We start from the raw sequence: 143,151 nt of genomic DNA on the forward strand, positions 1-143,151 counted from the left end.
TTACTATTTTCTACATTGTGGAATAATAGTGGCGACATCAAAACTATGAAATAACACATATGGAAACGTGTAGTAACCAAAAAAGTGGAAAACAGATCAAAACATATTTCAGATTCTTCTAAAATGTGTTTAACACCTTTTTGGTTACTACATGATTCCATATGTGTTATTTCATAGTTTTGATGTCTTCACTATTATTCCACAATGTAGAAAATTGTTTTTAAAAAATAAAGAAAAATCCTTGAATGAGTAGGTGTGTCCAAACTTTTGACTGTTACTGTATATATAACTTCAATTACCTCGACTAACCTGTACCCCCGCACATTGACTTGGTACCGGTACCCCCTGTATATAGCCTTGCTATTGTTATTTTATTATTACTTTTTTAAACTTGATTTTCTTAACTCTTATTTTTCTTAAATAAGTGACAAATACGATTTGATTTGAAAAGAAGGAAGCCTGTACAGATATGTCCTGAATACAAAGCGTTAGGTTTGCGGCAAATCTAACACAACACATCACTGAGTACCACTCTTCATATTTTCAAGAATGGTGGTGGCTGCTTGTCTTCGGCAAGGACTAGGGAGTTTATTATTTTTTTTTTGGGGGATAAAAAGAAACGAAATATACCTAAGCACAGGCAAAATCCTATAGGAAAACCTGGTTCAGTCTGCTTTCCAACATACACTGCGAGACAAATTCAGCTTTCAGCAGGTTAATAACATAAAACACGAGGCCAACTATACACTGGAGTTGCTGAGCAAGACAACATTGAATTATCCTGAGTGGCCTAGTTACAGTTGTGACTTAAAAATCGGCTTGAAAATCTATGGCAAGACTTGAAAATGGCTGTCTATGATCAACAACCAATTGACGGAGCTTGAAGAATTTTAAAAAGACAATCCAGGTGTGCAAAGCTCTTAGAGACTTACCCAATCGCTGCCAAAGGCGATCCGAATGGATTGACTCAGAGGGTTGATTACTTATGTAATCAAGATTTATTTGTGTTTTATTTTTTATAATCTTTTTTACAAATGTTACAATTTTTCTTCCACTTTAACATTACAGAGTATTTTGTGTAGATCTTTGACAAAACATGACAAAATCACCTTTAACACAACAAAATGTGGAAAATTAAAGGGTTGTGAATACTTTCTGAAGGGACTGGGGGGTAATATTGTAACTCAATATTAGGAAGATGTTCTTAATGTTTTCTACACTCAGTGGGCCTCTTGAGTGGCGCAGCGGTCATTGCGCTCATTGCTCTCTAGCGACTCCTTGTGGCGGGTCAGGCGCTTGCAGGCTGATCTCGGTCATCAGTTGAACGCTGTTTCCTCCGAACACATTGGTACGTTCAGGTGTTAAGGAGCGCGGTTTGGCGGGTCATGTTTTGGAGGACGCATGACTCAACCTTCGCCTCTCAAGCCAGTTGGGGAGTTGCAGCGGTGAGACAAGATCAAAATTGGGGAGAAAAAGGGGGTAAAATACAACCATAAAATAAACAAAGAAATCCTTTATTTCTATATGTAGCAGTCAGGCTACATTTGTATGCCTCTGTCTACAATCAGCTCATTCTGTTGCATGAATTGCAGTGCATTTTCTTAGGCCAAATTGCATAGGCCACAAATCTTTTAGGGATGCATGTGATTTTTAAAATTCCCATGACAACTAGGCCAAATCAATATCTCATCTGCAATGCAAGTGACATACTGTACATTGATTGAATGTGTAGCCTCTATTCGCTTTCCTGTTTTTAATTACATTGAAATGAAATGTTTCTGCATTTGCAATTAAGACGATTGTTTTATTGTTGGCCTATGCCTAAAGGCTATATTGTTTATGACCCAAATCAGTCACCCCTGTAAAACCTGCAACATTATAGCTTACAACATGATTTATATCCTACAAAAGACGTGTGAAATTAAACAACTAGAAATCAAAGCAATTTCTAGACCCTTTTATCTCATTAGAAATTCATCAATTTAGCGGCACACAAAGCCCCAGAACAAAGTCTCATGAGGATCAAATGATCTAACCAATGTTTTAATTACCAATAGGCTTTAATCCAAGCACACACAGTCATAGAAACCTGAGGAGATAATATGTTTCTGCACCTCATCTGTAAATTGAGATACACCCCCACACACTCCCTCTTGTAGGGTAAAGAGAGTTAACATTTTGGGACGTGTAGAGACAGGACACACTGAAAATGAAAGCAGTGGGTGGGTTTTAAAACTGCCAATTGACTTTGTTTGTCTCTCTAGTCTCTACAACCCACTTCTTTTATTAACAATCTACATGGAGAATCGAACCAGAACTAGAATGAGATTCCATTTCTATGGATAGAACATTGTATTTGAATGTCCTTGTCCCCTGACAAACCTTGAGTTTGAGATCCTGAGTTGTTTGTATAGGCATAGATAGCTATACCACATTGTCATGTTTTATGTGTGTCAATGGGTAAAATTATATGGATTTATCTCTATAACACGGACGCACACACACACACACACACACACACACACACACACACACACACACACACACACACACACACACACACACACACACACACACAAGAGCCCCAAGGGGCTCCTTCCATTGATTTATATTTGGATCTTTAAACCATTTAGACACTAATGGATGGAAGCCAGGACATCCATCTCATCTCATTATTTTCAGTATTTTTCTTGTAGATCCTCAATATATCGATACCCCACTGACTGCTTCATAAGGTCTTCACAGTAATAAGACCCTATACTTTCTGCATAACGTTTACAAGAATTTATACACAAAAGGATTCGAATTCTGCAATCGATCATATCCACCCCCAGCATTTAGATTTCGATTTTTATTAGGATCCTTTGGCATAATAACAAAAAAGACATTACAGACAAAAGACTTTACAATTGACTTTACAATTTAAAACATTAACATGTAGTGTGCATCTATTAGTTACACATACATGTCAGTACATACACACAACAAGTAGGTCACATGGGGGAGAGGCGTTGTGCCGTGAGGTGCCGCTTTGTTTTGTTTTTTAAAACCAGGTTTGCTGTTCACTTGCACTGTATAATACGGAAGGGAGTTCCGTGCAATCATGGCTCTGCATATTACTGTGTGTTTCCTTGAATTTGTTCTGGGCCTGGGGACTGTGAAAAGACCCCTGGTGGCATGTCTGGTGGGGTAAATGTGTGTCAGTGGTGTGTGTGTAAGTTGACTATACAAACAAATTTTGAATTTCCAACACATGAATGTTTCTTATAAAAACAAGAAGTGATGCAGACAGTCTTTCCTCAACTCTTAACCAAGAGAGACTGGCATGCATAGCATTGATAACAGCCCTCTGATTATGATGAAGAGCAAAATGTGCCACTCTGTTCTGGGCCAGCTGCAGCTGAACTAAGTCCCTCTTTGCAGCACTTCACCATATGACTGGACAATAATCAAGGTAGGATAAAAGCATTCCAGGTGTCAGTTGGTCAGTCATTTACAGTAGTAAATGGAGTGTAATGTACTTCACACACACACACGCACAAACAGACACACACACTACAACACAAACCAACACACTAATTTAGTAATTTTGGTAATTATTTTCTATTTCCAATGGGTGAGAGGATGAGAGCATACACACTTCCTTATGATCCACTATCCTGCTACTTCAGTGTACTCTAGTGACTGGCCCTGTCGGTCCCCCAAGGGGGCATCACTCACCACCATGTCTCCTCCATTGGGGTATCAGCAGCAGCTGGTTCCTGGAGGTGAGCAGGGGGTTCATCATGGAACATGTGGCATCCCCCTCCTCAGTCTACCTCACCCCTCTACTCCTGTGGGGCATGTGGGGGTGCGTGAAACAGCTTGTGAGTTCCAAAAACCAATCAGAGCCATCCTACCGTGCGGATCTGGACAGCCAATGAGAAACTAGGGGGAAGTGAGTGGGATCCTTAGTACCTGCAGGATGCTCTGTGATGATAATAATTTGGTGGGTGCATATATTTGTCCTTTGCATATCCCAACTCTGCCCAACATGTTTCACCTTGTTGGCCCAGGGATTCAAACCAGCAGCCTTTCAGTTACTGGGCCAATGCTCTAACCAATAGGCTACCTGCCATGACCTGTGTGCGTGTGTACACAGTCTGTTGCTGCACTGGTAGAAATGTAAGATGCAGGCTACAGTCCAATGTTTAGTTTATGTAGGCCTATCCACCTTTATTCACATTTCTTTATATGAATATGTAGTCTAAAAGGTCAACAACAATAGCCTATGGGTCAGGAGCATATAAACTATAATCAATGACCAAGATGTAATAGCCTAATGCTCACCTGTGCATATTTGTTTGGTTACAGAACTATGAAGCACTAACATATGGGGTCATGTGAGGTCAACACAATCACCTCCCATCCGTGTCACACAGGCTGCGTCCCAAATGACACCCTATTCCCTAGTGCTCTATTCCCCTTAGAGCTCTGGTCAAAAGTAGTGCACTATGTAGGGAATAGGGTGCCATTTAGTATGCAAGATCAGTCTATTCTGAGACATTCGCTAAATAATACATGGGATATGTCATTATCTAAACAATGGTGTGACTTGAGGGTTATGTTTCAGGCAGTCACTATCTGGGGTGTATGTGTGGATAAAAACCCCAAGAAACAAATGTATAAATTATGCATTATAGTAGAACCTAGAGACTATTCAAGTGTTGCCAGTGGGTAGCCTACTGAATGGCACAAAGCATTTACCAGGGGTCGAATGTGACCACAGCCTGTTATGTGAACTATATCGGTATGTGGTGTGAGATGGCGCTACAGTAAGAAGCAATTTATCACAGGGTGGCCCTGAGGTTGCACTGAGCTGTGTTCCTTCATGTTCAACCTGGACTCAGGGGTAGACGTAACATAGTAAAAGGTAAATCCGAGACACTCCAATATGTTGTGTTTCGTATGGTATGTATTAATTTATGGACGTCCGTCATATGATACAGTACGTTGCGAATTACAATTTCTATGATATGTTATGAATTGCAATTCGTACAATATATCAAGAATTTGCAAAATGGCCTCCCTAGTGGTGCAGCGGTCTAAGCCAGCCATGACCGGGAGACCTATGTGGTGAAGCACAATTAGCCCAGCATCGTCCGGGTTAGGGGAGGGTTTGGCCGGCCGGCCGGGATGTCCTTGTCCCATCGCGCTCTAGCGACTCCGGTGGAGGGTTGGGCGCATGAACGGTCGTCAGTTGTACGGTGTTTCCTCTGACACATTGGTGCGTCTGGCTTCCGGGTTAAGCGAGCAAGGTGTCAAGAAGCAGTGCGGCTTGGCAGGGTCGTGTTTTGGAAGATGCATGGCTCTCCACCTTCACCTCTTCTGAGTCCATACAGGAGTTGCGATGGGATGGGACAAGACTGTAACTACCAATTGGATATCACGAAATTGGGGCAAAAAAAGGGGTAAAAAGATATATATATATATATATATGAGTTTTCAAATTTGTTGTGGCTAACATTAGCTAGGAGTTTAGGTGGCGAACACTAATGTTAGCTAGGCTAAGGGTTAAGGTTAGGGTTAGGTTAGGGCGAGGGGAAGAGTTAGTTAACGTGCTAAGTAGTTGCAAAGTAGCTAAAAAGTAGTTTAAAAGTTGCTGATATCCTAAAGTTGTCCGTGATGAGATTCGAACACGCAGCCATTAGGTTGCTAGATGTTCACTTTTGGTTTTGTCTTAAGTAACATTCTGTCTTATGTAACCATACCAAACGTGACATACAGTGCATTCGAAATATATTCAGACCCTCTTTTCCACATTTTGTTACAGCCTTATTCTAAAATAGATTCAATTGATTTTTTCCCCTTATCAATCTACACACAGTACCCCATAATGACAAAGTCTCCCAGTCTCTGCCACTGAAAAACATCCCGACAGCATGATGCTGCCACCACCATGGTTCACCGAAGGGATGGTGCCAGGTTTCCTCCAGACGTGATGCTTGGCCTTTAGGCCAAAGACTTCAATCTTGGTTTCATCAGACCAGAGCATCTTGTTTCTCATGGCCTGAGAGTCCTTTAGGTGCCTTTTGGCAAACTCCAAGCAGGCTGTCATTCGCCTTTTACTGAGGAGTGGCTTCCGTCTGGCCACTCCACCATTAAGGCCTGACTGGTGGAGTGCTGCAAAGATGGTTGTCTTTCTGGAAGGTTCTCCCATCTCCATATCTCTGGAGCTCTGTCAGAGTGACCATCAGGTTCTTGGTCACCTCCCTGACCAAGGCCCTTCTCCTCCTTAGTTTGGCCGGGCAGCCAGCTCTAGGAAGGATCTTGGTGGTTCCAAACTTCTTCCATTTAAGAATGAAGGAGGCCACTATGTTCTTGGGGACCTTAAATGCTGCAGAAATGTTTTGGAATCCTTCCCCAGATCTGTGCCTTGACACAATCCTGGCTCAGGGCTCTACGGACATTTTCGACCTCGTGGCTTAGTTTTTGACTATGAGACAAGTCTGTAATGTTGACATTCAACTGAGGAAAATGTACAAATAGGTGTCTGGTGAGGCTATTTCGAGTTGCACTTAAGGTACTGCAGGTAGACTATGCGTGCTATGTGTGTTTACCTTGAGTTTCTGAGATCGGTGAACATTGTTGTTAGTTTGAAAGCAGCCGCAGGTGAAGTTTTTGAAGGTGATGACCGCGATGACGCGTGGACCCGCCCAACTGCTTTTTCGCCAATAAGAAGCGACACTAAAAGTCGCACTGTTTTCTCAGTGCACTGCAGAGCAGACCCACGACAAACAGAGGCAACGGGACTTGAAACGGGGGACCGTGCAGGAGCGGGACGGTAGACAAGGTTGATTAATTAGAGAAATAAAGACACGGTAATCCAATACCACGGTCGGGTCAGGGCGCGAGAGGCAGAGGACACCGTTGGCTAGGCTACCTGTAGATTTGATCAAGGGCATGTAAGTCGTATCAATGTTTTTGTGCAGTTATGCATGCATGATTCCGCACTATAGCGTTTTCGTGCCATTATTTTCCACTTTGAAATAGTGTAGGCATAGGCTATATTTTTGTGCATATTTAGGTGTGTGGGAGAGTAGTGACAGACGAATCCAACAACTAAACCCAGCTCTGCATTTATAATTGATGACCTGCAGTCAAGCTGACAGTGGTCGAATAAAGTCTGTCACGAATACGCTACTCTCTCGCTTTCTGTCTACCGAAAGAATCAAACGTGCCCAAAAAGAAGCTCTCTTCGTCCGCCCACCGGTTGTTTTCAACATGCGCATTTGCCTGTTTGTTTGTGCAGCCTGGTAGTCCTGTTCTATTGAATGATCAATCAAGATCCCTTTGAAAAGGCTACAGCTATGTGATTGGATCAGGTTAGGATTTAAAGCATCTCTGTGTGTGCAAATTCTGTTCTACAATGAAACGGCGATATCTCGCTGCTTTCATGACCTGTATCAGGACAGACCAGCCACAGATAAGTAGGCTACACAAATAACAGCGGCGAACCACGGTAAACGGCCTCTTTTAGATTTTCTAGCCGAGTGGCTTCCTTCTGTCAGAGGGAAGAAGAGCCCAGGGGCATTTACGCACGGGCATAGCCGCAGGAAATAGGGGTGCTGCAGCACCTCCTGAAAAATCATTATATATATATATATATATATATATAATTTATTTCCACAAGTAGTGTTCTGGGTCATTTCCTGTATTAGCAGACTGATATAGCCCTCTGTAGTGCAGGCAATTATTATTACATTTTGTAGATGGCTCCTGCACGTCATCTCTAGCTGACACTTTTGCTAATCGGTGTTGTTCCAATTGATTAATTACTACATTTAGCTAACATTAGCTAGTTAATCCAGAGATTCTTCACTTTGCCTCCATTCATCAGTTTAATCCAGATCATGGCATTTGTAGTTCTTTGGAATAGCCACATTAGTAGCTAGTTAGCGTTTCATTTTTGTGGGGTAAATACAGGTGAATATATTGTTAAAAGTCACCTTGTCCTAGAGAGATTTACAGTTATCAAAACGTCACGCCATGGTAAGCCTACACAAAACACAGCCCTTTAAGTGTTTCTAAAATCCCCTATAGGAAAAATGGTGGGAAAACAATTGGAACCATTTCCTTGTTAGAACGCTAGATTTTATGGGTATTATGACTCCTGCTGTGGTACTCTATAGCCGTCTGTAGCAGGAATTTATTTTGTTCCCCTCCCCAAACATCTTCCTGCGGGCTATTGCGCACGCGAAACGGAGGTTTCGATTGGTAGAAAATGGGTGCCCTTTCCACTGCATAAGCAGACCGGAGGAAACTGAATTTGACTGAGGGAGAGAGAGCGAGAAGGGGGCGGATAAACCTGCCTATATCTTTACAGCGTGACGGAATCAAACACGGAGCACAAGCTATGTCTGATGCGGCAGGAATGATGGAAGTTGTGTCGGCTTTAGTTTCTACAAGAAGAAATACACAGACTTGAAGACAGACAGCCGTTTTCTGTTGGCTTTAGAGATCGAGGGTGCTTTGATCGTGAATTAATCTTGTGTTTCTCCCTCGTTCTGATACTCAGTATCCCGTGGGAAGCTCCTCCGTTTTACCGGATCCTCTCGCTCCTGCGGAGGACATGGGAAATCTAAACGCTGTTGGATTTTGAACTGCGTCCATGTCCCGCCCCCCTCCTCCGCATCCTGGGATAACTGAGATGGAGCGGGTCGAGATGGACCGGGACCAGGAGGCGGCGGAGCCACTCGTCCACGGGCCGAACCGGATCAGGCCCTCGTCCTACCGGGCTCTACGCAGCGCCGTGTCAAGCCTGGCCCGTATAGACGACTTCATCTGCGAGAAGATTGGCTCGGGCTTCTTCTCGGAAGTGTTCAAGGTAAGATAAATGACATGTAAGAGTTTGAAGATCAGGGCCTGTCTTGTATTCTATTCACAGTGTCTCAAAGTAGGGGTGGGGCGGCAGGTAGCCTAGTGGTTTGAGCGTTGGACTTGATCGAATCCCAGAGCTGACAACTAAAAAATCTGTCGTTCTGCCCCTGAACAAGGCAGTTAACCCACTGTTCCTAGGCCGTCATTGAAAATAAGAATTTGTTCTTAACTGACTTGCCTAGTTAAATAAAATAAGAAAAGGAGAGCTGATCTATGATCGTCTTTCACTTATTAATCATAATGAATATGATTAGCTATAAGCCGAGACAGAAAGGTCCCAAATCCTAGACTCATATTCTTATTTCTTATTCAGAACCTTTTATTCTGAAATGCTTTGAATATTGGTCCAAAGTAGTTCGACTTGGCTTATTGACTTGTTTAAGGAAGTCTAGGCTTAGTGCTTAACACTGTGGGATAGGATAGCCTTTGGACATCTGAGCATCCCTGGTGAGGTCATCACTAACCAAGCATGAAACATGAATGACCATTGATGTTACCTGACACCAGGTGTTTTTGTAGGCAAGTGATTAGTTGGCCTTTACTATACTCTCTATTGGCCTATACTCTTGTGGGGTTGTGTGTGCGAAGGAGGCTTCAGTATTATGGGCCTCTTTGGAAGGACACTTTCCACAAAATCTCTTTCTGAAATTAATGGCATGTAGAAAACAAGCTCCTAAATACTCTATCTAGAATTAAAGGTGTTAGATAAGGTAGACTTGCACATAGTGCTGATGATGATGGATCATAATAGGAGGATTATTTTGCCACTAGTGACCACAGCACCACATCGACCCCCACCAGAACCCAGTGACGGTGAAACACTGAATTTCCTTTTCTCTTCCATGCTTTTTCAATGAGGAAAATCTGGATGGAAATGGAATTGACCCCAAGCCCATAGCCCACATTACAGGGAAGGGAACAAAGTGTGTTGGTGTGAAAATTCTACCTGTTCCTGGATGGTAGGTCTACTGCACATGCAGAGGTAGATGGTAACCTTACTCTGTCTAAACAACATGAGAAGAAGTCAAGGGGGTTCAGCCTGGGTTGCAATCCCAAATGGTGCCCTTTTCTCTACACAGTGCACTACTTTTGACCAGATTAGTGCACTATGTAGGGAAAAGAGTGCTACTTGGGACACGGCTATGGACTAACCTTATTCCTGGTTCCTCTCCTGTTTCACTGAGCCTTATAATGTTCAGGTAGCCTATCGGTTAGAGCGTTGGGCCAATAACCGAAAGTTTTGACGGTTCGAATTACCGAGGCGACATGGTGAAAAATTTGCCAATGTGCCCTTGCGCAAGGCACTTCCCTCTAATTTGCTCCAGGGGCACTGTACTACTATGGCTGACTCTGTGAAACACATTTCACTGCACTCATCCAGTGTATGTGACAACAAAAACATCTTTGTTCAAAAAAAAGTTCATAACATTGGGCCAGGGGTTTTCCTGGACCTCTCTTTTATAATAGGAGCAGAGTAACACAACTGTCACACAGTGCCCTTTGGATGTGCAGTTGGCATGCAAATGATTTGGTCTTTTGTAGGTGCTGGCTGTAAAGATGCCTCTCTTGATTTGCGTTATCTGCCCTTTGATAAACTGCGTATAAACGCAAATGTATTACTGCAGTGATTACAAATACACGTTCCGATCTAGCTGTTAAGTTCAGGTGACATGACCATAATGGAGGCAGAAATGAGCCTCGCAATAAATCTGCGAAGATAAACGGACAATGATCGACACCGACCATACACATCTCTTATCGCAGGCATTTTGCTGACATCATCCATTACGATATGTAGCCTATATTAGAGAAATGTCAAGTTTGAAATAAATTAAGTTTGCTAATATGGGTGATGTGTTAATGGGACAATTGATGGCTACAAAAATCAAACTACTAGTAGTAGTTCAAGGATAATAACAAACAACAAAAAAACTGTGGTGAACATTAATGTTATAAATATATCGTTCTATTTATCGTTATCTGGCAATTTATCGCAATGTATGTTTTTGTCCATATAGCCCAGCTTTACCTCGCGACTGTGTGCGCACATTCCATAAACGCTCTTCTCTCCGCTCTGCCCTTTGACATCTGCTTTAGACCACAGAGATGCTGTGTTATAAGGAGACCAGGAGTTGTTTTTATTTTTGCTCAGTCCCACACACACACACACACACACACACACACACACACACACACTCTGAAGCATTGACTCTTAATAATTAAATACAAATGGAGCTCCACCAAGACACTTGGCATCCTGCCATCTCTAATGTCACACTCATGCTCTCTCTCACACTCTCCAGCTCAATTAATTCTTTCCTCATGGCAGTCAGGCAGGCAGGCAGACATGTACACCTCCGCACGGCCATTGTGCAAGACAAGGAGGGGTGCGCGTGTCAAGACAAATCGTTCAGGTGTTGCTTTGTATCTTTTTTCTTTAATAATTTTCAAAGAACTGCGAGAGCGCGCTCCCTAGACCTGCCTGCCTGCAGTACTCTAAGTGTTACTTCCTGTAGAGGCAGGAAGGAATGCTGTTTTTTTCACCTCTTAAAATCTAACTGAAACAGAAGTAGAATTACAATGTTCCGTTCTAGTTATTCTAATTCTTTGGGAAGGCGCAGGTGTCAAAACTGTCCTTCTCAAGGATGAAATGGAGATTGAAAGAGGAAGGGATGGTAGGAATAGAAGATTGAGAGGATAAATGTTCCTCAATTTCATGATATCCAATTGGTAGTTAGTCTTGTCCCATCGCTGCAACTCTCCTACGGACTCAGGAGAGGCGACGGTCGAGACCTCACCGAGCCTCACTGCTTCTTGACACACTGCTCGCTTAACCCGGAAGTCAGCCGCACCAGTGTGTCGGCGGAAACACCGTACACCTGGAGACTGACGTCAGCTTGCAGGCACCCGGCCCGCCACAAGGAGTCTCCCGGTCACGGCCGGCTGTGACACAGCCTGGGATCGAACCCAGGTCTGTAGTGATGCCTCAAGCACTGTGATGCAGTGCCTTAGACCGCTGCGCCACTCAGGAGGCCCCTAGAGAGAGGATAATACATATAGGTAGGAGGAGGGAATATGTACATGTATGGAGCCATTTAAAGTGAGGGTTGTTGTTGCGTTGATCAGTGGAGGCTGCTGAGGGGAGGACGGCTCTTAATAATGGCTGAAACAGAGCGAATGTTGGAGCTAGTTCTGAGTCATGTGGCGAAAAGTCAGTCAGTCGATGAGTCATCACCCTAATGACGAGCACTAATTGACACTAAAGGCTTCCACATGCTTCTGTTAGGCTGGCACCTAGCCAAACTCACCTAGGTGAACCTAACGAGTGTGCTCGCCTACTCTCCTAAAAGGCCTTCACGTGAACGAGAAAAAAAACGCTGTCACCGCAGCAAATATTTCTCAAACTAGTCAGATTAATTCCAAGATGACTCAAGAAATGTCATTTTAATTTTGACGTTTGTGCCGAGGAGATCTTAGTTGGCCAATTTTACATCTAAGATGTCTGGTGCAGTATTTCACGTGAAAAGAATTGCATGAAAACCCGTCATCTATCATTTAATGATAAACACTTAATTGAATAATCTCTACTGTTGACCGACAAATGACCGACAAAGGGGTGTAAGACTTTGGCTACTGAAATTCGGCTAACAAAAACTTCACAATGTTGTCATAATATATGCACCAACTGTTTCCGTTGAGAAGCATGCGAACACCTTTAGGGCACACGCAGGTGTATTCATCAGTGCAAACCGTAGCAAAATGTTTTGCAACAGAAGAGTTTCTATTGGGCAAATTCAGATGGTTCCCTCTCTGTTTCATCCTGTTTTCTTGCATTTGGTTCCTAGTGAATACACTCCAGGAAATTGTTAGATGACAACATGAAGTTCCCAGTGCCTACGTCGTAAGGCGTATGTGTGGGGTGTAATAAGGACAGTTGGTGAATAATAGGCATAACTAGTCTGTGTGTGTCAGTACCAAGCTGCTGCCAGCTGCTTTTGACACCAGGTGGAAACGGTGACGGCGAGAGCCACACACTGCTGTCAACAACATTCACATAACAGTGGTGTGTGCGTGTCGCTGTGTGTTTCACACTTAGCTGGGTTTTTGCTAGAACGACATGCAGACATTTTCCATAGCTAAATGCTTCAAATGTCAATCAGATAGTAAAAAAAAAAGATGCACTATATACAAAAGTATTTCGGCACCTTTTCAAATGGGTGGATTCGGCTATTTCAGCCACACCTATTTCAATCTCCATAGACCAACATTGGCAGTATAATGGCTTTACTGAAGAGCTCAGTGACTTTCAGTGTGGCACTGTCATAGGATGCCAACATGTCAGTTCGTCAAATTTCTGCCCTGCTAGAGCTGCCCCGGTCAACTAGGTGCTGTTATTGTAGAGTGGAAATGTCTGAGCAGCAACGGCTCAGCTGTGAAGTGGTAGGCCACACAAGCTCACAGAACGAGACCGCCGAGTGCTGAAGTGCGTATCGCACAATAATCGTCTGTCCTCGGGTTGCAACACTCTCTACCGAGTTCCAAACTGTTCATCGGGAGCTTCATGGCCGAGCAGCGTCAAACGTGGTGTAAAGCTCGCCGCCATTGGACTCTGGAGCAGTGGAAAAGCACTCTAGGGTGATGAATCACTCTTCACCATCTGGCAGTCCAACGGACTAATCTGGGTTTGGCGGATGCCAGGAGAACACTACCTGCCACAATGCTTAGTGCCAACTGTAAAGTTTGGTGGAGGAGGAATAACGGTATGGGGCTGTGTTTCAAGGTTTGGGCTAGGCCCCTTAGTTCCAGTGAAGGGAACAGCATACAATGGCTTTCTAGATGATTCTGTGCTTCCAACTTTGTGGCAACAGTTTGGTGAAGGCCCTTTTCTTGTTTCAGCCTGACAATGCCCCCGTGCGCAAAGGGAGGTCCATATAGAAATGTTTTGTCGATCGGTGTGGAAGAACTTAACTGGCCTGCACAGAACCCTGACCTCAACCCCATCGAACACCTTTGGGATGAATTGGAACGCCGACTCCGAGCCAGGCCTTAATCGTCCAACATCAGTGCCCAACCTCACTGATGCCCCGCAACGTTCCAACATCTAGGTGATTTTTGGATGAGATTTGACAAGCAGGTGTCCACATACCTTTGGTCATGTAGTGTATTTAAAAATGAACTCTGCTTTTCATTTACCACCACATATTGATCTACAACATAATTGCGTTCTAATTCATTCTTATCAATATATTGGCCTGTTTATTATATTGCATCAGTCTCTTTGCAAGCCTGCTGAGTGGTAGTTTCTGTGTGATGTTTTTGTAGCTTCTTGCTGAGTCTCTCTCCTGTCCCTCTCACCTCACACTTTCTTGCTACGCAGGAGGAGAATGATGATACCAGGTCTGTCAGTCTGGTTAAAATCACTGCTGCATTTGCACAGAGGAGATTAGTGTGTTTGTGAGCAAGTGTGTGTGATTGACAGCCTGGATAAAGCGCTGATGGGCAATGCTCCCCTCTAGAGTCCTGTTGTCCCAGCTGAACCGAAGTTTGTCAGAGGAGAATAGACAGGTTCTGGAAAGTCTACCCTTTTGGAAAAGCGCAACAACAATACTGAGGATCTACTACGTGAACTGACTTTTGCACACGTGCACGCACAGGCATGCATGGCACACACACCCACACCGATCCATCCTCGACTGTCACTCGTGTTTGTGCTCTATTACAGTAAGTGAGCATTAAAAGTCAGTAAGTCTGTGTTTTATTGGCTGAGGATCTGCGATTAGAAGAGTGGGGGGAGGTGGAGAAGACTGGGGGGAGGTGGAGAAGACTGGGGGGAGGTGGAGAAGACTGGGGGAGGTGGAGAAGACTGGGGGAGGTGGAGAAGACTGGGGGGAGGTGGAGAAGACTGGGGGAGGTGGAGAAGACTGGGGCGAGGTGGAGAAGACTGGGGCGAGGTGGAGAAGACTGGGGCGAGGTGGAGAAGACTGGGGCGAGGTGGAGAAGACTGGGGCGAGGTGGAGAAGACTGGGGCGAGGTGGAGAAGACTGGGGCGAGGTGGAGAAGACTGGGGCGAGGTGGAGAAGACTGGGGCGAGGTGGGGTTAGGAAAGGAGGAGACTGTTGTGGAGGGGTGGTACTACCAGTTTTGACTTGAAGCTCCCATTCAGGGGCTTGACTAACACAGCACTTTCCCTGCTTCATTGTCCCTCGCCTCCTACCTTTCCTTTCCAGTCAGGACTTGCTCTCCTGTCAATCAAGGGCTGTCAGTCTGGGGCTGTCTGTCTGGGGCTGTCTGTCTGGGGCTGTCTGTCTGGGGCTGTCTGTCTGGGGCTGTCTGTGTGTATTCCCTTTTTGTTTCCACATGAGCGCACATGTCGTAATAGACTATATACACGTGCACATAATTGTTATTTAAAACACTTTGTTGTTGTGCTTTTACCCCTTTCTTGCCCAGATTTCATGATATCAAGTTGGTAGTTGGTCTTGTCCCATCGTTGCAACTCCCTATGGACTCTGGAGAGGCGAACATACTTGGTATTGAAATGCATGTGCACATACTTGGTATTTTAAATGCATGTAACACATTGTCGTGGAAATTCTTACACAGGGTCACTCGAAGTTGATCATTGTATATTATCAGCGCGCTGGAGAGGTTACAACCAACTCAGCACACATGTCAATCAGGAGCTCTGCTGGGGCAGTCCCAGCAGTTGTCTTAAATACGGCTATACACAGACAAGTTATATTTTTATGATTTAGCATCAATTAATTAATCATTACAGTTTTGTTTCATTCATGTGACCGACCAATACTGGTTCATAACATGTGACAGACAGTCCAATACCTCATGAGGCCTCTTCTCTCTTAGCTGAGACCTTGAAACTGACATATCTTTCGTTCTCAAAACAAGTTCTGGGCATATTGCCAAATTGCAGCTACTGATAGTGAGGATTTGTTCAGTCAACCACTTGCATCAGCACAGAAATTGGTTTATAGAACAGCACATACATTGAACACAAATGACTTATCAGAAAAGCACAAACATTAAAATTCCTATTACAATGTACTTGGTGTGGTTTAAATGCATGTAGCACATACACTACCAATCAAAGGTTTGGGGTCTCTTAATACATTTGAAAAAGTCCTTGTTTTTGAAAGAAAATCTACTTTTTTTGTTGTCCATTTTAAAATAACTTCAAATTGATCAGAAATGCAGTGTAGACATTGTTAATGTTGTAAATTACTATTGTAGCTGGAAACGGCAGATTTTTTTGGGAATATCTACATAGGCGTACAGAGGTCCATTATCAGCAACCGTCACTCCTGTGTAATCAATTTATTGGAATTGACTGATTTCCTTATGAACTAACTCGGTAAAATCCATGAAATAGTTGTTTTATTTTTGATCGGAATACTTGGCCATCTTGACATTTTCCTTGCTCTGTGTGTTTACAAGCCCCGTGTCCCCACATGTTATGTAGTGTGTGAAGGGCTTGTTATACCCGCTACGCCCCACTCTCAGCTCTCTGGTCCCTCCCTCAGCAGTACAGTAGGTATGTAAACAGGCCAGGGATGTGTTAATTTGGCTCCAAAACGGGGGGGCGGGTGGGCGGGCGCGAGGGAGTGACTACCTGGACTTGGCCAACAAATGGTTGTTTTTGTTTTCCATTGCGAAATGCTTTGCTACGATGTGGTCCAGAGGTGTGACTGTGTCGGGGGGGACCGGGACTGGTAGTAAACCCAGAGAGAGGTGGGGAAGGGTGGAGGAGCAGTGGAATTATTATTATTTTTTACAATGAAGCAGAATGTGGGAGGGAGAGCTTCTTTTGATGTCCTGGAGCTGCATGCTCTTACTTGTTCCTGTAAGGCCTACCACAGACACGGAGCGACAGAGGTGCAGGGCTGTCATAGCATTAGAGACAGGAGTTGTCTGTCGTGTGTATGTTTTTGCGTGTGTACACAATTTGCATTCGTGTGATGCTCAGTGCTGATGTTGTGTAACACACTAAGTGGTTTACCCCGGTAGGTAAGGAGTGTATCTGTGTATCATGTCCCGGTCTTGAGAGTCTAGACACTGGGTCATGTTCTATTTGGAGGCTCCACAGGAAGTCAGTCAGGACCTATCTGCCTGTTATGATGGACCTGTTCTTAGCTAGCAGCCCCACATGTATCCTCTGGGTTTCCTGAGGAGCGAAGCAGTCTATGGCACTGCTTCTCAGTGCTAGGGGCGTCATTACAGACCCTGGTTCGATTCCAGGCTGTATCACAATCTGCCGTGTGATTGGGAGTACCACAGGGCGGCGCACAATTTGGCCCGGCGTCGTTAGGGTTTGGCCAGGGTAGGCAGTCATTGTAAATAAGAATGAGTTCTTAACTGACTTGACTAGTGAAATTAAACATCTCCAAGTCACCAAGAAAATAAAGCTTGCAGTCAAAACAGAACCAAAGAGAGGGTATGCATGTAGGTCATTTCTAAATGCTGTCTGTTCAGCCACACATTATTCTCTCTTGGTCTCTGTGTTTCTCTCCAGGGTGACTAGAGGTCACCATAACTCAGACTCTCTCGTCAGCCAATGACAGACAGCCCTGCACATGTCCACTGATGCCCCTGACCTTTTCATCTGCTAAATACCAGCACTTCGCATGCAAGTGTGTCTGAGTCAGATTTATTGGGCGTCTCAGTGTTCCTGTCACTGGAATGCTGATATCACACATGCTCACTGTTTACCTGTGATTATGGAGCTCTGATACACACACACACACACACACACACACACACACACACACACACACACACACACACACACACACCTGAGGTAGACTCTCACACCACGTTGCCATGGTACTCCTTTTTTAGCTTGTGGCCTCTGGACACATTCCTATAACCATGATTTACTGAGCACTTGTTTATTTGAGCTGAAATTCTGCATGAGGATGAGATGAGGCGGATAGCCCAGAGAGACCGTACAGCCTTACCTAACACAGTTCAGTTCTGCTGGTTCAGCATTTGGCTCATGTCTGCATTATGGTGTGTGTGTGCACATCTTTGTGTGAGGGAAGCCACTGTCCTGTTCTACAGGCCTGTAAATCCACTGATGTGGTTAAATCCTGTAGAAATGTTATAAATCAGATGGGGGGGGGGGGGAATAAACTATAGAGCTAATCTTCATTGTACAATGCATAGCTCTTACTGTAAGTGCGTGCGAGCCAGCAGAGTAGGAGGGAAACTGTGTGTGTGGGAGGGAGAAAGTGTGTTCTTCAGTCTCTCTAGTCCTTTCACTCCTCTCTTTTTATCTGTCTCGGTCTGCCTGAGGGATAGACTGCAGCGGCTGGACCAAATCGAGATTTGGTTGTGTTCAAGCAGTAAACCTAAAGTCGTCGAGTGAAGTCGGGGGAGGTGCATCTCTGACGGCCGGACGCTCTGGTGGTTTTCCAACAGCAAGGCCCCGATCAACATGGCTGCCGTTGTTTTTAGGATTTTCTGTGTCAAATAAACTGCTCTATACCCCGATATCACACTCAAACTGAAAGCGTAACGTTTGTACAGTAATTAATTGGTTAGAGGTCTCATCCCTTTTCATTTGTATCCCCTGTAGTTTCAGAATCGCTTCAGTTTGTTCCCGTTTCAGTCAAGTCTTTGGCCATGGTTCGTGTGGGTCAAACAAAAAACACCCTAATTTGTTGACAAATAGTGCTTCCCACAATACAGTTAGTGAGAAGCACCCGCAGCGACTTGAAGGCAACGTCATTAAAAACTGCATGAACCTTGGATCACATGATTTTTGTAAAGTTCATGCATTTGGCATTAGTCTCATGTCAAACACTTTTTATCCCCGTAATGCAACACACTTTGAAAGGCGCGAGTGGCCAACGATGGTCAACGCCTTTGACGAAAGTGATCCGCTTGACTGCGTTCTGTAAGTGTGGTAGTACTGCAGCCTTGAGTTAAGAGGCCTGACGTGCGTCTTTGTTTCTCTGGTCTGCTGGCCAGCTCCTATCCAGGCCTACTGTCACGTTGACGATGTCGCCATACTCTTGCAGCATTTTCACTTGTGATTTACCTCTTGTGTTTTACCCGAAAGGCTCAGCGATTTCTGTTTCCATCTACGCGGCCCGGCACCCGTGTCTCACGGGGCCATGGCTCTGGCGGATCTGCTCTCACTTGGGGCCAAAGCACGGCCCTTGGGTACTTTTCAGCTTGCATTTACATCACGGCTAACTGAACTTTTAACACCTCACAAAGCAACAGTCTTGAATGATGCAGATGTTGTCGATTCTGCTTGCCACAAGTCTTAAGGGTCACACTCCTGATGGAAACACAATGACACTAGAGTTGACATTAACATGAAACACTGGCGACACGCGTGTGGGTAAAGGCGTCCGCATGCTGAACTTTGCTAAGTGAACCAAACGAGTGTGCTCGCATCCTCCCTTAAAAGACCTTTGCTGGGGGGGGAAAAAGCATCAATAGTATGGTTTGTCCATTTTGAGACGCTGTGGTCAGAATACACTTCATCCAAAAACTCAAATCTCTAATTAAGTTGTCGTTTTTTGCCGAGGAGATCTTAGTCGAGCAATTTTACATCTAAGTAGTTTGGTGTAGTATTTCTGAATTAATTGTTGTTGTTGCAGGAAAACGAGTCGTCACTCGTTGTATGACAGACCTCATTGAAGAATCCCTACTGTTGACCAATCCCCGACGAAGGGGCGTAGACGTCGGCTACCGATTTGAGGTTTGCCTCAAGAAAATCCTGCCCGAACAACTGAAAAAATCCTTACTGAAGGCTAAAAACGAGCAAGAAATGTACAAAATCACAATACGCACAAAGTCTTCCGAACTGTTTCTGCCGGGAAGCATGCAGACGGCCCTTAGTCTCTATGAACACTCACCATCTTGCTCGCGCTCTCTTTCGCTCAGGCACTCACACTACCAAATGTAACGCACAAATTCCCACACGGACAAACATGACAGTAACACTCACAGTACTAAGTGGATTGTTTTTGTGGACTGTTAGAGTACTTAGTGGTTGTCTATATGGTTTATTAGTTAGACGGGCAGGGGTCAAAGCCTCTCAGAACTCTCATATAGGGGATAAGACAACACATCTCCATGGTGACCACCAGACACTCACCAACAGCTTGGCCAGAGTAGAGCCATTTAGTCCTGACTCTAGAACACAGGCCAAGACACTAGAACAGATGGGTGGAAATGCATACTAGAACTGGGATCCAATTGACGAGTTCACATGTTCAGTTCTCGTAAGTACAGTCTCTGCTGCCCGGTGTCCAATGGTGTATCGAACTTAACTGTGTGTCATATCTTCTGTCTGAGGTCTGACCCTAGTGATGGTCCCCCCCACCTCCCTCCTGTCTCTCTGTGTAGGTGCAGCACCGTATCAGTGGCCAGGTGATGGCGCTGAAGATGAACACCATGGCCAGTAACCGAGCTAACATGCTGAGGGAGGTCCAGCTGATGAACCGCCTGTCTCACCCCAACATACTCCGGTCTGTCCATCTTCGGACTTGTATTAAAACACACACCTTCTTTCCATATGAAAGCTTTAGTCAACGGGGCAAATCCTCAGTATACACATTTGAGCCATGCGGTTATAAACGCATTGTGAATCTTGTCATGAGAGGCTCATATGACCTGTTTTTGAAATTGAAGAGTGTCTGGTAACACCTTTCTCTATACCGGCGCTGTTGAGTGGAACAAACTACCATAGCAACTCAAAGCATGTTGTTTTTTCCTTCACACCTGCATGTAGTGCTCTAAACCAGGGGTACTCTGTGTAGCATAGAGGCTTAGTATGTATATGTTTTTAACCATTTATTTAAGAGGACCACAATGGAAATGTGTTTACAATCTTTTTTTTTTTGTCATCCTCTGAATGTAAATGCATTATCCACATTTGGTTGAATTGAGTTTTTTTTAAATTGTCAAATAAATCTATCCTAGCTATTGTTTTCTAATATTCGTCCTCTCTCCTGTCTCAGGTTTGTAGGGGTGTGTGTTAATGAGGGACAACTCCATGCATTGACAGAGGTAAGATGTCCCTTTAAACTCTGGTAGACTGACTAGGATCGAGAGAACACTGGACAAATTGAACTATACTAAACAAAAATATGAATGCAACGATTTTATTTAGTTACAGTTTATATAAGGAAGTCAGGCCCAGCCAATCAGAATTAAATGTTTTCCTCCCCAAATGGCTTTATTGCAGACAGAAATACTCCACAGTTTCGTCAGCTGTCCGGGAGGCTGGTCTCAGACTATCCCGCATGTGAAAAAGCTGGATGTGGAGGTTCTAGGCTGGCGTGGTTACACGTGATCTGCGGTTGTGAAGCCCGTTGGACGTACTGCCAAATTCTCTAAAATTACGTTGGAGGCGGCTTATGGTAGAGAAAAGAACATAACATTCTCTGGCAACCGCTCTGGTGGACATTCCTGCAGCCAGTATGCCAATTGCACACTCCCTCAACTTGAGATATCTGTGGATTTGTGTTCGTGACAAAACTGCACATTTTAGAGAGGCCTTTTAGTGTCCCCAGCACAAGGTGCACCTGTGTAATGACCATGCTGTTTAATCAGCTTCTTGATATGCCACGTCTCATGTGGATGGATTATCTTGGCAAAGGAGAAATGCTCACTAACATGGATGTAAACAAATTTGTGCACCACATTTGAGAGAAATAAGCTTTTTGTGATTATGGAAGATTTCTGAGATCTTTTATTTCCGCTCATGAAACAATGGACCAACACTTTACATGTTCTGTTTATATGTTTGTTCAGTATACTTTAACACTGACGGTTCACTTCTGAATGGTCGTTATGGTTAGGCTGAGGAAAATCTGAAGTTGAGGCAATTATTTGATTGACGGGTGCCATTGTCATGGCTACCATACAACGACCTGTATCTCTCTTCCAAAATAGATTTGATCTCCAATTGAGAATAACCTGTATAAATAAAGATGAAGGGAACCTGTCATTTGATTGACACTTGGCTGAGTGTGGTTGTCATGGTTACTTCCAGTACATCAACGGGGGTAACCTGGAGCAGCTGCTGGACAGTGACCGGTACCTGTCGTGGTCAGTCAGGATGGGCCTGTCTCTAGACATCGCTAGGGGCCTGCAGTACCTCCACACCAAAGGCATCTTCCATAGAGACCTCACCTCCAAGGTAGGAAGCACGCATATAAACACACGTAGGAACACACACACGTCTGGTAATTGTACATACTTAATTTCAAATGTTATTTGTTACATGTGCCAAATACAACCGGTGTAGACCTTACCGTGAACCGCTTACTTACGAGCCCTTAACCAACAGTGCCGTTCAAGAAGAGGTTAAGAAAATATTTACTAAATAAACCAAAGTAACACAATAAAATAACAATAACAAGGCTATATACAGGGGGTACCGGTACCGAGTCAGTGTGCGGAGGTACAGGTTAGTCGAGGTAATTTGTGCATGTAGGTAGGGTTAAAGTACCTATGCACAGATAATAGACGGTGTATAGCAGCAGTGTAAAAACAAATGGAGGGGGTGTCAATGTAAATGGTCTGGGTGGCCATTTGATTAATTGTTAGCAGTCTTATGGTTTTGGGGTAGAAGCTGTTAAGGAGCCTTTTGGTCCTAGGCTTGGCACGCTGGTACCGCTTGCCGTGCGGTAGCAGAGAGAACAGTCTGACTTGGGTGACTGGAGTTGACAATTGGATGGCAGGAAGCTTGGTGATGCACTGGGCCATATGCACTACCCTCTGTAGCGCCTTGAGGTCAGATACCGAGCAGTTGCCATACCAGGCGGTGATGCAACCAGTCAGGATGCTCTCGATGGTGCAGCTGTAGAACCTTTTGAGGATCTGGGGACCCAAGCCAAATCTTTTCAGTCTCCTGAGGGGGGTAAAGGTGTTGTCGTGCCCGCTTCACGACTATCTTGGTGTATTTTGTTGATGTGGGCACTAAGGAACTCGAAACTCTTGACCCGCTCCACTACAGCCCCGTCAATGTGAATGGGGGACTGTTCGGCCCGCCTTTTCCTGTAGTCCGCGATCGGCTCGTTTGTCTTGCTCATATTGAGGGAGAGGTTGTTGTCCTGGCATCACACTGCCAGGTCTCTGACCTCGTCCCTATAAGCGGTCTCATCGTTAGGCATGCAGCGAGCCACACGTACATACACAATCCATAAAACACAGTTGTGCCTACTCAAGTACACAGTTAACTATTAGAATAAATGGATTTACCAGGGTCCATATTCATAAAGCATCAGAGTAGGAGTGCTGATCTGGGATCATTTTTAGCTTTCTGGATCATAATGAATCAAATGCTATGGATAGGAGGGACCCGATCCCACATCCTATTCGGAGACGCTTTGTGAATACGGACCCTGACCTCTTGTCTTCCTGGTTGTCTGTCCTGCAGAACTGCCTGGTGCGTTGGGAGAGTGGCCAGTGTACGGCTGTGGTGGGGGACTTAGGCCTGGCAGAGAAAATACCAGAGTACAGGTCTGTTGGCTTCATAAATCATCCATCTATCAGCATGCACTGATTTTGGATAACACACTTGAATGGCTGCTTCCTCTCGCTCTACCTTTCTCGCTCGCTCCATTTCAATAGCTTGTTAGCGCTCGCCTGCTCTCGCTCGCTCCCTCTTTTGCTCTCTCTCTCCATCCATCCAGCCATCCATCCATCCAGCCATCCATCTCTCTTTCGCTCAGCCAGTATTTTGTTAATGTGAGCTCTAGTGTTATTGTGTTTCCATCAGGAGTATTGTAGACACAGTATTGTAGACTCAGCTCTACCGTTAGGATCAGTTTCCTCTTCCCCAATCCTAACCATTATGTGTACAGGAAAAGAACACAACACTGACCTTAGATCAGTGTCTTAGGAGGGCCATTAATCCCACTAAAGCTCAGTCTGACTTTCGAAAGAACGCGAGACTCTTTCACCTGAAGAAGTTGCGCTTTACCCGCTGTATCGGGCTGGGTGAGTAAGCCCCTGTTTCAGGGGCGAAGGAATGTTTCGAGCGGCGTTCGCTCACACCCAACCCCAGTTTGTTGATGACGCTGACATTTCCGCCTCCTATATTATGAATCGCTTCAGCCTGCGTTGAACACAGATTGCCAGCGCTCGTGTGTTTTGTTTAAACCTCTCCGTTTCTCCTTGATGACAGGAGTTAATGTCCTGGTAGCTATAGCTCATATTAGCTACAGATCCAGGAGCAGCTTACGCTCCCTCAATCCGAACCTGAGCTATTAGGGCTACTGAGCTTGGCTCAAACACTCTTACCCTGCTGGCCTCTTTACCGTGGTAAATGGGTCTGTATCCTGTGTCTGACAGGAGGCAGCTGTTGCGTTAAACAGACTGTGTGCCGTTTCTGCCCACTGTTTGTCTTCTGGTCAACCCAGTGTTTACCTTCTGTTTTTGCGTATGTACAGGCACTTTGTTTTGGTACCCCACAACAAGTTCTTGTGTACCGTGCAGGCTTTTAGGTGTGAGTAAATTGATTTTGACAGTGGAACACGTTAGTATTTGGCACCAGTGAATGTCTGCTGTGTGTTGACTGAACTTCCTCTATTGCAGCGTTTATTAACATGCATACACTTGTCAGAGTATTTTTTTTGTGTGTGTGTGTTGCCTCCGAGAGAGCGGGCGAGAGACACAGATGGAGTTCAGGAAAGCTTTCCAAATAAGGTCAAACTATTCCAGCACACTCTCTTTCTCTCCTCTTTCTTTCTCCCTCTCTCCCTCCCGTCCTCTAACACCGCCTGACCGGAGACTCTCCCTCCCTCTTCCACATCCCCAAATGGTTTACACTGGGAGCTATGAAATGTCTGTCTGCATTCCTCTCCTCTCTCCTCTATCGCTCCCTCACACTTTCTCAGCTCCCATAACTTCCCTTACTATGATGATGGGGAGGGGGGGGAATTGAGGGTTACATTTTGCAAAATAATTTGGGATGATATTCCTATAGCTTGTTCTCCATCTTTTTCTAAATTGTGAGACAACATGTTTTCAGCACTTTACATTTTTTTTTATTTCCCTGACTGATCGAAACGTGTTTTCTCATGCTCATCTTTCTGAAGCAGACATATGGTGAGCAAATATGTTTGGAACATCGAATTGCACAATCGAATCGCAATCCATATAGAATGGTGAGAAACGCAATACGCATCGTGTCGGCACCAAGGTATCGTGATAATATCGTATCGTGAAGTCCCCGGCCAAATCTATTTCTGCAAATCATGGTTCACTGTGAGATGGAAATAGCAGAGAGGAAGTGACTGCCAGCAGGGTGTCTGCCCGTTTTTGCCGTGTGTGTGTGTACACACACACACACACACACACACACACACACACACACTAGTTTTACCCCATATGGTTGTTAATGAACTAGAACATGATGATACTAGCTGCTAGCTCCAGTCTTGTTGGTTTCGGTCTGTCTCGCTTGCTGTTCTGTGTGAGCTGTCGTGCCTGTATTAATGACTCCGGGTGGAACTTTCCCCTCGGTATGATACAGGTCTAGGATCAGCTTCCCCTCCCCCAATCCTAACCTTAACGTCGTCGCCTGTCATCATGCCTCATGCCTGTGTTCCTCTGTCCTCAGTGAAGGGCCAGACCAGCAGCCCTTGGCCGTAGTGGGTTCCCCCTACTGGATGGCACCTGAAGTGCTGCGAGGAGAGATCTACAACGAAAAGGTGGACGTATTTGCGTACGGCATCATCTTGTGTGAGGTCATCGCTAGGATACAGGCTGACCCCGACTTCCTCCCACGCACAGAGGTATGTTCATCACACTCAACATGCACACACACACACACACACACACAATCATTTCCCCAATATTATTGTGTGGTGTAGACTTTGTTAAAACTTTTCCCTCTTCTGCCCATTGTATGCAACTGCAGTATAAAAGCCTCTCGGGCAGTAAGTCGCAGGACTTTCATTGAAGTCTCTATTCTATTGTGCAAGTTAGTGACTTTGCGTCTCCTTAGGGCTCTGTTTCACAGGGAGATGTGTGATTGTCTGTCTGCAGGACTTTGGCCTGGACGTCGTGACGTTCCAGCACATGGTGGGAGACTGTCCACCTGCCTTCCTGAGCCTGGCTGTCACCTGCTGCAATGTAACACACACAAATCCTCTTCTACCTTTTCTCGCTCCCTCTCTGTCCCCTTCTATCGTTTCCCCTTATTCCTTCTCCTGAGTACCCCCCCCCCCCGTCTCTTTCGCTCATCTAACTCTCCGTCCATCTCTCTCTCTTGCAGATGGATCCAAAGCGCCGTCCATCGTTCTCAGAGATTGTAATGGAGTTGCAGAGGAGAGAGACAGAGAGGACACAGAAAGACAAAGCTGCACTAAAGGGTGTGTGTGTGTGGGGGGGGGTTAAAGAACACCGGGGGGAGGATCTCCCAACTGCTCCCCGGGCACTGATGATGTCGATTTTTAAGGCAGCCCCCTGCACCTTTCTGATTCAGAAGGGTTGGGTTAAACGCGGAAGACACATTTCAGTTGAACCCCTTGTTGTCAAACTGAGTTGTGTTTTTTCTCAGGCTCAAATCTCAGGATTTGTATGTTTTTTTCTTAGTCTCAGCAGATTGCCAGCCGTGTATTATTCTCATTGAATCTCTCCCTCTCTCTAGATCTCGGCCCACTGCGGAGGCGCTTCCTCTGTCTCCCCGGCGACCCTCGCCTCTGCCGCAGCAAATCAGACGTGCTCCCTCCGGCTGTGCTCCCCACTCTGGCGCCTCCCACCCGTGTCAACCCCTTCTCCCTGCGAGAGGACCTAAATGGAGGCAAGATCAAACTGTTCGACACGCCCAGCAAGTCTGTCATCTCTTTAACGTTCACCTTACCCAAACCCCCGGTTCCCTGTACCTCGCCCTCAGACAGAGAGAGGGGTACCCACCGAGGAAGGCTCCACAGACGCTGCTTATCCCTTCCTTGCACCCCCCCACCAGATCTCCTGCCCCCCACCACCAAAGACAATACCACAGAAAAAACGGGGGTATTGCCAACTGACCTAGACGTTGAGAATGATGAGGGGAATGTTGAGAACGAGAGAGAGGAGCGGGGAATCGTGAAAGAGAGATTTACCTTTGAGTCGAATGAGTTCGTAGACGAGGAGGATGTGGAGAGGAGGAAGAGCGGCGAGGGCCTCACGGGCGACGACTCGGGGCTTCCTCTCGATTCAGAGCTGCTGTCATTGGACCAGCTGAGCGAGGAACAGGAAGAGGAAACTGACCAGGAAGTGGAACCTATGGATTGCACCAGCTCCCCTGACACTCTAGATGGCACTCTCCCTCCACTCTCTTCTTTCCCTACTCTTCCACCTTATTCCTCCACCACATTCAACAACGGCTGGGGTAATGTTACCCCCGTCTTCAATGGTCCTCTATGCCTGCCCCCCCTCCCCTCCCCCCACATGGACAACAACAGCACCACGGTGGTCATTAGTCGGCCTCTGGGACGGCGGGGCACCAACCGGAACCACTCACCTCCTGGTAGGCCCATTGGGGGCTCTCCATCGGTGTTCGGGTCCGGTAATGGTTCTGGTCCTTCTCTGGAGCAGGAGGAGATGATCTCGTGTCCCGGTTGCTGTCTGGTGGGTTTCCGGTTCCCTTCTCTGTGTTTCCGCACGCCCCCTCCCCGGAACCCCTATAAGAACCTGAACGGGAACGGAGACAGTACTGGAGTCACCCGAGGGCTGCTCTATAAAGGGCCTAAAGGGATACCGTCCTCCCCTACCAACCCCGAGCCTGGCCCTGGTCTAGCCCTGCCTGTGGCTCAGACATAAGAGACAAAGAATGCCCTAACCACAGATCTAGGATCAGATTACCCAACCCTATTATTCTAACCTTATTTCTTAGGAGGGAGAGACTGGGAACTGACCTTGGATCAGTGCCTATGGGCTACTTCATTCCATTCTTACATATAGATGTTTACATAGCTGCTGGTGGGAAGGCACTGTTGTGCTAGTGGTCTATGAGTGGTGGGACGCCCTCTGCTGGACTGAGGCGGTATTGATAATGCTGTACTATATAATCCAGTATCACGCTATACTGAGAAGGGGAGTGAGCTGAGGTCTCACAGATCCCTACAGTGGAGGAAGGCTGGTAAACTAACTGATTTTAATAAAGAAGCAATGACAATACTCCCCCTCAGCATGACGGCACTTGTATTGGTCAGAGCCATATTTAAATGTAAGCTCAACATGGCTTTGGTATTGGACCAATTCCATGGGATATGTATTTTATGACATCCTACTATGCTGTGGTCCATGGCTCCTTTTCTGACAGTCACAGTTGTAAGTCCTGTTTTTGAACGGTGGTGGTGTTGCTTCTATGAGGAATGTTATGGAATAGTGTTACTTATGAAATGTTGTGAAATATGAATGTTTACTATTCAGATGTTTGATACTGTCTGAACGGTCGAAGGCTCAGCAGTTTGCTTTGTGTTCAGGCTGCTACACAAGCTGTACGGTGCAACCTGGAGATGCTACGTACGAAAAGGGCAATGAAAGGTGTGTGTGATCCGTACACTGTTCTGTTGACTGATATCTCGCTGTGACATCTCTTACGGCCCTCGTGGTCCTCGGGACAAAGCACTTATTGCGTTTTTATTTGGACTTTTTTTTTGTTTTTATTTTTTTTGTTTTTGTAAATTAATGGTCAAAGACCTGCTTCAGCAAAGAGATGTACAGATTCATATTATTTAAAAATGGCATTGAATAAAACTATAGAATGGGACGACTGTCTGCTTTCTCTCTAGCTGGATTGCAGGATTTCTAGCCAACTATCGACCCAAACCTGCCATGAATAAGTAGGAAGCATCAAGTAGTAGTGACTTTGGAAATGGGGACTCAAGACTATGTACTTGAATGAATATATATATTCATCTATAGAGCTTGCAAGGTGGTTCTTTTCCCTCTGTTTCCTGTCTCACTGCTTGTCTTTGCGCTTCAGATTATACCATTTCCTCTCACACCCGTGACTACTGTGTCACGTCCTGATCCTTCCACCCCCTGCCCATCTTTATCTATCCCTTCTTATATCTATTCTTTTTATTTATCTCTCTCTCTCTCTCTCTCTCTCTCTCTCTCTCTCTCTCTCGCTCTCTCTCTCTCTCTCTCGCTCTCGCTCGCTCTCTCTCTCTCTCGCTCTCGCTCTCGCTCTCGCTCTCGCTCTCGCTCTCGCTCTCGCTCTCTCTCTCTCTCTCTCTCTCTCTCTCTCTCTCTCTCTCTCTCTCTCTCTCTCGCTCTCTCTCGCTCTCTCTCTCTCGCGCTCTCGCTCTCGCGCTCTCTGTAGGTAAGTGACTGCTTACGCTACTCCTTTCCTATTCAACTTTGGAAAATGATTTGTTATGCTTTTTATTGTCATGTAAGTCCTCTGTGACATTGTGTGCATCAGGGTAATTGCATCAATGTGTTATCCCCTACCTCAAGGGGATTTTGTTTTGGAAAAAGATTTAGGCTGTGTTCTCAGTCTTTCTCAGCCTGGGGTCTAGCTTACCTGTGTCAACATGGTGACTGCGCCAGGTGTACTGACGACCCTTGTGTTAACAGGATTGTGTGTCCACGTCACAGGTAAGTCTGTTGCTCCCTCAAACCCACATTTCTTAAATAACCCGAACCCTCCATATTGGGGACAGTGACTGATCTAATTTACACCATCTATGGGGGGGGGGGCTCACTAGAGTTACTCATATATATGGTTTGATCTCATTGGATTACATGGCCAACTAAAGGTTGAAATGGTGTCAGTCATGTTATGTCTGTGAATTGTTCACGCGTGGTTATCCTTGTTTATGTGAGATCTTGAATATGAAAGTGGAGCATATGTGAGAATGTGTGTGTGTGATCTATTCCTGTGTGTTTGTGTGTTGACTTTGAAGTGTTCCCGTGTGAACTCTCAGGATCATCTAGAGCCGTCTGTACCACCCGTCTGTATTCCCTGAACTTAAACTGTGTCCTGCAGTGGGATTGTCCACAGGCGAACGCTACCACCACCTACACCGTCCAAACTAAGACTCAGGGGTGTGTCTTGACTCCTCATTGCTCACTATTGACTTAATGGACTAGTATCTAGCTCGAACGTTCCCCTCAGCTAAATGCTGTTCTAAGAGTCTGGGGTTCTGTCTGTCTGCTGTCTCCATTGACCTAATCGATCAAATAGTATGTTGTATTACTGTTTTGCTATTTTCTAGAATTGGTAGTGAATTGTTTCCTAGAAAACCACTACATCTTCTGTAATGTTTGTTCTGTGTGTAACTATGTTATAGTCATTTTAAGGAGAGTATTTTTAAATCAAGTCATTGAAGGTTGTAATCAGCACTGGGATTCTGATTTAGTCATTTACTTTACAGTGAAGCTAATGTGGATAGTGCAACTGTTGGGTGTCTGAGGGGAAAGCTAGCCTAGAAAGGAAATGGAAAGCACATTTATTGTGTGAACAAAGCGCTCTAGCGATGCGGAGAGGGGTAGCGTGAGAGCGGAGAATTTCAAACATGTGGTTTTTGCAGAGGGATGAATCAGTCACTCGAGTCCATGGTTGGTTGACTTTATGGGTAGATGGGTTCCGATAGATGGGCACTATTGTTTTCTACCACAGCTGTGAAAAACACCCTGGCTGCTCCTCTCCCCTGCCACCTGGTTTCAGTCATAACCATCACCACCCATGTCGTCCAACAACCAGTGTGTGCCTGTTATCTTGTGTGGCTATTGCATATTTTCAGAAAGGACATTTCCACATACATTTTAGAAGATCGGAATAATAAATACCACATAGTTAATCTCCGTGTTTGTATGTTTCTATGTGTACTGTATATAGTACCAGTCTAGTTTGGACACACCACCTCATTCCAGGGTTTTTCTTTATTTGGACTATTTTCTACATTGTAGAATAGTTAAGACATCAAAACTATGAAATAACACATGGAATCATGTAGTAACCCAAAGTGTTAAACGAATCAAAATATATTTGAGATACTTCAAAATAGCCACTCTTTGCCTTGATAACAGCTTTGCATTCTCTCAACCAACTTCGAGGTAGACACCTGGAATGCATTTCAATTAACAGGTGTGCCTTGTTAAAAGTACATTTGTGGAATGTCTTTTTCCTTAATGCTTTTGAGCCAATCAGTTGTGTTGTGACAAGGTAGGGGTGGTATACAGAAGATGGCACTATTTGGTAAAATACCAAGTCCATCTTATGGCAAGAACAGTTCATATATGCAAAGAGAAACAACAGTCCATTACTTTAAGATATGAAGGTCAGTCAATCTGGAAAATTTCAAGAACTTTGAAAGTAAAAACCATCAAGCGCTATGTTGAAACTGGCTCTCATGAGGACGGCCACAGGAAAGGAAGACCCAGAGTTGCATCTGCTGCAGAGGATAAGTTCATTAGTTACCAGCCATAGAAATTGCAGCCCAAATAAATGTTCCACGGAGTTCACGTAACAGACCGATCTCGACATCAACTGTTCAGAGGAGACTGCATGAATCAGGCCTTCATGGCCGAATTGCTGCAAAGAAACCATGATTTCCGGATGTGTGATTCCCACCGTGAAGCATGGAGGAGGTGTGATGGTGTGGGCGGCGTGCTTTGCTGGTGACACTGATTTATTTAGACTTCAAGGCACACTTAACCAGCAGGGCTACCACAGCATTTTGCAGTGATACCATCCCAACTGGTTTGCTCTTAGTGGGACTATCATTTTGTTTTTCAACAGATCAATGACCCAAAACACACCTCAAAGGCTGTGTAAGGGTGATTTCACCAAGAAGGAGAGTGCTGCATCAGATGACCTAGCCTCCACAATCCCCCGACCTCAACCCAGTTTGGGATGAGTTGGACCGCAGAGTCAAATCAAATGTTATTTGTCACATACACATGGTTAGCAGATGTTAATGCGAGTTTAGCGAAATGCTTGTGATTCTAGTTCCGACAATGCAGTAATAACCGACGTAATCTAACTTAACAATTTCACAACTACCTTATGTGTACCTTATGTGTACAAGTGTAACTACAAGTGTAAAGGGATGAGGAATATGTGCATACACATATATGAATGAGTGATGGTACAGAACGGCATAGGCAAGATACAGTAGATGGTATCGAGTACAGTATATACATATGAGATGAGTAATGTAGGGTATGCAAACATTAAGTGGCATTGTTTAGTGGCTAGTGATGCATGTATTACATAAAGATGGCAAGATGCAGTAGATGGTATAGAGTACAGTATATACATATGAGATGAGTAATGTAGGGTATGTAAACATTAAGTGGCATTATTTTAAGTGGCTAGTGATGCATATATTGTTCCATTATTAAAGTGGCTAGAGATTAGTCAGTGTGTTGGCAGCAGCCACTCAATGTTAGTGGTGGCTGTTTAACAGTCTGATGGCCTTGAGATAGAAGCTGTTTTTCAGTCTCTCGGTCCCTGCTTCGATGCACCTGTACTGACCTCGCCTTCTGGATGATAGCGGGGTGAACAGGCAGTGGCTCGGGTAGTTGTCCATGATCTTTATGGCCTTCCTGTGACATTGAGTGGTGTAGGTGTCCTGGAGGGCAGGTAGTTTGCTCCCGGTGATGCGTTGTGCAGACCTCACTACCTTCTGGAGAGCCTTACGGTTGTGGATGGAGCAGTTGCCATACCAGGCGGTGATACAGCCCGACAGGATGCTCTCGATTTGTGCATCTGTAGAAGTTTGAGTGCTTTTGGTGACGAGCCGAATTTCTTCAGCCTCCTGAGGTTGAAGAGGCGCTCCTGCGCCACCTTCACCACGCTGTCTGTCTGGGTGGACCAATTCAGTTTCTGTGAACTCTTTCAAGACTGTTGGAAAAGCATTCCTCATGAAGCTGGATGAGAGAATGCCAAGTGTGTGCAAAACTGTCAAGGCAAAGGGAGGCTACTTTGAAGAATCTCAAATATAAAATATAATTTGATATGTTTAACACCTTTTTTTGGTTACTACATGATTCCATATGTGTTATTTCAAAGTTTTGATGTCTTCAATATTGTTGTACAATGTAGAAAACAGTCCAAATAAAGAAAAACCCATGAATGAGTGTCTTTGAACTTTTGACTGTGTGTGTTGCAGTGATTCGTGGCAGGACGTGGAGAGTTGTGTGCGGTTCTCCTCCCAGCTGTGTGACCTGTCCGAGGCCTTCTCTAACTTCGAGGTGTACAACATGATCCGCCTGGGCCTCCACCAGGGCCCGGGGAGTCCAGTCTGGACAGAAAATCTGGGGTTTGGCGTCCGTGATTTCAGTCAGTAGCCTGTCTCTCTCTCCTCTAAGACCTGTCACGTATCTTGCCATGGTGATTTATTGTTCAAATCAACAACAAAAACGAAGAGCATTTAACCGTCTTAATACACTGCAGAGTTCAAATAGAGAGGGCTAAAATGGCTAAAAGCACTCGCATGAAGCGATTGTTGTGATTTTGAAATGAAAGTGGCTTTGTTTCTCCTCTCCAGACTTCAGCAGCCCCTCCGTCTTGGTCTCTCTGTCCGGAGAGAGGCTGGGAGTGGAGGTGCACTTACCTTGTTCTAGCAAAAGGGAGTGTCTTCCTCTGCAGAGTTGCTGTCCACTGTCAAAATTGATTGACCTCTGGGTCACCGTGACAGTATATGACCGACAGAACCCCTCCGACTACAAGGTACCCCTGTTGCCATTGGCGATACCACTTTTTGCTGACCCTCCCTCCTTTTGTCTTGCTCGCTCTCGTTCACACATCCCTTTTCCTTTCTACCTGCTGCTATGTAAATTAATGTAAGGGGTACAATGTTAAAGAGTGAGTGCCCAGAAACTACACGCATGTTTCCAGTGGTGTAAAGTACTTGTGTAAAAAATACTTTAAAGTACTACTTAAGTTGTTGTTTTTTTAGTCTAGCTGTACTTTACTATTATATATGTTTTTTTTTAACATCTTTTACTTCACTACATTCCTAAATAAAAGTATGTACTTTTTACTTTCCTTGCCACCCAAAAATACTCGTTACATTTTGAATGCTTAGCAGGACAGGAAAATGGTCTAAGTCACACACTTAATAAGAGAACCTTCCTAATCATTCCTACTGCCTCTGTGCCATTGCGGACTCATTAAACCCATGCTTCGTTTGTAAATGATGTCTGAGTGTTGGAGCGTGCCCCTGGCTATCCGTAAATTCAAAAACGAGAATGGTGATGTCTGTTTTGCCTAATATAAAGAATTTGAAATGACTTTTACCTTTGATACTTAAGTATATTTTAGCAACTACATTTACTTTTGATACTTAAGTATATTTTAAACCAAATACTTTTAGACTTTTACTCAAGTAGTGTTACTGGGTGACTTTCACTTTTACTTGAGTCATTTTCTATTTAAGGTACCTTTAAAAAAAAAATGTTTACTCAAGTATGACAATTGGGTACTTTTTCCAGCACTGGTTGTTTCTTTGCTGCATATTTTTTTTGTGTGCATTTGTTAGTACAAGTGTCCCTGATTGGCCTTCTGTGACACACTGTCTGATACAGCCTCTCTGATTGGCTGATCCTCTTGCATGTGTCTGATACAGCGTTTGTGATTGGCTGGTCCCTATTGCAGACGCAGATTGGTTTGATCCAGACGATGGTGTATGGGGCAGAGTTCTCAAACCTGGTCCCAGGACATGACTACTGTGTCGTGGCTAACTTCTCCGTCAGTCCGGCCACCTTCCCCCAGGCCTCGTCTCCTCCCTCGGACCCCAGTTGTGTCCACCATGCTGGCCCAGGACTAGGTTAGAGGTTTACGTTGGGTTAAGGTTGAGTCGGGGTGTGGACATGAAGCTTGGGTTATGAATACAACCCTAATGACGTGTGTTTTGTGTTTCCCAGGGTTGCAGCCAGTGTTGTTGGGGATAGGAGTATGTGCTGTACTCTTCTCTCCTCTCCTTGCTCTCGCTCTGTACCTGCTGAAACAAAAACGAGATGTACCACACGTAAACAGACTCCCCAAGTCTCTAGTAAACTGTCCTTATTCTTTTGAAACACAAACACATGAGTATTTCATTTGTGTATAGTACTATATTAAATGCAGTATTATCTTGAATGTCCTTGGGTATATCATTACACTGTGTTTTTGTGTATTTTTGTAATGCAGGCATCTCTTCAGGCATTCCTCCAGGACCTGCCGGAGTCCCCTTCAGACCCTGTTGACCCCAGTGACATTGTAGACGACCACCTCTCCATCCTGTCCTCTTTCTCCAGCTGTGTCTGCACCGAGGCCCAGGCCCCAAGCCGGGGTAATGGGTACAACAGCAACCCCTTCCTCAGTGACTATAGGTCAGGCAACATGCACTGGAACACTGAGAGAATGGAGCTAAACCTGAACTCAGGCAGCACCATATCCCTGCCATGCTCCACTGTGCCTATAGGCCTGCATATGATCCAGTGCAGCTTTGATTCACCTCGGCAACCACATCCAGGGCCCAATGTGCCAGTTCTACCGTACCCTGGTTCTCGATCTCTGTCAGAGGCCGTGGAGGGCCAGGTGGTCCCGCTGTGTTCTGTGAGGTTTGGGAGTGTGAGTGAGGGGGAATGGGGGTGAGAACCTTGAGGGACTACAGTGGTGTAACCTGTAGCATGTTGCACTGCAGTACTCACAATGCCATGTTTAACATATTCCTATGAACTCCACAGTGCTGAGAGGAGTTGCAAAACTTTATTGACCATTTTTGTTGAAAATTGTAATTTTTTCCCTCAGCTTACAGCCATACATTTTCAGTTCCAACAGGACTGTGGTATGGTCCAGCACCTTACCAAGGTCAACCATAACAAGGACAATACTGGACAGTGCAATCATAAACACATACACTCTTAGAAAAAAGGGTTTCAAAAGGGTTCTTCGGCTGTCCCCATAGGAGCCTTTTCTGAACCAAAACTATTCTTCCTGGAACCAAAAAGGGTTCTTCAATGGGTTATCCTATGGGGACAGCCGACAAACCTTTTTAGGTTCTAGATGGCACCTTTTTTTCTAAGGGGGGTTTATTATTCTGACTCTCCTTTAAATTGCCTTTGTCTACTGTGCCAAGTGTCTTTTCTGCTCTTTTTCTGTGTCATAATAGGTTGTTCTCCCCCCTCTCTCTGCCTTGCTTCTGACTCACTGTTGCCCCATCCCATCTCCGGCCTGACCCCCACTGTCTCTTACCCGTGTCTGACATCTCATTCTGGGGGAGGAGGACAGAGGGTAGGGGAACATCTCTCTCCTGCCTCTCGTTTCACTGGTGGTGAACTTTTCCCGGAACATTAGAACATTCGGGAGTAGAGACCGAGGAGACGTTGGATGGGAAACAGTGATTGGCCCTATTGTTCTGGAAACCACAGCCTGCGTATGGCTCATAATAATATCACTGTCTGGAAGATTTTGATTCATGTTGTTGGTTTAATATTGGGGTTGGATCATGAGTCCAAACTAAACATTGTGTTTGCTTGCCAATCATAAACGCTAATTCTCAGGCATCCAACAGGTATCGCATCTAACCTTGAACTTTGGTTTTTGGAGCAACATTTTATGGGTTCTGCTGTATTTGCAGTCAATTCACCAGAAACCTGATCCAAAATGGTCGCTTTGTGGCTCACTCTTCACTGGTGTGTGCTGGCTAGCTCTGCAGCTGAGGTGGTGAAGTTGGATTGGGGATTTACGTGGTGTTCGACAGGCAGTAAAACATGTTGGTGGGGGCTTGCCTGTTATGCATGTTATTTTGGCATTAAATGTCACATCAGTTTGCAAACAATGCAATAAAAATAAATAAATTATTTAATAAAGCCGCATACAAACATGGTCTCTTTTTTGCTTTCTAAGGCAGCTCCAAAATGCAGGTGTTTCAGCCGATCTCATTGCTTTCTTTGGTGGTGGGTCAGCCAGTAGAAAATATAGAGTGCGGGTTTTGGTAATGTTCTCTAGTTGCGCCGTGATTGGCTCAGTGTTCTGTCACTCATAGGGACACTACGTCACCGCTAAGTCTAAGGGTAGAGCTTAAAAATTCAAACCTCTTGGGTTCTGCCATAGTTATATGTCAACGGCATACTTTCAAAATCTTAGCTAGCAGTGATCATGAATCAAGTTGATAATCTACTGGCAAATCCTTTTTAATCCTTGTATATGAAGAGAAATTATAGATAAAACGTATCGGTACTCATCGGCCATTGGACATAAACATTGCACAAGCTGGAAATTGCAAATTCAACAATGAAGGGTTTGGAAGGAGTCCGTCGCTAACTGCAAGCATTGCAAAGCAATCACTAGCCTGCTTTTCAGTGGAGTTGCTGTGGTCCCAAGTCTGGGATTAAGGGTCTCTTTTCCAAGTTTAAAATGATGAACATTCAATGTTGGCCATGCTGTCAATGATGCATGATTTGTGCCATGCTCAAAACAACATAACTCAGTGAAATTGGGAGGAAAAAACGAGTTCCGATTGGGGAAAATACATTTTGAGCTGTCATCCAACTCAGAATCGGAACTCGGGCCTCTTTCTAGAGCTATGACCTGAAGATCACTGACGTCATCATGATTCAACTCTTTGAGTTCCAAGTTGTCTTGAAAGCGCCATAAATCCAGAGAATGCCAGACTTTGACAACATTTTCCCACGAAAGACCACCTTCCTGTTCAAGTGAGCACAGCACAACAAGGCAAGTCCAAACATGTCTTATATGCTGCTGCATAAATGATGTAATATGCCAGGGAGATATGTATACCGTAGCTAAGAAAGTAATAATAAGTGTATGTAATCATTTGGTCTATTTTCTGTTCTGACTTCGTGGTGCACATGTAGCCTATAACCTGTTTTAGAGAAATGTAACTGTTGAATATTAAGAGCTTTCATTGTCTGCTTATATGCCCCCTTTATTTATCCTAGGGTTCTGACTTGGTGTATAGGGAGAATACCTTAACGGCCTGTGTTCTGAATTCTGTCACTGTACATTTCAAAACGGTTGAACAAGTAGTTAATGACTACATCCGTCCTAGCTCAGGCATGCGTTTAAAAACTTTTTTAAAATCACGGATTGTGTCTCATCCACTTGTTGTCCCCTTATGCCATAGTTTGTACATCTCAATTGTCAGTTAAGCAAGCTGACGTAAACATTTTTTTAAGCAAGTCAGCCATGTTTATTTTAATTTTAAATGAGGCTGAATTGTTTCGCTGGCAGACAAGACTCCGCTGATAGCCAGGTGTCGCAGTGGTAAGGTGTTGGGACAGCTTTATGTGTGCACCGTTTGTCACTGTTATAGTGCAATTAATGTATTGTTCAGTGTTGAATACTGGCATGCGTCCTACATTTTCTTTGTTTGTCCACCAACCAAGATTTACATGCTAAAATCGCCGCTGTCGACAGGGTGACCTTTTTTCGAAAATGACTAATTCATGGGTCAGCTGAAATGGTCTGCTAGTGTCTGAAAGTGAATACATGATACTTTTGCTTTCCATTCGGGTGCATCCTGTTCTGTAAATGTCAAGTTTCATATTAACCAGAGAGGGGGAAGATGTGAGTACAGCAGAGCTTGAAGAAAAAACCACAAGCCTAATAAAAACTGCTTGAAATGAGCAACAATGAGATCAGCTTGAAGATTGTAATGCTAGATAAGTGTAATTGCTGATCTTTATGTATAGTTCCCATTCCAACACCATAAGGAAATGTAAATTGAGTGAACAATGTTTGTCATTTTGAAGTGCTTTTATGTGCAATATCTTTTTTAATTTCCTAACCAGTTGTAAATGGATTACCTTAAAAGAAAATACAAGTACAATGAGTACTACTGTTCTTTTGTACATAAAATAAAAAGCAACTAAAGGGTTATAATTCCACCTGCAATGGTAAATTCATAGTCCTGGTACCTTTTTTAAAATGAAGTGTACATGCAATGTGTAGTAGTGTCATGTTTTGAGGTATAAGAAAGATCGGATGTCGAAAAAGCAACTTACAAAGACTATTCCCTTCAAAACAAATTGTTGCTCTTGGTCAGGGTGTCAGATCAAACATGACAGAACCACACAGGCATTACCACACAACTAACCACCTGCCAGCGTCTTTGACTGACCTAGATTTAGGTTGAAACCAACGTGTTCTAAACTAAATGGCCCTTGTATGGTGACGGGGGATATAGCCGGCCATACATGTTAATCGTGTACAATAACCATTATACCACAAGTCCCAACAGAATATTTTGGGAATGCGATGTGTGTAAACGCACTAAAAACACAACTCCAACACAAAGACAACACCAGTGTTTCACTGTATCAACATGGTTTTTATTTGGCCATTAGTTTTATTTATAATATATACAAAATGAAAACATCAGTCATTGTTTTGTTTTTGCAGTAGAGGTTGGCCTCTTCAGTGTCCTGGATGGATCCTCTCAATCTCACAAAGGGCAGGGGAGTGTCGGGACTGAGTGTTACTATGGATACAACCCCTCCTGTCTGTCTGTGTTCATCCATTGTTTAGATGGTCCTTCTCATCTGCGCCAGTACTGGAGGAGAGATGGGAGACACCACTGTTAGATGACCCTCACATCTACAACACACTCAGGCGGCACAATTATTGGCAAAAGGCTATTTAAAATGCAGCGTTATATAAATAAAACACTGCTACCTACAATTAAATCAGTAATCTTGGTTAATCCAGAACTAAAGTTGCGTAATTGGTCAGATGCTCGATTAAGAATTGGGTCCAGGCCTCCCGGGTGGTGCAGTGGTTAAGGGCGCTGTGCCACCAGAGACTCTGGGTTCGAGCCCAGGCTCTGTCGTAACCGACCGGGAGGTCCGTGGAGCGACGCACAATTGGCCTAGTGTCGTCCGGGTTAGGGAGGGTTGGGCCGGTAGGGATATCCTTGACTCGTGGCAGGCCGGGCGCAGTGCACGCTAATCAAGGTTGCACAGTGTTTCCTCCAACACATTGGTGCGGCTGGCTTCCGGGTTGGAGGCGCGCTGTGGTTTGGTTGTGTATCGGAGGACGCATGACTTTCAACCTTCGTCTCTCCCGAGTTGTAGCGATGAGACAAGATAGTAGCTACTAACAATTGGATACCACGAAATTGGGGAGAGAAAGGGATAAAATTCAAAAGAAAAAAATAATTGGGTCCATACGTGGAGAGAACGAAGAGCTCCACCTTGTCTCTTTACAAGTCTATGGGACAAAATGTCCCCTTGCGAAATTGTGATTTTTCCCAAAGCACCAGAACTAACACTGCTAGTTATCTCACACATCCTGTTGGTACTGTAGATCTTTCATGATACATGTATGTTTAACCTGTTTGGGATAGGGGGCAGCATTTTCACATTTGGATGAAAAGCGTGCCCAGAGTAAACTGCCTGCTACTCAGTCCCAGTTGCTATTATTAGTAAATTTGGATAGAAAACACTGAAGTTTGATGTCTGAGTACATCTGAACATATGGCAAGTGAAAACCTGAGAAGAATCCAACCAGGAAGTGGGAAATCTGAGGTTTGTAGTTCAACTCTTGGCCTATCGAATACACAGTGTCTATTGGGGTCATATTGCACTTCCCAAGGCATTCACTAGATGTCAACAGTCTTTAGAATCTTGTTTGATGCTTCTATTGTGAAGAAGGGGGGAATGAGGGCTCTTTGGGTCTGTGGAGTGACACAAGCTGGTGACGCGCATTCACATTAGAGTCAGCTTGCATTTCTGAAGACAAAAGGAATTCTCCGGTTGGAACATTATTGAAGATTTGTTAACATCCTAAAGATTGATTTGATACTTCATTTGACATGTTTCTACGGACTGTAACGAAACTTTGACTTTTCGTCTGCCCTTAGTGATTGAGCGTCGTGAGTTTGGATTGTGTACTGAACGCGTGAACAAAAAGGAGGTATTTGGACAAATATTAACTTTATCAAACAAATCAAACATTTATTGTGGAACTGGGATTCCTGGGAGTGCATTCTGATGAAGATCAAAGGTAAGTGAATATTTATAATGCTATTTCTGACTTCTGTTGACTCCAACATGGCGGATTCCCTGTTTGGCTTGATTTTGTTGTCTGAGCGCCGTACTCAGATTATTGCATGGTTTGCTTTTTCCGTAAAGTTTTTAAAAAATCTGACACAGCGGTTGCATTAAGAAGTATATCTTTAAATCTGTGAATAACACTTATCTTTAATCAATATTTATTATAAGTATTTCTGTAAAATGATGTGGCTCTCTGCAAAAATCACTGGATGTTTTGGAAGCAAAACATTACTGAACGTAACGCGCCAATGTAAACAGATTTTTGGATATAGATATGCACTTTATCGAACATACATGTATTATGTAACATGAAGTCCTATGAGTGTCATCTGATGAAGATCATCAAAGGTTAGTGATTCATTTGATCTATTTCTGCTTTTTGTGACTCCTCTCTTTGGCTGGAAAATTGGCTGTGTTTGACTAGGCTCTGACCTAACAATCATATGTTGTGCTTTCCCTGTAAAGCCTTTTTGAAATCGGACACGATGGGTAGATTAAGAAGTTTCTTTCATTTGCTGTATTGCACTTGTTAATGTATGAAAGTTACATATTTCAAAAAAATATTTGAATTTCGCGCACTGCCTTTTAAGCGGAATGTTGTCAGTCACACCCCCCTCCGTTAGAGACACACACTGAACCCCTGCTGAGAGAGACACACACACTAAGTGTAAGAGAGACACACACACACTAAGCCCCTGCTGAGAGAGACACACACACAAACCCCTGCTGAGAGCGAGAGAGACACACACACACAACCCCTGCTGAGAGAGAAAGGGAGAGACACACACACACACACACACTAAACCCCTGCTAAAAGAGACACACTTTACCTCAGAGAGGGAGAGAGACACACACACACTAAACCCCTGCTGAGAGAGAGCGACACTAAACCCCTGCTGAGAGAGGGAGACACACACACACACACACACACAAAACCCCTGCTGAGAGAGAGAGACACACACACACACACTAAACCCCTGCTGAGAGAGAAACACACTAAACCCCCACTGAGAGAGAGGGAGAGACACACACTAAACCCCTGCTGAGAGAGAAACACACTAAACCCCTGCTGAGAGAGAGAGAGAGACACACTAAACCCCTGCTGAGGGAGAGCGACACACACACACACACACACACACTAAACCCCTGCTGAGAGAGAGCGACACACACACACACACACACACACACACACACAAAACCCCTGCTGAGAGAGAGAGACACACACACACACTAAACCCCTGCTGAGAGAGAAACACACTAAACCCCCACTGAGAGAGAGGGAGAGACACACACTAAACCCCTGCTGAGAGAGAAACACACTAAACCCCTGCTGAGAGAGAGAGAGAGACACACTAAACCCCTGCTGAGGGAGAGCGACACACACTAAACCCCTGCTGAGAGAGAGCGACACACACACACACACACACACTAAACCCCTGCTGAGAGAGAGAGAGAGACACACACTAAACCCCTGCTGAGGGAGAGCGACATACACTAAACCCCTGCTGAGAGAGAGCCGAAACCCCTGCTGAGAGAGAGCGACACACACACACAAAACCCCTGCTAAGAGAGAGAGAGAGAGAGGGACATACACACACTAAACCCCTGCCGAGAGAGAGCGACACACACACACACTAAACCCCTGCTGAGAGAGGGAGACACACACTAAACCCCTGCTGAGAGAGGGAGACACACACTAAACCCCTGCTGAGAGAGGGAGACACACACACTAAACCCCTGCTGAAAGAGAGAGAGAGAGAGAGACACTAAACCCCTGCTGAGAGAGGGAGTGAGACACACACTAAACCCCTGCTAAGAGAGAGAGAGAGACACACACACACACACTAAACCCCTGCTGAGAAAGAGAGACACACACTAAACCCCTACTGAGAGAGAGACACACACACTAAACCCCTACTGAGAGAGAGACACACACTAAACCCCTACTGAGAGAGAGACACACACTAAACCCCTACTGAGAGAGAGAGAGAGACACACACTAAACCCCTACTGAGAGAGAGAGACACACACACACTAAACCCCTACTGAGAGAGAGACACACACTAAACCCCTGTTGAGAGAGAGAGAGACACACTAAACCCGTGCTGAAAGAGAGAGAGACACACTAAACCCGTGCTGAGAGAGAGACACACACTAAACCCCTGCTGAGAGAGACACACTAAATCCGTGCTGAGAGAGAGAGAGACACACTAAACCCGTGCTGAGAGAGAGGGAGAGACACACACACACACACACACACACTAAACCCCTGCTGAGAGAGAGGGAGAGACACACACACACTAAACCCCTGCTGACAGAGAGGGAGAGACACACACACACACACTAAACCCCTGCTGAGAGAGAGGGAGAGACACACACACACTAAACCCCTGCTGAGAGACAAACCCCTGCTGAGAGAGACACACACATACTAAACCCCTGCTGAGACACACACCTGGGCAAACTTGTGTATCTGCTCCACCACAGCAGCAAACAGAGCTCCCACACTCTCGTCAATCAGACTCTGCATGTAATGCACCGCCTCCTCGTCCGACAGGTCCAATCGGAACTTGTCCTGCACCTGGGAGGAGACAGAATATTCAGTGAACGTCCCATTCAAAAATGGGACTCTTACAATTCACATAACCAGTCGCTAAACCACATAGCGAAGTGAAATACACACACACCTTCTTAACAGTCTTGTCAGGCTCCAGGGCAATGTCGGGAATGTTGGCATCCACCATGAGAGAGAAAAGATTTAGGATGAGGTTAGAGTACCTGAAGAGACAGGGATGAGAAAGAAAGAGACATTAAAAAAGGTTCATCACAGCTGATATAAATGACCAATTAGTGGCAAGAGATCAGAATTGAGCTGCCTGTGTAAACGCAGCGTGTGTGTCCGACCTCCTGAGGTGTAGGAAGGCAGTGTAACACTGTTTCCTGAACTCCTGGTACTGTTCACTCTGCATGCCGCCCATCCCCTCCACCATCTCCTTACTCAGCTTCATAGGAGGAGGCAGGGGCTTGGGGTCACGACCCAGGATGTAGCCAAAGTCTATGTGGAACAACTTTCCTGAAAAAACAGAAGATGGAAAGGTATTCAATCAAATGTATTCACGAAGCCCTTTTTACAACAGCAGTTGTCACAAAGTGTCGTCAGTCACACAGAATAGAGTGGAGCAGCATTTTGAAGGAGAGGACTAATGGATCAGACAACGTATGGTAGAAATCCAACCATAGGGTGTTGGGAGGTACACGACACATAATTCCTATAGACTCACCAGTCTTTGTGAGGAGCAGGTTGTCCAAGTGTCTGTCTCCTACACCCAGGATGTATGTGATGACACAGTAACCAGCTGGAACATGAAAGAGTAGAGGAAAGACCAAAAAAAAGGATGTGTCATCCCAAAACACACTTTAAAATGAGCCCACACCAAGGCCAGGGATTGGTCGGTGGGAGGGTGTTATTGGTAGTAGACTCACCACAGCTCTTGACGTAGGTGTCCATCACCTCAGGGCTGATGCCATAGGGCCCCTTTTCACTGGGGGCGTGTTTTCTGAAGAAACTCTGGAGAGACACAGGAAGAGACAGAGGAGTCTTACACAAATCAAATGGCATTTGTAATATGCGCCAAATTACAACAGGTTTACCATGAAATGCTTACTTACAAGCCATCAATGCAGTTAAGAAAAATAAGAGTTAAGAAAATATTAACAAAATAAAAAGTTTTTTTTTTTTTTTAAAGTATAATAATAAACACAATCGCTTACAACAAATTAGGTCAGAGAAGACATCACAAGACGTGTCTGCACAGACATGCACATAGCAAAGATGCTAGAAAAACACCTTACATAGCAAATAATGTTAAGTCTCTTAACCATGGATACAGTAAATTCTACCTGGATGTTTCCTTCAGTGGCCAGGACCTCAGCCACAGGCACTGACTGAACAAACTGCATGAACCCTGGAGGAAGGACAACACACAGGTCAGAGGTCACTTCACACATGTCTTGACCCAGTATTCTAATCGATAGCTTCATCGGTGGTGCTCACCATGCTTGGTGCTTGTAGCCAGGACTTTGTAAGGTGTCAACTTCAGGTCCAGGTTCTCTTTCCTGAGCAACTGAGAGAGAATTTACATAATTCACACTACACCGACTCTCAACCTTCTAGGCGAGGCTGAAATATAAACAACAGCCTGTGTCTTTACATTTCAGTGATTTAGCAGATGCTTTTATCCAAAGCGACTTACAGCAAGTTTGTAGTAAGGTAATATGATAATAATATGCTTGTTTCAGACCATGTCCATAATAATAAATACTATACTTTGTTTCTACGGTAATGACATGGCAATAATGCTAGTTTCTGACCATGTCCATAATAATAAATACAGTATTTTGTTTCTACGGTAATGACATGGCAATAATACTAGCTTCTGACCACGTCCATAATAATAAATACAGTACTTTGTTTCTACGGTAATGACATAGCAATAACGCTAGTGTCTGACCACGTCCATAATAATAAATACAGTATTTTGTTTCTACGGTAATGACATGGCAATAACGCTAGCGTCTGACCACGTCCCTAATAATAAATACAGTACTTTGTTTCTACTGTAATGACATGGCAATAACGCTAGCGTCTGACCACGTCCATAATAATAAATACAGTACTTTGTTTCTACTGTAATGACATGGCAATAACGCTAGCGTCTGACCACGTCCATAATAATAAATACAGTACTTTGTTTCTACGGTAATGACATGGCAATAACGCTAGCTTCTGACCTTGTCCATGAGAGAGATGATCTGTAGAATGAGCTGGTCTTGTCTCAGGTCGTCTCCGTGTTTAAAGATGACCGGGTACATCGCCCCGTCCTCCGCCTTGAAGATCAGCTTGGCTGGCATCAGGGCGCTCTATAATACACGCACAGACATACAGCGGTGAGATAAGGACACGCAGGGGGAAAAAAAGGCACATTAGCATACAAACATAGCAGCACATACAAAAAACAACTGCTACATAGCACAGCCAAAGAAGAGGGAGAGAAAGGGAGGATGAAGGAGGAGGAGGAGGAAGATGAAAATAAGGAGGGATACGTTCGAGAGGGAGAGGAGAAGGAACGGAAGGAGGAGAGGAAGGATAGCGTTGAGAAGGAAGGATTAGCCAGCGATGGAGAGATGGTGCACCTTGAATAGCGTGGCGGTGTCTGGTACGATGCCTCGGATTCTGACCGAGGGTTCCAGAGGTAGCGGGATGGGGTCAATCTCACACAGGTTCACCTTCTCATTGTCCGCCAGCAGGGCCTGCAGTCGCTCCGTCTGAAACACATGGGGGACGCCAGTGTCAACCAGCAATCTTATACACAAGTCGCAGAGAAGACCTGGGTCATGTTCATTGGGAACCACAACGGACGAAAACGGACTGACAGAGGGAGGAGTGTAAAGTGTGGATCATTGGTCTTCTCGTACCTTCTTCTTGCGGTTGCCGCTCTCTCTCTGCACGGCCTTCATCAGCTGCACCAGTCTGTCCACAAACGTCTGTTGGGATGCCAGGAGAGACCGCATCACCCTCACACTCTTATCACCCTACAGAGAGAGAGTACAGAGAAGAAAGTAAGATCATGAAAGATGGGGAAATTAGTTCTACTCATGGTTACCAAAGCAAAAATACTTGCTTGGTGTTTTTCCCGACGTACTGCACTGTATCATTTACTGCACAAGCAAATTCATAGTCCTGAAAATGTAAATTAACGGAAGGATGAAGTAAGATATGAGGCACGTTGAAAGTCTAACCTTGAGCAGCGCTTGGCTAAACCTCCCAATGACGTTGAGGTACATCTTGTGGGTTTTTAGGTCTCTCTGCTGGGTGTCCTGGTCCTCACACTCCACTATTACATACCTGAGGGAGCACACACAGATTTAGTACACACGTGTTTATATATGCACACACACACACACACACACACACATTGATCCTCACCAGTAGAGGTAGTTGGCCAGTGTTGAGTTCTTACAGGCACGGGAAATGAGAAAGGTACACAGGTCCTGCTGTAGAAACACAGAACCAACATTACTACCTCTCTCGTCAGACAAACAAACGTCTGTCCTTTCCCCTTCTCCTGTGCACTTTTTACCTCGGGATTCTCACTGTCCGCCCCTTCCTTTCCATTCGGGACAGGTGAGGGCACTGCTGGAGCAGTCAAGATCTGGGAACTGGAGACATACAGACAGTTCATGTTGCACTGTTAGAACACAGTTAAATAGCACAGCAAACAACCAACACCAGACATATCTAGGGGCCAGGAGTTTTTTCCCCCCTGTCCAACACTGGCTAACGACCTGACCAGAATAAACTCAGGGTCCTAGGCTATGAATTAGGGCCAGAGTTTTCCCTGATTCGGTCACAACTTCCAACCCTCCACCTTGACCCCCCTCTAACCTGTCTAGGTCCCCCAGGGTGGAGCTCTCTGCCAGGCCCTGGCTGTCCCGCTTGCCTCCTGGCTCCAGCCCACACTGGATGTCGTTGAAGTTCTCATATTTCAGAGCCTGGACCAGCTGGAGAAGGTACATCAGCAGGTCCTGGAGCACAGGGAGAGTGATACGTAGGTGTGTGTGTGTGTGTGTGTGAGAATGTAGTGCATGTACACACACACACACAAACATTCAAAAGTTTGGGGTCACATAGAAATGTCCTTGTTTTTGAAAGAAAAGCACATTTTTATGTCCATTTAAAATAACATCAAATTGATCAGACATTGTTAATGTTGTAAATTACTTTTGTAGCTGGAAACAGCTGATTTTCAATGGAATATCTACATAGGCCCATTATCAGCAACCATCACTCCTGTGTTCCAATGGCACGTTGTGTTAGCTAATCCAAGTTTATCATTTTATGTTAGCACAGCTGAAAACCGTTGTTCTGATTAAAGAAGCAATAAAACTGGCCTTCTTTAGACTAGTTGAGTATCTGGAACATCAGCATTTGTGGGTTCGATTACAGGCTCAAAATGACCAGAAACGAATAACTTTCTTCTAAAACTTGTCAGTCTATTCTTGTTCTGAGAAATTAAGGCTATTCCATGCGAGAAATTGCAAAGAAACTGAAGATCTTGTACAATGCTGTGTACTACTCCCTTCACAGAACAGCGCAAAGTGGCTCTAACCAGAATAGAAAGAGGAGTGGGAGGCCCCGGTGCACAACTGAGCAAGAGGACAAGTACATTAGAGTGTCTAGTTTGATAAACAGACGCCTCACAAGTCCTCAAATGGCAGCTTCATTAAATAGTACCCGCAAAACACCAGTCTCAACGTCAACAGTGAAGAGGCGACTCCGGGATGCTGGCATTCTAGGTAGAGTTGCAAAGAAAAAGCCATATCTCAGACTGGCCAATAAAAATAAAAGATTAAGATGGGCAAAAGAACACAGACACTGGACAGAGGAACTCTGCCTTAATTTCTCAGAACAAGAATAGACTGACGAGTTTCAGAAGAAAGTTTGTTTCTGGCCATTTTGAGCCTGTAATTGAACCCAAAAATGCTGATGCTCCAGATACTCAACTAGTCTAAAGAAGGCCAGTTTTATTAATTCTTTAATCTGAACAACCGTTTTCAGCTGTGCTAACATAATTGCAAAAGGATTTTCTAATTATCAATTAGCCTTTTAAAATTATAAACTTGGATTAGCTAACACAACGTGCCATTGGAACACAGGAGTGATGGTTGCTTATAATAGGCCTCTGTACACTATGGAGATATTCCATTAAAACAATAAGCCATTTCCAGCTACAATAGTCATTCACAACATTAACAATGTCTACACTGTTTTTCTGATCAATTTGATGTTATTTTAATGGACAAAAAAAAAGTTGCTTTTCTTTAATAATAAGGACATTTCTAAGTGACCCCAAACTTTTGAACGGTAGTGTACATGGCTCTGCTGTGTCACTCCCCCTCCCCCACTCACTCACTCAACCCAACACACACTATCTCTTCACCGCCCCCTGCAACCTACCTCGTCGTCGGCCTGCTGCAGCCTGGTCACAGCGTAGCGTCGTACGGTGGGGTTGGTGAACTGGGAGGAGAGCAGCTCTAGGGAGTCCTCTACATCCATGGGCCTCCACTTCCCCAGCAGCTCCAGGGCCTGCTTAGCCTCCCCGGGCAGCGCCCAGTTCACACACTTTAGGAACTTAGTCAGTGCCTGGAGGGGAGAGGGAAGAGGGGCTCTTAGGTAATTAGCTTGGACAAGTGTGTCAACACTCATGGAGTGTATTTGAGTGTTGTTGTGGTGAACATAGGGCTCTGGGTTTTTCCTGACCCTGTGACTTAACCAAGAGAAACTCAGGGCCCCAGTTATACTGGGACAATGCTAATCTAGGATGCTTCCCTGGTCAGGTTACGAGGTCAGGAACTCGATGGGCCCTAGATGCTGTCCAACTTTGTTTCCATTTTGTATGGAAATGTATTCTGCTATAAACATGCACATACTGTGTCTACATACTTTAAATCACAAATAAAATGGACTAAAAAAGGACAACCATAAAAGGACTTCAAACTTAGCAGGACACACACCTTCTCCTGAGTGGTGAGGTAGTAACGGAACTTCCACACCAGGTCCTGTTCCTCTGAGCTCAGTTGCTTGGTCGGAGGGTAATTCACTATGACCTGTAGAGAGAGATATACACACAAGATTGAGCCTACTGCCAAAACCACACACAGACACACATACAGTTGTGGTTGACTAATGGTACTAACGTTGAGCTGATCTCGTGTGGCAGCGTTAGGCTTCAGGTCGTGGTCCGACGGGCCACTCCGAAGGCTACGGGCCAATTTATGGTGCTTGCTCTCCACAAGGTTCTCCTATGGCAGGGGCAGAGGGACATTATAAATTATTAATACATTAAACTCAATACATGTATGGCAATATTGATATGTTGAAAATAAAACAAATCTCCATTCTAACCCTGTGTGTGTGTGTGTGTGTGTGTGTGTGTGTGTGTGTGTGTGTGTGTGTGTGTGTGTGTGTGTGTGTGTCTCTTACCATGCACATCTGAGGGTCAGGGACTTTAACGATGTCAGCGCTGGTGAGCACCGGTGAGGCGTCATCTCCATCCTGGAGAGGGAGGAGTTAGTCAGTCAGCCAGCCAATCAGCTACCACATCACCACGGCAATCAACCAATCAATCCCTTTCAGAATTATGACAACAGCTCAAATGTCACAACCATGTATGTGTGTGTATATATATACACATATATACCTACCTTCTCATAATAGACAATACTGTACTCAGGCTTTTCTCCAGTTTTGACACGAGGAAACTCCACCATAAGATACATGAAGTTGGAGCTACGCTTCTCACTCTGTGGGAACACAAACATAAGAGACTGACTGACTTTAGATTTTTTTTTAAAGAGGTCTCGGCAGAAATGAGCGATGGCCTTTACATATAAAGTACGTCATGTTATGTGTCACACATATAACGCATCTGTGATGACGCTATTCAAATCAAACTTTATTTGTCACACGCGCCGAACAAGTGTAGACCTTACCGTGAAATGCTTACTTACAAGCCCTTTTTTTTTTAACCTTTTTTTAACTAGGCAAGTCAGTTAAGAACAAATTCTTATTTCCAATGACGGCCTAGGAACAGTGGGTTAACTGCCTGTTCAGGGGCAGAACGACAGATTTGTTCAGGTGATTGTGAGTGTGTATGGTTTACAGTATAAGGCATCAATGATTTTTAAAAACTGACCCCAGATCCTCTACTAACTCACCTCATTGATCATCTCTATCTCTCTGAAGGTCAGGCGGTCCAACCAGTCTACCTTCACCATGTGACCCTGCCGGTGGGCCTTGGTCAGCTAGAAGGAGAGAAAGAAAGAGGGATGGAGGGAAGGGAGGGAAAGAAAGAGGAGAAGAGATTGAGAGGTTAGGAATAAAGGAAGCAATCGAGGTGGAGCAGAGATATGCAGAAAGCTAGCTCGGCCAATCAGAGCGCAGCTTGGTGCCAGTGGCCAATCCAGTGCAACGGAAGCACTGAACACACACTCAGCAGCCAATCCGCTCAGTCAGTGTGGGTGACAGGGGCACACAAGCACAACATTCGCTATAGCTATTAGAGCTCACTCTGAACTTGGTACAGACAGTTTCCAGTATTTACAGCCAGTTGACACACCCATGGGGCACCATTAATCCCTTTTATTTTGACTTCAGCTTGATAAAATGGTCAGTGGGTCTAATTCTTAGTAAATTACTGCAAAATGAAAACCAACACACCAAAGGCTAATGACACATTAGTGCAAGATTTAAATCGGGGTTTCCAAAACTCGGTCCTTCAGGACCCCAAGGGGTGCATGTTTTGGTTTTTTGCCCTAGCACTACACAGCTGATTCTAATAATCCACTAATCATCAAGCTTTGATCATTTGAACAAGCTGTGTAGTGTTACGGCAAAATCCAAAGCATGCAACTCTTGGGCTCCAGAGCACCGAGTTTAGGAATCCCTGATTTTAATTATATGCATTATACAAAGGTGGTGCTTCTTAGTTGTTTATCTGGTAAAATGGCAGGGGTGTTTGATGCACCATATTCCTAACAAACATTAACAAACCACACACACACAAATTCAGCAAGATTTAGCTATAGGGCCTAATATGTGCACCGACAAAGAAATAGACACAAACACACACAGGCCTACACACACAGGCCTACACACACAGGCCTACATACACATCCAGCATTCCGACCCCCTCTCCCCTCCTTCCAACCCCTAGTACTCACATCACTGAGAAACTCCAGGTCAGGGGCCTGGAATAGACAGTGATTTAGACGAGTCCTTTCACAGGAGTACATCACACACTCTCTCCACCGTCAAACACACAAACCCAAACAAACCCTCCAGGGGGACCCCTGACCCTGTGCTTACCTTGGCCAGTCGCCCCATCTGGTCCTCTGCCAGACTGCTGCTGGTCCTCCCTGGGGTGCTGGTAGGCTCCCCTCCGTCCCCCTCCACCCCCGGCCACACCTTGAGGTCGTGCATGCCCTGCCGGAACATCCTGAGAGAGAGGAAGGGGAGATGGAGAGGGGATGGGAGATGTCATCAGTCAATGTTCTGGTTGGCTTTCGGAGTTGTCCCCCACCCCAATAATAGCCACATACTTCTTCCATATACAGTCAGCTAGGGTTGGGGTCAATTCAGAAAGTATACTGAAATTCCAATTCCCTTCCATAGTACAGTATATGGACATATATTTGCTGAGATGGACTTGGACTCACCCATATTTGCCGAAGAGGGTGACGGTGGTTCCCCCCACAGGGGTGGCTCGGCCCGGTCCGTACACATCCCACACAGTAAGGGCCACCTGGGCACTCTGGGGCAGGTCTGGGTACTTCACTGGCAGCTTCAGCCACTCATTCCAGCTGGGGAAGGGGAAAGAGGAAGGGGGAGAGAGAGAGGTGATAGGGAGGAGAGACAGGGAGAGAGAGAGAGAGAGAGGCGATAGGGAGGAGAGAGAGAGTGAGACAGAACAGAACAGTTCACAAGTACAATTATATTTTGTATAGATTATCGTGAAATGAGTCTACAATGTGAGATAAAGACCAACCAGGTCAAAGAGTTGATTACCGTTGCTCTCAAATGGCACCCTATTCCCTATATAGTGCACCAACCTGTCCAAAAGTAGTGCACTATGTAGGGAATCGGTTGCCATTTGGGATTTGGGACACAGCCTGGGTGTCACTCACTTCCAGCGTGTACTGAAGGCCTTGTAGGAGGTGCGCACGGGCAGCGCCAGGGGCTTGCCCTCTGCGAACACCTGACAGGTAACATAAAGGTCTGAGCAGTTCTCCTGGTAGAGGCCAGAGAACCGCAACATTGGATCCTGCAGCAGGGCCTTGTAGCTCTTCTGCTCCCGCTTGCCCTCCAAACTGCCTCTGGGAGAGGGAGGGGGGGGGGGGTCATGAGAGACAGACAGAGGGAAGTAGTTTGACACCACCACCATCACTTGTCATCCTTCCCTTTCAGAATCAGTATTCTTAGCCACTCTACTCAGCCAAAGTTCTAAAAATTCTAGACAAAAGTTGTAGATCAACACTCTGGAGGTCCACAGATCTATGAACACCTGCAAGTGTGTTCACATTTGGCTAAATTAGTTGTATTGCCACTAGGCTAAATGACAGGGCATATCCCTGGAACATATCTTTGTACATTCTGCGGTGTTGAGACAACGTTAACAGTCCCCTGACAAGTTGTGACAAAACGCATCACCCTATTATTCCAGTGTGTAACGGCCTAACGGGAAGCACTGCACTGTTTGTTGAGAATTATGAACGTTATTTACGGGCCACCACAGCGAAGCCGAGCTCGTTAAGTGACGTCACGAGAGGTAGATGAGCCGTTGGAATGGGCATGATGTCAAGAAAATGCGGATTTTTCCGTGTTCCCAAATAAGAGCCCTCACCGGGCACGTTATGGAGCCGTGATACCGGTTGAGTCATGGTGTTGCCATGCTCGCTAAGGTAAATAGAAGACAAACAACTAACGTCAGCTAGCAATGTAATGAGATACTTTTGGGACAAGTGTTGCAATCATTTTTCATGCATGTAAAGTGGTATTAGACAGAGACTCGAGGTGCATTGTAATTGATGTCAACATGCTATCATTTAACAGTACGCAGTTATGGACATAAGTAGGCTAGCTAGGTCACTGAGGTATAATAAGACCTAGGTAGCCAGCTATAGCTACACTGACTGATATTGTTGACATCAATCAATCACATGTATTTATAAAGCCCTTTTTACAGCAGATGTCAACGTTCTTCTGAGACTCAGCCTAAAACCTAGAAGAGCATTTAAGGATCGAGCGAGATAGTTAACTTGCTACTTGTACAGTATGGCCCATAAGTAGCCCACGGTAACAAAATACTTACATTTTCAGTTGAACATTAATGTCCAAGTCACAACTGTAGACATAGTTAAACTTGTCTGTGTCCATCTTATTTAACACATACAAGTAAAAAGCTAGCGAACGTTACTCATAAATTCGCAGAGGCAAATAGGATTGTAGCGAGCAAGCCTTTCCTGGCCGTGGCTAGCTTGGAAGGCCTGAGTGCAAAAATCCCCTTGGTATCGCACAAACAATAGTTTCTGCAGTTGTCTTGAAAAAAATACTGAGATATACAGTCCGTTTACAGACCATCAGTCCGATCGAAATGTGAACTTTTATCGCCTCGATTCACAATAATGACATTATGGCGACACATTTATTTTCGGACTTGATTATGTTTTTTTGTGATCACAACAGTCTGCTGCTGATATCAGGAAAACTTAATCAATCTCTAAGTCACTGTCAATGGGCGAGTGTGTTCCCAATCGTTGTTTTCAAATGTTGATTTAGCTGGTCTGATAGTGGTCACTTACTTCCTGGATGGGAAAATTGGGGGCGGGGTTAACCGTGTAATCTTAAAGGGATAGTCAACAGAAGTACATTTTTTATTTTATTTTTTATTTTACCTTCATTTAACTAGGCAAGACAGTTAAGAACAAATTCTTATTTTCAATGACGGCCTAGGATGTATGGGATTTGAGTTCCATTATAGATTTGCAACACATTTATGTGCAAATGAAATGTCTTACTTTGAATTGTGTATACACTAAACCTCTTCGTTGGTCTTTGGGTTGGAGCACATGCCATCATAGGCACTACTAGCAGAGTGCTTAAATTGAACTGCATCCCTTGCTCTCTACATCTCCATGGGGCAGTCTTGTGGGGTTATTGTCTTGTATTGGGGTGATTGGCAGCAGGTTTAAGAGCGTTGGGCCAGTAACCGAAAGATCTCTGGTTCAAATCCCTGAGCCGTCAAGGTGAAACATCTGTTGAGCAAGGCACCTAACCCTCATTTCTCGTGTAATTGACTCTGCATAAGAGAGTCTGCTAACCCAGTAAAACCCTAAAAAAGGAGGGTTTGTTTGGGACATGTGATTTGGCAGGGTAGAGTTGTTCTATCTGAGGTAGCAAGTTAACGCTCCCTGAGCCAGAACAAAACATTAGCTCATCTCCTTCCACTTTTGCTGTCAATCTGCAGACAGACAGAGATCATGGGGAAAAACCTGTGATGAGGGAACATGTTTTTCACAATGGACCCCGCGGGCCTCACAATTAGTGTTTTACGCCCGTGTTCCCTCCTACCCCCACAGAAGTCTGGCGGGTGTTGATAGGTCTCCCTCGTCAGCTAGGGGTGATGCTGACAGCAGGGCCCTGACGTGCTCTTGTCCTGTATTGTTGTGACTCAGTGTGTGTGTGTGTGTGTATGACAAAGTTGCCCATGTCTCTCCAGCTCCACAGCTTGACTTGTCACAGTCTGAGGAGGAACATGTCTCGACTCTGGAACCTGGTCACCTCAGTACCCTGTCCACATTATGTTTGAGTCCCAAATGGCACCCTATTCCCTATACAGTGCACTACTTTTGAGCAGGGCCTATATGGCTCTGCCTGGTCAAAAGTACAGCACTAAATATTCTCCCCTCCCAGAACCTAAGGGTCCTATACAATAAGACGATGACGGATGCTGACGGATTCCCACCCTTTGATTGACGCCATTTAAAGAGGTGCTGAGTAGGAAAACCCTCTTAAAACAAAAGCAATTTGTCTCACACCCATTAGTGTCTTCATGGACGAGCAGTTCATTGGTAGCATGAGAGTGAGAGAATCTCCATCCTTTTCCATTTGACATTCCATAGACCAGGCTGTCGCCCTAAAATCATGACACATTTCATCCTAAATTGAAGAGCGGGTGTATAAAAGCGGGTGTATAAAAGCATACACATGCATACCTGCCACCTGCCTGCAGCAGCCATAGCAGCAGCCAGTATAAAAGTAAAAAAGTCTTATCCTGTCCTTTATGAGTTTCCTGCTCCCAAACATCCTGCGTCTCTGTCTCTGCTCCTCTGGGGTGGGCGATTGACTAACCGCTGCTGGACAGGGCCCGCATGAGGTCACAGATTGGAGACACGGCTGCACGCCATGACATCATACACATGAGCTCATCCAAATGAGGTAGACTGGGGTCAGTGGAGGCAGTAGGTCGCTGACTTCATCTTGCAGTATTATGCATCTGTGTTTGCATGTAAGAGCGTCTTAGTAACCACATAGTAACACATCTGGTAGTGAAAGGTAACGCAGCTAGTCACTAACTGGTACTTTCCTCCTCAGCTGTAATCCTTAGTAAGGTAGTAATGAAGATATTTAACTTCAATCCCAATAGGGAAATCTTATGTGGATGAACACAGATTTGAATCAATGGAGTTAAATCATGTCAGCCATTTATTCCTCTCTCTATTACTGGTTCTCCACAGGCCTCCCCTTCCGCTCTCCTTTCTACCTCTCTCTCACTTCCCTCCTTCCTCTCACCTCTCTCTTAGCCTCCAAGTCTTAGTCATTTTAGGATGTGTCCGTGTTTCTATCATTTTAGAGGTCATGCCCACTGGAGCGAAGAGGTGCTGATCTCCAGATTGCCAAGGCGATGCCAAGACACAGACCCCCAAGCCCAACCCTGTTGCCCCACAAACCTGCCTCGACCCTGGTCGGTCCTCGTGATGGAGCTAACTAACCCCACCTCCACCCTTTACGCTGCGGTCGTAAAGATGTTGGGGTATAAATTGAGGTGGAAGAGAGGAATCGGAAAACTCTGAGAACTAGATCTAGAACTACAAAACGAGAACATGAAGAACATGGTGACGATGGACTCCATTGTTGGGAGAAACTGGCCACTGACCTTCCTGGCTGGGACACTGCTCTGGACCACCTGCCTTGCGGCTCCTATGCAGTGCCACTTCAACTCCAAAGGTAAGCAAAGCCATGCTCTAGGATAGGGTGTTTAGCGTTAATCTGAAGGCATTGGGCCTGTTGAATGGATTTTAAGTTCAGAGTAGATTTTTATTACCCCGTGATTCAGGGTATCATTCAGGTTTGCTCTTCTTAAATGAAAGTCCATCGTCAACACGTCCAAGCCCAGGAAGACTGCTTTTGGTACTAAATTACTTTAGTTAATGTTAAAGGTGTGATTTATAAATTGAAGTTGAAGTTTTGTGGATAAATGAGGCTTGGTTTATGTATGATTGGGGTAACACCTTTGGTGGGGGGTCTCTCTCTACCCTAGCGCTGTGTGTGTACGAGGGGAGACACTTCTCTCTGGGGGAGTCCTGGATGGAGGACGGCTGTCTGCAGTGTACCTGTCTGCATCCTGTCGGCGTCGGCTGCTGCGAGACGTAAGTACACTACGCACCTGTGATCAATGTGCCTTTCTGGGTCGTTGTATTTAGATTTGCAGCGGTGGGAATAGGAACCTGATTGCCATGGTTGGGAGAAGCTTGCAATGCAATACAGCCATGAAAATTGTATCCAGGCGCAGAGGTCCTTGAAAGGGAATTTTTATTTTTATTCTCTAAAGATCTGATAATTATGGTTTTTCATTTGAAAATAAATGCAAGGAATATATTCCCCCAGGCTCTGAAATGCTTAGAGTTGTATTACATTATCTATATTATCTATATTGTCATCATCATGCTTTCAGAGAAAGCATATATGTAAAGCAAGCCATTGAAAACATTTAGACTACCAGCTCAACAACCCTTCTCTCTCTCTCTCTCTCTCTGTACAGGGTGCATCACCCGGTGGACTTCCCAGGGTGGTGCGAGGTTCGGGTGGACACTCTGACCTGTAAGATGACCCTCGTTCAGAGCGCTGACCCCCGCCTGCCCTGCAGCCCCGGGTATGGACACAGCCTAGACCCCAGCCACGGCTCACTGGAACACTACTTGAAGCTAGCGGAGTAGACAGGGACGGAATCACAGTCGGACAGTGGAGGCTGGTGGAGGGAGAAATCGAAGAACGGGCTCATTTTAACTCCAGCCGTTACAAGGAGCCTGTTCTCCGATTTAAAGTGGCACCAGCCTCCACTGAAGTCGGACGATCAACCTCCCTCCACCCGCCTGTCTGTGTACTTCAAACGCTACATTCTCATGTGTTGCAGACCTGTAATTTGTTAACATTTAAACCTCATGAATATTACAATATATTGTACCATAAGCAGAAAAGTATACTCCGTTGGAATGCAGAGGGGATTCCACATAATGTAATCCCACATTTATGGCACTCTGTAATGCTCTACTGTAAATATCAACTCTTATAGTAATATATCTAACAATTATTGTCGTATTTGTTAGGGTATTGCAGTTATATTCAGTTATCCTCTAAATAAAATTCTCATTCAAGTGAAACTTTTGTTGATTTGCGTGTTAAAAGCAGTCTCTTCACGGCAAACACACTTTTTAATTCATGATTCACATCGTTGAACAGTCTTTCGTTCACAATGAAAAAATACAACTGTTGTAGAGCACGAAGCTCTTGAATATGAAATACAAACAAATGGAGTGAGGAATCAATGGACTGTATTTTGGGGGGTTTTGAATGAAGGGATAAAAAAAATAGAGATATGTAAATGACCCCACAGACAGACAGTAGCATTTTATATTGGTCATCATCATCATCTTTAAGCTATATATAAAAAATAAAAAAAAGTGAGGGCAATCCCCAAAACATAGGACATACTGCAAAATATGTTAAAACACCAATAAATTGATGCCTGCTTTACATCACCATTCATGTAAATATAACCCTCCACTCCTCACGCTCAAATGTTGATGCTGTTGGTCCCTGTGAATTGGGAGACGTAGGACGTCAGGGCGGGATTGGTTCCATGGGCTCTCGGAACGTGACAAACTCAAAGTGCAGACGCCGTCGCAGGGTCACTGTGTACAAGTTGAACATGTTATAGTTAGTTTAGGTTGTTATAGAAGTGTCTGAAGTATAGTTAGGCTGTACAGGCAGAAGGACTCAGAGGGTTGAGGAGCTACTCCTATGGACGGATTCCCATACAGATTTAACCTAGTCTTTATTGAAAGTCCTTCTTAGACCAAGACTAGGCTTAATCTGTGTCTGGGAAACCATATTCTTGTGATGGCACTGTGACTCCCAGAACATGAGCAGCATCCTCAGTCATTTGTAAGGACAATGGTCCTTCTAGTCAAGTGCTCAAACCCTCTCTGCTAAGCCAGATAATAAACAAAAAGCAGACAGGGAGACGAGAGTGGAGGGCTGTGTCCAGAATGGCATCCTATTCCCTATACGGTGCCGTGAAGAAGTATATGCCCCTTTCTGATTTTCTCTATTTTTACATATTTTTGACACTGAATGTTTGTATATATTCAACCAAAACCTAATATTAGATCAAATTAATCTGAGTGAACAAATCGCAACATTTTGATAATTATTTCATTTACTTTATAAAACAAAGTTATGCAACACCCAAAACCCCTGTGTGAAAAAGTAATTGTTCCCTTAAACAACAACATTAGTGGAGGGCAGCGCACAATTGGCCCAACGTCGTTCGGGTTAGGGGAGGGATTTACAAGTAGGCCGTCATTGTAAATAAGAATTTGTTCTTAACTGACTTGCCTTGTTAAATAAAAGGTTAAAAAAATGTATAAATATTAAATTACACAATAATTGGTTGAGCTGCCTTCAGCTGCAATGACTGCAACCAAACACTTCCTGTAGTTGTTTATCAGTCTCTCACATCACTGTGGAAGAATTTTGTCCCACTCTTCCATGCAGAACTGCTTTAACGCAGCAACATGAGGGTTTCAAGCATGAACTGCTAATTTCAGGTGCTGCCACAACATCTCAATCGAGTTTAGGTTTGGACTTTGAGTAGGCCATTCAAAAACATTTACAGGTGACCGGAAACATGACCGAATACAAACAGTGTAGCTATTCCCTCCGCAAGGCAATCAAACAAGCTAAGCTTCAGTATAGAGACAAAGTAGAGTCGCAATTCAACAGCTCAGACACAAGAGTTATGTGGCAGGGTCTACAGTCAACAACGGATTACAAAAAGAAAACCAGCCCGTCGCGGACCACGATGCCTTGCTCCCAGACAGACTAGACAACTTCTTTGCTCGCTTTGTGGACAATACAGTGCCACTGGCACGGCCCGGTACCAAAACCTGTGGACTCTCCTTCACTGCAGCCGATGTGAGTAAAACATTTAAATGTGTTGACCCTCGCAAGGCTGCAGGCCCAGACGGCATCCCCAGCCGCGTCCTCAGAGCTTGCGCAGACCAGCTAGCTGGTGTGTTTATGGACATATTCAATCAATCCTTATCCCAGTCTGCTGTTCCCACATGCTTCAAGAGGGCCACCATTGTTCCTGTTCCCAAGAAAGCTAAGGTAACTGAGCTTAACGACTACCGCCCCGTAGCACTCACTCCGTCATCATGAAGTGCTTTGATAGACTAGTCAAGGACCATATCACCTCCACCCTACCCGACACCCTAGACCCACTCCAATTTGCTTACCGGCCCAATAGGTCCACAGACGACGCAACCGAAATCACACTGCACACTGCCCTAACCCATCTGGACAAGAGGAATACCTATGTGAGAATGCTGTTCATCGACTACAGCTCAGCATTTAACACCATAGTACCCTCCAAACTCGTCATCGAGCTCGAGACCCAGGGTCTCGACCCCACCCTGTGCAACTGGGTACTGGACTTCCTGACGTGCCGGCCCCGGGTGGTGAGGGTAGGTAACAACATCTCCACCCCGCTGATCCTCAACACTGGGGCCCCACAAGGGTGCGTTCTGAGCCCTCTCCTGTACTCCCTGTTCAGAGGGCAAAGGTACAGGTCGGCAGTGTGGTCAGACAGGCGGGCTCGGAGTCAGGACAGGCAAGGGTCAAAACCAGGAGGGCGAGAAAAGAGAGACTGGAAAAAGCAGGAGCTGAGACACAAAACGCTGGTTGACTTGAACAAACAAGATGAACTGGCAACAGACAAACAGAGAGCACAGGTATAAATACACAGGGGATAATGGGGAAGATGGGTGAAGGAGACAATCAGACAGGTTGAGACAGATCAGGGTGAAAGACAGGTGAGACAGATCAGGGTGTGACAGCAGGTGTCTATGGCGTCATAGCGTGTCAAACTAGAAAGCAAGTCTGTTCGCTTCTACACCGAGCAATGCTGGTAAAATGAGCGGGAAAATTGTGTGGGTCTTTGTAGAAAAGGAATTAGAGGAATTGTTATGATCTTCCCTATGCTAAGTAGACTAGTTTACGTGTAGTGGAGCTGTAAGCTAATGTTTATTCATCAAATAGGCTACATATTTGAAAACAATTGCAGCCTACCTGTGTTGATTTCGATCATAGGCACATAGCCTAGGTAGGCTATGGCTGGAAATCTCGAGGACTCCAATTTCAAGAGAATACTGTTCATGCAGATAGAACGAGATGTACAGTTGAAGTCGGAAGTTCACATACACTTAGGTTGGAGTCATTAAAACTTGTTTTTCAACCACTACACAAAATGTCACCCAAAGAGTGAGCCTGTTGTGACCTCTATATGACGAGCAGCGGCAGTACGTCAATGCCTACCTGATCCACAACACCGCCAACTGGAATAACCTGAATCTGAAGTTAGTCTCTGTAGACCTGCAGGACAATCACCTGATCCAGGACACAGTACCTCCAGGACATGTTACCCGTCTGCCAGGTGTAGTAGGTTATCCCTTGGGGGTATCCGTACCTATGTAGGACATGCGAGGGTTCGGTTAATAAACAGGCTGGAGCTAGAACCTCGTTGTCGCGCGCCTTTATTTTAGATCATACTACACCAGGTACCACTGATAATAATATAATACAACTATAACGTAGCGCAGGGATTCCACCTAACTCGGTACATACAGTACATGTAGTCCATCTGCCAGGTAAGAAACAGAATTTCAGAGTTGGAGTGAGTGTAGGATTAGTTTCCAGGATAAAACTATATAGACAGCAACAGCTTGCATCTAGTTTCCGTAGTGTAGTGGTTATCACGTTCGCCTAACACGCGAAAGGTCCCCGGTTCGAGACCGGGCGGAAACAGTTTTTTGTCCGAAATTAATACCCGTTGTCATACACAGTTCTTAAGCGTTCAAGTATTGCAGGAGAGCAAGTTATGGCATGCAATTATGAAATGGAACGCTTTATCCACAGCTATAATTTTGTTTGTGTCTAAATAATGCTCTCAGAAGTAGGTTTTGAATTATATTATTTATTTCTATACATACACGAATAAATATATAATTTTTGTTCGTTTTTGTAATTTCAAGATTGCTCTCACACCATATTAGTTTTAGATTATAGGAAAGATCAACTGCTCTCTCTCCTCCTCTGTCTCAATGCATACTGTGTGGCTTTGTGGCTGGCCTCTGTGCGTGTGATGTGCTGGTGGACAGTGAGACTGCCTTCCAGCGATTCAGAGATACATTAGAGAGGGTGCACTCCCTTCGACAAGCTTATGGAATACTAGCGTTTAGCGTTTTACTGAAATTCAGTTTTTTAAATGTTTTATTATACAAAATATACAAAAATAAATAAACATATATATTTACTTCGGTTCAGTTATTTGAATTGCATTTCGTTCATTTGTTTTCTGTTTGATCGATTTGCAGTTTCTGTAGAGATAAATCAGGGAGTTGTAGTTTCCAACAGGCCAATGTACATGGTTTTGCTCAGAAAACGTGGTAATTAACTACAATGACAATAATCCGTTGCGTGCCTGCTTAATCTTGTACAGTCCGCAGGGCAGACAAACAGCGACCAAGAGAGATTTCGAAAGCAGTTACTTTGCGAGCCTGAAAATACATGATTTAAGTGATTGTAAATTCAATAAAGTATGAATTGTTTACGTTGAAGATCTACAAAAATAGTGATTTTGGCAGACAACGTAGGCAGCAGCTCTATAGAGATGAGATGACTTGAAATGAAATAATAAAGTCATCAAATAAAACAAAGATTTTATTAAAGTAATGTGAATAACTGATGGTTAATAAGTGATAACCAGTCAATACCATTGAATGACTTTTATTAGTTGTTTTATTCGTGTTGTTACAGCATTCAACCCATATAATGCATAGTGAATTGAATATCAAAAACCGTGATTATTTTTTCATCATCTAACCGAAACCGAACCGACCACAAAAAGCATTAATCGCTCAGTACTATGGAATACCAATGGCAAAACATAAAATGTTCATGGGCGTTATGTGTCAGGTCCAAATACTGTATTCTCAATACATAATGATTGGATTTAATCAGAGTTTTCAGTCCTCGTTAGTATAGTGGTCAGTATCCCCGCCTGTCACGCGGGAGACCGGGGTTCAATTCCCCGACGGGGAGGAATACTTTTTATTGTGTATATTATTATATTATATTGTGTATATGTCTGTCTGTGAGATACGCTTCACACTAAGAGGCCATTCAGATCTTGACTTCACGGTCTCGGTCTCTTCAGGCCAGTACTACAATTACGACAGCAGTGGGCGGTAATCTCTCCAACAGTGTGATCTCAGACCAGTTTGATAAATATTTGACATTTTTGCATGTTGCGTTGACATTTTTGCTGGTATGGTCCTTCGGGGCGGATTCATATCTATAAACACTAACATTATATGTTCCCTTGAGACAGATTAATATGTATACATTGCATGGTCCTTTGAACCAGATTCACATTTAATTTATATGGTCCTAGTTGGCTTCATATTTATAAATTGTATGGTCCTAGTTGGATTAATATTCACAAATTATATGGTCCTTCGAGACAATTATATATTTTTTAAGATTTACAATATTAAAACTAGGGATGTGACTTTTTTTCTTTTCGTTTATCGTTATCGTTAAAAAGGGGCACAGTGTCGACAGGTCGGCCACCAGGCAGACGAAGTATAGAATCTCAAAATAGAACGGGGTTGAAGTCAAGATATGAATTACTTGTTTACTCCATGTGTAACTCTGTGTTGCTGTCTGTTCACACTGCTATGCTTTATCTTGGCCAGGTCGCAGTTGTAAATGAGAACTTGTTTTCAACTAGCCTACCTGGTGAAAGTAGTAAAGGTGAAATAAATAAAATTAAAATAAAATGGGGGTTAATCTCTCGAACAGAATTTTCAAAAAGTTTCCTCCCCGTCGGGGAATTGAACCCCGGTCTCCCGCGTGACAGGCGGGGATACTGACCACTATACTAACGAGGACCTGGCAATTTATAAGAAGTTACATAATAAGTATAAGAATATAATATATATTGTATGAAAATATAAGAAGTTTCCTTTCCATAGAGCTAAAAGTGATGGGCATGACATCCTCCTTTTTAAAAACGTTTACTGTTGAAAAGTATAAATAGAGTAGAGTACATACACACACTAAAAAGGTAAAATATATATATATATGTTGAGCAAAATAGTGCTGATTTAGACAACTGAAAACTTCAAGGAGTAGGGCATTCAAGGAGTGAGTCTGATGGTAATAATGAATAGATACAACTTTCTCCATGCTCTCGCATTATCATAATTCATATGCGCGCCACCAGAAATCCATGCATGCCTGTACATCCTGAGAAATTACAACATATTACTGGCCAGCTAACGTGTCAGGACCTTGTAGGCTAAACTGCAGAATAAAAAAAAAAACTAAATGGTTGCCCAATCAGGCAGGCAGGATGCAGTTATTTCTAAATTAATATATATTTAATACGCCAGGCTTTTTAGATAGGCTATTTACTGAGGTTTACAGCCTTGATTCGAGTTTTGTAGGCTACTCAACTGAAAACAATAATAACATTCTTCATTACATTGTGTTGTTGTAGCCTAGGTAGGATACAGTTCTTGTCCCTAAAAAACTGAAACAATAGGGTAGCTGTATGGCTTTTAGAGCTGGTATCATGGGACTGGGAGGAAGCGCACTCAGCGCGAGCGCACAAAGTGTTCAGGCTACCTATGATTTCGTTATCTGATAAATGCACTTTTATATCACTGTGCTAACATTGAGCTTGTGAATTATGGGCTAATATGAATACACTTCTAATTTAAGCTATAGGTTACCTCTCGATCCTGTCTGTCATTGTTCTGTTGCGCAATTACGCACCTGGCCTCTTCCATGCCACGGCTTTCCCTCTTAAATCTTGTGGAGTCCCAGGAAAAGCCAGACTACAAAAGCTTGTTGGTCACTTATTTCATTTTATTTCTTTAGCCTACACATAGCATATTGCACGAGATATGCACGCTTGCTGAATGTAAAATAGGCTAAAGAATTAAGAACGGTCAGGGAGTAGGAAAGGAGAAGGCAACATTTTCTTATAGGCCAATCTTAACCCTGGGCTACATCCTGACAAAATACATTATTATGAGTTGTCTTTCAAACCTTCTAAACTGTTGAGAATAGACCCAAACTGATCCAAATGATTGCATAATCAGGCCTAGGTTGTAGGCCAATGCAGTTAGTTCAGCTTGAAACAAAACACATTTGAGAGGTTATTCAAATTAGCCTACATCATTGCAGTTTTACAACCTATAGACAATAATTGTTCACTCACTTGATAACAATAATACATTCCTCATTGCAATGTGTTGTTGTAGCCCAGGTATAATAATTGTCTTGTCTAAAAATGTAGGCCTAGGCCTAATCAACAGTGGAGCTTTGCGTGCCCGGGGACCAGAGTGCAGAGCCTGGAGGAACATACTCGATCTGCCATTTCACAATCTGTTAACTTTTTCCCTTGCACATCGACTGGTAAATATTTAGCTTATAACACTGTTCTGTCCACCGCCATGTCCTATTCTTTTCCAGGAGCTGATTTAGAGGCTGGAGTACTGCTGAAAGATTTGGGAGGAATCTTCTGTAGTAATTGTCAGTCCCGTGAAAGATCTCACTTCTGTGATATTTTGTGGTCGTGGTGCCTGTACCACTGCCTCGATTTTGTCCTGTGTTTTTGTGCAATCCATTACAGTCAATCTCATGTCCACAGAAGACAATCTTGTCTTTGAAGAACTCACACTTCTTTAAGTTTGCCTGTAGACCATACTCTTTCAGTCTTTTCAGGACCTCTTCCAGGTTAGCCAGGTGCTCTTTGTCGGTGCGTCCTGTTATGATCATGTCATCCAGGATACACTGGGTTCCTGGGATTCCTTGCAAAATCTGGTCAATAGTTCGTTGCTAAATGGCTGGGGCTGATGCAATGCCAAAAACCAGGCGGTTATACCTGTATAGACCTTTGTGTGTGTTTATTGTCAGGTACTGTTTGGAACTCTCTTCAACCGGTAGCTGCAGGTAAGCCTGTTTCAGATCGATTTTACTGAAGTGTTTCCCACCAGCTAGTGCAGCAAAGATGTCATCCAGGCGTGGTAGGGGGTATTGGTCCACATGCAACATTGAATTCACAGTTACCTTGAAGTCCCCACACATTCTAACAGACCCGTCTTTCTTCACAATAGGAACTATGGGTGTGGCCCATTTGCTTCTGTCCACTTTCGTCAGGATCCCTGTATCCTGCAAGCGATCGATTTCCGCTTCCACCTTTGGTCTCAGGGAGTATGGAACAGATCTGGCTTTTCAGAATTTGGGGGTTGCATCATCTCTTAGTACAAGTTTTGCTGTGAAGCCTTTTACTGTTCCCATCTGATCACTGAAAACTGTGGTGTATTTCTTCTGCAAGTGTTCCAGTGTTTGGTCTGTACCATTCTCTTTGGACTGGAACGTGTTGAGCATTTTCAAGTCACACCAGTTCAGCTTTATTTTTGAAAGCCATTCCCTGCCAAATAATGGGGGGCCAGTTCCAGGCACCACATACAGCTGTAACTGCTGTGTTTGCCCCCCATAATGCACTCTGACCTGCAACGCCCCCATTGGGCTCAATCTCTCTCCTGAGTAGGTCTTCAGCAACACATTTGTGTTCTTCAGCTTGATAGCCTTAAAGTGCTCATTGTAGACGGTAGTGGAAATTATAGACACTGCAGATCCTGTGTCCGGCTCCATTTTGAGGGGTTTGCCTTCGATATCTGGTGTCACCCATATTATGCTACTGCTGGGAGAAGTCACTGTGTTTAACTCTTTTGTACCAATTAATCGTTCATCTGAATCACTGCCACTGTTCTCTGCTAGTGCATTCACAGACCCTTTAATTTTCTCAGTTTTCCTGTTGTGACTGAATTTTGCTTTGCATGCTCTTTGAATGTGCCCCCTTCTACTGCATTTGTGACAAATTTTGTCTTTGAAACGGCAGTCCTCTGCTCTGTGACCATCTCTGTCACACCTGTTGCATTTTTCGGCCACACGGGGCGCTGTCGACTGCGTGAAAACTTGTGCAGGGAAATTTGTGACAGGTCAGTACTTCTTTTACTTTGCAACTCAAATGCATCTTTAGTCTCGATTTCCATAGCCACAGCAATTTCAACAGCCTTTGCAAACGTGAGCTCTGATTCTGTGAGCAAACGTTTTTGAATGTGTTCATGTTTCAGTCCACAAACAAATCTATCCCTTAATGTGTCATTTAGGTTCTCTCCAAACTGGCAATGTTCAGACAGTTTCTTCAACACTGCTACATATGTGCTAACACCCTCCCCCTCATTGTGGTCTCTCTTGTGGAAACGAAAACGTTCCGCGATGAGGAGTGGTTTAGGTGATAGGTGATTTTGCAATATCTCCACAATCTCTGTGAATGTTTTATTTGAGGGCTTCACAGGGGCAGTCAGATCTCTTAGCAAACTGTATGTTTTGGGGCCAATTAAACTCAACAGCGCTGGTACTCCTTTGTTATCAGCAATGTCGTTTGCAATGAAGTACTGTTCCAGTCGTTCAATGTAAGTTGCCCAGTTTTCTTGCGTGTCATCAAACACATCTATTTTCCCGATGCTAGCCATTCTCTTTACCTCCGGCTCCACGGGTCTTTGATCTGCCGCCTCGTTCTCGTCAGCTCTCCCCACGTCTTCACTGCTTGCTAGCTGTTGTGCTACAGGGTCAAAATGTTCATTTCTTCCTACGAACTCCCTCTGTATTCGTGATGCACACTGCAGGTAATCATCCTCGTCGCCATTGTAGTGTCTTAACACTTAGTACTTATTTATGTAATAAGAAAGACTCGGAATACAAGCAATTGAACTGGAGCTTCACATTTACTCAAACGAGTTAGTACCAGAATAACATAGAACAACACTGCGCATGACCAAGGGTGCTCCGCCTGAAAGGGGACATCAGTAATTAACAGAACATAACATGTTGTTTATCAAAATTGCAATTTCAAGTATTGCTCTTTGATTAAAAGGAAACAGGCACTTTTATTGTGGACAATAAAAGGCCACTCTAAAATGTGCAGTTTTTTCACACAACACAATGCCACAGGTGTCTGAAGTTTTGAGGGAGTGTGCGATTGGCATGCTGACTGCAGGAATGTCCAACAGAGCTGTTGCCAGAGAATTTCATGTTCATTTCTCTACCATGAGCTGCATCCAAAATTGTTTTAGAGAATACAACCAACTGGCCTCACAACCGCAGACCCCGTGTAACCATGCCAGCCCAGGACCTCCACATTCTGCTTCTTCACCTGGGCGATTGTCTGAGACCAACCACCCGGAAAACTGATGAAATTGAAGATTATTTCTGTCTGTAATAAAGCCTTTTTGTGGGGAAAAACTCATTCTGATTGTGTGAACCTGGCTCCCTATTTCCTTCCAGGCCCACCCTATTTCCTTCCAGGCCCACCCTATTTCCTTCCAGGCCCACCCTATTTCCTTCCAGGCCCACCCTATTTCCTTCCAGGCCCACCCTATTTCCTTCCAGGCCCACCCTATTTCCTTCCAGGCCCACCCTATTTCCTCCCAGGCCCACCCTATTTCCTTCCAGGCCCACCCATGGCTGCACCCCTGCCCAGTCATGTGAAATTCATAGATTAGGGCCTAATTATTTTTTTTTAGTTGACTGATTTCCTGATATGTTGACTGATTTCCTGATATATATCCTGAACTGTAACTCAGTAAAAAAAAAAATGCATTTATATTTTTGTTCAGTATAGCTATAGATATTACTATAGCTATAGATATTAGAACAACGTTTGCACGCTTCGGTTTGCCACTGCAGCTGGTAAGTGACAACGCGCAAGCTTTTGTAAGTGACGAGTTTACAAGATTCATGACAGTAAATGGAATCAAACACTCAACCTCAGCTCCATACCACCCTGCCACCAATGGGCTGGCAGAACGCTTTGTGCAAACCCTAAAGCAAGGACTCTGTGCAGCAAAACGAGACGAAGGGACTTTACAAACAAAACTGGCCAAGTTCCTGGCCTCCTACCGAAACACCCCACATGCCACGACAAATGAAAGCCCAGCCGCACTGATGTTCGGGAGGCCTCTCCGCACACAGCTGGACATCATGAAGCCAAACAGGCGTAATGAAGTGCTGAACAAACAAGCCAAGATGCTCTCCGGTGGTCGGGAGCGCCATCTCCAAACAGGACAGGAAGTGATGGTGCGAGACTACAGAAGAGGAGGGAAATGGATAAGAGGGGCCGTACACACACAAACGGGACCCAGAACTTACCAGGTTCTAGTGAACCCAGACATAATCTGGCGGCGTCACATTAACCAAATGCTTTCCACGGAAAACAGCACAACAATCGAGAGAGAACAGGCACAGAGAGATCCTGAGAGTGACACACAGGGAACTGTAGAGGACCGTGGGGCAGTAAAGAGACCCCAGGCTGAAAGAAGGGAACGTGTTGATGAAGGTGCTGCTATAGCAGAAGCTATAATGGAACAAGCACACACTGAGGATGTTCAGGAGCCTCCAGACAATCCGAGGCGCTACCCAGAACGAAGGCACCGTCCACCAGACAGACGAGACTTATAAACAAACAAACAAAAACGAACTGTTCAAGTTCAAATTAAAAGATGCAAAATAACTACAACAAGTTCTGGGAAATGTTTCAGTTGTGGTTTGGTAAAAGTAACTGATTGTATAAGAGAAGGAATGTTATGTTCTGTTAATTACTGATGTCCCCTTTAAGGCGGGAGCACCCTTGGTCATGCGCAGTGTTGTTCTATGTTATTCTGGTACTAACTCGTTTGAGTAAATGTGAAGCTCCAGTTCAATTGCTTGTATTCCGAGTCTTTCTTATTACATAAATAAGTACTAAGTGTTAAGACACTACACAACATATCAAAGACAGAAGTCAGAAAGCGTGCCGAAATGTTTTATGTAGATGACATTAGGATATTTGAACTTTGAAGAGTGTACAGGATGTAAATATTGGTATAGTGTGTGTGTGTGTGTCTATATGGATGCGTTTAGACAGGCAGCCCAATTGTGATATTTTTTTTCACGAATTGGTGTTTTGACAAATCAGATCATCTCTGAAAAAGATTTGATGTGATTGGCCAAAAGACCAATTAGTGGAAAAATTATCAGAATTTGGCTAACTGTGTAAGCACAGCCTTTGTCCACCTATAGAAATGCAGGTTAGCGTTTTTCGCCATGAAACTTGTTCTAAAAAGGCAGCTCTGCAGAGTGGTCACTAGCTGGCACAGCCAATAAATCATAAAATCTGACTTTAAACCTAATCCCACTGCCTAACCCTACATTTCAGGAATTTGTGAGCTTCTGCTCTCCCAACCTAGTCATCGAATTTCGCCCTGTTTACCTTCCGAGAGAGTTCTCTGGGAATATCGTTACGGCTGTGTACATCTTGCCCAAAGCCGACAAAGAAAACGACTGAGCTGCCGAGGAGAACCCCTGAGAGCAACGAGGGCTACGTGCTTACGGTCTCCATGGAGGATGTATGTGAGTCATTCAAACATGTTAACCCTCGCAAGACTGCTGGCCCAGACGGCATCTTTAGCAGCGCCCTCACAGCATGTGCAGACCAGCTAGATATGTGTTTTCTGACATTTTCAATCTCTCAGGCTGTTATCCCCAGATGCTTCTAGATCATCCCTGTGCCCAAGAAAGGGAAAGTAACTGAACTGACTACCGACTCATAGTACTCACTTCCGTCATCAGGAAGTGCTGGGAGAGGCTAGTCAAAGTAGTGTTGCACTGTATACCGAAATGTAGGTACTTTTCCGATACAAAAAAACAAGGTTCGGTACTACAGATTTTGAATCAAGTCTGTATCAGCGCAGGCCCTTTTTATAGAGTGATGAGCAAAGTGCATGCTCCACTTACTCATTCATTGTTAGAGCTGTCTGGGCTGCTTTACCGTCCCACTCATGCTGCACAAAATTTGACACTTAAATAATGCAACACGGCATGTAGAAATGTTGAAACTGTTCATTAGCGTTTGCAAAACTATTTCCATATAGTCTGGAACACTTTTACACAACTTAAAACAAAGCAGGTAGCTTCCAGCTTTAATTGGAGGCTAACATTCAATGCTAGCTTACAGCAGAATTCACTTTCCTAGTACTTTGTTTGTGATACCATAACACAAAATATGCTGATGGTCACCTAAAACTTGATTCATTCCCTTTGTCTTGCTCGCCACCAAAAACGAATTCACTTCGTCTTCCTTTGCCTCCCGTCCTTATTCAACTTGATTCCATAGCCACAAAGTCAGATTCCTCAGCCACATTCTACCTGGCCGAAAGAAGTCAGTCATTTCTTAAAGAGACGTTTAGAAAATAAATTATTCAGCAAATGTTTTTAATCAGTAAAATAAAAAAAAAAGTCCTAAATGGAAGAGATTGTTCGTCATCTGTCGCCGCATGAAATCAGCTTAAACAAGCTCAATAACTCAATAACTCTTATTGAATAATAAGAGTGGTATTTAGTATCATGATGGTATTGACTATTGTGATTCTAAACCTGGTATCGGTATCGAGGTCAAAATTCTTGTATCGTGACAACACTAAATCAAAGACTACATCACCTCCTACCTCCCGACAAACTCAATCCTCTCCAATTTGCCTATCGCCCGACACATCCAAGGACGACGCAATTTCCATTGCAATGCACAGTGCCCTCACCCACCTGAACAAGAGGAATGCACGTGAGGATGCTATTCATCGACTACAGCTCGGCCTTCAATACCATAGTACCCTCTAAGCTCACCACAAGCTCACAATGCTTCAAGCATTGCGCTGTTTATGACTTCAAGCCTATCAACTCCCAAGATTAGGCTGGCAATACTATAGTGCCTATAAGAACATCCAATAGTCAAAGGTATATGAAATACAAATGGTATAGCGAGAAATAGTGCTATAATTCCTATAATGACTACAACCTAAAATTTCTTACCTGGGAATATTGAAGACTCTCATTTTCTGAGCAAGGAACTTAAACATTAGCTTTTTTACATGGCAAATATTGCACTTTTACTTTCTTCTCCAACACTTTGTTTTTGCATTATTTAAACCAAATTGAACATGTTTCATTATTTATTTGAGACTAAATTGATTTTATTGATATATTAAGTGAAAATAAATGTTCATTCAGTATTGTTGTAATTGTCATTACAAATATATATATATAAAATCGTCCGATGCATTGGCTTTTTTTGGTCCTCCAATAATCGGTATAGGCATTGAAAAATCATAGTCGGTCGACCTCTATCAGGGACCCAAATCAAATGTTATTGGTCACAATTAATTGTGCATCTGTAAAAAATTGTGAGGGTTTTAAGTGACAAGCCAAATTGCTTTCAGCCTCTTGACGTTGAAGAGGCACTGTTGCACCTTTCTCACCACACTGTCTGTATGGGTGGACCATTTCAGTTTGTTTGATGTGTACGCAGAGGAACTTAAAACTTTCCACCTTCTCCACTGCTGTCCCATCGATGTGGATAGGGGGGTGCTACCTCTGCTGTTTCCTAAAGTCCACGATCATCTCCTTTGTGTTGTTGACGTTGAGTGAGAGGTTGTTTTCCTGACACCACACTCTGAGTGCCCTCACCTCCCCATAGGCTGTCTCGTCGTTGTTGGGGATCAAGCCTGCTACTGTTGTGTTGTCTGCAAACGTGTTGGAGGCATGCATGGCCACGCAGTCATGGGTGAACAGGGAGTACACAGGAGGGGGCTGAGTACACACCCTTGTGGGGACCCAGTGTTGAGGATCAGCGAAGTGGAGATGTTGTTTCCTACCTTCCCCACCTGGGGGCAGCCCGTCGGGAAGTCCACGACCCAATAGCACTGGGTGGGGTTGAGACCCAGGGCCTCATGCTTAATGAGCTTGGAGGGTATCAATCAATCAAATGTATTTATAAAGCCCTTCTTACATCAGCTGATGTCACAAAGTGCTATACAGAAACCCAGCCTAAAACCCCAAACAGCAAGCAATGCAGGTGTAGAAGCACGGTGGCTAGGAAAAACTCCATAGAAAGGATGGAACCTAGGAAGAAACCTCTAGGAAGAAACCTAGAGAAGAACCAGGCTCTGAAAGGTGGCCAGTCTTCTTCTGCCTGTGCCGGGTGGAGATTGTAACAGAACATGGCCAAGATGTTCAAATGTTCATAGATGACCAGCAGGGTCAAATAATAATAATCACAGTGGTTGTAGAGGGTGCAACAGGTCAGCACCTCAGGAGTAAATGTCAGTTGGCTTTTCATAGCCGATCATTCAGAGTATCTCTACCGCTCCTGCTGTCTCTCGAGAGTTGAAAACAGCAGGTCTGGGACAGGTAGCACGTCTGGTGAACAGGTCAAGGTTCCATAGCCGCAGGTAGAACAATTGAAACTGGAGCAGCAGCACGACCAGGTGAACTGGGGACAGCAAGGAGTCATCAGGCCAGGTAGTCCTGAGGCATGGTCCTAGGGCGCAGGTCCTCCGAGAGAGAGAAAGAAAGAATTAGAGATGGCATACTTAAATTCACACAGGACATCGGATAAGACAGGAGAAATACTCCAGATATAACAGACTGACCCTAGCCCCCCGACACAAACTATTGCAGCATAAATACAGGAGGGGTCGGGAGACACTGTGGTGTTGGCTTGATTACCAACAACGACGAGACGGCCTACAGGGAGGAGGTGAGGGCCCTCGAAGTGTGGTGTCAGGAAAATAACCTCACACTCAATGTCAACAAAACAAAGGAGATGATCGTGGACTTCAGGAAATATATGTATCGAGGCCCGGCTTTTCTAAAGTTAAGGAAATAGATGCCTGCCTCCTAAGTGCTGGTTGTGTTCCGTGATTGAAGCAAATAAACAGGAAGTTTTAGGGTAAAATAAATACAATTAAAAAGTTATATCTCCCCATCAGGGAATTGAAGCCCAGTCTCCCACGTGACAGGCATGGATACTGACCACTATACTAATGAGAATTGAACTGTTCAAAAAATTCGACTTATTCTTAAAAACAAATGACCTATATCTGTTTCACTAGAGCCAAAAGTAATGTTGGGCATGAGTCAACTACACAATAACATCCTGTTCTACTGGTTGTCCCTATTGGCACACATATAGACAAGCACAAAACAAGAAACACACACACACACACAACTGACAATGAGACTAGGTATAACGACACAAAATATACCATGACCAAAATAATAATTCTTAAAGTTACACAAGGCTATATGCAGTTGTTGCTGTACATGTGAAAAATGTCAATTTCAACAAATTATTTGAAAACATTAATGTGGCAGTTGTTACCCACGTCTAAAACTCCCAATACTGTACATTACTATATTGATGTGATGAGGGCAAATGTAAAGCAAGTGCTGTGCTAAGAAGGTTCAAATCTGTAGAACAGACCTTTTTGTAAAACCGGCAAAATGTATGTTTATTTTGCCCAATGATGTTTGTACCTTATTTTGTGCTGCTGACGTGTTGCTGCCATGCTATGTTGTTGTCTTAGGTCTCTCTTTATGTAGTGTTATCTCTCTTGTTGTGATGTGTGATTTGTCCTATAATTCTATTTCATTTGTTTTTGTATTTTTAATTCCCGCTTCCGTCCCCGCATGAGGCCTTTTGCCTTTTGGTAGGCCATCATTGTAAATAAGAATTTTCTTAAATGACTTGCCTAGTTAAATAAATAAATACAATTTGCTCTTTGCGATGGGTATTCCTCAACCTATCGGAGTAAGATCGATGTGACATTGTATTGCCAAGAAGTATGGGAAAGTCCTGAGGGATTTTTCACAGTCATCTGACATCTTTGACTGAAATATAAGGTCAAACTTTTTCATTTTCAGAGACATGAAAAAAAACAGCAGGTTAGAAAATAGAGCTTCGTAGCCACGTTTTGATTGTATGGGTTGTTAGGCATTTCAAAAATCACAATTTGCCACCCCCAATTCCTAGTGCTAGCTTGCTAGATGTTTGGGAGTGCCTGTTCACTGAGGCGACAAGCCAGGCAAGAGGCAGCACTGCTTTGGCTGTAATTGTGCCAGCAGCAAATTTCATGATTGATGGTTTTATTCTTTCAAGTAAAAACGACCAGATTTTATGGCTACAGGATTGAAATATTTTGTCTTGTCCACTCACCCTCTCTGGGCTTAAAAGTCCTTATTTAACCTATCATCTACACTGATGGAAGAGGATTTAACAGGTGACATTAATTAGGGATAATAGCTTTCAGCCGGTCAGGCTATGCCATGGAAAGAGCAGCTATGGCTAATGTTTTGTACACTCTTGCACATCTATGCTTTAGATTAACAGTCAAACGTGCTAGCCAATTGGGCCACAGAAACTAAATGGCTGGGACCCTGACCCTCGGCGTCTGTGATCTCATTCTACAATAAATTTCATTTTACATCGGGTTATTCTACACCAAAATATAGAGGGGTAAAGGCCAGATTGGAACACCCGTATACAATGAGGTTTATCTCACAGTCAGAAGTATAAGGGAAAAAATGCATCCTCCCCGCCGGGGAATACTTGTATACAATGAGGCTAATCTCACCAGAACAAGATAGCCAGAATTATAAGGGGGAAAAAAAAGCTTATTCTCCCCGTCGGGGAATTGAACCCCGGTCTCCCGCGTGACAGGCGGGGATACTGACCACTATACTAACGAGGACTGGTTCTTTTGTGAAGTTTTACCTTTAAAGAAATATATATGTAGGCTATGCGTATGCTTTGTGGCCAAAGCTTGTGTTTGAGAAAAAAAAATACTTAAATCCACCTGAAACTTGTATCTCAAACAGACCGTTTTGAAAAATGTTTGCTGTTTCCTCATGGTTTTTTACAGAATATAAACCATTCTCCTTTTCGATAAAGCACCGAGTCTCTGTGGCGCAATCGGCTAGCGCGTTAGACTGTTAATCTAAAGGTTGGTGGTTCGAGCCCACCCAGGGACGGATTGTTTTGATGTTTAGCAAATGCTTCAGCATTTAGTGACTCATATAATTTTAGCACCATTTTAGATTCATAACAGTTGTTTTGAAGTAAAGAAATTGTAAATCATAATACCATGTTTTTTCCCCCTTCCAAAACAATATTTGCACTGCCCTCTGATACTCAGTACAACCACATTTTGTTTACTCTCTAAGAAAAATTAAAATTGGGGGGGGGGGGGCGACTGGCTGAATCAAGGAAAACTAAACGTGCCTAATTTACTGTTGAAAATTGTGATATTTTTTGCAATATATTTACAAAGAATCTTACAACAGTGCGATAACATTCCTACAATCTCAGGAGAGGTTCATTCTGATTTGAGTTACAATTTCTGAGGACCAGCTCCTGACATCAAAACAACTGTTATATGAATCCATCAAAATGACCGTCCCTGGGTGGGCTCGAACCACCAACCTTTAGATTAACAGTCTAACGCGCTAGCCGATTGCGCCACAGAGACAAGGTTGCTTACCTTGTCAGAGTTAAAGCATTTTGTTGCTGAAGTAGCACATGCGTGTCACGAGCATAGGGTTTCAGGTTTAAAATGGAGGGGCTGAAAATAGTTCAATCAGCCCGGCTAGCTCAGTCGGTAGAGCATGAGACTCTTAATCTCAGGGTCGTGGGTTCGAGCCCCACGTTGGGCGCTCACTTTTGAATTAGGAAGTGATTTTGTAACCTCCAGTAAACCTTAAAATGTTCACACTTTAATAAACTGAAAATATACTATTTGTTAATTTGGTAATACAATTATATTTATATATAATTATATTTTATTACAAGTTCCTCCATTCATTGACAAGGTTATTCCTATCTCCTCCTGTCTTTAATCTCTGGTGGGGGAGGTTACTCGTTTACAAAGGGAGGAGGGGCTTAACTACATGGATACAGCCCGGCTAGCTCAGTCGGTAGAGCATGAGACTCTTAATCTCAGGGTCGTGGGTTCGAGCCCCACGTTGGGCGCTAACTTTTGAATATTAGGTTGTTTTTATATGAAGTTGTATTTCTCAAACTGGAAATGCCTTGTAAGGAGGAATGGTCCAAAATGCCTTGTAAGGAGGAATGGTCCAAAATACCTTCATCCAGAATCCAGACACTCATTAGAGGCGATGGGAAGCGTCTAGAGGCTGTTATTTTAGCAAAAGTAGGTTCTACTAAATATTGATGTGATTTTTCTATTGGGGTGCCCAAATTTATGCACCTGTCTACTTTTATTTTGATTCATATTGCACATTTTCTGTTAATCCAATAAACCTCATTTCACTACTGAAATATTACCGTGTCCATCAGTTATTTGATAGATCAAAATGAAATTGCTGATCCAAACACACAATTATTTATAAATGGAAATCATGGAAATTGTCAGGGGTGCCCAAACTTTTTCATACGACTGTACGTGTCTGTTGGAGTGTCGGTGTACAGTCATGGCCAAAAGTTTTGAGAATGACACAAATATTTATTTTCACATAGTCTGCTGCCTCAGTTTGTATGATGGCAATTTGCATATACTCCAGAATGTTATGAAGAGTGATCAGATGAATTGCAATTAATTGCAAAGTCCCTCTTTGCCATGCAAATGAACTGAATCCCCCCCAAAACATTTCCAATGCATTTCAGCCCTGCCACAAAAGGACCAGCTGACATCAGCTGTCAGTGATTCTCTCGTCAACACAGGTGTGAGTGTTGACGAGGACAAGGCTTGAGATCACTGTCATGCTGATTGAGTTGGAATAACAGACTGGAAGCTTCAAAAGGAGGGTGGTGCTTGGAATCATTGTTCTTCCTCTGTCAATCATGGTTACCTGCAAGGTATGACGTGCCGTCATCATTGCTTTGCACAAAAAGGGCTTCACGGGCAAGGATATTGCTGTCAGTAAGATTGCACCTAAATCAACTATTTATCAGAACATCAAGAACTTCAAGGAGAGCGGTTCAATTGTTGTGAAGAAGGCTTCAGGGCGCCCAAGAAGCCCTCTTGTTTGTAAAGTCAAATTAAAATGAAGATTATTGATGAAATGAATTGCCTGACAGGTGTAGGTGTTCTCCATCTGTTGGTGTGCAACACTTGCATTTTCAAATCTGAGAGTAAATAAAACCGATTATATTGATAAGTCACCTTGTCCGAGAGAGATTTACATGGTTATCAAAACGACACATTCGGGTAAGCCTACGCAAAACACAACCCTTATTTGCAGTGTTTCTAAAATCCACAATGGATCAAGTGAATGGTTGAAAAACCATTGGAGCCATTTCCGTGTTTGACCGCTAGGTTTTACGGGTATTATGAGGTGTCCACTGTGGGGCTCAGTTACAAATACTATAACATTTACAATATTTGATTAGTTTCAAATTAGTAGCCTCTAACTTCAAAACATCTAAAATAACGGAGTACAATTAAACCAACTAAAATAAGAAAATGAATTTAATGTTTTGTTTAACGTTAAATAAATAACATACTGAACACTTGTAAGTGCTACAATCAGGAAGGGTTTGGGGAGGGGTAGTAAAGGTTGAAGGTATATAAAGGGAGGGGCTGGTCCTATACACACAGCCCGGCTAGCTCAGTCGGTAGAGCATGAGACTCTTAATCTCAGGGTCGTGGGTTCGAGCCCCACGTTGGGCGCACATTTTTTTGCACCTCTAAAACTCACTGTGCTCATAGACGTAAAGACAAGATTGTACTACTCATCTGTATTCACAATTTTAAATACATTTTAATATTTTATTTTTTATAGTTGGTTAAATTTGACTCTATTAATTTAGTAGTTTTTGAAGTTGGAGAAATACTACAAATAAAACATAAATACTACAAAAATATTATTTGTGTTAGTATTTTTAATCATGTGTACTTTGATTATATACCGAAAAATATAATAGGGATTAAATTCCATTGCTTAAGGATTTACAATTACTACCAGGGAGGCTGTGAAATCACTTCCTATTCAAAAGGAAGCGCCCAACGTGGGGCTCGAACCCACGACCCTGAGATTAAGAGTCTCATGCTCTACCGACTGAGCTAGCCGGGCAACTGACAGAATAAAGGAGGGAGCTCAACAAGAACATAACAAGGTCACTCCCCTTTATCTCTCTGCAATGGTGGATGTACTGTGTGTTTCTTGAGATTTGGGCTTGGGCTGACCTGGAATGTGCTTGTGCCCTGAGACGACTGAGTGAGTGAGCGTCTATCTGGGGAAATGAGAGCAGAGGGAGAGCAGCTTGTTCTAATACAATCGCTGCAGCAGGCTCAACCAATACCCCGCTCGTTTCTCTACAGGCAGAAGAACTTTGCAATAGTTGTTTAGAGAACGCAGCACTTCACTGTTTGAGTGAAAGAGATGTGCATGCTGGCAGCTACACATACATTTTTCGGATAACGGATAATAAAAAAACGTGTTATACTTCTATTACAATACTCGTTTTGTCAGAGTACTCGGCACACCCCTAGTTGCTAGTTAGTTAACTAACTTTAGCTAGCTGGCTAGTGTTTGTCTGGGGAGTTCCATTTGTTGCAGAAGCTTACTAGCTAGCTGACTAGCAAGCTAGTAGCTAACAACCATAGCTAGCTACAGCTCCTCTCCACAGATAAGGTTAGTTATAAAAATCTTTGTTGTCTTTGCTGTTGGTGGCTTGTTCTCTATTGTCTAGCTAGTGAGCTAGCTGGCTCATCAGGCAGCTGTATTGTAGCCAACCAGGAGTAGAAAAGCCAATGGGCAAGCCACTACCAGTAGTAGTGTTGTCATACCATAATTTTGACTTCAATACCGATACCAGGTTTAAAACAATAAAAACAATGGATACACTGCCTATCTAAGGTCTTCGAAAGCCAAGTCAACAAACAGGTCACTTACCATCTCGAATCCCACCGTACCTTCTCCGCTATGCAATCTGGTTTCCGAGCCGGTCACGGGTCAGCCACACTCAAGGTACTAAACGACATCATAACCGCCATCGATAAAAGACAGTACTGTGCAGCCGTCTTAATCGACCTTGCCAAGGCTTTCGACTCTGTCAATCACCAGATTCTTATCGGCAGACTCAGTAGCCTCGGTTTTTCGGATGACTGCCTTGCCTGGTTCACCAATTACTTTGCAGACAGAGTTCAGTGTGTCAAATCGGAGGGCATGCTGTCCGGTCCTCTGGCAGTCTCTATGGGGGTGCCACAGGGTTCAATTCTCGGGCCGACTCTTTTCTCTGTATATATCAATGATGTTGGTCTTGCTGCGGGCGATTCCCTGATCCACCTCTACGCAGACGACACCATTCTATATACTTTCGGCCCGTCATTGGACACTGTGCTATCTAACCTCCAAACGAGCTTCAATGCCATACAACACTCCTTCCGTGGCCTCCAACTGCTCTTAAACGCTAGTAAAACCAAATGCATGCTTTTCAACCGATCGCTGCCTGCACCCGCATGCCCGACTAGCATCACCACACTGGATGGTTCCGACCTTGAATATGTGGACACCTATAAGTACCTAGGTGTCCGGCTAGACTGTAAACTCTCCTTCCAGACCCATATCAAACATCTCCAATCGAAAATCAAATCAAGAGTCGGCTTTCTATTCCGCAACAAAGCCTCCTTCACTCACGCTGCCAAGCTTACCCTAGTAAAACTGACTATCCTACCGATCCTCGACTTCGGCGATGTCATCTACAAAATCGCTTCCAACACTCTACTCAGCAAACTGGATGCAGTTTATCACAGTGCCATCCGTTTTGTCACTAAAGCACCTTATACTACCCACCACTGCGACTTCTAAGTGGTCTAGTCGGCTGGCCCTCGCTACATATTCGTCGCCAGACCCACTGGCTCCAGGTCATCTACAAGGCCATGCTAGGTAAAGCTCCGCCTTATCTCAGTTCACTGGTCACGATGGCAACGCCCATCCGTAGCACGCGCTCCAGCAGGTGTATCTCACTGATCATCCCTAAAGCCAACACCTCATTCGGCCGCCTTTCGTTCCAGTACTCTGCTGCCTGTGACTGGAACGAATAGCAAAAATCGCTGAAGTTGGAGACTTTTATCTCCCTCACCAACTTCAAACATCAGCTATCTGAGCAGCTAACCGATCGCTGCAGCTGTACATATTCTATTGGTAAATAGCCCACCCATTTTCACCTACCTCATCCCCACAGTTTTTATTTATTTACTTTTCTGCTCTTTTGCACACCAATATCTCTCTCTACCTGTACATGATCATCTGATCATTTATCACTCCAGTGTTAATCTGCAATATTGTAATTATTCGCCTACCTCCTCATGCCTTTTGCACACATTGTATATAGACTCCCCTTTTCTTCTACTGTGTTATTGACTTGTTTATTGTTTACTCCATGTGTAACTCTGTGTTGTCCGTTCACACTGCTATGCTTTATCTTGGCCAGGTCGCAGTTGCAAATGAGAACTTGTTCTCAACTAGCCTACCTGGTTAAATAAAGGTGAAATAAAAAAATAAAATAAAAAAACTACAAGAAAGCCAAGGAAATGGTTACAGTAGGTATGGGTCATCAAGTTATAGCAGCAATCTACCTAACCAAGCAAAGTGAGAAGAATAAGAGCACCACATTGAAGCTACCCAGTAACACCTGTATGGGTGGTGTTGTCATCATGTTTGACAGTCTCCTGAAGGGGAAGGAGTCTCTCCAAGAAATGGCCATATCACAGTCTGCCGATATGGACAGCCCCATCAAGAGGATCCTCCTGGATGATTTATTTTCTATTTTTTCAATATTCTCTTTCTTTTGTTGTTCAGTGAAATCATGCCATGTGAAGAGTCAACTCATTTAATTAAAGTTCAATTCGTAACTAAATAGTTTAAAATATATATATATTGGAAGGATTTAATCATTTGCAATTATGTCTACTTATGATAAGGTCAAATGTTTATGTTTTTGTCTCCATATGATATGGTAAATATATCCGATGCAAAAAACATCTACATTTAAATGGTATTAATATTAATTTGCATATATTTCTGAAAATGTCCATATTTTACTGTTAATTCACACCTCTGAGTATTCCCCAAAATGTGCAACCCTACAAATAACATTTTATTTTATTGTGAAAGATGTTTTGATCACATTTGATCACAAATTATGGAAATTAGATGTTCAGTCAACTTTAATGGGTAGTGCAAGTGTATTGCCTAACATAAAAACAATATAATGTACTCTAATTTACAGTACTGATGGTCAATTTTGGAACATGCATCTTACATTTTTTGCTATTGGACTAACTGGTTGCTAAAATAACTAAATTGAGAAGACATAATGATGTCGTGTTTTGGTGATCAAATCAAAGTGCACATTAAATTTACTAGTATACTTATATTTTGGATCAATGGTTGTGTGGTGAAAGATGTATGCACAATTATAGGTTTGAATGTAAGACTGGCTGCGTTACAAGTATTACCCGTTTGGAGTTGAAATGTCACCACATACTTTTGAAAATAGCACCAAAGCAACAAAACAAAAAACAACAACAGGTGACTTCAATTCGGGTCTTTTCTGTGCAGTTTTATTAAATAGAGAATACATCTACTGGATTCGATACTGCGACCAAAGCAGTCGCATATACGACCGTTTGACTTGGCAGTGAGACACACATTGTTTTTTCTTGTTACCTGGTCACGTTAGATTTTGGTTCACAATTCGCTTTTTTTAATCATAATGATTTACCCATACAGTAATGTGCAATTAACCAAAAATATACCAACTTTATGAAGAGGCAAAGGGAATGCCCTTGTCTGTGTGTGTCAGGGCTCGACATACAGGGACATTTTTGGAAAGCCTATGGGGCAGTCGATCATCCCCGCCAGTAGCCTGCTTAGGCAATTATTTATCGAGGCTACATAATTGATAAAAAAAAACAGATGCATTCTCGACTCTGTCGTTATGTTGATTATTTATAACACGCGCTGTACACAAGATAATCTATAGATAATCTGTCGGACTGAGAGCGCTCTCAAACAACTGGTTGTTGCATGAGTGAAGACCGACAGGGGTAGGAAAGGAGTAAAATGTTCCAAGTTATGATATCTACCAGTAAATGCTAATGCAAAAAAAATTGGTATTCAAACAAGCTATTAAAAAAGTTCTAAATCTTGGTTGAATATTTGCGATGCGCAATTCAGTCATGATGCAGCCTACTTTGTAAATCTGACATTTCCTTTGGGCTCTTTGAGGTTATGGTAGACAATTTATAAGTTATACTGATCCAATATAATTATCTGTCACTTCATTTCTGATCAGTTTTTAAGAGCGATGCAAGTGATACGTTTTTATGAGAGACGTAATGTCACGAATCCCGCTTCCTGAGTCTGTGTTTGCCTGTGTTTCTGTCCTTGGAGTGTGTTTCCGGTGTCCTGGAACGCACCCTGTCTGGTTGCCGGGCGAATTAGCTTGTTGGGAGATCGATGTTCACCCGCACCTGTATCCCATCAGTAATCTGCACACCTGTCCTGATCATCACCTCTCCCCTTCAAAAGCTCTGACCTGACATCAATTCCCTGCCGGATCGTTAGCCATGAACAGTATGTTGTGCCATAGTATCAGCCTCAAGTTGGATAGAATTTGTTTTGTTGTTTTTTTACGTATTGCTTGCCTTAAACTTACCTCTGTTTGTTCTGTCTTCAGTTACTCACCCGGATCATTTACCCCATTCCCGCCTGGTCGTCGGAGGATTCCGCTACCCCATTGGATCCACCTATTTACTCCCATCAACTCACCACCGCTGCCCGCTACACCACCTGGATATATCTACCCATTCACATTCACTTGTAAATAAATACTCACCTTCTTCCTACTCTCCTTGTCCTGGTCTGCTTCTGGGTTCGATTTTGAAAGAACGTGACACGTAAGGGCTTTGGTTTGTTTCCTAACGTTCAGTGTGGTAAAACTATGTGCTGTTATGAGCTCGACAAAATTTAATGTTGGTTATAACTTGGTCTTCCAATCAAAGTGTTCCCTTACAGAGGGAACCAGGTTTTTGGTCACTTTCTCTTTTTAAATCATGATACAGTAACCCCTCAATAACTCTTCAACATCTCAAATGGCGAGGCTGACTAGCTACCACATGGACAGACTTTATTAGTTTTTGTTAGTGTTAGTTAGTGTTTAATTAGTGTTTGTCAGGAGCATGTCTATATAATCGGGCAATGCCGCAAAAAAATAATGTGAATGGCAATGCATAATGCCACTGGGTAGGCCTATTAATTTTACAAATTATTCTTAACCTTTTTATATACGTGAGTTCCAAACATTTCCAACGATCGCTGCCCCAGCGTGAGTTTTTTTTATTTTTTTTTTAGGCAAGTGATATCAGAATGCATTCACCGTTCTAAATGTGATTATTATGCAACAGGACTGTTAACACGCGCTACCTGCTAATTATCAACAGGCTGTTTCAACTTGTCAATTTCAAATTATTTTCTAACAAGTTCTAACAACACGAGGGCCCCTCGGGTGCGCGCTCAGTCCCCTCCTGTACTCCCTGTTCACTCATGACAACAGTGGTAGGCCCGACAACGATGAGACAGCCTACAGGGAGGAGGTCAGAGACCTGGTCGTGTGGTGCCAGGACAACAACCTCGCCCTCAACGTGCTTAAAACAAAGGAGATGATTGTAGACTACAGGAAAAGGAGGACCGAGCACGCCCGCATTCTCATCGACGGGGCTGTAGTGGAACAGGTTGAGAGCTTCCAACTTTGTTGGTGTCCACATCACCAACAAACTAACATGGTTCAAACACACTAAGACAGTCGTGAAGAGGGCACGACAAAGCCTATTTCCCCTCAGGAGACAGACTTCAGACCCTCAAATGGTTCAACAGCTGCACCACCGAGAGCATCCTGACTGGTTGCAATCACTGCCTGGTATGGCAACTGCTCGGCCTCCGACCGCAAGGCACGACAGAGGGTAGTGCGTACGGTTCAGTACATCACTGGGGCCAAGCTTCCTGCCATCCAGGGCCGCTATACCAGGCGGTGTCAGAGGAAGGCCCTAAAAATGTTCAAAGACTCCAGCCACCCTAGTCATAGACTGTTCTCTCTGCTACTGCACGGCAAGCGGTACTGGAGCGCCAAGTCGAGGTCCAAAAGGATTGGTAAACAGCTTCTACCCCCAAGCCAGCACCATGTTTGTTGACATTATACAATGCATTCTGGGTGTCATGTTAAACGTCTGTCAGACCAAAGATGTTATAATCAGGAATGGTTCACTCATCGGGTAAACTTACGGAAGTGAATGAAGGGAAGTGAATGATCGTAGACGACACACCCCCTTCAACATGCATACTATAAACAGACCAAACTCATCTCCTCTTATCTTTGGTTGATGGAAAAAAAACATGCTACAGGCTGTGTTTACATATCGCGAACCACCCATCACTATATAAAACCCTGATGAGATTAGAGACGCGTTGGTTTTTATCAATTTCCGCTGTCCTCCAAATTGCTGAATCTCATCCTCACGTCAGCTACAAGAAGTGGCCACAAAGGGGCGACCGAATAGAATTAATGTAGGTGGTTGGAAAGACTTTATCGACCGATGCACCTTTGATAGTTCTATAGACTTTATTTGTGTGAATTAAACGTATGGTCGTATACATACATAAACCACATAGGCAAACGCTGTAATTTACTGTATATCATAGCTACTACTCTCTCCTGAATTGGATTGCAAACCACGTGACAAATGCGGAAGTTGGCACCGGTCGAAATCCGGCGAAAGGGGAGTTGATTCGTAGCTCAGTGGAGTGTATATGCGTTATTTGCTCATCCTTCTTCGTTGTTTGAAGTCCTATATTATTTTGTCTCTCAGTGACTTGGACACAACCGACAAGGACACTAACTGCACTGTGTGCGTATTTAACCTCAATTGCAGAATTTACAAGGTGAGTTCTTGAGACCAAAATACGGTGATAATTATTTCCAAACTGAGTTTGCTACCATAGAGATCCTATATTAAATGAGTAATTCTATGGTTGCCACTTGCTCAGCACTGTCGAACTCCCAAGTCCGAAGAGACAGCACGTGTCAAGACAACAGGCGCAAACTCGTTTCAGGACGTAGCCGCATATTATGGAAATATCAGACTATAAACTAATCTTTGTACACAAATACAATATATTTTTTTTTACTGTTGCAGTTGACTAAATGTAAATTAACTTACGTAAATCTACCAAAAGGTTCAGTTAACTAGTAGACTAAACTTATTTCAAGTGAGATAAAGCCTTTTTAGAACCCACGATAGTCACTGGTAGCGTAGGTGATTTGTTAAACGCTTCGAACACACCGACAGTAATTTTGGATTTTGGTACACCAGAATTACAATCATTTCCAATGAAACGCTACGTTTGCCTTGCAGCATTACGTTGCAGATGCAGCTGCAGTTCGTTCGATGTGGTTTATACGTTGGATTTATCGAATGTATGCGTCAAACTGTGAGCGTAAACGGCTTGACAGAAATAATAACAGAAGGTGAATATTGAACTTTTGTTGCATACATATCCAGATGATACGGCATACTATTTTGCGCAATGAGGCTTGCCAGTGTTTGAAGTGTATCTGCTCGAGGCCAGGGTTTCCCAAACTCGGTCCTGGGCCCTACATCTATCTCATTATGAAATTGCTTTGAATGGAATACTGTATTAGTCAGCTATAAGCAGTAGCAGTGTGTGGGGGTAAAAATCACAATCCAAGCCCCCCAGCATATTACAATTTAAGTGTTGTGATAATTGTGTGTTTGCTAAAATCTGATCCGTGGTGGAAAAAGTACCCAATTGTCATACTTGAGTAAAGGTATAGATAGTTACCAAATAGAAAGTTGTAATAGTGAAAGGCCGCCATTGTAAATAAGAATTTTGTTCTTAACCGACTTGCCCAGTTAATAAAAAAAAAAAAGAAAGTTAATGTAATATACATAAGTATCAAAAGTATACATTTCAAATTCCTTATATTAAGCAAAGCAGATGGCACATTTTCTTGTTTTTAAAATGTACAGATAGCCAAAGGGTGCATTCCCAACACTCTGACATCATTTACAAACGATGCATTTGTGTTCAGTGAGTCTGCCAGATCAGAGGCAGTAGGGATGAGCTCTGTCAGTGACCATCGTATTCCCTGAACTTACTGTATGTTTCTTTGGAATGGCAATTTCTTTATGACCACCTCTCCCATAATCTGCTGATCACCAGTTCTCTTAGCTACAGATTGTTACACCAGACCATGCTGGAGGATGTTGCAGGCAGCAGAACGTTCTCCACGGCATCTCCAGACTCTGTCACGTCTGTCATATGTGCTCAGTGTGAACCTGCTTTCATCTGTGAAGAGCACAGGGCGCCAGTGGCGAATTTGCCAATCTTGGTGTTCTCTGGCAAATGCCAAACGTCCTGCACGGTGTTGGGCTGTAAGCACAACCCCCACCTGTGGACGTCGGGCCCTCATACCACCCTCATGGAGTCTGTTTCTGACGGTTTGAGCAGACACATGCACATTTGTGGCCTGCTGGAGGTCATTTTGCAGGGCTCTGGCAGTGCTCCTCCTGCTCCTCCTTGCACAAAGGCGGAGGTAGCGGTCCTGCTGCTGGGTTGTTGCCCTCCTACGGCCTCCTCCACGTCTCCTGATGTACTGGCCTGTCTCCTGGTAGTGCCTCCATGCTCTGGACACTACGCTGACAGACACAGCAAACCTTCTCGCCACAGCTCACATTGATGTGCCATCCTGGATGAGCTGCACTACCTGAGCCACTTGTGTGGGTTGTAGACTCCGTCTCATGCTACCACTAGAGTGAAAGCACCGCCAGCATTCAAAAGTGACCAAAACACCAGCCAGGAAACATAGGAACTGAGAAGTGGTCTGTGGTCACCACCTGCAGAACCACTCCTTTATTGGGGGTGTCTTGCTAATTGCCTATAATTTCCACCTGTTGTCTATTCCATTTGCACAACAGCATGTGAAATGTATTGTCAATCAGTGTTGCTTCCTAAGTGGACAGTTTGATTTCACAGAAGTGTGATTGACTTGGGAGTTACATTGTTGTTTAAGTGTTCCCTTTATTTTTTTGAGCAGTGTAGATCAAAACAAATCTAAATGAAATACCCAGTGGTGGAAGAAGTACCAAACGGTCATACTTGAGTAAAAGTTAGCTTAATAAACTCAGCAAAAAAAAAAATGTCCCTTTACCAGGACCATGTCTTTCAAAGATAATTCGTAAAAATCCAAATAACCTCACATATCTTCATTTGGAAAGGGTTTCAACACTGTTTCTCATGCTTGTTCAATGAACCATAAACAATTAATGAACGTGCACCTGTGGAATGGTCATTAAGACACTAACAGCTTACAGACGGTAGGCAATTAAGGTCACAGTTATGAAAACTTAGGACACTAAAGGGGCATTTCTTCTGATACTGAAAAACACCAAAAGAAGATGCCCAGGGTCCATGCTCATCTACGTGAACATGCGTTAGGCATGCTGCAATGAGGCATGAGGACTGCAGATGTGGCCAGGGCAATAAATTGCAATGTCCGTACTGTGAGAAGCCTAAGACAGCGCTACAGGGAGACCGGACGGACAGCTGACCGTCCTTGCAGTGGCAGACCACATATAACAACACCTGCACAGGATCGGTACATCCGAACATCACACCTGCGGGACAGGTACAGGCTGGCAACAATAACTGGCCGAGTTACACCAGGAACGCACAATCCCTCCATCAGTGCTCAGACTGTTCGCAATATGCTGAGAGCGGCTGGACTGAGGGCTTGTAGGCCTGTTGTAAGGCACGTCCTCACCAGACATCACTGGCAACAACGTTGCCTATGGGCACAGACCCACCATCGCTGGACCAGACAGGACTGTCAAAAAGTGCTCTTCACTGACAAGTCACGGTTTTGTCTCACCAGGGGTGATGGTCGGATTCGCGTTTATCGTCGAAGGAATGAGCATTACACCGAGGCCTGTACTTTGGAGCGGACCGATTTGGAGGTGGAGGGTCCGTCATAGTCTGGGGCGGTGTGTCACAGCATCATCAGACTGAGCTTCTTGTCATTGCAGGCAATCTCAATGCTGTGTGTTACAGGGAAGACATTCTCCTCCCTTATGTGGTACCCTTCCTGCAGGCTCATCCTGACATGACCCACCGGCCATACTGCTCATTCTGGGCGTGATTTCCTTCAAGACAGGAATGTTAGTGTTCTGCCATGGCCAGCGACGGGCCCGCATCTCAAGCCCATTGAGCACGTCTGGGACCTGTTGGATCGGAGGGTGAGGGCTAGGGCCCCCCCCACAGAAATGTCCGGAAACTCTCAGGTGCCTTGGTGGAAGAGTGGGGTAACATCATGACACGAGCCTACCAGCGAGCTAAATTACTTCTATGTGTGCTTCGAGCAAGTGTCTTCACTGACATTTTCAACCTGTCCCTAACCGAGTCTGTAATACCTACATGTTTCTAACAGACCACCATAGTTCCTGTGCCCGAGAATACCAAGGTAACCTGCCTAAATGACTACCGAACCGTAGCTCTCACGTCTGTAGCCATGAAGTCCTTTGAAAGGCTGGTCATGGCTCACAACACCATCATCCCTGAAACCCTAGACCCACTCCAATTCACTTACCGCCCCAACAGATCCACACATGACGCAATCTCTATTGCACTCCACACTGCCCTTTCCCAACTGGACAAAAGGAACACCTATGTGAGAATGCTGTTCATTGACAACAGCTTAGTTTTCAACACCATAGTGCACTCAAAGCTCATCGCTAAGAGACTAGACACCTCCCGATGCAACTGGATCCTAGACTTCCTGACGGTCTGCCCACAGGTGGTATGGGTAGGCAACAACACATCTGCCACGCTGATCCTCAACACTGGGGCTCCGCGGGGTGCGTGCTTAATCCCCTCCTGTACTCCCTATTCACCCACGACTGCGTGGCCAAGCACGACTCCAACAGCATCATTAAGTTTGCTGACGACACAACAGTGGTAGGCTTGAACACCAACAACAATGAGACAGCCTATGGGAGGAGGTCAGGAACCTGGCAGTGTGATGCCTGGACAAAACCCTCTCACTCTGTGATCAAGACAAAGGAGATGATCGTGGACTACAGGAAAAGGAGGACCGAGCACAACCCCATTCTCATTGAATGGGCTGTAGTGGAGCAGGTCGAGAGCTCAAAGTTCCTTGGTGTCCACATCACCAACAAACTATCATGTTCCAAACACACCAAGACGGTCATGAAGAAGGCACGACAACACCCATTCCCCCTCAGGAGACTGAAAAAATGTGTCATGGGTCCTCAGACCCTCAAAGTTATACGGCTGCACAATCGAGAGCATCATGACTGGTTGCATCACTGCCTGGCACCCAAACACAAGGCACTACCAAAGGTAGTGCGTATGGCTCAGTACATCCCTGGGGCCAAGCTTCCTGCCATCCAGGATCTCTATACCAGGTGGTCTCAGAGGAAGGCCCTAAAAATGTCCAGACTCCAGCCACCCTTGTCTCTGCTACCTCATGGCAAGCGACAAGTCTAGGTCCAAAAGGCTCCTTTTTCTACCCCAAGCCATAAGACCGCTGAACAACTAATCAAATGGCTACCCAGACTATCTGCATTTGACAGTGCAACCTGAGGTCATGCTCAGCATTGAGATTGTGCCTGCACTTGTTTCTTAAGTATGCCAGAGTTGAGATGCCTTACTCGCATAGGTACAGTACCAGTCAAAGGTTTGGACACACCTACTCTTTCCAGGGTTTTTCTTTATTTAGACTATTTTCTACATTGTAGAATAATAGTGAATACATCAAAACTATGAAATAACACATGGAATCATGTAGTAACCAAATAAATCTTAAACAAATCTAAATATAGTTTATATTTGAGATTCTTCATATAGCCACCCTTTGCCTTGATGACAGCTTTACACACTCTTGGCATTCTCTCAACCAGCTTCATAAAGTAGTCACCTGGAATGCATTTCAATTAACAGATGTGCCTTGTTAAAAGTCAATTTGTGGAATTGCTTTCCTTCTAACAGTCCATCATTACTTTAAGACATGAAGGTCCGTCAATCCGGAAAATTTCATGGACTTTGAAAGTTTCTTCAAGTCCAGTCGCAAAAACCATCAAGCACTATAATGAAACTGGCTCTCATGAGGACCGCCACAGGTAAGGAAGACCCAGAGTTACCTCTGCTGCAGAGTATAAGTTCATTAGAGTTACCAGCCTCAGAAATTGCAGCCCAAATAAATTTCACAGAGTTCAAGTATCAGACACATCTCAACATCAACTGTTCAGAGGAGACTGCGTGAATCATGCCTTCATGGTAAAATTGCTCAAAAGAAACCACTACTAAAGGACACCAATAATAAGAAGAGACTTGCATGGACCAAGAAACACGAGACATTTACATTAGACCAGTGGACATCTGTCTGTTGTGTGACGGCCCTGAATTTTTCTGAACCGTCTCAGTGCAGCTCCTTCCAATAGGGCGCTTTCCCTTTAATTCCCAATTAAATAGCCAGCATCAGCTGCGCAAAAGTGGGGTTGTGATGGAGACGTGAATGAGGATGTGTTCAACCCTCATTTCCCGAAGCTTCTCTATTCCGTTTGTTTTGTTGCCGTTAAACGTGTATTTTGTAGCCTAAGAGAGTTTACCCAGGATCGGATCCACTCTTTGCGTCCATGGACTACTCCTCTCCGTTCTTCGTGGCCTTTCTCCGCTGGAGATCTTTGATCTATTGGCGGATTGGATTGTCTGACTGACCGACTGACTACCACCTTTTTGTATACGGTATTTCATTTGTTTTGATGTGTGGTATACTGTGATGATTTATGTACTTAGTTGTAGTTGAAGACTTAGTAAGAGTTGATACGCTTTAAAGTTCTGTGGTAAAATTATTGTTATATTGATGGTATGTTTAATACTGGGTTTACGCTACACTGAATGAACGGACAAACATTGCGTGACAAAAGTCACTTGAGTTCACTGAACTCCTTTACCGGGCTGGACTCTTTTTAGGCCCGAGGTACAGGACATTTCTGGAGGAACCAGAACCCATTGTGATATTATTATATATGTGTGTGTAATCATTGTTGTTGCTAATACAACCCACGCAACAGTATATAGTTGTTTTTGAAGTTCTTTCCAATGTTTTAAGGGTTTATGAAAAGTTTATTTCCATCCTGACTTTTACATAAGTCCTTTGTATTGGTGTGGACTTGACGGACCAGATGGGACTCATTCCCACCCAAACTAAAAGGAGAAACCAATGTTTTCTCTGGTAGGCACAACCTACCTGGCACCCCTATAAATAATAACCTCAAGTCAAAACCGTTACAGTTGGTGTGATGAGTCCAAATTTGAGATTTTTGTTCTCAACCGCCGTGTCTTTGTGAGATGCAGAGGAGGTGAACGAATGATCTCTGCATGTGTGGTTCCCACTGTGAAGCATGGAGGTGGAGGTGTGATGGTGGGGGGTGCTTTGCTGGTGACACTGTCTGTGATTAATTTAGAATTCAAGGCACACTTAACCAGCATGGCTACCACATTCTGCAGTGATACGCCATCCCATGTGGTTTGCGCTTAGTCCCACTTATTTGTTTTTCAACAGGACAATGATCCAAAACACACCTCCAGGCTGTGTACGGGATATTTGACCAAGAAGGCGAGTGTTGAAGCACTGCATCAGATCTGTCCTCCACAATCACCCGACCTCAACCCAATTGAGATGGTTTGGGATGAGTTTGACTGCAGAGTGAAGGACAAGCAGCAAACAAGTGCTCAGCATATGTGGGAACTCCTTCAAGACGGTTGGAAAAGCATTCCTTGTGAAGCTGGTTGAGAGAATGCCAGGAGTGTGCAAAGGTGTCAAGGCAAAGGGTGGCTACTTTGAAGAATCTCAAATATATTTAGATTTGTTTAACTTTTTTTGGTTACTACATGATTCCATATGTGTTATGTCATAGTTTTGATGTCTTCATTATTATTCTACAATGTAGAAAATATGACAAATAAAGACAAAGCCTTGAATGAGTAGGTGTGTACAAAAAAAAACTTAATCTCAAAGTACTCTGTAAACCTCCCCCAGCCAATGACTTTGACAGATCATTCTTGTCAATAGCAGCCCTTTACAGGGGATTTCTGTAAACATGTCTTTGTATTGCGTTTTGAGAATCTGCAGAGAGAATAATGAGGTGATTTGCTTCATGACTGTAGTCTTGATTTTCCACCTTTCCGTGTCTCTTGCTAGTTTCTGTCCCACAATCTTGATGTGCTCCATAACCACAAGGTATGTCCGCTCCCTCATGCTTGTGTACTCTGGTCCTCAGGCTACCTCTGTCCACCTGTAACCCCATAACATAACTCAGCAATAGAAACACTACCATTTCATGTTTATTCTGTGCTTACTGTAAATTGTGTCATCTTAACCATCATCAGCTTGTAAATATTTTGACCAATATACCTCCACCTTGTGCAGCACTAGGGGTTGGAAGCGCATGTTTGTGGAATCAGATTCAGTACCACCTACAACAAAATACACAACAATACACAATTAGTGGGGTGGTTAAATTGTGCATTGTTGTATGTCTTAGACTAAGCATAGCTAACATGGACATTTCAATATTGTCAGCTTGCTGTTTAGCTAACTAGCATCACTAAATTAGCAGCAACATTGCTAGCCAACTTGAGACTCTGAGAACCAACTAACTAACCACAGACAATGTTATACACATTCATCATGGCTAGCAACACACAGAGTGATTTAGCTATATCAACAATTCTATTTTTAGTAACTGAGTGTTTTCCAGACAAGGTGGAAGAGATGGCTACCAAATTGAGATGCTCTTTATTTGGTAACATTAAGTTAGCTAACGTCAGTCAAAGATAGAATGAACAAACAAACATGTTTACTCTGCTGACGGTAGCTACCAGTCTAGCAGTGACTACCATGGCATAGGTGAAATTGTTTGACTGTGTGTAATACCAAAAGATAGCTATATGATTTAGCTGATGGCTTTCAAAGTTCAGTAGGGGATTGTAATGTTAACTTGCCCAGCTAGGCTAGCAAGCTAGCTAACTTTAAGTTACTTCTAGTTGAGAATCTTTTGTTTTTGTTATGAAGGAAAAATAAATTGTTATGCAGGTCTTTAGCTGTTGTACACATGAAACTGTGTCATTCTGAACTTAATCCGCAGTGTAATATTCCATTTTGTTGTGACTCGAGCGATTATCGATCCGTCCATTCTACAGGTAACTGCCAAAACGAAGGAAACACTTAAGTAAACGAGGGATACAAAGTATATTGAAAGCATGGGGTGCTTCCACACAGGGAGTTTCAGACACTTGTAGAATCTATGCCATGGCGCATCGAAGCTGTTCTGGCCCAACGCACTATTAAGACACTTTATGTTGGTGTTTCCTTTATTTTGTCAGTTACCTGTAGCTACACGGAGAATGGAATAGCTGGATAAGGGAAATGGCTCAAGTAGTGCAAAAGGGAATGTAACATTGCAGATAAAATTTGTAAGGACACAATTTCATGTGTACAACATCTTAAGACCTGCATCCCTATACTGAGAGCTTTGAGTTTCTAAAAGGCCGTATTTGGGCCTTTGTTCATGTTTTTTCGGGCCCCCATACTACACAATGAGGATGAGGAAGGGATTTGCTGTTTGGGGTAAGTTTCTCATGTGAAATCACAAAAAAGGTGTCTGAACCCTTGTATAACATACCATTTACATAAATTTAGATTTGGTTGTAAAAAAAAAAAAAACTTGCTTTAGTCACCTCCCTCGTATGCTTCTTCCTTCTTTGCAGGATAAAAAGGAGGGAGTGTCTGTGTGTTCAATCGTTTCTTTCCCAGGATCTTTGAACCAAATGACAACAGGGTTCAAACCTCCAGCGGTTTTGGATCCCTTTACTTCTGACAGAGTTACTATTTCTCACTGTTCACGTGGTTAAATTCGTGAGGGTGCAGTCAAGTCATTTTAGAACGTATTGGGCCTCTGTTGCCATGATAAAAATAGCTTAGCCAGAAGACATGGCCTATAGCATATAAAATGTTCCATGTAGATCACTCACAAAATCCATTATTCAATGCTTATTTATTTTTTAGAGGTGCAATGTGTAAGCACATCTTGCTATGGTACTCTTCCAATAGGGGCTAATCCCAAAGGACAATGCAACAACCTCTTGCTGTAGCTACTGACTGATCTGAAACAACTGAATAGGCAAAATCAATATGGTGAAACAAACTAGTCATTGGTCACCTCAACCTACCGAAGTTATTTTCAGGCTGGTGGTTCTACAGTTAGTCAGAGCAACTTGTTAATTATCATCGTATGTCAGCACCCCCCTATTACCCTCACTTGACATAATTTCAATCACTAAGAGTGCTGCGTCCTTCGACAACCTTTTAGGAAGCCTGGTTATCTTGGTTTTTGTTCGGGTAATATTTTGTGCTTTCTTTTACAGAAACCTGTGAGAAGTGTCCCTGAAAAATGTAGTAATTAACCATCTGAATCTCCTCGGTGTACATGTAATCCTCTTTGAATGTTTGTTTTTCTTTAATTCAAGTCACAGTCCCTTGGAGATGGAGCCTGGCACACACAGCTGGGTGCTGTTGTTTGACCTGCAGAATTAGTAACCTGGGGCGAGGATTTATTAAAGACAAATATTAGCTTGTCTTTCAGAAGCATTTATTTCCTGATTTCATGACTGTTACGTCACCTTTTCCTTTCTTCCTTTAGCTCTTTCTTTCTTGCCCTCCCTACTTGTGTTTAAAGCTAGAGTCCTTACCAATAACAAAGCGGCACCCCTCTGTTTTGGTAAAAAGCTGTTGTACGGGACAAATGTGACCACTCTTAAATTGATAGACTGAGCTATGGACGCAAGGAGTGACCATCCACGATATAAAAATTATAGTTCTAACCATGTTTTGAGTACTATCACAATATTTTTTTTTAGATGCCAAAATTCACACACAAAGGAGACTAAACTCTTTAGTCCTTTTAATAACATGCTGTATGTAAAAATATTGCGTGCTATAAGCTTGGAAAATAAATCAATTAGGGCTGTTTAACTAAAGTTCAATCCGCTTTGTGTTTTGTTTCCTTGCCGCGATACTGGCATTGTCCCGGCCCTCGTTTTGCGGCTATACTGTGTTTGATTTACATTTACATTGTTTGAACACCATTGGTGTAAAACAAGTGCTTATTTTGGGTTCTGATGGGGTACGACAGTTTATTATGCTTATGAGGCATTTTAAATGTATATTCTTCAAGAATCAATGGGTATATATCATTAATTAATACGTCCAAAATGGCTTTATCAACTATGGATTCTCGCTATTTACATTCTTCTCTGAAAAACACAACCACAGCCATGCCGCGCTGCTTCTTTGACACACTGCTCGCTTAACCCGGAAGCCAGCCGTACCAATGTGTCGGGGGGAAACACCATACACCTGGCTACCGTGTCAGCGTGCATTGCGCCCGGCCGGCCACAGGAGTCGCTAGTGTGCGATGGGACAAGAACATCCCTGCCGGCCAAACCCTCCCCTAACCCGGACAACACTGGGCCAATTATGGGTCTCCCGGTCACGGCCGGCTGCAACAGAGTCTGGACTCGAACCAGGATCTCTAGTGGCCTTAGACCACTGCACCACTTGGGAGGCAGCTTTCATACTTTATCATTGAATCCTGTCCTTTATCCTCTGTCTCTCTCTCTCTCAGGGTTGTTTTGAGGCTGGGCCATAGATGACCAGGCTGTGACTGGTGGATTCTGTGTAGGATTGACCCTGGCATGGCTACTGCTAGGAAGAGTAAGTATCGTCCTTGTTTTTGTTGCTGATATTTGTGTGTTTTCCCTATTATGTGGTGTTCATTGCAAGAAATGGTACTTCAAAAGTGTGTTCAAATTCAAAACATGGTGCAGCTGAGTGAACCTTAACCTTAGCCTAAATCCTTTACTACGTTTCTTTATTCTTCTTCGGGTTGGCAGACATTGTCGATGTCTGGATCAGGCTCCCATCAGTCTCCCTTATACTGTCTGTTTTCGAAATGGTACTGGAAATGGGGTTTCCCAACGCCGGTCTTTGAGTACCCCAAACAGCACACACTTTTGTTGTAACCCCAGGCAAAAACACCTGATTCAACTTGTCAAGGGCTTGATGATTAGTTGACAAGTAGAATCAGGTGCGCTTATCTGGGGCCACACCAAAAATATGTACTGTTAGGGGTACTTAGTGTGCTACTTCTGACTAGAGGCCTATGGGCTCAATCACTGCTCTTAAGTTTGCTATCAAATCAAAGCCCCCAAAAATCAGGCTTTTCACTGACCGAACAGCACACAGTACTCAAACCTGTAATAGTTTGTTATTTGTGATTTCGGAGGCTTTGTGGCAACAACACGGGAGGTATTGGCATGGAGATGGTAAAGGCTCTCCCACTCTCACCCTCTCCTATGTTATAACAGCACTACAGTATAGAAATACTTAGTAAGTGTGTAATTTAAAGAAGTGATAATCAGGAAGGGTACAGGCAACATGAGACAAGAGAATAAGACCTGGGAGACAGTGGCTGGAATTCAATCCAACCCCTAAATGGCGATGTTTACGTATGCAATGTCTTTGTTTACAATGCACACATACTACGTCTTTAGTCTGAGAACTAAAATTAATCCAGTTAGTCTTTGGATGTGTGTAATTTGAAGGGATTCTAGTTTTGGGAAAAACCACAATGTGGACTTGATTTGAATTAAGCCTGAAGTGTGTCTGTGTGAATGAATATGATGCACATGACAGATAAGCAGGAATTGTTCAGGGAACCTCATAGAAACACAGCAAGAGAACACCAGCTGGGAGACGGGTCACTGTCATTAATACCCCCGTCCCAGAGGAGATTGGGTCTTAGTTTCTGCACACACAGCTCAGCTCTCCCTGGGTCTTTGTCCTCACTTTGATTAATTTAAGCTACAGACTGAATGAGAGACTTTCTATTTGGTTTCATCTCAATGTATTTTTTATGTGTCTGGGATGTAGACTGGAGGGAGAGAGAGAGTCCTGGAAGGACATCGACTGGCACAATGGAATAGTCCCAAGGCAGGCTCACTTAAATGCTCTGGGCTGGTCTTGTTTAAAAGGCTGTGGATCTCTTGGTATTGTCTGAATCCACAAACTTAGTGTAGCCTAGTAGCTAGGCTTCATACTGGAGTGGACACAGAGCGACAGAGATACTCAGAGGGTGCGTTCCAATAATTTCTCCTTTCTCCTGAAGTGTACACATTTATTAGCTCCCACAAATCTTATAGCATTGGGATGGTCGAGGCATGGGGTAGAGGGAGTTTCAACCATATTTTTATACCAGTAATTTCCTTTCAAATCCGTGAAGGGAACAAGTGTACACTTTGGGAGGAAGGGGAGATGATTGGGGCGTCGCAAGAGTTACGCATCTTATACATCACACTTCCATAACAGTTCTGTTGTTCTTCTGTACTGCAACTTTCCCCAAATTCCCCGGTTTTCCAGAAATGGGAAGATTGGAATCACTAGAGTATAAGCAGGAATTCCGGGAATCCTCCAACCAGGATTTCTGAAAAACCGGGGAACTTTGAGATGTTACCATAATCTTGCTCTGGTGCGTATGCAGGCAAATGAAGAACTGGGACATTTTTATCTTTCATTTATTGTGTACAGATCCTTGTGACATGGGGCTGTGCATTATCATGAAACATGAGGTGATGAATGGCACGACAATGGGCCTTAGAATCTCGTCATGTTATCTCTGCGTATTCAAATTGCCATCGATAAAATTCCATTGTGGGGCACTCTGTTCACAACGTTGACATCAACAAACCGCTCGCCCACACAATGCCATACACGTGGTCTGCGGTTGTGAGGCCGGTTGGACGTACTCCCAAATTCTCTAAACTGATTTTGGAGGTGGCTTATGGTAGAGAAATTAACACTAAATTCTCTGACAACAGCTCTGGTGGACGTTCCTGCAGTCAGTATGCCAATTGTATTCTCCCTTGACATCTGTGGCCCTGTTTTGTGACAAAACTTAATTTTAGATTGGCCTTTTGTTGTCCCCAGCACACAGTGCACCTGTGTAATGATCATGCTGTTTAATCAACTCCTTGATATGCCACAGCTGTCAGGGGGATGGATTATCTTGGTAAAGCATAAATGCTCACTAACATGGATGTAAACAAATTTGTGCACAACATTTGAGATAAGCTTTTTGTGCATATGGAACATTTCTGAAATATGTTATCTCAGCATTTATATCAACATGTTGCGTTGATATTTTTGTTCTGTGGAAGAGGGATCCGAGTTTCCCAGACATTTGAAGGCACCAGAATGACACGCACCCCAGACAGGCAGAAAATAAGTTGGATTACAATCAAAACGTTCAAGTTGCCCTGTTCTTCTCTCTTGTAAAGAAAACCATTTTATTTTTGTGACTTATGCCAGTGACACTCAGGAATAAGAAAATCGCTTGCATAGTGAACTGTTGGACCAGAGGGCCTTGCAATTAGTGTGTGATTTGTGTGTGTGTGTGTGCTGTAAAAGTGTGTGTGTGAGTACTGTGACTGAAGGTGTGTGTGTGTGTGCTGTAAAAGTGTGTGTGTGAGTACTGTGACTGAAGGTGTGTGTGTGTGTGCTGTAAAAGTGTGTGTGTGAGTACTGTGACTGAAGTGTGTGTGTGTGTGCTGTAAAAATTGTGTGTGTGAGTACTGTGACTGAAGGTGTGTGTGTGTGCTGTAAAAGTGTGTGTGTGAGTACTGTGACTGAAGGTGTGTGTGTGTGTGCTGTAAAAGTGTGTGTGTGAGTACTGTGACTGAAGGTGTGTGTGTGTGTCAACGCTGTTGTTTATGTATACTGAGGTAGTCGTTCTCTCCTCAGGCTCTGCGGCAAAGGCGGGAGCCGTCAGTTTCTCAGAAGAGCCAACCACCGCTATTGCTGCCGCCGGCACCCCCTCCCATGTCCACTTTGACGAGAAGCTCCACGACTCTGTCGTCATGGTGATCCCTCAGCCCGATGGGAACTTCATGGTCAAGGTGGGTTTTTTTTGTTGGTTTTTTTGGATTGGCAAATTTAACATGTCTGACGTGACAATGACCATAACAGTTGGCATAAACGGCACACCCAGAGAGCCAGGATACTCTGAAACTTACCCCTTCGAAATCTCTAGTGGTCCCACAGTCACTCTTCTTTACTTGTAAAAGTCAATACAGCCAGTGTTGCCATTTTTTAACTACGACCCTGTATGACAACTAAGGGGAGGAGACAGGCTTTTCTCTCATCTCTTCTAATTTCCAGTCTCTGTTTTTAAGGTTCAGTTCCACTTATGCCAGATAGATCTCTCCTTACTTCCTGCTCCCATAGCCCTCCAACCATCAACTGTTCACGTTAGGGCCCTGAGTTTATCCTGACCATGTGACCTGTCCGAGAAACTCATCTACACTTCCTGGGCTCCATAGCTAGTGGACCCTAGGAAGAGTAGCTGCTGCATGAGCAACAAGCTAAGGGGGATCCTAGTAAACTAAACTAGTCTACACTTCGCTAGTAGCTAGCCCCATTGTTTTAGGAGCCATTAGCCTGGTCACAGATCTGTTTGTGCTGCATATTGCCAAGTTGGCTATACAGCACAAGTAGATGTGGAACCAGGCATTGAAGTGGATCAGAGAACCTCTGTGGTCTCTGCAGAACAGTAACAGTAGGCTTGGGCAGTATGACTGTGCTGTTCTGACCGTCCTTTTATTCCACTGCCCTGGTGTGGGAAGCGGGGTCCACCAGACAGACGGCAGGGTTGATTGTGCCGTGCGTCTGAAGTTCTCATCTACCCACTAGGAACCTCGTGGTTGCCATGGAAACGGGGGGGTAGACCAACCGTAGCCAGAGTCGCGACTGGCAACCGGGGATTGTGTCGATCAGATGTGGTGGGCTGTAGTGTGTGGTGTGGTTGGAGATGGACGATACGTTGCATAGCTGTATAATCAAAGCACTGGGTTTGTTTTGTTTCTTTCACACTCTTCCCTTCTTCCCTTCACTTGTTCTGTGTTTTGTTTGACGTTGCTAGAGGGGCATTTGAGGCTTGGGTTGCTTGTTTGAGGCATTCAAGACTCCCTGGAAGTGCTGAGGGTTATCTTTTGGCTTCTCTTGCAGCTTTTTTTGCTTGCTCGCAATTTTTATTTGTATATTTTTTTAATCTTCACTCTTTCTTGCTGCTGTTAAATTGCATTGTCATTTTTATGAAATTACATGAACCAGAAAGGATGTTTATCAGAGAGAGAAAAGCAAGTTTCTTTTTGTAGCAATTTTTGTCATCAGATGAAACTTAAGGATGTGCATGTTCAAAACAGGAAGCTTCTTTGCAGGGTAGCTCTATCTTTTATTGCTTGAAAATGCATTTCCTAGGCATTTGTGTATATGGTGACTGAATTAGTCGCTTTTTCTGTCTCCTGTCCATCCCCCCCAACCCTCAGGTTGGTTTTCTGAAGACCCAGCACAAGTATGAGATTGTCTTCGACCTCCCTGAGGTTCCGTCACTGGGGAAGGCTGTGTGTCCAGCTCCTGTACCCAACCAGCACATCTGCATCACCAATATCACTCCTGTAGCAGAGGGTATGTCAGAGTCTTGGTCAAGCCGGCCTCAGCCCTTGTCCCAGTCCCACCCGTCCATCTAACTCCAGCCCCAGCTACTTCGACCTACTAGTCCACGCTTCGGTTTTACTGTAGCTGTCAGCCCAACCCCCAGATACAGCCTTTTCCCTACACCCAGACGTAATCCAAACCCTTTTGAAATCCACTGATCTTTCTCCAGTTGACCAGACCTTCATATCAGTCATTCTTTATAGTAGCCGGACATCTAATATGTACAGGAAACACTGAAAGTTGGCCAACATCCCCCAGGGGGTTTCTGTAGTTCGTAATGAGGGTTTTTATTACCACTTATTCACTACAGTGGTTTGTTCTAGCGTTGACTTTAGTTTGTTGTGGCATTCCATTTCACCATCTGCTGGGATACCATGACCTTCTACTTTTGTGTGTGTGTGTTATTTGTAGTGTTGGCCAGCTGCATTTAATGTGCTTGACCCCAGAGAGTTTTTACACTCTGGTTGACATTTCGCTCCCCTGGCCCTGTGAGTCTGGCATCTCTGTCCACTCTACTCATTCAAGAGAAACAACCATACTTAATTGAGTGTAAGAAGTGAGAAATACAGAAAAAATATAGAGGGGAAAAGTCAACAAACAATACAATTATTGCAGTCATAACAAGTATCTTTCTCTCTCTCGCTCTCCCTTCCTCCCTCTTCCTCCCCTCCCCAGGTGGTCTGAGAGTGACGTGTGAGTACATGGCCCACCAGGAGGGCGTGCTATGTGAGGAGCTGATGCTGGTCAGTGAGAGCCAGGAGGAAGTCTGTGTGGGGGTCAAGGTTCAAGCCCGCGTCATGGGTAAGTGTAGGGGGAAGTTGTCCCTAGACTCTGTTTTGGATAAGATTGGGATTGAGGAAGGGATGACCTGATCCTAGATCTGTACCAAGGGGAACTTCACCCCGCAGCAGGTAAGTCTACAGTTACAGCCATGATAACAAAACCAATTTGTTCCACGTTGTCTTCATTGCAGTCACGCTGTGCAGGAGATCTCGCAATGCCTGGAAAAGTGTTTAGCGACCAAAATGATATAGCAGTACTTTGAGACGTGAGCATGTGTAGATCACAGAAGATTTCTGTATCATGTCAGTGTGGTTCCTGAGAGATGTTAAACACTTCTCCAGGCGTTGTGAAATCTGATCACCTGCACACTTTTCATGCAACTAAAACATGTAGTCACCATTTTTGTTTTCACCTTTATTTAACCAGGTAGGCCAGATTGAGAACAAGTTCTCATCTACAACTGCGACCTGTCCAAGATAAAGCAAAGCAGTGCGACCAAAAACAACAGTGTTACACATGGGATAAACAAACGTACAGTCAATAACACAATATAAAAATCAGTATACAGTGTGTGCAAATGTAGTAAGATTAGGGAGGTAAAGGCAATAAATAGGCCATAGTGACGAAATAATTACAATTTAGCATTAACACTGGAGCGATAGATGTGCAGATGATGATGTGAAAGTAGTGATACTGGGGTGCAAATGATCAAAAATAAATAACAATATGGGGATGAGGTAGTTGGGTGGGTAATTTACAGATGGGCTGTGTACAGGTGCAGTGATCGGTAAGCTGCTCTGACAGCTGATGCTTATAGTTGGAGAGGGAGATACGTCTCCAGCTTCAGTGATTTTTGCAATTCGTTCCAGTCATTGGCAGCAGAGAACTGGAAGGAAAGGCAGCCAAAGGAGGAGTTGGCTTTGGTGATGCCCAGTGAAATATACCTGCTGGAGTCCATGCTACAGGTGGGTGTTGCTATGGTGACCAGTGAGCTGACATAAGGTGGGGCTTTACCTAGCGAAGACTTATAGATGACCTGGAGCCAGTGGGTTTGGCGACGAATATGAAGCGAGGGCCAGCCAACGAGAGGATACAGGTCACAGTGGTGGGTTGTATATGGGGCTTTGCTGACAAAACCGATGGTACTGTGATAGACTACATCCAGTGTGCTGAGTAGAGTGTTGGAGGCTATTTTGTAAATTACATTGCCGAAGTCAAGGATTGGTAGGATAGTCAGTTTTACGAGGGTATGTTTAGCAGCATGAGTGAAGGAGGCTTTGTTGTGAAATAGGAAGCCGATTCTAGATTTAATTTTGGATTGGAGATACTTAATGTGAGTCTGGAAGGAGAGCATGGCCCGGTGGAAAGCAAGGCCAGCCGTAGAAAAATGCTTCTTGAAATTCTCGATTATCGTGGATTTATCGGTGGTGACAGTGTTTCCTAGCTGTTATTGGAACAGTCCAGGGGGAATCAGCTGTGTAGCCTAGTGATCATAGGGTCCAAAGAACAGCAATAGGTGAGTCAGGGAGCCGTTCAGTAGTCAGTACTAGGTTAGGCAAGTGGGAGACATGACGCTTAGAAAGCCAATTGAAAACCAATTGGCAAAAGAGGTATTGTAGCCCTAGAATTAGCTAGTATATGGGCCTAGCTCGTGGCTAGCTCAAGTCTAACTGGTGCTTGCTTCGGGACAGAGGCGTTAGCTAACAGTAGCAAATTTGTAGCAGCTGGCTAACTGTGGTGGTCCGGTGTAATGATCCAGAGTGGCAGGAATCTGGTGATGTGGTAGGGAGAACCTGTCCGATATGCTCTGGCGGTGTCCGAGCTAAGAGTTGAAGACCTCTAGCCGTGGCTAACAAAGGCTAGTAGCAAGTTAGCTGGCTAGCTCCTGATGGAGGTTCCAGTTATAAGGAATAAAAATATCAGATCTGTACCAAATTGGGTGAGGTGGGTTGCAGGAAAGTATATTTAGTTCATAGATAAAAAGTGAGATTAAAATGTATACGAGAAAAAATAAACGTCTATTTACATGGGATAAGGCAAACGCAACACATGGCCGACTGCTACGCCATCTTGGAACGATTACAAACCTTCTGTCCGTCCTAAAAATGAGTGCTTGTGTTGTATCTTGCTGTATGTTGCTCTGAAGGGGTAATTTAAATTGGGAAATGTCTGCGGTCCCTGAGAAGAGGTTTGAGAACCACGCTGTACAGTGAACCCTCATAATTTCCTGTGTACACAAGTGCTGAAAACCACCTCCCTTCTTTCTCTAATAATATAATGTCTAAATAAGAAATGGGAAGGGGATACATGGTCAGTTGAACAATTCAACTGAAATATCAGTTATTTCTGGGTGTGTCAGTTTAGTTTTAATGTAGCCAACTAGTCATTGTCTTCCCAAACAAGGCAAGGCAATGGTGTAGTGTTGTTGAATTGAGTAACAGTCTAGTGCCTAGGAGTCGGATACTGCTCCTTAACAATTCATGTTTGGATAATAGGTTGAGAACAATTTATGTAGTAGTGTGCTGTTGCCACCTCCTGGTGAGTCTGAACAGCATGGGTTAAGCATCACTGATGACTTCAATAATGTGATAACTTGAGTAAAACGAAGTGAACCGCACATAAATGGGGAGCTTGTTAGATGGGAGCGTTGATATTCACATGCAATATCACAAATGACACCCTACTACCTACTTGGTGTACTACTTTTGACCAGAGCCCTATGGGCCCTGGTCAAAAGTAGTGCCCTACATGATTTTGGGACATAGGTACAGAGTGGGGAGGCGAACATGAACGCCTGTACCTATGGAGGAGTAGGGGGCAGCATTTTCACTTTTGGATAAATAGCGTGCCCAATTTCAACTTCTTGTTACTCATGCTAAGAATATAAGATATGCATATTATTAGTAGATTTTGATAGAAAACACTTTGAAGTTTCTAACACTGTTTGAATCATGTCTGTGAGTATAACATAACTTGTGTAGTAGCAGGCAAAACCCTGAGGACTAACTGTTCAGTGAGTTCTCATTGGGAAACCATATTTATTAGGCACTTGTTTTCAATACCTACCGCTTCCACTGGATGTCACCAGTATTTTCAATTTGGTTGAGGTTATTCCTTTGTGCAATGAAGAAGTATGGCCATCTAGAAACTGGGTAACACTGTTGAGAGTTGCGCAAGACTTGAAAAGTAGCGTTGGTTTGTTGTCTTCTTGTATCGAACACAGATAGACCCGTCTTCCTGTATCGAACACAGATAGACCCGTCTTCAATTTGATTGTTTATTATCGTTTAAAAACACCTAAAGTTGTATTGCAAAAGTAGTTTGAAATGTTTTGGCAACGTTTACGGGCAAGTTTTGAGATTTTGTAGGGACGTTTCGCAAATTGGAAGCTGTTTTTTTCTGGATCAAACGCGCCAAATAAATGGACATTTTGGATATATATGGACGGAATTAATCGAACAAAAGGACCAATTGTGATGTTTATGGGACATATTGGAGTGCCAACAAAAGAAGCTCGTCAAAGGTAAGGCATGTTTTTATATTTTATTTCTGCGTTTTGTGTAGCGCCTGCAGGGTTGAAATATGCTACTCTCTTTGTTTACTGTTGTGCTATCATCAGATAATAGTTTCTTATGCTTTCGCCGAAAAGCCTTTTTAAAATCTGACACGATGGCTGGATTCACAACGGATGTAGCTTTAATTTAGTATCTTACATGTGTGATTTTAATGAAAGTTTGATTTTTATATAATTTTATTTGAATTTGCCGCGCTGAGTTTTCCCTGGCATTTGGCCAAGTGAGACGCAAGCGTCCCCTATACCTTAAGAAGCTAGCGCCTAGGAGTCTGATACTGCTCCTTAACAATTCATTTTTGGATAATAGGTTGAGAACAATTATGTAGTCGTGTGCTGTTGCCACCTCCTGGTGAGTCTGAACAGCATGGGTTAAGCATCACAGATGACTTCAATAATGTGATAACTTGAGTAAAACATAGTGAACCGCACATAAATGGGTAGCTTGTTAGATGGGTAGATGGGAGCGTTCGTATTCACATGCAATATCACAAATGGCACCCTACTACCTATTTGGTGTACTACTTTTGACCAGAGCCCTATGGGCCCTGGTCAAAAGTAGTGCCCTACATTAGGGAATAGCGTGTGATTTTGGGACGTAGGTACAGAGTGGGGAGGCGAACATGAACGTCTGTAGGCAGGCAGAGGAGGGAAGGGGATGTTCTGTGTGTTTGTGACGGGGCCGGGAAACAGATCACACAGCTTAAATCCTTTTGGGCTTTACTGACCCTCTCTCTCGCTCTACTTTACTAGCAACACACTGTAATAGAGGACTGGCACTGGTCTGATGTTGTAGACTAACCCCTTTCTGATAAATAACCTAATGGTATTTTATCTCTTTCTCTTTCCTTTTATTTTCTGTTTCTCTCTCTCTGTGTTTTCCAGACCGTCACCATGGTACACCCATGTTGTTGGAAGGAGTGCGTTGTGTGGGAGTGGAGCTGGAGTATGACTCTGAACAGAGTGACTGGCAAGGATTTGACTAGACCAAGCAATGCGACACACACACACTCAAACAAAAAGACAGTGCCACATATATTGGAATTCATCATCCACTCCAAACTATCCCTGACCATTCAAGATGTTTTGGTCCAAAAGGAGGATGAAATTAGGAAATGGACAGTGGTTATTTTTTTAAAGCAAGGCTAATGTGATCAGATCTCTGTTGAGCATACCTCCAGTCTAGTTAGTTAATGCATCTGAAATGCATTGAAACAGGTACTATTTTTTAAAATTGTCATTAGTACTGCAATGATAGACGTTATCCAACTGCCCATGCCTTTCCACTGCATGCCCCTATGTTGTGTTGAATATGTTTTCTGAGTAAACCTATAGGGGGCAGCAAAGCTCACGTAAACAATTCAGCCCATTTCACCCAGCCTGGCTTTAACAGTACCCATAGGGGTCGACAAAGACCATTAAATGTTTTTTTCCCATCTGACATGGAGGGATTGAAAATGACTTGTTTTAAGTTCATAATAATAATAATAATTATACGCTATGAATCAATTGCAAGTGCCTACATTGCTGTATAGCTTTTACCATCAACTGCCTTCTATTCCTTGCCTAGATAAATAAAGGTTAAATAAATCTAATAAAAATGTAACAAAATAATCAATCTATCACTCACTAACCTGCCCTCCCTCCCTCCCCCAACCCCCTCACCATCCTCTCTGATCACTCATACTCTTGTTGCAACCTAATCTCTTAGTAAGAAGTATAGTTAGTCACTGTTTACTGTCAATAGTTAGTCGCTGTAAATGAATATTCCCATCAAATTAGAATATCTAGTACAATCAGTCTCTGTATTTCACATAGCTAAGTGGAATTAAACCTGTTTTCTTTATCAAATCAGACAATCTACATGTGTTAAATGGGTTCGCCCTTAATTGTTTTTATATTTGTGTTTAATAGGCTCTGTAATGTCTTAAAGTTATCCCGTGTTGTCTGGTGTCCATGCTAGATCCACCCTCCCAGGTTGAGGTCAATTTTCATTTAAATTTCAAACAATTCAGTAGCATTTTCAGTCAATACACTACACAATACATGTTCCCTTATAGATGTTTGTTGTTGTGATCGCTCTTGTTTTGTTATGCCATGAAAGAATAAAGTTGATGTATTTAAAAAGATGAGTACTTTTGTATAACTATGCTTTTTGTTCCACTATTGCATAACTCTGTGATTTTCCAGCTGGAGTGTGGTCCTTACTGTACCATTCACTGTGTGCTGTTGGATGTGATGGTACTACAGGATACATCTGTCGTGAGGTTTATAGTGTTTCCCATGGGCTATGGGTGTCCTGTAGTCTAGATATTGGCACAGATCCATAGATTAGGTAGAAAATTGACCCCCCCCTTACCCTGACGCACCCGTTTTCCTAGTCCCCTTTGTCTCGCTCTTGCTTCACCTCCATTTCCCTCTACCTCACACATCCTTGTGTGTCCCTGTCTCAGTCCCAATCACGACACAACTTTCCGTACTACTGTAACCACAGATTAAAATCTTACAAACGGTCAAGACCTCTCTAGGTTGGCGTTTGTGTGTTCTTTGTTCCTCCACTATAAATGCCTGGCCAGTACTTCATGGCTGCTCCCGTGTTCTGGTTCCGTCATGACCGTAACTAGCCGTTAGACTCAAGATACAAGACTCGATTCCGTCTCCTTTAGATGACCCAGTTCCCTTTATGTAAATTGACTTTACTTATTTGTTTTAAATGCATAACGTGTTTTATGCATAACTTCACAACCCCTTCATTTGGATGAGGGGATGTAAACATGACCCAGTAGTACCCTAGTTGAGAAACACACACACACGGTTCACAGTCAGTCCGCTTAGTTAACACGGCCACAGAAAATTCCATTGTCTGTACTCTGTCTCTCTCATTTCGGTTCCTGTTCCTTCCCAGCCAGCAGCCATGAGGCCAGTGTGACCGGGTGGGAAAGAAATGTGAAGACCTCTCTAGTCTTTGTCCTGGTTCTCCACCCTTCTCTCGGAGTATGCACTTGCACGCTTCCCGTCATGGATGTAAGTTAACAATTGTTGTAACTCCCTCCAAACAATTCTTACACCAATTCAATGCTTAAATCAATGACTAGGGTAGAGAGGGTAGAGAATAGGGACATAGCATATCCCTTGTAGAATGGTGTGCACTAGTTTTCAGGGATCAACTATAGCTCTCAACATTTAAAAGGAGCTTTTAGAAAACGATCAACTGGCCAAAATGATTGACCCGTGATGCACCACTGATACACTAAACAGACTACTTAAATGACCGCATTAGAAAGTGTAGACTGTTAAACCGTTCTCCTTTCTCTTTGGGAATTATCATATTTATCATGTTACTGAGAGGGTGATCGCAACTCCATACATTTCAGTCACTGCTTCAATAGTAGGTCTACATCACTGAACCAACTTGTAGGCCTCCTAGGCAACGAAGTTTCCCACCCCTCTGGTGCATAGTAAACTACCCACTTCGCATGGTAACTATATGGAAATAAAATTAAGGATCCAGAAGCAAGGCATTTGTCATTTAAATTAAAATATTAAGATTGCCATGTCAAAATGGTAGGGATAATAACAAGCTTACACTGCTATTATACTTTGAATTGTTCAAAGTGTACAGGCAAAGCAGTAAACCAATCATTGTTTGCATACTTTCCCTCTGATTAGGCTATCATGACTATTGAACTATTTTAGGAGTCATATTTTATTTATTTATTGTAGAGTAGGTCAGTATAGTAGGCTACATGGTCTAATGCATCCACTCTAAATCTAGAAGTACATGAAACTCACCGTTTGGATTCAAGATGTAAAGGACTGCAAACCTCCAATATTCATTAGCCTACTTTGAACGTCTGTTCTTTAGATAATATTAAATATATGAGCCTATGTAGACTATTTGAACATTTTAACTAATACATTTTCTGTGCATCGTTTTTGGCTAGCGTTACTCTGTCCGTAACCTGTAGGCATAACGCGCAAATCAAGACTACCGCCATTTCGATACAGCCTGAACTCAATTCTGAGCTTTGAAATCACAGCGTTCACCAACCTGAGCAGGGACAACGGGTGTTGGTCCCTCAACCGAAAATGTCTCATTTTGTTTTGTGGATAGTTGTTTGTGAAATCATTTAGTCATCAAATCCGTGCTAAAATGTACATATTCTTCATTCATTAGCCTGTATAGGCATCAAGAGTTCTTGTTCTCAACTAGCCTACCTGGTTAAATAAAGGTGAAATAAATAAATAAAAATAAAGACATATCACCTGTTGGCTACTCTTATAATGGCTATTTTATGCATACGAAATTATGACTTTGTATACATCACTTATAAATTGTGACTTGTGTTACAAATAAATATTAAGACGTGTGACCTGATATCAAAATGAATATACCATCTATATACCTGTATTATGTAGCCTATACATCTTCCCAAATAAATCATACAGTTCATTAAAAATGTTCCAAACATTTCTCCTTTCATTTACATATCAGAGTTTTTGGTGGAGACCAAACGTTCCATTCTACTTTAATGCTTTGACATGCAGATGTAGGCCTAAATGAGTTGAGAATGAAGTTGTAACACTGTAAACGGTCGCCAACCCCCTGTAAGTTACTGTAACAAAAGGTACAGTATGTTACCTTCCAAATAAACTTTGATTTAACAAGTAAAACAAAAGTATTGTCTTTATGATTTACCACCACAGACACATTGCAAGCAAATTTAGTAAATACAATATATTCAATATGTTATCTTAGAAAAAGTTTATAATTTCAGTTTATCCGTGATAAGAATTTAAGTGAAGAATTATTGGCCTTACCGTTCCATGGGGCAAAATGCAATCATTAATTCAAAGCATAGGCTACACAATTCAACAGTCGGTTAAAGGTAGGCTCAATTGTTTCCACTATTCAGACGCTGTTGAGGTTCATGCAGTTGGGACACCAGACTACAGGCTTCTGGCTCCAGAAACAGGACATCGGATATTAAAACCTAATCGTCTCCAAACAAATAGTTTGACACATGACAGCATGGGTCATATGTTTCATGTTCAATGTTCACCCCTTCTCTCTCTCTCTTTAAAATATCTGAAATGAATAGAATTATGCCCCGAGAGCATTGTCTCGCTCTACCGGGAGAGCATAGCCTTGCATTTGGGTATGATAGGCGAGACCCACCGAGAGTGTTCGAAACTCTCTCATCTCTATTCTGACGAGTTGAATCTGATTGACATCAACCACAGAGCAAAGCGCAAATATAGGCTACGGATGACTCCAACAAAATCCTACAACAAAATCATGATATATATATAAATAATAGATGTATTTGTATAGGCGTATGTTAATGAGTTAACACATTTCAATAAACGTGTATTGCATGTACTTGTGTTGCTATAGTTGCGGGTCTTGGTGCGTAGGCCTAAACCCACAGTGAACACCTGTCTTCACTAATTGCCGTGCACCCCCCTCCCCTCGCTCTCTTCAGAACCCCTCAGTTCCAATGTCCATTCTACTTTAAAACATGTAACACATTGGAAGAATTGCAGAGACAATCAATGATATGCCAATCAAACATCATACATTTTTAATTGAAGAATAAGTCTATATGATAGTTAATAATTATCTTTTTTTCTAAAGAAAAGATGTTCATTTTTATCAAAGACAATTAAGATGTATGAAAATTAATATATAGCTGTAAAACTTTTAGCAAAAATGTAGCCTAAAACCAATGTCATGACCTTCAATGCATGCTGGAACAAATGTCGATAGTAATTTATAAACATCTTTACAGATACTATACTAATAACAATAATAAAATCCATGTAAATCCCAAAATATCAATTAATTATCGTTAACGTTTAACAATGTTATGTTTTAAAATCCCTTACAAACTCCGAGCATGGCAGGGGACCAGTATCCAGAGAATGCAACCGAAATTGCTATATTTTATATATACATCTATCTGACTCAAATAACTCGAGGCTAACCCCTGTCATAGCCTATAACGCAACACAACCTATAACGCAACACAACTTGTTTGCAAAATCTTATTTTAAAGATTTGGTGGTGTAAAGCCTGTTGAATATGAACATTGCTCCGTGTTCAGAGCAAACCGACGGATTGCAGTAATCTGGATTGATTGACAGAATCCATGCCCACTGGGAGTTGAATCAGACGCACAAACACTATATAAACTAACATTTGTCTGCTAGATTACGTTTATATAGGCTAACGAACGATTCATTATAGAGTCTGTATCGTCGCCTATAACTTTTTTTATGTATGTGCAACCTATAACCTTTTGGTGGCCTAACCATTGTGAACTTTGTAAAACAGTAATTCGTTATGGGAAATACAGTTGTACGAAATAGTTATACTGATGGTGTGTGAAGATTTGAAGATGAACACTTTCTTTGAGCTTTAAGTAGGATTCGGCAGATGTGTGAAATAGGCCTTATAGGGGGGAATGGAACAGACTTTCATAATGCTGTTTAGATGACTGGAAAGAGACTGAAGCATTCAACTCAATCCAACTTTATCCCCACAGGGGAAAGTAAGAAAGGAGAGTCAGTTTACAAGATCATATCAACCCAACACCCTCCACTTAAAATACAGTGCACAACAGATATCATTCTGTGATTGAAACAATTATGGTCCCATGGGAAACCATAGACTTTCGCAGTTGTATCAACAAGACTGGTAAAATATTGGATGTTCAATTTAAGACGTTATTTGCAGTGAAAATGGAAAGGGAAAAACTATGATTGGAAATGGGTAAGTGCTGATACTATTTTACATTTTGAAAACTTGTGGTGCATTTTGAATAGTTGTATAGTTCATCACGTGTGATGGCTAGGGAAGAGGGATTGCGCTTGTGGAAGGGTGTATATGATTATAACCAAAACACATTTTGTGCATGTGTGCGTGTGGTTTATACTCCCTCACACAGAGCTGTTGTGGCAATCAGTCGTCTCTTGTCTTGCTGCTGAGTGGAGGATCTGATTGTCAGGTCCATTCAACGCATTGACAGATTACAACATCTGAAACGAATAATGAGCAATTTGAATAATTAGCATCTTCCTACCTGGCAAAACTGTTATTATGTAATCCCAATCATTTACAATGTGGATGTTTTTTGCTTTATAATTGTGTAGGCCTACAACAGACAGACAATCACATTGCAGTTGTTCCCAGTTACAATTAGCAACAGCCACAATTAGGCCTACTGCGCAGTCATAACAACGGTTTAGGCATTCAATTAACTCGAATTAACTAAAAGCCTTTTCAATAGGGAAATTTCAATGGCTATTCAATGTGAATTTGAGCGAGGTAGTTCACGTTTTTGTATTATATTAGGCCTAATGGGCAGATGGAACAAGGCTAAATAATTTTGCGAAGTTAATGTGTTTCTGAAGAACTGTGGTTATAGCCTATAGGCCTGCGGTTTGGAAATCAATAACAATATGAACTTTAAATGAAGCCATCCAGTAAAGTATTTCTACTTTTCAATATTGAAGTCTCTTTTTTTATACACTCTTGCAACTTTCAGTTGGAACTCTTAGTTGACAAAATTATATATTCCCATCAAATGTCTTGTCCAAGGAGTTGTGCAAAATGTGTTGTGTAACCAAATAGATGCATTTTTGTTACAGAAATTTTGGCTGTGTAGGTAGACTATAGATCTAAGCAAGTGAACCTAATGGCCACGTCCTTTCTAGTGAACAGCTAAATGTAACCTAGGCTCCACTCTTCGAAAAAAAAATGTGCTATCTGGAACCGAAAAGGGTTCATCGACTGTCCCAATAGAAGAACCCTTTTGGGTTCCATGTAGAACCCTTCCACAGATGGTTCTACATGGAACCCAAAATACTTCTATCTTGAACAAAAAGGGTTCTCCTATGGGGACAGCCAAAGAACCCTTTGGAACCCCATTGTTCTAAGAGTGTATAGGCCACTTCTGTTTTATCATTGACGTTTTAGCTATGTTATTATCCTATTAGTAGGATATGTGCATTATACACCAACTTGGTCTGTAATTGGCCTATCAAACATTCCCTAAACTCTAAGCATGCTCTATTTTTTTGTTTTCTTGGAATGCCCATACGATGGAAGCCCGTTTCTGACACACACAAAAAAAATAATATCATTATGAGATACTTAAGTCATTATTATGAGATGGTAAGTTATTACGAGATATGAAAGTCATAATTATGAGATAGAAATCTGAATAATGAGACACTATCTCATAATTATGACTTTCATATCTCATAATGTCTTACCATCTCATAATAACAGCTTACTATCTCATAAGTATGACTCATTACTCTGACTTACTATCTCATAGTTCGTTGGGGTTTTTTGTTGGCGGGAACAAGCTTCCATACATTGCAGATGTGTAGAAGGGAATTTCATGATTTTCCTCTCAAAATAAGGGCAAAATTGCCTACCGTGGTTTACCGAACTCATTGCATCCATTGACTATTCCAGGCTTCGAGTAGTTTCGTGATATGTGTTTTTGTAATGAAGTTTAAACTAGTTTGGAAAAATGTCTATAGTGTTCCATTGTTTATTATATTATTAGAATAAAAAGCACACTGTTAAACTTAATAAATAAATACAAATCTAGTTGTTTCAACTAATTATTATTCAGTAGCGGGTTTCACAGCCTTTTTTTTACTCACCTTTTCAGTCCAACTGTTAGATGAACAACTTGATCGAACGTAGGCAAAAATTCAGTCAAAAAGTGATGCGTTTGCTCAACTTGTCTCCTATGTTCATTGAGCTGTAAATTATTATTTTAGCATCTTACCTAAGTAAATGTATGGAACTAGTTACACACACAGTGCTTTTAACAAACAATGTTTCCAACTTACATATTTGACATGTATGATTATGTTGTACAGTAACTATTATCTAACATGTCCTCTCCTGGGATTTGAACTCTTAGTTCATGCCATTCCGATCTTCCTGCGCTGCCACAATGTGCGTGTCAATTCTCAGTTAATCTGACTATTCTCTCATTGATTTGATTTACTTATTTCACCAATCTGGGGGGTTTCCTGTATTGTTGTCCAGTGCTTGTGGGGCATATTACTTTGAAGTGCAAAATGTAACAATATACATTAAATCAGTAATTAACACAGACATGGTGGCATAAGCAGGAAGATTGGAGTGAACCAAGAGGTTGAGTTCAAATCCAGGTAAGAACATGTTTAATATTCATTACTGTATAAATGAACATGCACAATGTAATCATGTAGCCTTTGTTAACTTGTGTCAAATATGTAAATTGAAAACATTGTATGTCAAAGCACTGTGTTTGTGTAATTAGTTCCACAGCCTTTTTTTAGGTAATGCCCAAATAATAATTTCTAGTCGAATGAACATATGATACAATTTGAGAAAACATATTTTAAGTTTATTTAATTTTTGCCTACATTTTCTAAAGTTGGGCCAAATATTTTTTTAGGTTCAGTTAACAATTGGACCGAAGTGTTGAGTAAACAAAAAAGGCGGTGGAACCAGTTACTCAATAATAATAATATTTATGTATATATATTTTTTTACAGTGAAGGGTTCTTCGGCCTTATACACTTCTTGGAACGTACACGGACTGATCTGTCGGTTTACCAATCAAAGACGAGCAAACCGGATATTACGTTGCTGGTGACAACCTCTTTAAAGTGCACCCTGCCACAACCGTATTGTCCATATGACTGTCACACCGTCAAGACAAAGCAAAACTATCGCCACCAAGTTAATGGCTCGGTCAAGCCTCGCTTGGTTCGTTATGCCTCACCGTCCCGTCCGTATGTGACCCTTTCCCCTGTTTGAACGCCCCTCCTCAACATTCTCTACACATACATTATTGCGCTCTCCAAAGGAAGAAGACCCCGAGCAGACCACCAACAACCCAACATCCGTGACCACGCCAAGACAGCTCCACCGAAACCAACAACTCAAACGGTGGTAAATTAACTGATTTCAAGCCCATGCTCAGGGGTGCAAGGTTTATAGGACAAAAAAATGTCATTTCCTGAATGCAGAGAGTGAACTGACTGTGCTGTACAGAGGCTGAGACTGTTCCTCTGCTGGTTACGCGCTCGTCTTTCATTGTATTTATATGTGGGTGAGCAAGTGTAGCACCTCCCAGCTTCTTTGGTCATAGATCTGGTCTCCCCTTGTAGACTATACACTTACTGTACGTACAACATGCATGTTAGATTTAGCGCGGTCCTATAGCTGAGGAGGGACCCTAGGCTTGTCCAAAGGGCCCCCTCATTCTCACCACCATTCACGATCTCTCTCCTGTACTTCGGATCGCAAGATAGTGCTGAAACATGCCGAGACACTTGCAGTGCAGCTCGGTTCCATCCCAGGTCGGCGTGGCGGGTTCTGTTTTTTAACTGGATCTACTCTGGGGCATGGTCTGCCTCACCACAGCTGAAGAGAACTATTGCAAATGACTTAAAGGTGCAACGAGTAGCAATAACTGCCCAATAGCGAGGTGAAGAATACAGAAGATCTATACACCAATATTCAAATCGATGTTCGATCAAGCCACGAATATGGGCGATGAGATCGCCGAGGATCGCAACAACCACCGCCTTGGATCCAACTCTCAGTGCCGTGACCGGATAAACAAATGCCATACCGAACTTGGGGGCAGGTCGCCGGTGCAGAGCACAACCGATACCCCGGGTACATCGGCTTCCACCCCGACCTCCTCCAGTGAAGACGGACATGATAAACTTTTAGGAGTGGACCCAGACTACTGCCGGAGGATTTTAGTTCGAGGTTAGTAACGAAATATGATTTTTTTATTGTTGTGGCGAAAATTGTTATCTATATTGCAAAAAGAGGGCACATATTGTCTTGCATACGTTACTGAACAAAACCAGGTGTTTATAATTCTTAATATTTGAGAATTTCCATTAAATTCATTTAATATATGTAATGAATTTGCAAATATACCACTATTGCAATCACAACTACTAATAGCCTAATTCTACAACAACGACTACTACTAGGTTACTAGGCCATGTTACTACACTGCTACTTCTACTATAATACTTTTACGCTTACAAATAAACAAATAGTTGCAGTGATTTATTGTAAATACAATCAAAGAAGGTATTTCATATGCAGATGAAGATATAATACTATATATGTCCAATATACAAAATGAATATATAGCTAGCCTATATTCTGGCTCCTGATACCTTTTTGAAACAAATTTGCTATACTTAGAAGAAGAAAAAAATTCTAACGAAATTTGAATGAAAATGATGAACATCTGAGATTAAAATGTACAGTAGAGTTTAGAGATGATGATAACATGTAGCTGCTTTGTACTATATGAATCAACAAATTATAAGTAATTATTGGCAAACAAACTACTTTTTAAAAAAACACACAAACCATCATGTGTACTTCTGTGTGGGTTTATTCGTTTTTATCTTTGTTTGAGTTAAGGGATTATTACTCAAAATTAAGCAATATGTTGTCCATGCTCTCTTTGATTAAAATAAATTGAGCCCCACCTTTCTAGCCCTATTGCCATCTTTGGATGGAATTCTCCAAAATGTGTAGACTAACTTAATAGTTATTTTAACTATTCTGTGTATATATATTTATATATTGTGGTTCTTATGATCTACAACTTCTTAAAAAACAATGTGTTGAGAATGAAACAAAACACAATTTACTATTTTCAATTTCCAAATATATAATTGTGTAATTAGTGGCCTACTCTATGCATGAGTCACACAACTGATATCTCCATAGTTTATTTCACCATGTCCAAAAATCTTGGAAGTGTATGCGCCATGATGACAATAATGTTTCAATAGTTTGTAGTAAATTATGACAATAATCATTGTGGGGGGATCCGTCAACAACATTCCTTTCTCATAACAAAACAACACCATGCCTTATTTGTTAAATTACTAATTACCTTCCTAATGCGTATTAAAATATAGTAAAATAGTTCCAGGAGTATGCATTTTCAGAAAATAAAAAGAAGAAACAGTTTGTAAAAGAAAAAACAGTTTGTAAAACATGTGAAATTGTTAAAGGTGTGTGCAAAATGACATAAAATACTTATTGCATGTCAAATAGGCTATAGTAGTTATAGGCTATGTGACTGACTGACTTAGAATAGAAATTAATTTAATGCAACTCAATTAGTTTTGTTCAGAGCGTAATGACGTCTCTTTGCACTGCTCTTTAGTCAGGGCTGTAAAATGCATTACAATGTCAATGTCAACAAACCCTAAAGTAATGCATTTGTTGTTTGTTGTTTAATCCTTAGTGAGATAATATCACAATTATGAATTTGGCTTTCTAAGTAAATAGTCATAATGAGCAGAAAAAAAACATTTTAGTTTTGAAGCGTTTGAACTTGTTGGCCTATTCATAATATTCAAGTTGACCACTTATTTCTAAAATAGCATATCCATGCCCCTTACCCGGATAGATTTCACACCAATGTGAGTGAATATTTGTCATGGATACCGTAACACCATATATCAGTTATAATCACCAAACTATTAGCCCACAAAAACACTGATAAATTAATATTATCTTCTTACAAAAAACAGCTACCCCCCTATTTGTGCACATTTGATTTTCACCAAATGTATAAATTAACCTTTCATTTGAACAACGATAATCACACACATCACCTAGAAAGGTCTACATAATTGAATTCATTGCGCGTGCCCCGGGGCTGAATCTGAACAGAAAGCCCGGTAATTGTAGAAGTGAACGGCCTCGGCGGTAGACCGAGATTGATTAGATGTGGTGAGGGCGAGTTGAGCGTTTTTGGCAGAGTTGCTCGGGACACCAAGCTCGCAATACCCGGTGTCACTATTTTTTTTTTTAAGCTGATGATTGAATGCGCTATAGGTACCGCTTGAGAAGCCGAGGTCAGAGAAAGGTCAGGCGGTCTGTCTATGTGCAAAGTCCCGATGTGCGTGCAAACCGTTTGAAAGGCCCTGCTGCAAAGTTGTACATTTTGATGATTTTAATATTGGGTATTATGAATGAGTAGATGTTTAGTTAGAAATGATAAATATGCACAATGTTGGAACGGGTCTCTATAGCTCGTGCTAATACCATGGATGCTTGCATGGAAGGTAGACAAGCTCTACACAGAGACCGCGCCGTATAGGCCCTATAGATGCTATTTCCTTATGAAATGTGCAATATATTGGCTGTAGGGCCTATGTGGATGAACCGAACCACATAAACCCTACGTATAGCCTACAATCCTTCAAATAGTATACGGTGGTTACGCATGATGCAGTACGCCTATATAATGTTCTATTATTTCAAGAAATTCAGAGTTGTTATATCTTCTATAACTTTAATTAAATGTAAGTTTTGCTGAGGAATTGAAAGATATTTAGACGCCACATGATTCGACAGATCTAGGCTACTGCTCTTTTGACATATTTATTTTATGGTAGGACCCAGCTTGGTTAGTCTATATGTTTTGCACTTAATAGGTTTTTGGTATTGCATAAATAGCATCTTAGGCATATTCCATACTTGTATATAAAAACACATTTCATGATGTTTTTACTGAACAAAACGATTTCACGTTGTCCCATAAATTGCTATATTTAACGTTGTGTACTGATGCGTCAACTAGCCGGTTACACTATATACTCCAGGGTGGATTCTAGGACTCATGGCAAATGCAGAGGTTTAATTTGAAATATAACTCTGAGAACATGCTCTCCAAAAATGTAGGCCTACTTGCGCTGAGACAGACAATTACGTACCGGTAGGCCTATAATTTAATAATGGGATAGGGAAGTATCTTTCAGTTCTCATTGTTCTGGCTATAACTTTTTGAGAATATTCCCCAAACACGGCAAAAAAAAGCAAGCTACTATGGTGAATGTGTGAAACTCAGAGGTAGCCTATTCTCCAATAAAACGTTTTTTTTTTTTAAATGGTATACCTTATGTCCAGTTCATTACATACTGCAGCACACTATATTCTCCAGGGTGGATTCTAGGGTGGATTCTAGGCCAATTACATACTGCAGCACACTATAGGACCATAGCCTACTCTCAGTTGAAAATATGGAAGAACTATTCTAAGGCATTTTACGCGTAATATCTATCTATCTAACGAACTTATATGCCTGTTATCTCTGTAAGGTGCATTGAGTTTTATTTAGGGATGTTGTGATTCTTACAATATATTATCCATCTATCACTTCTTCCCCTTTTATTTATTTTTTTACTACAAACTTGACTAGCCTATATTTCCAAGGAAGACAACTAGATGTCAATGTCCTCATACTAAAAACAATGATCACATCAATATATTATTATTATTATATATATTGCGTAGGAGCACAATGTTTAACTATCTTCCTGGTCGGTACAAAAAAGAATGACATTGGTAGGCTACTACAGTATGTGCAACTATAATACGACTTTGGGACATTTCACACAAGGTGTCTGGCTGTATATCCACAGATGCCAAGGGCACCATCCGGGAGATCGTGTTGCCAAAGGGTCTGGACCTCGACAGGCCAAAACGAACGCGGACATCATTCACCGCCGAGCAGCTCTACCGACTCGAGCTGGAGTTCCAGCGCTGCCAGTACGTAGTCGGCCGCGAGCGCACTGAGCTGGCGAGGCAGCTGAACCTGTCCGAAACACAGGTAAGAAACATACATCATTTGACAGTGTACGCCTATTTCTTCAGAAGTGGTGCGTTATCGATAATATATTGATATCCTATTGTGCCAATAAAGACAACTTGTATAGGTAACCTTGAGTCCCCATTGTAGGCCTATATATTAGATTGAAAGGTATGCTTTTTTAAAGGAAGGCTATCATGATAACTCATCGCTGTGCACAGTCACATTCTATAATGTCTCAGATGTTTTTACAAAACCCAACTTTTGTCACGGAGATGCATCTACTAAGGAGAAAGCACGACGTGTACATCTAACATCATAACCAATGTCTTTTTTAGGAAACTCCAATGGTCATCATGATATAGGCTAGGATTTGCGCAAGGGCTCCATTCTTGGGTTCTATCCATGAGTCCATATTGTCAGTGCTGACTTTTCTTAGCGGGAATTCACAGTAGCTCCATCGCCAGACGTCTCATGTAAATAAGCCAAACAACATAACCACCTCGATGCTTTCCAGTAAGTATTCAATACTAATAATAGCCTAATAATAATAACAGGTATTTTGTGTTATTTAAACTTTTTTTGTTGTAGATACCCGTGGGTTGTAGCCTATAAAACAAACAGTAGTCTAGACAACAGTAACAAGGGACGGATGGATGTAGGCTAGGCTGTTATAGCCAGTGCCCTCCACATGAATGATTGAGCAAGGATGGAGAATAACACACAACATGGTGTGAAAGAATAGGGCCTAATTTGTTATGTCAACTGATGCATTACTTTGCCTCTGATCCAATTATACGAGTTATGTCTATATAACTAAACTAGTTACATGTCAAGTTAACATAATTTCCACAATACATTTAGTAGGCTAAATGTAGGCTAAACGCAATGTGTCGTCCATAAATCCATTCCTGAAAATGAAAGATTGAAAGGGTTCGTGTGAATGAAACCACTTGTTAAATATTGTCGAAAGGACCGTGTCCAATACCAAGTAGCCTCCAGTTAAACTGCATCTCCCTGACCACTGTTAAGAATCACCTTTATTCGCCACGTACATTTATATGTACCAGGACTTTGACCTGGTGAAATGGCGCTAACCACAAAACTGAATTTATACAGGCAGAATATCTAAACGAAGAATTTACACATAAATCCACATATTCTATAGATACAGCAAAAACGGAACAAGTACACATAGGCTAGCTGTAGCCAACATAGCTGATAAAAATTGACATTTGTCCAGCGAATTGATAACCGCTACAGATCAATGGCAATGATGGAGAGGAGACGAGACGAGGAAAGCAAGCTAATACTCTTGGGACGCAAGCAGCCACATTCATGCAATGTTCTTCAGGGCATAGTAGTGGCTGTCAGTGGGAGGGGCCTATTTCGACCACTTTTTAGGGGAAAGACAACGTATGGGGGTATATAGGTTACTGGGTGGCAGCAATACATCGGTTATAGGTCATACAGCTTACCCAGACATTCTTTCAGATTGTTCAAAACTATAATAATCACATATTTCTATAGGCAATATTGTCAGTCATAATTTAGCACAGTAACCGAAAGGTTGCAAGATCGAATACCCGAGCTGAGAAGGTAAAAATCGGTCGTTCTGCCCCTGAACAAGGCAGTTAACCCACTGTTCCTAGGCCGTCATTGAAAATAAGAATTTGATATTTACTGACTTGCCTAGTTAAATAAATAAAGGTCAAAACAAAACAATATTTCATCTGGAGGCTATTAAAAACAATACCCAGAAGGTGTTGGAGCATTTTAGAGCAATTTCTTGAAGCTGTGTCCATTGAAATTGTGAACTTCGTCTGCTAATATATTTTGCTTTGATTGTTTTGATCATTTACAACATTGAATAGTCCCAGGAGAAAATATGCATATAGGCCCTAATCAACGAAAACGAAGAACAACCACATTAGGCGATTAATCATTCTGTCATTTCTAAAAGCTTTCACTTTTTATGTTTCGGTGAAGTTCAATTTCAGAGTTTATATTTTCACTTTGTTCGAGTAGGCCTCGAGGCTCTTAGCTGTATCTTTATGAGTTGCTGGTACTCAAGGCTTTAAAACGAGTCAAACCAGTGATTTGGTTTTCAGGTCCACTTACAGTGCGTTTTAAAGCATTGCCATTTGAGAAGAAATGTACGATTGAGCGTAGTAATAATAGCTTTTATGAATAATTTATAGTACTAACTCAGCTTAACTAAAGGCAACATTATACTTTGATGGTCAGAAACACGATTTTATCCTCAATTTCAGGAGGAGGTGAGAACTGAAATGCACATTTGGGGAAAAAAATATACTCTGAATCCTGAGTGCGTTTTGGCAACCTCATTCGTATTCATCCTCTCCAAATATTTCCAGTCAGAGTCAAGTTCATTTTACAGCACCATGCAATACATTGTATCCACAACATTCTGATTCTGTAGTGTCCAAGCAGCCTCATAGGCCAGTTGGAGGAGAGGATGTTCACCTATTACTATTGTCAACATGTCTATTTTGGCATCCAAACAAACAATATATTCACTTAGCGCCTACCGAGACATTTAAATGCACACTTTCTCGTCGATTTCTTTCGATTAAAAAATATCGGATGAAGTAGATATTACACATGATTGAATTCATCAAATGCTATACTAGGTCCTACTTGATTTGTCAAGAGATAATAGCCTAATATCAAAATGTAATCGAGTAAATGTAATAGGCTCTAAGCCTGAACCTTAGTGTATCCAAAAACGTAATAACATGTAGCCTAATTTAGCCAAGCATGTTTTGTGCTGTAACATATAGCTCAAATTGCTCAATTTAGACATTGGTAGGCCTATTTTATATTCCGTGTTACCAGCACGAAATCTCGGTCACGAAAGGCTTCATTGGGCTTAAAACATGTCGTTTTTATCATGTTTATTAAGTTTATCAAAGGCACACCTCATTGGGGGGTTGACCTGTGATATTGCACTCACTGGGCACGGACGTCAGTTCAACATCTAGTTTGATTTACATTTGGTTGAGTTGCCAACTAACGTGAATTCAATGTGAAATCAACAACTAAATGTCACTTAATTGGATTTACGTTCAAAGTTTAGTGAAAAATATACGAAATTCCCTTATACGAAATGCCTTTATTGATGACTTTTTGCAAATCCAATCAGCATTCCAAATTGAATCGAACATCATCACATTCAATCATTTTTGTTGTTGCTGTGGTTGTTGTTGAAATGACTTGAAAACACGTTTTTTTCCAATGGGGAATGTGATGTCATTCCCGTGAATAGTTTATTGTTCCAACGTTGACGGATTCCTAAGCGCTAGTGTTTCGGGATATAGGCGTTGACAAAGATGTAACTCGAATATGTTTGGTCACTATCAAAATTCCACAGGCAACGAGCTACAGGCTGCATTTACATTTAGCCAAAATGTCATGAAAGATATATGATAATGTCCTTATTTTGCTGTTCGTTCACGTGATAGGCTAAACATCAAACGGTTTGTTTAGGTATAGGTATGACATGAATAAGCCATCCTTATAATATAGCCTCATGTAAGACAACTTATTCAATGAGGTGTCAATGTGCTTTGGGCAACCTAAACAGTTTCGCAGTAAAAACAAAGTTAATATCCAGACCAGTTGTGCGTAAAAGCTTTGAGTTCACCAAGAGACACGAGCTTCATGAAAGCAAACTATTTGAGAGGGGATGAATAACATTTCAAGTAAAATCCTCCCTCACTCAGGAAACACCTCGCCTCTCCCCAGAGCCCAGCAGGTGGCTCCCCCTTCCCGCGTAACGCGGCGGGGAGCCCCGCACTCTTGGCACGCTATGGAGGTTGTCTTGGGATGTCTGCGCGGCTACTAAGTATCGCCTACGCCAGGTGCACCTTCCTAGCAGGCTAAACGCTGCTGGTTCACAGGCACTGTAGGGGAGGAGACCGGTTACTTTAGCAGTTAGAGGAGTTACTTGAGCTTTGGTGAAAGTTTCTCATCATTTTCAAATCAGTATTCTAAAACATGTTTGAAACACGATGAATGAGACCAGCGAAGCATGAAGCATCCACTGACTTCACCAGTTATGTTTCAAAGACCTCTCCATTATGACAATTCATATTATATCAGGGGATACATTGATATCAGGGGATACATTGATAAAGTCATGGTAATGGTTTTTCTATAGCTGCTATGACTGTGACTCCTCTTTTTTGGTTTAGCAGCACTGACTTTACTCAGCTGGCAAAATACTCAAATTACATTTCTGGGTGGTTCTGATTCTGAATCCCAAAATTATGCTTGCTTGGTTTTCGTCAATTGTTTTCTCAGACCCTTGTTTTTACATTTTAAGCTTACAAGTATATTTTGGGTTGACCCTCGGTTAATACCTCCATACAATTTGGAGCCCTTTCATCCCGTCCACTTGCTTTCTCCTCCAATATTTAAACGTGATTCAATTACGTCTATCAATCCACCGAGTAGGCTTTTTCAGTTTGCTTGAAAAACACCATAGTCTAAGAGTGTGCCCAAAACAGCGCCTTACTCCCTATATAAAGGGGCCCTACCCCATAGGGCTCTGTTTTAAAAAGAATGCACTATATTCGAAATAGGGTGCCATTTCAGACACACAGTAGACAGGGTCTAATGATTATCTTTCACATCGAGAAATGTTAATGACTTTCATTATGTTACCTTTTAATTTGAACTTGGCTGTACATAAGCTATACATTCTACAATGTGAGGAATGGAGATGTCTTATGGGTGGGTGGTGGCCCTAGGAGGAATGGAGATGTCTTATTGGTGGGTGGTGGCCCTAGGAGGAATGGAGATGTCTAATGGGTGGGTGGTGGCCCGAGGAGGAATGGAGATGTCTTATTGGTGGGTGGGGGCCCTAGGAGGAATGGAGATGTCTTATTGGTGGGTGGTGGTCCTAGGAGGAATGGAGATGTCTAATGGGTGGGTGGGGGCCCTAGGAGGAATGGAGATGTCTAATGGGTGGGTGGTGGCCCTAGGAGGAATGGAGATGTCTTATTGGTGGGTGGTGGTCCTAGGAGGAATGGAGATGTCTTATTGGTGGGTGGTGGCCCTAGGAGGAATGGAGATGTCTTATTGGTGGGTGGGGGCCCTAGGAGGAATGGAGATGTCTTATTGGTGGGTGGTGGCCCTAGGAGGAATGGAGATGTCTTATTGGTGGGTGGTGGCCCTAGGAGGAATGGAGATGTCTTATTGGTGGGTGGTGGCCCTAGGAGGAATGGAGATGTCTTATTGGTGGGTGGTGGCCCTAGGAGGAATGGAGATGTCTTATTGGTGGGTGGTGGTCCTAGGAGGAATGGAGATGTCTTATTGGTGGGTGGTGGTCCTAGGAGGAATGGAGATGTCTTATTGGTGGGTGGTGGTCCTAGGAGGAATGGAGATGTCTTATTGGTGGGTGGTGGCCCTAGGAGGAATGGAGATGTCTTATTGGTGGGTGGTGGCCCTAGGAGGAATGGAGATGTCTTATTGGTGGGTGGTGGTCCTAGGAGGAATGGAGATGTCTTATTGGTGGGTGGTGGCCCTAGGAGGAATGGAGATGTCTTATTGGTGGGTGGTGGTCCTAGGAGGAATGGAGATGTCTTATTGGTGGGTGGTGGTCCTAGGAGGAATGGAGATGTCTTATTGGTGGGTGGTGGTCCTAGGAGGAATGGAGATGTCTTATTGGTGGGTGGTGGTCCTAGGAGGAATGGAGATGTCTTATTGGTGGGTGGTGGTCCTAGGAGGAATGGAGATGTCTAATGGGTGGGTGGTGGTCCTAGAAGGAATGGAGATGTCTTATTGGTGGGTGGTGGCCCTAGGAGGAATGGAGATGTCTTATTGGTGGGTGGTGGTCCTAGGAGGAATGGAGATGTCTTATTGGTGGGTGGTGGTCCTAGGAGGAATAGAGATGTCTTATTGGTGGGTGGTGGCCCTAGGAGGAATGGAGATGTCTTATTGGTGGGTGGTGGCCCTAGGAGGAATGGAGATGTCTTATTGGTAAGTGGTGGATCTGGTAGGACAACACTTTTAGCACCATTTACTGAAATGACTTTTCCCTCTGACTGAAATGATGGTCTAGACTGAAACAATTATGTTTTACAAAATACTTAAGCGAATGAGGGTTTATCTTTTTACTCTTGTTTAAATGATGACATGATATCGTAATCTGTCACCTGACAGGCTCTCAACCCCTTTGGACATAAAGAAGTTGCGTCGACATAGTTTCCATGTTATTTCAACTTGACTATTATGTTATTTTATTGTTCAAAATTGGTTGGATTTTGGGAAATGAGACAGTTATGCATATAGCTGCCCAGAAACCTCTCTTTACCTACCCAACACTCTTCCCATCCGAACTCAGTTTATCATTACCAGAGACCATTTTACTTACATTGCAATGTATCAATATATTGTTCTCTGCTGCCCATCCGTGGAAAAGCCATGGATTTAATGGTGGAAGGGGGTGTTTAAAACTGGTTTAATCCCGGGCTGGGACAAGTGGTAGAAGGCTAAGTGACAAAATGTATTTAGCGAGCAGCTATGGCCAAACATTTGGGTGTATTTTGATCTTTCAAGGCAGCAAAGCTTGCTAACATGCACAATCAGATGGGCCGTTTGAGCTGCTGGAAAACATCCACAACCAAAGTTTGTTTTAGAGACTTGTGTGTGAAGTACAGTCAGTGCTTGTGTGTGTGTTGTTGATCATGTCTAGAGTGGTATGCAACCTCCAACCCTGTATTCTGCAGAACTGAATGTAAGATAAAGACAGAGATATGAAATGCCGGAAACAAACTGTCGAAACAAGGGCTCATTTATTCTATGCTGTACTGACCCTAGATCTTCACGCTTGAGAGAGAGAGAGATACCGAGAGAGAGATACAGAGGCAGAGGGACTGACAGACAGACAGAGATAGAGAGAGCAGAGTCCCAGAGAGTGGATCTGATCCTAATCTTTCTAAAGCCCTGTGAGGAGATAGGATCGAGGACATATTAAAAAAGATGCATAACACCTCTGTTTTGAAACATCAGCTTGTCCGAATCCTATACACACAGACATCCCTACTAATACCTTCTCTGCTGACAAACATCCCTCTGTCACTTCTCCTTCTGGGGAGCTCAGCTCTTTAGACCCGACCCACAGTAACCGTCTTAGTGCACCACGGGTACACGAGTGGCCATATGTGTGCAGGGGCCAGGAGTTTTCCCTAGCCACGTTGAATAACCGGACCAGGGATAACGCCAGGGCCTATGTAAAGTTTCCATATATACTGTAGTACAGTGTCTCTTTTTTTTTTTTTTTGAAACAGCAGCAGTTGGGCTTCTAGAGCAGGTTTTGGGGTCAGTTGGAGTTGAAAGCAGTCAAACCAGGAAGCAAACTGAAATTCCAATTCAATAATTTAAAGAAGGGTATATAGTTTTAATGACCTCATTTTGGGATTTTCACATGTGTAATTGTATTTATTACGGATTCTTCCTGGGGTCCAGCAAAAAAAAAAGCTGTAATACATTAACAAAAATTATTTAAAAATCAATATCATCATAACAGATTTCACAACACATTAAGTGTGTCCCATCAGGCCTCTTCTCTACTACCATATATTTATAACACTAAATCTATGTGTACATGTGTGTATAGTGCGTTTCTTATCGCGTGTTTGTATGCATGTGTCTTTGCTTTTTGTTGCTTCACAGCCCCCGCTGTATTTTTATCTGTTTTTGAAATCTAATTTTAATGCGTTACTTAATGTGGAATAGAGTTTCATGTAGTCATGACTCTTTGTAGTACCGTGCACCTCCCATAGTCTGTTCTGGACTTGTGAAGAGACCTTTGGCATGTCTTGTGGGGTATGCATGGGTGTCAGAGCTGTGTGCCAGTAGTTCAAACATACAGCTCGGTGCATTCAACATGTCAATACCTCTCACAAATACAAGTAGTGATTGAAGTCAATCTCTCCTCCACTTTGAGCCAGGAGAGATTGACTTGCTTATTATTAAGGTTAGCTCTCTGTGTACATCCGAGGGCCAGCCGTGCTGCCCTGTTCTGAGCCAATTGCAATTTTCCTAAGTCTCTTTTCGTGGCACCTGATAACAGGATTGAACAGTAGTCCAGGTGCAACAAAACTAGGGCCTGTAGGACTTGTTTTGTTGAAAAAGCAGAGCAGCACTTTTTTTACGGACAGGCTTCTCCCCATCTAAGATACCATTGTATCAATATTTTTAGAACATGACAGTTTACAATCCAGGGTTACACCAAACAGTTTAGTATCCTCAACTTGCTCAATGTCCACATTATTTATTACAATATTTAATTGAGGTTTAGGGTTTAGTGAATGATTTGTCCCAAGTACAATGCTTATAGTTTTTGAAATATTTTGGGGAACGCATGGCTCTTGACTTTCACCTCTCCCGAGTTCAAACAAGAGTTGCCGCAATGGGACAAGACTGCCAATTAGATATCATGAAATTGGGGAGAAAAAAGGGTTAAAAAACGAAAAATACAAAAAAACCTGAGATTCTTCACATATACTAGTCTGTGCTGTTGTCACTCATTTATTGCTTTGCTGTCAGGACTTTCATTGGTTGCCTTGTGCTATCACCAAGGATGCAAAAAGCAGGGGTCTGAGTGTGTGTCTGTCTCTCTCTCCTTTCTCTCTCGGACTCTGTCTCTCTGTGTGTGTATGTATGTATGTACATAGTATGTGGACACCTGCTCGTCGAACATCTCATTCCAAAATCATGGGCATTAATATGGATTTTGCCACTCTTTTGGGAAGGCTTTCCACTAGATGTTGGAACATTGCTGCTGCGACTTGCTTCCATTCAGGCACAAGACCAAAAGTGAGGTTGGGCACGGATGTTGGGCGATTAGGCCTGGCTCGCAGTGTGCATTCCAATTAATCCCAAAGGTGTTCAATGGGGTTGAGGTCAGGGCTCTGTGCAGATCAGTCAAGTTCTTCTACATCAATCTTGACAAACCATTTCTGTATGGACCCCACTTTGTCCACATGGGTATTGTCATCCTGAAACAGGGAAAGGCCTTACCCAAACTGTTGACACTAAATTGGAAGCATATCATCGTCTAAAAGGTTATTGTATGCTGTAGCGTTAAGATTTCCCTTAAGGAACTAAAGGGCCTAGTCCGAACCATGAAAAACAGTCCCAGATAATTATTCCTCCTCCACCAAACTTTACAGTTGGCACTTTGCATTGGGACAGGTAGTGTCCTCCTGGCATCTGCCAAACCCAGATTTGTCCGTCGGACGACCAGATGGTGAAACATGATTCATCACTCCAGTGAACGCTTTTCCACTGCTCCAAAGTTCAATGATGGCGAGCTTTACATCAATCCAGCATTGCGCATGGTGATCTTAGGCTTGTATGCGGCTGCTCGGCCATGGAAACCCATTTCATGAAGCTCTCGACAAACAGCAATTTTGCTGACATTGCTTCCAGAGACAGTTTGGAGCTTGGTAGTGAGTGTTGCAACTGAGGACAGATGATTTTTACGTGATATGCGCTTCAGCACTCAGTGGTCCCGTTCTCTGAGCTTGTGTTGTCTACCACTTCGTGGCTCAGCCGTTGTTGCTCCTAGACGTTTCCACTTCACAACAGCCAATGATGGTGCCATGTTGAAAGTCACTGAGCTCTTCAGTACGGGGCCATTCTACTGTCAATGTTTGTCTAGGGTGATTGAATGGCGGTGTGCCCTATTTTATACACCTGATAGCAACGGCGGTGGCTGAAATAGACAAATCCACTCATTTGAAGGGACGTCCACATACTTTTGGCCATGTAGTGTATGTGTGTGTGTGTATCTGAATGTCTTTCGCTGTGCATTGTTCTCAGTAACTCCCAGACATTGTCTGGCTAGTCGTCTGGAGCACGGAGGGCACAGGGCATTACGTAGTCCTACAGATGTAGGAGAATGAGAGAGGGGACGAGACAGAGGCAGGGATTGTATAAAAGCTGAAAGAGTAGGACACATTTTTAGGAAGGAAGGGAGACAGACAGACGTGGGCCTAAACCAGTTACAAATGTTGTTGCATTGTCTATTCATTGCCGGGCTATTCATTATTTTAAAAGTGTGATCAAGAGTTTAAGGAATTTTATGTACAGTGATTGATGTCCTACTCTGGCCTTGTACAGTCTCAGGTTGTAAAACTAACGTTCAACACATTTGACACAACGTTGTGATACAACTGATATTTTTTTGCGATACATCAGAGATATTATCTGCACAAAAACGTTTACACAGCCATTGTTTGGTGTCTCCAAAACGCTTTCGTAATGTATATTCTTTTGGTGCAATCTTTGAAGGATGTGTGTGTGTGCATGCGTGCAAGTCCTTCATTTCATTCACCGGGAAATAGCATAACACAATTATCTCATTGGATTAGGAAGAACAACAAGCCGAATTGGTTTATCTAAACCTCGACATCATAGGACCTTAGGACGAAGGGCTTGGCCCACCCCCGGGCTGGGGCGGTGGGCGGGATGGGGAGGGGGACCGAGTGCGGAGCAGAGGGCCTAATAATAGTCCCAAGTGCTTTTGCGCTAAGGAGGATTAGTGAGCTACATCTACCAGTGAGTGGCTAAGATGGGGTCGACCCTTGGCTGAACCTGCCTGGACATGTGTTTCAGTAATGCAAAGGAGGGATTGAGGGAGGGAGGGATGAGGGCAAAGGAGCAAGGGCACGAGGGCGAGAGGATGAGCAGGTGAAAAAAGGTGAAAAAGATGGCGATGTAGAAGATGTAGAAGATGTAGGAGATGTAGGAGATATAGGGGGTAAGAGTTACAAATTGAAACTGGGGCCATGTTTGGATGAGGTCCCAGGTGTTAGAACAGAACGTGGGATTGGAGATGGAGAGAGAGGGGCTGTGAAGGAAAAGGAACATTTGTCATATTCACCCATGTACAATATTACCGTACCGTCCATAGAGAACATTTTGTAATTGCTACCATACAGTATTCTTATAGGAAATAAAGTCATTGTTACCATAGAGTTTCCCTATAGAAAAGGGCCATACGGTCATACAGTTTTGCTATAGAAAACAAAGTCATTGTACACCTAGACCGAGGCCAGGCGGTCTGATGTTCATCACATGTGTAGGATCAGCGGGGTCACGGGGGAACATTGAGCCTCTTCCAGGGTCACAGAAAGTGTTCGAAATATTGTCAGCAGGTGTCCGTCCTGCTTAATGGAGCCAGGCTTTTCCACCCCACAGACTCTCTTTTAAGAGATTAACTAGCTTCTCACTAGTACACCCAATTATTGGGTCACAACTACAGCCTTTAGTAGCTTTATAGGACATTGATAAAGCCTTCATAAGAACTACATGGAGGCTTAGAAACAAAGTCATCCTAGACAAAGGGTGATAAAAGTGTTACCACATTTTGGCCAGCCTAATCCTTTATATATGTATTTTTATAGCATTCCATTTTCTAATGAATCATTCTGATGTGTAGGTTTGATGTCTTCATTAGACACGATCAGAACGATTCATGACACCGGTTATCTGTCTGCATGTATAGCCGGTGTTGCGTTGCTGATGTGACTGTAAATAGTGTGACATCCATCTCTTGAGCTGCTTCAGTTCGGTGGACTCACATATGGACTCCCAGTTGACCTTTGCCCTGGGTTAGTTAGCCCTAGCAGGTGGCTCAAACTAACACCACTCCATCCCTGCTTGTTTTTTGCTCGCGTTGTTGTGGTTTGGCAGTGTTTAGTACTAGTGGATTTAGGACTATCCAGCTCTGTCCTGCACACTCTGTCTTGCCCTACCTGCTCTACTCTAACCCTTGTGTTGTGAGATGGAGTGTGTAGTAGTGGACACAGGCCTACTACCCTGTAGCAGTCCAGCTATCCAGAATGTTCTGCTTTTACTCTATCCTCTCCTCTCCTACCTCTGTTCTAACCACCCCTGCCCAGCCTTGCTCTGCCCTGGCTGTGCCCCGGCTGTGCCCTAGCAGAGCAGAGAGCAGAGGGGAGCGGGAGAGCTGCAGGGCAAATCCAGGTCATTGCCAGGCCAGCTCTCCCCCTCTCTCTCTCTGTAATCTCTGCCCTAGCTCTGAACCCTGGATCTCATTAGGATGGATTTATTTCCAATAGTGTATTTGTACGAGAGGGTAGAGATTTGTTTTCTTTCTCTTTTCATAATTCCCCCCCCCACCCCCTCCCTCCCGTAGTAGTCCCCTGTAAACCCCAGGGTTTTTCCTCAACCGGACGACTGTGATATGAATGGCCCGGCTCCCTCCAGCCTCCCCGCATCTCAGTCCCTGGCTAAGCCACGCCCCACCGAGGAGGCGGAGAGCGGTGATTGTGGGTTTTCACCCAATGGGGAGGCATTAGGGACACAAGACTCCATCTGAGGTTTTGGTTTGAGAAACCCTGCTGTGGGAAGTGGTAGTTTTTAGCTTAGGCAGATGCACTATATACATAAAGAGGGTTAAGTCAAGACAGAGACTATGTGGATTGAGGCCCAGGTCTTTACTCTAAGATGTGGCATCAGTGTCCTTCTCAGCGGGGGAAGATTCCTTCCCAATCTCGTTATACTCATACTAATGGAACCTCTGCGACGACAGTGACCTGAAGTCCTGAGACTTAACTAACCACCAGGACCACAGGTGTAAACAACAGTTTTATCCAGGGTTGTGGTCAATTCCATTTCAGGTCCATTTAGAAATGTAACTGAATTCCAATTCCACACTTTCCTGATTTGAAAGGCATTGAAGAGAATTGGAATTTCAGTTTACTTCCTGAATTGAAATGGAATGAACCCCAACCCCGTAAACAACAGTTCTATCATATAGCTTTCATCTGTCCAGTCAGACTCTTTAACCGAGTTAATGTTTTTCTTGATTCTACCTCCGTTGTCCTCCTCCTAGAGTGTCTGAATACTTTCCCCTCTCTCTTCAAGGTTACCAGAGATTATGTCTGTGAGTAAATGTTAAAGAGAGAGTTGTGGTGGGGACTGGGGAGGTTTCTGTCCTGTGGTTGCCATCGGTTGCATGTTTTATATACATATGACCTCTCTGTGACTGCTGTGTGTGATGTGAATGCAGCAGCTCAGCTCTTGGTCGTATTGTGTTGTGTGTGTGTGTCCTGTACTTGCCATGCTGCTGCTAATCATTTCGGTTCCCTAGGTCCTATTCATCATTGATGCTTTCCAAATGGAACCCTATTCTCTAGTGCACTATATAAGGAGTAGGTTGCCATTGGAACGCAACCCACGATAGCCCCTCCTCCGTGTGTAGGCTAGGCTATACGGCGTGTGCACTGACTTGAGAGATGGCATGTTCAAAGCCACATCCTTACATTATTCTGCCTGACTGTCAAATCAGCAAATTGTTGTGAAACGTTAATAATATTACATGAACACTTTATGGTGTCTAGCTGCAAAATGGAAGCCGCTTGGTGCTCAGTCTGCTGTACCAATGGCCATATCCCCTTTTTAGCTGGATTAGATAGCAGGGTTGTCAAAATAAACAGGCGATGCGTTGATGGTCGCAGAGCATGTGAATACTATGCAGGGGTGTCATGTACCCCAAAAATCTGAGGGGGGCAGAACGTATGAGGATGGCTGTGGGGTCGGAGAATTTAGCATTTTTCAAATACCTGAAACAGTTTTTTTCCCTGCAATCTAGAGCCATAATCATTAAGCTTAATTCTAAAAATAATAATAAAGATGTATACACTACCGTTCAAAAGTTTGAGGTCACTTACAAATGTTCTTGTTTTTGAATGAAAAGCAATTTTCTGTCCATTAATATAACACCAAATTGATCAGAAATACAGTGTAGACATTGTTAATGTTGTAAATGACTATTGTAGCTGGAAACTGCAGATTTTTTATGGAATATCTACATAGGCGTACAGAGGCCCATTGTCAGCAACCATCACTCCTGTGTTCCAATGGCATGTTGTGTTAGCTAATCCAAGTTTATAATTTTGAAAGCCTAATTGATCATTTGAAAACTGTTCTGATTAAAGAAGCAATAAAACTGGCCTTCTTTAGAGTAGTTGAGTATCTGGAGCATCAGCATGTGGGCTCGAATACAGGCTCAAAACCTTTCTTCTGAAACCCGTCAGTCTATTCTTGTTCTGAGGAATGAAGGCTATTCCATGTGAGAAATTGTAAAGAAATTGAAGATCTCCTACAACACTGTGTACTACTCCCTTCACAGAACAGCGCAAACTGGCTCTAACCAGAATAGAAAGAGGAGTGGGAGGCCCCGGTGCACAACTGAGCAAGAGGACAAGTACATTAGTGTCTAGTTTGAGAAACAGATGCCTCAAGTCCTCAACTGGCAGCTTCATTAAATAGTACCCACAAAACACCAGTCAAGAGGCGACTCCAGGATCCTGGCCGTCTAGGCAGAGTTGCAAAGAAAAAGCCATATCTCAGTCTGGCCAATAAAAAGAAAAGATTAAGATGGGCAAAAGAACAGAAACTGGACAGAGGAACTGCCTGGAAGGCCAGCATCCCGGAGTCGCCTCTTCACTGTTGGCGCCTAGACTGGTGAGAGAGAGAGAGAATTAGAGGGAGCATACTTAAATTTACACAGGACGCCAGATAAGACAGGAGAATTACACCAGATATAACAGACTGTCCCCAGCACATAGACTATTATAGTATAGATACTGGAGGCTGAGGGGGGAGGATCAGGAGACACTGTGGGGGATGTCAACATACCAACTTACTACCCTGAGACAAGGCTGAGTATAGCCCACGAAGATCTCCTCCATGGCACGAGTTGCATGTTCAATAATAATTGTTAACATGATTAAAAAAATTTAAAAAATCCTACATGTAATTATCTGTAAAATCCCTCAATAGAGTTGTGAATTTCAAGCACAGATTCAACCACAAACACCAGGGAGGTTTTTCAATGCCTCGCAACGATTTGCACCGATTGGTAGATGTGTAAATATAAAAACATAGACACTCAATATCCCTTTGAGCACGGTGAAGTTATTCATTAGGATTTGGATGGTGAATCAATATACCCAGTCACTATAAAGATTACAGGCCTCCTTCCTAACTCAGTTGCTGGAGAAGAAGGAAATGATGGTGATTTTAAAACAGCTAGAGTTTAATGGTTTTGATCATGAGAAAACTGAGGATGGATCAGCAACATTGTAATTACTCCACAATATTAACCCAAATGACAGTGAAGGGAATACAAATATTCCAATACATGCCTCCTGTTTGCGTGATCTTTTAATCCTGAATACAAAGCGTTAAGTTTGGGGCAAATTCTTATACAACAAATCACAGGTTCATGACAGGTCACCCATTGAATGGTGTCATGAGCAATACAATTCACCAGGCAAAACTTGATCAAAAATATGAATAACAGCTGCCTGGCGGCGCCACAATCGCGGTGATATAATTTGCTGTGATATGGTCTCTGCAAAAGTCAGGGCATTCATACTTCTTGCGCTTCGCCGAGCTGTTGTGAAGGAAGTTGTCAAGGAGGTGAGTTTGTGTTTATACAGGACCTCCCGCCCTCACCTACCATGCAAATGCGGAGCTAGACGGAGCCCTCCGCATTGTTACAACATTTGAGAGGCGGACGGCGACGTGGCATAGAGCATCAGGCCTGCGTCACACCATCCATAAAGCGCCTCCGACCACATTTTCGGATTAAACATAAATTGGCTCAAAGAATTGGCTCCGACCAGAGCGCTGCAGCTCAGACCTTCGCTGCTTGGACCGACAGCCTGCGTCTTGTGTTCCTGCTCCAGGTTATAAAGGAGGCAGAGGGCGAAAACTGCAACGAAAGAGAGAGCATAGTTAGGGGATGCTCCAATCACAGGAGGAGGGTGACTCAAAAGTTTGTACAATTAAGCATAGACCACCTCCAAGTCACAGCACAATCAGAAATCTATTAAGGCCAATCATTTGTGAGGGCATGCAAAGATCAGATTCACTAACTCTAACTTTCACTGGCTGACAAGGTCCCCATTCCATTCCAATCGCACACGGACTCCTCCCCCCAGTCTCTATCAGGCACCTTAGTGAGAGAGATGAGGGTAAAACCATCCAATCGTGGTCAAACCCAGTCAGGAAAACAACAGTGTTGATCCAATGAGGTGTACTTGGGATTGCCTTTGTATGTATGATGCTTGTGTCTGTGGGTGTATGGATGGCGAGGCACTTTTGTATTGTGTGTCACCAACGTGTGCATACTGTGGGCATATCATGTGCTTTACCTTAGCCTCCACTGAAAGCCTTTTAGTAATGTCCTTGGTAACTCTCTCAATTTGGAGCTGCCTTTTTGACAAAGACTCCCTTGAAAATGTGATCTTTTTACAACTTCTGGATTAAAGTTTCATGAACAGAATTAACTGAAATCCAGTGATGGCTAAGATGATCGGTGAGAAAGAGTCTGGGGCGGCCTAGCAGTTAAGAGCTTTGAGCCAGTAACCAAAAGGTCGCTGATTTGAATCCCTCAGCCAACTAGGTACAAAATGTGTCAATGTTCCCTTGAGCAAGGCCCTTAACCCCAACTGCTCTGGATAAGTGAAAAAATATAAATGTGTTTGTGTGGTTTTAACGGGACAAAAGTAAGAGTTATTATTTACCCTGTTGTCAGCTGTTTTAGTGAACCAAACCATTTCATTAATAAAACCATGTTTTAACCCTTTAGCATTTCTCTCCCTTCTTCTGTCTTTCCAGGTCAAAGTGTGGTTTCAGAACCGTCGTACCAAGCAGAAGAAAGACACAACCAAAGACTCTGACAAGCGCTCCTCCTCCACCTCCGAGTCGCTGGCCACCTGTAACATCCTGCGCCTCCTTGAGCAGGGGCGCCTCCTCTCCGCCCAGCCCCCCAACCCCCTACTGGGCACCCACCACCCAGGAAACGGCTCTCTTTTAGGCAGCCCCGGAGGCTCCTCCTCGCCGGGTAGCAGCACACCACCGAGAAATGGCGTTCATGGGATGGGCGGGACTTTCGGGCTGTCGTTGCCCTCCCTGGGTGGGACTCCGCCCTCGTCGCGTCTGGGCATGCCGCCGTCGCACTCACTGTGCTTCTCCATGCCACTGCTAGGGGGTGCTCATCATGAACTGGCATCCGGGTATGGGTGCGGATCCTCTGCGTTCGAACCCTACATGCGGCTGGACAGGATCTCCAAGGATGGCGATCTGACTGGGAAGAAGACAGTTTCCTAAGGGGCGGCTACTTGGGGTTTTGGGATGGGGTTAGGATGACTCCCCCCTCTCTCCCTCCATCCGGTCTACCACCACCTATCCACACACCAACATTGTTGTCCGTCGTTGGTTGGATCACCAACATCATTGTCCAAGATTGACTGACAAGGATGGACAGACAGACAGCTGGGTGGAGGTGCACCTCAGAAGGAGCAGGGCTATCCTTGCGCAGCCGTGTTGTCATTGGTTGCACCCTGTACCCACCTGTTCTCCAGCTACTTGCTACTAAATATTGTCTATAGATTACATTACAAGGAGTGCAACCAGTTACCCCTTCAATACATTACATACTTCCCAGCAAAATCATCATGTGTGGCAGCTTTCTGCCAGAACGTTCTAAGTCAAATAATCATACACTTTAGCAGTTTCTAATATTAGTTCGTATTGTATAGTGTCCAACACTGATTCCTGTAAATTCTTTATTTGGTTGGTTCTGTGTGTGTTTTAAAATGTGGACAAATGGTGTGTAAACTAAATCTAGTCTTAGGTCAAGTCCATGCTAAGAAATATAAAAAGAAAAGGTACTGGGGATATGTCCTCTCCAAAGTAATGGGTTAGCGATAGCGCTGTTAGCTTCATCTCTGCTCTGCGCTACACCCTCACGTTGTTTTGTCGTACAATTAACTGGAGTAAATTCGAGGTCAACCTGATGACCCCCGTTCAGATAATCTCAGAATGTTTTGGAACACAAAAGGGTTTATCATGATGGGGGGGTGGGGGATTTGTATTTGTTTTTAGTGTACATAAAATGCAACCCATCTATCCGGTACGTATACTACCGCATCACCTGGTATTCACCACTCATTCTCTTGTGGTTGAATGTTGATCACCTAGGTTTGGTGCACAGACACACAGACACAGACAGACAGACAATTCCTACCTAACCGGTCCATATCAATACTTCTCCTTATCTCATGGAACTCTCTCTGTGTGTGATGTTCTGATAGGTCAACACACACAGGATGCAGTACGCGTCAATGCTTTTTAACGGTTTTTAATGTAAATGTTTTCTCAGATTGGTACTTTCAAAGCCAGTTGCTTCTTTTTCCCTTCTCTTGTTGTTATTATTTAACAGGTATTTGGCTATTCCCTCCCAGACACTCTCCCGTGCACAAGACTCATCCATTGTTTGGTTTCCATTAATTTAACTTTGATATAAAGCACTTTATGTTCCTAGATGCTTTTCTCCATTTTTCTCCCTTTTTTTTCTGGTTGAAAGTTTGTTCTCATGAAAGTTATTTAAGATCTTGAGATATCAGATATTCACAGGTTGTATCACAAATGGCACCCTTTTCCCCATATAGTGCACTACTAATCCTCCCTACAGTCACTCTCCCATAGGTACAGTTTTAAATGCAATGGATTTGGACTACCCACTACCCATTGACGTGGCACGTAGCCTATTGCTTGGAGTGTTGGGCCAGTAACTCAAAGGTTGGTAGATCAAATCCCCAAGCTAAAAATCTGTCGTTCTGCCCCTGAACAAGGCAGTTAACCCACTGTTCCTAGGCTGTCATTGTAAATAAGAATTTGTTCTTAGCCGACTTGTCTGGTCAAATTAAAAAGGCCGCTTAAGAGTTAGTTACAGGTTCTGGATTCAGTTGTTGAACATACACAAGCAGGAGGACACATGTTTTGATTTGGCCCAAAGAGACCTGAAGCTCTGAGCCGTATTGACTGTGACCAGACAACTTTCTTCCCTATGCTCTGGCCATTCATATTTGAACTCTCGAAGTCATGTCTGCTTGCTTTTAAGGTCAGTTGACTCTCTTCATGGAGTCACAATAGGCCACATAGATAGAGCCATCTCTTCTTCTCGTGAGGTCCCTGGTTGCTACATGATGACATCAATAAAAAATGGCCAACCTCATATTCACAAATAAACGCTGAGGTAGGCTACAGTGTTTGGTTGTAATTTTCCCACGTTAAGCCTAACGTTTATTAGGGATACACTGATATTACGTTTTTGGCCGATACCAATGTCAAATATTTTCTTTGCCAAAAAACCCGATAAGATAACCGATATTTAATATTTTAGAAGCATTCTTGTACAGTTAAATAGTTGAAACACACACACACACACACACACACACACACACACACACACACACACACACACACACACACACACACACACACTAACCAAAAAGTTATTTTGTTGGCATTTACGTATGTCCCCATTAACAGTAAAACATAATCAAAACCTATTTCTTTCACTTACCTGCTGTGCTGTTTCGTTGTTAATTTGTTCAGTCGTTTCATGCTCAACCAGGATTATCATACATGTCAAGCATTGAAGTTTCAGCTCAGTCTGTCCGTCTGTGGCCTCTCTTCCTCGGTGGGCACTGTCACTGTGTCCGTTTCCATCTTGTCCAGCTGTGTATGTAACATTTCACGTAAACCCTGTTTCTTGTCTGCATCGAAGTAGCGGTCCTTGTACCTAGCATCGAGCATGGTGGCGACACAGTAAAGAGCCTCAGAGAATGCCACCTAATCGCTTGCTCACAGCCTCTAGTCGAGTACTTTTTCAAGTTTTAACCCCACGGTCTGTCTGCAGTTTTGTTGAGCAGTAGTTTCAATGCCACGACATCACATCTGCTGCAGACGTAGTTGATGAGCTTATTTCTCGAGTCAGTTGGTCGAATGGAGCTAGGAGTGTGTTCATGATTCCAAGTTTCAAACATGTTCTCAAATGCCATTGAAATGACAACAGAGGTAGAGAACCAGGACATTCTTGAGCATGCAATATGGCTCTCCTCAGTACGAAATCCTCGTTGACCCACTGTGCTGTCAGACTGAGCATGCTCATGGGGCTGACATGTCTGGTCCAAATGTCAGTTATGACGCTAATAGCAGTGACGCCCGTAGCAAGTAGCTCATCGATGTGCATTTCAACGATACAGTGTAACTCCGGTAGGGCTACGTCTGAAAAATACCACCTACTTGGTAGTGTGTACCGGTGCTCGACCAGTCGGGGAGAGCCAACATCATCCACGACAGAGAACTGTCGATCGTCAAAGGGCAATGAATTCCATTATCTTGGCGTCAATGGATTTCGTCTTTGAGCTGTCTCGCTGAAATGTTCCTACTCTTTCAAATGACTGCTCGACTTGAATCTGTTTAGTTGTTGAAAGTGTGCGCTTATTTTTTTCTCTGCTTTTTTTTCCCTCCGCTGAACGTCTGGGGGTGATGCACTTTCAAATGAGTAATTAGGTTTGTGGTATTGAACGATTTCACTCTCTCCCCTCCTCGGGAAATAATAGCGGTGTAAAATATCTTCCTTTTGAAACACCAAAATAGATCCACACAGCAGACATTGTGGGCCCGGTTAGGAACGCCGTGTAGCTCTCCGTTTTTCGTGCCGTCATTACGTCATCTACCTACGTAATATAGGTATGCACGTCATCTACCTACGTTATATAGGTATGCACGTCATCTACCTACGTTGTATAGGTATGCACGTCATCTACCTACGTTGTGTAGGTATGCACGTCATCTACCTACGTATGCACGTCATCTACGTACGTTATATAGGTATGCACGTCATCTACCTACGTTGTGTAGGTATGCACGTCATCTACATACGTTGTGTAGGTATGCACGTCATCTACCTATGTTATGTAGGTATGCACGTCATCTACCTACGTTATGTAGGTATGCACGTCATCTACCTACGTTATGTAGGTATGCACGTCATCTACCTACGTTATGTAGGTATGCACGTCATCTACCTACGTTATGTAGGTATGCACGTCATCTACCTACGTTATGTAGGTATGCACGTCATCTACCTACGTTATGTAGGTATGCACGTCATCTACCTACGTTATGTAGGTATGCATGTCATCTACCTACGTTATGTAGGTATGCACGTCATCTACCTACGTTATGTAGGTATGCACGTCATCTACCTACGTTATGTAGGTATGCACGTCATCTACCTACGTATGCAGGTATGCACGTCATCTACCTACGTATGCAGGTATGCACGTCATCTACCTACGTATGCACGTCATCTACCTACGTATGCACGTCATCTACCTACGTTATGTAGGTATGCACGTCATCTACCTACGTTATGTAGGTATGCACGTCATCTACCTACGTTATGTAGGTATGCACGTCAGCTTTGACATCGGTTTTGCGTTAAACTAGACATCGGTCAGATGCCGATGTTGGCATCTTTAGCTAATATCGGCTGATTCCGATATGCTTACCGATATATCGTGCATCCCCAATGTTTATGTTTCACGAAGCTAGAGGCCTGCAGTGTCGCAGTGCTGCTATATAGAATGCTGGCTGGCGGCAATAATGTATTTACTTGTTCAGTAATTAAAGTGGGAACTTCAAACATTGAAGATTTTAAAATGAACAGCATACTAACCAGTAACCAATACATTATTGTTTGAATATACAACTGTCCTGTTAGGTCTATAGCCTACCTTGCGCTCTGTCCCAGCTTGGGTAAAATCAAATCAAATCAAATGTATTTATATAGCCCTTCGTACATCAGCTGATATCTCAAAGTGCTGTACAGAAACCCAGCGTAAAACCCCAAACAGCAAACAATGCAGGTGTAAAAGCACGGTGGCTAGGAAAAACTCCCTAGAAAGGCCAAAACCTAGGAAGAAACCTAGAGAGGAACCGGGCTATGTGGGGTGGCCAGTCCTCTTCTGGCTGTGCCGGGTAGAGATTATAACAGAACATGACCAAGATGTTCAAATGTTCATAAATGACCAGCATGGTCGAATAATAATAAGGCAGAACAGTTGAAACTGGAGCAGCAGCACAGTCAGGTGGACTGGGGCATTGTGTCAGGTAGTCCTGGGGCACGGTCCTAGGGCTCAGGTCCTCCGAGAGAGAGAAAGAAAGAGAGAATTAGAGAGAGCATATGTGGGTTGGCCAGTCCTCTTCTGGCTGTGCCGGGTGGAGATTATAACAGAACGTGGCCAAGATGTTCAAATGTTCATAAATTACCAGCATGGTTGAATAATAGTAAGGCAGAACAGTTGAAACTGGAGCAGGAGCATGGCCAGGTGGACTGGGGACAGCAAGGAGTCCTCATGTCAGGTAGTCCTGGGACATGGTCCTAGGGCCCAGGCCAGTTGAAACTGGAGCAGCAGCATGGCCAGGTGGACTG

General features: G+C 43.3%; 6 protein-coding genes and 10 non-coding genes across 20 annotated transcripts; 11 read left to right on the forward strand and 5 right to left on the reverse strand.

Annotated features, from left to right (window-relative positions):
- Window positions 1–6,727: 6,727 nt before the first annotated feature.
- LOC118392107 (dual specificity testis-specific protein kinase 1-like) lies at window positions 6,728–28,663 on the forward strand. Of its 2 annotated transcripts, XM_035783748.2 has the most exons (10): window positions 6,728–6,944; window positions 8,558–8,866; window positions 20,299–20,420; window positions 20,913–20,961; window positions 21,950–22,096; window positions 23,339–23,421; window positions 25,526–25,700; window positions 25,954–26,040; window positions 26,183–26,279; window positions 26,558–28,663. In XM_035783748.2, exons 2-10 carry the CDS (start codon window positions 8,651–8,653, stop codon window positions 27,709–27,711), a joined length of 2,130 nt encoding a protein of 709 aa, XP_035639641.2. In that variant the 5' UTR covers window positions 6,728–6,944; window positions 8,558–8,650; the 3' UTR covers window positions 27,712–28,663. The 2 variants fall into 2 exon arrangements, with proteins under 2 accessions (XP_035639641.2, XP_052315769.1); XM_052459809.1 differs by lacking the exons at window positions 6,728–6,944; window positions 8,558–8,866 and adding an exon at window positions 15,429–15,449.
- A 465-nt stretch (window positions 28,664–29,128) lies between these two features.
- LOC118392108 (uncharacterized) lies at window positions 29,129–38,855 on the forward strand. 2 transcript variants are annotated; one of them, XM_035783750.2, is made up of 7 exons: window positions 29,129–29,499; window positions 29,829–29,949; window positions 33,021–33,190; window positions 33,399–33,580; window positions 34,508–34,679; window positions 34,777–34,880; window positions 35,042–38,855. In XM_035783750.2, exons 1-7 carry the CDS (start codon window positions 29,436–29,438, stop codon window positions 35,486–35,488), a joined length of 1,260 nt encoding a protein of 419 aa, XP_035639643.1. In that variant the 5' UTR covers window positions 29,129–29,435; the 3' UTR covers window positions 35,489–38,855. The 2 variants fall into 2 exon arrangements, with proteins under 2 accessions (XP_035639643.1, XP_035639642.1); XM_035783749.2 differs by having other exon boundaries at window positions 29,133–29,499; window positions 34,777–34,904; window positions 35,042–38,853.
- Window positions 38,856–39,167: 312 nt separating this feature from the next.
- Window positions 39,168–54,284, reverse strand: pik3c3 (phosphatidylinositol 3-kinase, catalytic subunit type 3). Of its 3 annotated transcripts, none has more exons than XM_035783752.2 (26): window positions 53,841–54,284; window positions 52,657–52,845; window positions 52,189–52,332; window positions 51,839–51,968; window positions 51,694–51,720; window positions 50,689–50,775; window positions 50,176–50,274; window positions 49,955–50,026; window positions 49,669–49,773; window positions 49,486–49,578; window positions 48,929–49,114; window positions 47,357–47,496; window positions 47,052–47,130; window positions 46,898–46,962; window positions 46,711–46,816; window positions 46,387–46,503; window positions 46,105–46,236; window positions 45,703–45,831; window positions 44,966–45,035; window positions 44,812–44,876; window positions 44,395–44,479; window positions 44,193–44,267; window positions 43,816–43,984; window positions 43,599–43,689; window positions 43,367–43,492; window positions 39,168–39,410 (listed from the first exon to the last, which is right to left on the reverse strand). In XM_035783752.2, exons 1-26 carry the CDS (start codon window positions 53,903–53,905, stop codon window positions 39,396–39,398), a joined length of 2,661 nt encoding a protein of 886 aa, XP_035639645.1. In that variant the 5' UTR covers window positions 53,906–54,284; the 3' UTR covers window positions 39,168–39,395. The 3 variants fall into 3 exon arrangements, with proteins under 3 accessions (XP_035639645.1, XP_035639644.1, XP_035639646.1); XM_035783751.2 differs by having other exon boundaries at window positions 46,898–46,965; window positions 53,841–54,283; XM_035783753.2 differs by lacking the exon at window positions 51,694–51,720 and having other exon boundaries at window positions 46,898–46,965; window positions 53,841–54,282.
- Window positions 54,285–56,453: 2,169 nt separating this feature from the next.
- On the forward strand, window positions 56,454–58,177 carry LOC118392110 (prostate-associated microseminoprotein-like). The gene is made up of 3 exons (XM_035783754.2): window positions 56,454–56,755; window positions 57,069–57,177; window positions 57,570–58,177. The coding sequence occupies exons 1-3, from the start codon at window positions 56,632–56,634 to the stop codon at window positions 57,742–57,744; spliced, it is 408 nt and encodes a 135-aa protein (XP_035639647.1). The 5' UTR covers window positions 56,454–56,631; the 3' UTR covers window positions 57,745–58,177.
- A 3,644-nt stretch (window positions 58,178–61,821) lies between these two features.
- Window positions 61,822–61,894, forward strand: trnav-aac (transfer RNA valine (anticodon AAC)). Its single transcript has one exon. It is a non-coding gene; the product is annotated as a tRNA-Val (tRNA).
- Window positions 61,895–63,118: 1,224 nt separating this feature from the next.
- On the forward strand, window positions 63,119–63,190 carry trnad-guc (transfer RNA aspartic acid (anticodon GUC)). The gene has a single exon. It is a non-coding gene; the product is annotated as a tRNA-Asp (tRNA).
- A 779-nt stretch (window positions 63,191–63,969) lies between these two features.
- trnad-guc (transfer RNA aspartic acid (anticodon GUC)) lies at window positions 63,970–64,041 on the reverse strand. The gene has a single exon. It is a non-coding gene; the product is annotated as a tRNA-Asp (tRNA).
- An 11,676-nt stretch (window positions 64,042–75,717) lies between these two features.
- trnad-guc (transfer RNA aspartic acid (anticodon GUC)) lies at window positions 75,718–75,789 on the reverse strand. The gene has a single exon. It is a non-coding gene; the product is annotated as a tRNA-Asp (tRNA).
- A 206-nt stretch (window positions 75,790–75,995) lies between these two features.
- On the forward strand, window positions 75,996–76,069 carry trnan-guu (transfer RNA asparagine (anticodon GUU)). Its single transcript has one exon. It is a non-coding gene; the product is annotated as a tRNA-Asn (tRNA).
- A 423-nt stretch (window positions 76,070–76,492) lies between these two features.
- On the reverse strand, window positions 76,493–76,566 carry trnan-guu (transfer RNA asparagine (anticodon GUU)). The gene has a single exon. It is a non-coding gene; the product is annotated as a tRNA-Asn (tRNA).
- A 111-nt stretch (window positions 76,567–76,677) lies between these two features.
- trnak-cuu (transfer RNA lysine (anticodon CUU)) lies at window positions 76,678–76,750 on the forward strand. The gene has a single exon. It is a non-coding gene; the product is annotated as a tRNA-Lys (tRNA).
- Window positions 76,751–76,993: 243 nt separating this feature from the next.
- Window positions 76,994–77,066, forward strand: trnak-cuu (transfer RNA lysine (anticodon CUU)). The gene has a single exon. It is a non-coding gene; the product is annotated as a tRNA-Lys (tRNA).
- A 1,587-nt stretch (window positions 77,067–78,653) lies between these two features.
- trnak-cuu (transfer RNA lysine (anticodon CUU)) lies at window positions 78,654–78,726 on the forward strand. The gene has a single exon. It is a non-coding gene; the product is annotated as a tRNA-Lys (tRNA).
- Window positions 78,727–79,056: 330 nt separating this feature from the next.
- On the reverse strand, window positions 79,057–79,129 carry trnak-cuu (transfer RNA lysine (anticodon CUU)). Its single transcript has one exon. It is a non-coding gene; the product is annotated as a tRNA-Lys (tRNA).
- A 6,658-nt stretch (window positions 79,130–85,787) lies between these two features.
- On the forward strand, window positions 85,788–108,254 carry LOC118392111 (UPF0687 protein C20orf27 homolog). The gene is made up of 6 exons (XM_035783755.2): window positions 85,788–85,999; window positions 96,844–96,932; window positions 100,017–100,171; window positions 101,600–101,738; window positions 102,444–102,569; window positions 107,008–108,254. Exons 2-6 carry the CDS (start codon window positions 96,914–96,916, stop codon window positions 107,106–107,108), a joined length of 540 nt encoding a protein of 179 aa, XP_035639648.1. The 5' UTR covers window positions 85,788–85,999; window positions 96,844–96,913; the 3' UTR covers window positions 107,109–108,254.
- Window positions 108,255–115,854: 7,600 nt separating this feature from the next.
- Window positions 115,855–139,185, forward strand: vax2 (ventral anterior homeobox 2). Its single transcript, XM_035783756.1, has 3 exons — window positions 115,855–116,920; window positions 120,622–120,809; window positions 137,481–139,185. Exons 1-3 carry the CDS (start codon window positions 116,671–116,673, stop codon window positions 137,970–137,972), a joined length of 930 nt encoding a protein of 309 aa, XP_035639649.1. The 5' UTR covers window positions 115,855–116,670; the 3' UTR covers window positions 137,973–139,185.
- Window positions 139,186–143,151: the final 3,966 nt, after the last annotated feature.

This window comes from Oncorhynchus keta, chromosome 13 (assembly GCF_023373465.1).
Source record: "Oncorhynchus keta strain PuntledgeMale-10-30-2019 chromosome 13, Oket_V2, whole genome shotgun sequence".
NCBI lineage: Eukaryota > Metazoa > Chordata > Actinopteri > Salmoniformes > Salmonidae > Oncorhynchus > Oncorhynchus keta.

Bases quoted from the DNA above. Each gene is read 5' to 3' on its own strand.
- LOC118392108 (XM_035783749.2), top strand. From the start codon at position 29,436: ATGGTGACTGCGCCAGGTGTACTGACGACCCTTGTGTTAACAGGATTG. The intron at 29,950-33,020 runs GTGTGTCTTGAC...TGTGTGTTGCAG, and splicing joins GTCCAAACTAAGACTCAGGG to TGATTCGTGGCAGGACGTGG. The intron at 34,680-34,776 runs GTTAGAGGTTTA...TGTGTTTCCCAG, and splicing joins CCATGCTGGCCCAGGACTAG to GGTTGCAGCCAGTGTTGTTG.
- vax2 (XM_035783756.1), top strand. From the start codon at position 116,671: ATGTTCGATCAAGCCACGAATATGGGCGATGAGATCGCCGAGGATCGC. The intron at 116,921-120,621 runs GTTAGTAACGAA...GTATATCCACAG, and splicing joins CCGGAGGATTTTAGTTCGAG to ATGCCAAGGGCACCATCCGG. The intron at 120,810-137,480 runs GTAAGAAACATA...CTGTCTTTCCAG, and splicing joins TGAACCTGTCCGAAACACAG to GTCAAAGTGTGGTTTCAGAA.
- pik3c3 (XM_035783751.2), bottom strand. From the start codon at position 53,905: ATGGACACAGACAAGTTTAACTATGTCTACAGTTGTGACTTGGACATT. The intron at 51,721-51,838 runs GTAAGCACAGGG...TGTCTATTCCAG, and splicing joins AGATGGGGCGACTGGCCAAG to GCCCCTGACCTGGAGTTTCT. The intron at 46,237-46,386 runs GTACGAGAAGAC...CATGTGTTTCAG, and splicing joins GCGGCAACCGCAAGAAGAAG to ACGGAGCGACTGCAGGCCCT.
- LOC118392107 (XM_035783748.2), top strand. From the start codon at position 8,651: ATGTCCCGCCCCCCTCCTCCGCATCCTGGGATAACTGAGATGGAGCGG. The intron at 23,422-25,525 runs GTCTGTTGGCTT...CTCTGTCCTCAG, and splicing joins GAGAAAATACCAGAGTACAG to TGAAGGGCCAGACCAGCAGC. The intron at 25,701-25,953 runs GTATGTTCATCA...GTCTGTCTGCAG, and splicing joins ACTTCCTCCCACGCACAGAG to GACTTTGGCCTGGACGTCGT.
- LOC118392110 (XM_035783754.2), top strand. From the start codon at position 56,632: ATGAAGAACATGGTGACGATGGACTCCATTGTTGGGAGAAACTGGCCA. The intron at 56,756-57,068 runs GTAAGCAAAGCC...TCTCTACCCTAG, and splicing joins GTGCCACTTCAACTCCAAAG to CGCTGTGTGTGTACGAGGGG. The intron at 57,178-57,569 runs GTAAGTACACTA...CTCTCTGTACAG, and splicing joins GGCGTCGGCTGCTGCGAGAC to GGTGCATCACCCGGTGGACT.
- LOC118392111 (XM_035783755.2), top strand. The intron at 101,739-102,443 runs GTATGTCAGAGT...TCCCCTCCCCAG, and splicing joins TATCACTCCTGTAGCAGAGG to GTGGTCTGAGAGTGACGTGT. The intron at 102,570-107,007 runs GTAAGTGTAGGG...TGTGTTTTCCAG, and splicing joins GGTTCAAGCCCGCGTCATGG to ACCGTCACCATGGTACACCC.